This window comes from Ostrea edulis, chromosome 4 (assembly GCF_947568905.1).
Source record: "Ostrea edulis chromosome 4, xbOstEdul1.1, whole genome shotgun sequence".
NCBI classification, from domain to species: Eukaryota; Metazoa; Mollusca; class Bivalvia; order Ostreida; family Ostreidae; genus Ostrea; species Ostrea edulis.
This window is the reverse complement of record NC_079167.1, coordinates 93,654,703-93,798,881: the sequence shown is the minus strand read 5'-3', so window position 1 is coordinate 93,798,881 and position 144,179 is coordinate 93,654,703. Positions and strand designations below refer to the sequence as shown.

The 144,179-nt window shown below is 34.9% G+C and overlaps 2 protein-coding genes and 1 long non-coding RNA gene across 22 annotated transcripts in view; 2 read left to right on the top strand and 1 right to left on the bottom strand.

The window, feature by feature from the left end:
- Nucleotides 1-41,247, top strand: part of LOC125668762 (serine/arginine repetitive matrix protein 2-like) — a 50,278-nt gene extending 9,031 nt beyond the window's left edge. For 2 of the 17 annotated variants that reach the window (XM_048903156.2, XM_048903147.2), the window contains 18 exons: nt 7,914-8,405; nt 9,181-9,373; nt 11,930-12,012; nt 12,702-12,797; nt 13,041-13,266; nt 13,836-13,964; nt 14,677-14,801; nt 15,746-15,872; nt 16,269-16,409; nt 17,102-17,128; nt 18,059-18,076; nt 19,170-19,289; nt 19,785-19,861; nt 20,852-20,942; nt 21,980-22,009; nt 22,431-22,517; nt 25,179-25,330; nt 36,963-41,247. In XM_048903156.2, the coding sequence (XP_048759113.2) occupies nt 7,914-8,405; nt 9,181-9,373; nt 11,930-12,012; nt 12,702-12,797; nt 13,041-13,266; nt 13,836-13,964; nt 14,677-14,801; nt 15,746-15,872; nt 16,269-16,409; nt 17,102-17,128; nt 18,059-18,076; nt 19,170-19,289; nt 19,785-19,861; nt 20,852-20,942; nt 21,980-22,009; nt 22,431-22,517; nt 25,179-25,330; nt 36,963-38,055 (3,307 nt within the window). In that variant the 3' untranslated portion in view covers nt 38,056-41,247. Of the gene's footprint in view, nt 1-2,028; nt 2,149-3,055; nt 3,182-5,545; nt 5,719-7,913; nt 8,406-9,180; nt 9,374-11,929; nt 12,013-12,701; nt 12,798-13,040; nt 13,267-13,835; nt 13,965-14,676; nt 14,802-15,745; nt 15,873-16,268; nt 16,410-16,654; nt 16,670-17,101; nt 17,129-17,447; nt 17,481-17,905; nt 17,927-18,058; nt 18,077-19,169; nt 19,290-19,784; nt 19,862-20,851; nt 20,943-21,979; nt 22,010-22,430; nt 22,518-24,035; nt 24,675-25,178; nt 25,331-29,215; nt 29,355-36,962 lie in introns of those variants that run through there. The other 15 variants (XM_048903157.2, XM_048903159.2, XM_048903153.2 and 12 more) reach the window with 15 other exon arrangements.
- Nucleotides 41,248-56,460: 15,213 nt separating this feature from the next.
- Nucleotides 56,461-130,099, top strand: LOC125668763 (cGMP-dependent protein kinase 1-like). 4 transcript variants are annotated; one of them, XM_048903163.2, is made up of 18 exons: nt 57,258-57,900; nt 94,135-94,928; nt 98,719-98,885; nt 101,900-102,013; nt 106,140-106,245; nt 109,121-109,184; nt 109,870-109,947; nt 110,598-110,692; nt 113,241-113,309; nt 113,528-113,605; nt 115,236-115,374; nt 115,518-115,657; nt 117,878-118,109; nt 118,247-118,410; nt 125,704-125,889; nt 126,122-126,188; nt 127,092-127,220; nt 129,311-130,099. In XM_048903163.2, the coding sequence occupies exons 2-17, from the start codon at nt 94,375-94,377 to the stop codon at nt 127,185-127,187; spliced, it is 2,349 nt and encodes a 782-aa protein (XP_048759120.1). In that variant the 5' UTR covers nt 57,258-57,900; nt 94,135-94,374; the 3' UTR covers nt 127,188-127,220; nt 129,311-130,099. The 4 variants fall into 4 exon arrangements, 3 of the variants coding, with proteins under 3 accessions (XP_048759120.1, XP_048759121.1, XP_048759123.1); XM_048903164.2 differs by lacking the exon at nt 57,258-57,900 and adding an exon at nt 72,653-73,028; XM_048903166.2 differs by lacking the exon at nt 57,258-57,900 and adding an exon at nt 75,840-76,238.
- LOC130054455 (uncharacterized) lies at nt 71,500-73,023 on the bottom strand. Its single transcript, XR_008802774.1, has 2 exons — nt 72,645-73,023; nt 71,500-71,953 (listed from the first exon to the last, which is right to left on the bottom strand). It is a non-coding gene; the product is annotated as an uncharacterized LOC130054455 (long non-coding RNA).
- Nucleotides 130,100-144,179: the final 14,080 nt, after the last annotated feature.

The following is a 144,179-nucleotide window of genomic DNA, read 5'->3' as shown; positions in this document are numbered from 1 at the left end:
CCGTCCGTCCGTCTGTAGACGCAATGGTTTCCGGGCTCTAAAGCATTATCCTTTCCTGACCTACCATCACCATATCATACATATGGACTACCCATGGGATGAAGATGTTCCCTATCAATTTTGGGGTCAAAAGGTCAAAGGTCAAGCACACTGGACATGGAAGTAGCAATATGGTTTCCGGGCTCTAAAAGCGTTATCCTTTCCACCTACAGTCACCATATCATACATATGGACTACCCATGGGATGAAGATGTTCCCTATCGATTTTGGGGTCAAAAGGTCAAAGGTCACGTGCACTGGACATGGAAGTAGCAATATGGTTTCCGGGCTCTAAAGCCTTATCCTTTCCACCTACAGTCACCATATCATACATATGGACTACCCATGGGATGAAGATGTTCCCTATCGATTTTGGGGTCAAAAGGTCAAAGGTCAAGCACACTGGACATGGAAGTAGCAATTTGGTTTCCGGGCTCTAAAGCGTTATCCTTTCCACCTACAGTCACCATATCATACATATGGACTACCCATGGGATGAAGATGTTCCCTATCGATTTTGGGGTCAAAAGGTCAAAGGTCACGCGCACTGGACATCGAAGTAGCAATATGGTTCGGTTTGTCATACCATTTGTTTTTTACACTCAGAAAAGAGGTAGTTTATACCTATTACCAACACCCTTTGGGAGATTGGGGTAAGCGGAGGGTATTCTTAGTGAGCATTACTCACAGTACCTCTTGTTTTTTTAGTGATTATTACCATTTTGATTAGTTTTTTGCACAAAACTAACACTAATATATATAGCTGCACGACCACGGGTATGATGCATGTGACCCAAATTTGCCATTACTCATGCATGTACATTTAATGCGAATTAGCTTTGCTTTGCGTTCACACGGAGCTAATGCGAAGTAAATCTAATTTGCATTAAATCGCGACGTAAATTTTAATTTGAAGTAAACTAATGCGCATTAAAATCACTGTGTGAACGCGGTTCAGATTTAATTTGCATTAACTTACGTTTAATGCGAATTAAATTCTTCGTGTGAACAAGGCATAAAAGTGTGAAATGAGGCAAGAGTGTGCCCTTATAATTAATTCTTAATAGTTTGATATAGCTAGAGATTTGATCTCGTGTTTGTTAATTTTCACTTTTTCATTTGCCATCCTGTTTATTATTTAATCACTTGGACTAAAACTCCACACACAGTATATGAAATAAATTTTAAATGTGTCTCTGACATATTTATTTCACTTTGAAGTGAGTTTTACTATGTGTCTAATGCATGTGCATCAACTCAGAGCTGCATGGTCTGAATTTGAATGCACATAGAAAGTTTTAATTATTCTGTTTATTTTTTTCTAATAGGGTTGTTACCAAGTATACTAATAATGAATGTGATATGCACAAAGATATGTGTGTAAGTGGCTATCGATCACATTTGAAGATTAGCTTTTCAGGATCTGCTAGGTTTCTGTTTGGTTATGAAAACATTTTTCAAAGGTTTGTTAAATTTGGTATAAAAGAGCTAATCCTTTTGTCAATAACATAGAGCCCAAGCTTTCTAGAGTATACACAGAATGCATTATGGATCAATATTTTCATTCTGCCAGTGGGCTTTTGCATTTCACTGAAACTGGCAATATCAATGGTTTCTGCTAGAAAGCCACCAGAGGCTGTATTGTAATGCTTCTGAACATGATATTTAACATACCGAATTGCAAAAAGTTGGAAGAAATTACATCAGTTTTGCCTTTTTCTGATAAAACAAATGGTAGATAAGAATGGTAATGAATGAATGTTTGAAGGCGATATTGAACGTGTAATATTGAAGTGTTGTTACTGTTTGTTGGTTATGCAATGCGACTTATCTTTGACATTTGCATTTAGTTTTGCAAGCATTAACCATTAAAAGTTTCCTAGGTGTTGTTGACTTGAACTCTGTGTCTTGAGCTACTAAAGATAAACATTTTTGGTGATTACACAACCCTAGATCCTAATGTTACCTTAGCTGAGAAAGCTAGAAATCTTTGTATCTAATTATATACCATTTTCAGCAATGTACACACTGTATATATGAAAATGTTGTCATGAATATGGATAATCCTGTTTATTTCTTACCCAGACAACAGACTGTCAGATCCAGCAGGTAAGGGTCAAGGTTCAAGGTGAAACTTTTCTGTTAACCTCACCTTTCACTGATTTTCATCATTTGAAGATTTGTCATGGAGTTATAATCTTCACTTTTTCTTCTAAGTACTGCAGACACCACAGTCAGCTGACAGTGTGAAGGAATATAGTTAAACACTGTGGTTCAACACTATATACTGTAACAACTAGTGCACTGAATCTGGTTGTATTCCTTAACCTCTTTGTCTGTATAGAATTCATCCTTTGTCATAACTTTTGATCTGTACAAAATAGACACCACATACTCTGTGAGCTGAACTGAAATATCAAATCCAAGACCATGTGACTGATGAAGGTCATGTCATATGTCAAGGTTAAATTTGGTAAACATAGAACTCTGCCACAGTTGAGGGGGATTATGTCAGTGTTTCACATTTAATAATAGAATGAAGACATTTATATTGATAATGGTAAATTGTTTAGATGTAAATGTCGACTTAAAGATTATATATGCATGAACATTTAGTGAACCTCATTTTTGTAACTTAATTAATTCTAAATTGAATATGAAAATTTTCTAAGTTCATGCATTCAAACAAGCTTGAAAAAGTTATCATTTTGTCTTTTAATTTGTAAAATGAGGTATGCAGGGGTGTGATTTTTCCTCTTTTCAGAGGAATTAAATCCTGATTGGCTCAATTTTAGACAAAAATGAAACACTTTGTGTTTGATCTCGATTAGTGACAGAAAATGATATTTTTCTGGGTAGGGTGAGGTGTATTTCTCCTTTTTGACCAGTTTTCCTCTGATTTCTGAGGAATTCTGAGTCACATGCAGCCCTGGATATATAGATTAATTTATATAGTGGCCACACTCAGTTTACAATGAAATTGATAAGGAAGTAATTTTTAAGTCAGCTAGCTGACAATAATGACTTTGATTAATATGATGGTTACAACAAAGTCGGTGACATAACAAAATTTCATTTATCACGAAGTCCCACCTACATGTACATAAAATGCCATATTGGATATAATGAAATCCTCACCCAGGTAAGCCAAGTCCCTTTGTTTTTATTTCATCTTCAATCACTCACAGTCTATGCTATATATAACTACAAAATGAGGACTGATGCATTTACAGTGAAAATATCAACAATGTTGATCAAGGGATTACTTAATGAAATGCTATGTACCATTTTGTTGTTGTAATTGCTCATAATTAATTTAAGGGTTTGAAATTTCTTTTCCCAAGTTTAACTTTGATGATCACAGTAATAGCCATGTGATTAAGAAATTGTTAATTGTCTGGTATCAGAAGTGTTAATTATTAGTAATAGTAGATTAAACTTAACATGCTGGAAAATATAGTAACTGACGAGTAATATAATAAAAACAAAATTGGCAATTAATGATAAAACAATTTTACAAGGATTCTTGATCATATACATTCATTTATATAAAAACTCCCAAATTATAATTGCAATTATCCTGATCATGCCGACTTTTAAAATAAATATCAGATGAAACATGTGCTGCGCATTATTAATACACCAATGATTCATTTAAATTTGACAGTGAGTCTGAAGTCATTGAAAGGACTATTCATTTACAAATAGATCGAATCATCTGGGATCTTTGAACTGTGCTAGTATATATACATGTACATGAATATTGTTACTGAAAATTGATTGACATATTGGTATAGCATCAACATAATTTACTGTGCAGTAAAAAGCATGTCAATTGATGACAAAGAGGTTGCCGATTTTGATCATGTCATATTTACACTGACCGGCCTGCATGATTTCAGCCAGTTGATAACAATTTTGTTATTGAATGCGCACTCTGACTGTGAAGCAATGATAACTTGATGTTTCAGGAGCTGGAGGAATTTTAGTGACATCAGACAAAGTCGGAAAATTGTGCAGTTTTATAGCAATAAAGTGCATTAACTGTTAGATATGAAATCACAATACGTAACATGATCGAGTGGTCTGTATTGATGATGAATTTTTATATCTATATATTTCATTTCAGTAATACTGAAAATTAAAGCCATGCATGCAGATGAGTTATATTATATTTTATGAGTGTATGATGGTGCTTTGCTGATCGAATTACATGATACATGTAATAAATTATACATTCCTCACATATATTCAGAAATCTGCATGCAAATATAACTGATATGCATGTAGTATATTAATTAATATGTACATGTATTTGGATTTTTTTATTTCACAGGTGGAATTCACACAATGGTAGTACATGTAATTGATCACTATCGAAATTCACGCATGTTAATTAGTGAAAAGTCGCTGGTTGACTTCAAACATGTCAGTAAAATTTGACTATAATGTAAAAATTGAATCCCTATATTTAAGTGAAAATTCACTGGTGGAATTCACGTATGTGTTAAATAATTATAGTGAACATTCAAAAAGAAAATTATCCTAGCATAATTATTTTATTACTTTCAGTCATAAATGATCAAGTTTTCAGCTAAAAATATCACAACTGATACAATGTAAAAACATTTACACGTTCTTATAAACTCTATACATCATCATTTAAACTTCGATCAAAATGCATGGCCTAGATACATGTATAAATACACGGACATCAGGGATCAGGTATTTATTTCTTCCACGTAACAATGGAATCATGGATATACATTCAATGACAGCTATAACAAATTATTTTTCAGGTCCTTTTACATTACAATATGTTTATGTTATAAACGGAATCCATATTGTTACATTATTTATAATCATTGTTTCCTAAAGTTTACCCAGTTTAAACAATTTGGAAAAAATATATTGAACACACAATGTCGCCTGCAATGCTAATTTAATACCTGGCCAGTTCAATGGAACATTTATGGCAACATGTGTCCATGTGTCATTTTCTCAGGGGTCTGGGCGATATAACATTTCAGACACTCCACTTCATTTTTAAAGAAAGCACACATTGTAATATATCATGGTACATTTCTTTTTCTTTGTTTTTTAATTTCTTCTTTCTAGCAGGTCTGTTTGTCTAGATTAAATGAATTAATAAATGTTCTATTCCTTTTGGTGACCTATAACTAGCTTCACTTCTAAGAACAATTAATTCAGAGTCCATTGATACGCAAAAAGTAATTTTCCAATGCCCATTGGTCTTACTTTTAAAAGTCAATATAGTACGTCTTTTGTACCTTATAGCAATTTGCTATTTGGCAAAAAACAAACAATTAACTTACTTAGCAAAAAATTGATTATTTCTCTTTCGCGTTTGTTACTCAATTAAGGAACTGACTTTAAATTTGCATAAAATGTAATGAATTGAAACTTAAAACATCAATACCTATGAATAATTAAGGAGTATATACCTTGTTGATCATCACCATAGCAAATTTATATCCTCCACTTTTATTAACGAATGTTGATTGTGTCGGAGGCAGAAAATTACAGTCAGCGTCATTAGTTACATGTAAAGGTCATGAGGAGGCGTCGACAGAGCCTCAGTATAGCAGCGGAGGATATTGATAGCGAGGGGGATATGTCATCACAGAAGGAATATACCAGTCCCCCACCTCCCTACAGGTCTGGGAAATGTTCAGTTTTAATGTAGTTGTCAAATATATACTTTCTCAAAATATTAAAACGTATCGATACTATAGCTGTATAGTTAATGCGTGTCTGTCTATCAACACTTGGTAGAGTGCGTTAATTTCACCTTCATGGATTCTCTCTGATATTCTATATCGTGCCAATCGTTATGAATTATATATGGTTGTTTCTATACTTGTGATAGGAATTTTTTGTGTGACATTGAACTTAATATTTGCAATTCTCATCATGATATTAATTACTAATTGAAGTACTCGAAGCATGGTAATTTAGATAAGTAAATTAAATGTGTCTATAGATCTCTGTGTACATTATTACGTGTATCAGGTTCAGTCATAAGCTTGACGAAGTAATGCAAGGTATATCATCAGGACTAAATGTTTTATACCATCTGGGCTTATTGTTTATTGACCAAAGAAGCCCTGTAGCTCATAGGTTAAAGACAAGATATGCTGCAATATAAAGGCTACATTTGGTCTTTTTGTACAGGTTAAGTACAAATTAATTAATACAGGGAGGGATCTATACATGTTGAGTACATTAATCTTAAATATTAAGTTAATTCAATCTGTTGAAATTTTGTTATCATTTTAATAAAATGAATTTGATATAGTCTTACGGAAATTGATAGGTGCCTGGGTAAAGTGGCCATCAGATAGATAAGTGGAGGCCATGCCACCAGTTCAGTGGCAGCCATCAGTTAATTTATATGGTGGCCGGAAGATAAGAAGTGGCGGCTGCCAGATAGATTAAGTGGCAGTTACCTGAGTTAGATTAAGTGGTGACCATCAGTTAATTTATATGGCGGCAGTACAGGGGTCTCCGTGGCCGAGTGGTTAGGGCATCGCGCTCAAAATCATATGGTCTCTCACCTCTGGTTGGTGCGGATTCGAATCCCGCTCGCGCCGGTTAGTGACAAAGTTTCCCAGTTTACTTTCAGAAGACAAGTGGTCTAGCTCTCTTCCCAGGTACATTGTATCTAGGTTCTCTCTTCCACCAATAAGAACTGGGTGCCACCAGATAACTGAAAAATGTTGAGTGTGGCGAAAAACAGCAAAAACAGTCAATATATGGTGGCAGTCAGATAATAGTGATGGCCACCAGGTAATAAGTGATGGCTGCCATGCAGTTAAATGAATATCAGTTTTAAACCCTACTAAGCACCCATGGCTTCTGTAATATCTGCATTTTTTAAAAATAAAAATGCACTGAAATTCATTTCAGTGAAGACTTAATTGTCACACTTGATTGATAAATTAATGATTCATTTTTAATGTTATAAATCTGAGACCTAGAATTTAATCTTTTAATTCATATCCTGTACAATTTTGAGTGCTTTTAGACATTTATAATGGTCTGAACCTAGCTTTTTGCAACTACATGTACAACCTTATTTTCTGGACTCTCAATTCCAGATCAAGCCTCCTGGCTGATTCAGGAGATATTGCATGTATGAAAATAGTGAAAAGTGGTGAATTGCACTCTATGCATTAAAGTAGTATTGCATGTGTATACTAAAGATTTTTTAACATTACTAGATTTAATATTTCATTTGCATTAATGTATTTTGGTATACTAATGTGTTTTTCAAAGAATATTGTTTTGCAATTCTTCATTGATTTTCCATAAAATTGATCATGCATAAAAAATAAAGAATTTATAAGTTAATTTTTCCTTTAACTCTTTGTAAAAGCTCACAGACAGTCACGATAATAATGTAGTAATTCTACTATAGGAGACATCTGCATATGACTTCATGCTCCTCCATTAAATGCAAGTAGAAGGAAACATGATTGAAAAAATCACAAAAGAAGCATTATTGTTAATTTAATTCATTGATTTCACTTCAACTTCATTTGGATTTATTTAAATTTGCAATGTTTTGGTCTTTGATATCTGTGATAGCCATTTCCTCATAAATGTGCTGCAATTGTGAACAATGTGCATATGAATCTTGATAAATATGATACATCTATTTCAAAGGCTGGGAATTCTGACAGAAATCAAAGTAGTATGTAAATAATTTTAGTTTTGAAAATGCACTTAGGGTTATTGAAATAAAACGCTTCATGCCGGCTTACTTTCAGCATGAAGAACGTGTCGCAGTTCATACCCTCATGTATTTTCAAAAATGATATTTCTGAATGAAATGTAACTTTCTTCTTTAGGCCGCCTGTTGCCACACAGTTTCCATCCAGGTATGGGTATCTTCCCGAAATCAATTCCCCCAGACCTCCAGATAAAAGTCTTGTGCCAGTAAATGGCCGAAAAGCCAGCCCAGCTGGATTTAATCCAAACTATGACCTTGATGCAGATGAGCGGATTCGTCAGTTGGAGGTTCGTTTAAATGTAGCAGAAAAATCAAATCGAGCTCTTCTAGAGGAAGTGCTCAGACTGCAAGGTGATGTAAAGACTACAAATCGTAGAAATGAAGAAGTTCTACGTGAGGAAAAGGGCTCTCGACACAATCTGGAGTCAGCCATGAAAATAAACAACGAACTTATCACCCAGTTAAGTGCTAGAATCAAAGATGCAGAGGAGAAATTGTCAGAGGAGAAAACAGCCTTGTCATCACTTGTCAATCACACAAAAGGGGTGGAGCAAGCTGTTAAAAGTAGTCAGAATGAACTGATAGCCAAAAAAGATGTACAATCTCAAAAGTGAGTATATAATATAGATAATTAAAAGTTGTAATTTTAAGATACTATAGCATACTAAGCTTATAGATGGAATATATTATTGTTTTTGGATATGTGTGTGAACATGGTGATTTTGAGTTTAATTCATTTGATGAGAGCAATGATTGATTTAATGCACGCGTTAATTCAATTATTGCTTATCTTCAATTGAATTAATGATATCTTTAATTCATTTGAAGAGAGCATTAATTCTTTTAGAGAGAACAACTATATAATTAAAGATATCTTCAATTCAACATATCCACAATTGAATAGATGATCTTTTTAATTAAATTGTTGTTCTCGATCTCTTTAAAAGAATTGATGCACGCATTAATTCCTTATACAAAAGCATTGTAAATGATTAAAGATATCTTCAATTGAATTAAAGAGATCATCAAATTATTTATATGGAGCTCTAAAATTAATTATTGCGAGCAATATTTATACGAAATTGATGCTCTCATCAATTGAATCGAAGAGAGCAATAATTGAATTAATGCGCGCATTAAATCAATTATTGCTCTCATTATTATTCAATTGATGCGCGCATTAATTCAATTGATGTGAACAATAATTGAATTGAAGCATGCATTAATTCATTTGATGAGAGCAATAATTGATTTAATGCATGCATTAATTCAATTAAAGAGAGCAATAATTGAATTGATGATATCTTCAAATAATTGAAAATATCTTCAGTTATTTGAGTTTATGTTAATTTAGTGCTCCGTAATTTTGAGATGTATATTTTCAGACTTATCGAGATGAGGGCTGAGATTGAGGAATTGCAAGGAACCAAGAACCAGCTGGAACGAATTTGTTTCTCCATGGCTGATGACATCAGAACCCTGAAAATGAAAATGGATCAGCAATCATCAGAACTTGGCACAGTCTCATCTGAACTAAAAAATAAGTCCAAGAAACTAGAGGATGACAACAGAAATCAGGTAAAATGCACAGAGTTTTCACTCATAGATGACAAACATAATGTTGTGTACAGCAGTAGATTATTGTGATCAAATTGATAATTAATTTTGTTAGTTTTGGATTTATTTCAAATTGATTTTGAAGAAAAAAGCTAAAAAATAAGAAAAAATTGATGTGCCAGGGATTTCATTATAGTTTTCACTAGATGTGAGATTTGTTGTAAAAGTTGTACTTCCAAACTAAACTGATGAATATACACTGTAGTTGTATTCCTGGTTTGCTTATCTGTCTATTAATCTGCTCAGAATCCATTAACAGGCTACAAAGCAGGAGAAAGTTGTCTCCTTATAAAATATGTACCACGATGATTGATAAACCTTATATAGATTTCAACAGTTTTGATGGAAAATTTACACTTCTTCTAACTTACATTTGTTTACTAATTACTAGGCCAAATTGAACATTTTGAAAGATTATAGGGTATGTTTTATAGTTTGATAGTTTATCAATATCTTTATTATATACATGTATGTTTATGAATTTATTTCCCATGAAAAAAGGACTATTTACATACATGTACAAATTAATATGATATACCCCTGATGTGACATTTGTAAACATGTCACAATATATAGCATAGTTTTGTGTAATTTTGAATTAACTGTTTTGTGTTTGGTGACAATTTGAATGCACACAGGCAGAAGAGGTAAACCATTCTGTAGTCAGCCATATTGAGCCCACAAAAGTTATACTGCCCCCACAGCGCTTTATTCTGACAATATCATTTTGTGGGAGCAGATAAATTTCATTCATAATTTCTCCGACTTTAATTTATTCAATCAATGATATTGATAGATCAAATCGAAAAAATGTAAAAGAACGAAAATTCAGTGGGTTTGGTTTTTTTTTTTATCTTAGCTAGTGCTTTCATCTATCCATTATTATACTTTAACGAACTTTTTTTAATAGCTAGAAAAAATTGTAAAGAATATAGATTTTACCTCCCTCTGAACAGAGTTTAGGGGAGACTGCATATAGGAGTCACCTTGTCTGTCTGGCTGTCCGTTGAAAAAGTTTTGAAACTGATTTTTTTTTTATAGTGATCGAAACCAGACAGAGAATTCTGATGATGTGAAATTACACATGTAACCCCTATTGATTTGGAGTCAAACAGTCTGCAAAATTAAGTCAAAATAAACTTGAACATCTATATAAGAATTAAAGAAGATGATTTCCTAGTGATTTTGAGGTCAATGGTCAAGTGAACTGGACATTGAATATAGAAAAACCATTTTTATTTTATTAGCTTTAAATTATTTCCCATCACAACTGAAATGACCATTCTTAATATGCAGTCTCATCATGGAATGAGGATGTTCCATATATCAGTTTTGGGATCAAAGGGTCAAAGATCAAGTGAAATGGACTAATGCAGGAAAACAGTTTAATATAAGGGCCATAAGTGATTTCTCTTTTCACCAGGAGTCACACACAGACTTGCCATGGGATGATAATGATTCCTATTGAATTTAGTGTTTCAACATTATATAACCAGGGAGTTCGGGGTATGCCCCACAGGGGGTATTAGTCTGTTAAGGCAGCTCTAGTTTTTTTTTTTTCTTCTTTCCCTTATAGATAATTAAAATAGCAACTTTTTTAAAACCTTTTTAAAATAGCAACTTTTTTATTAACTATTTTTATTGAACATTTCCTTGACATTTCAATTGTTTTAAATGTATAATTAGTCTGTAAGTACATATATATTTATAATTAGTCTGTAAGTACATATAAATTTATAATTAGTCTGTAAGTACATATAAATGTATAATTAGTCTGTAAGTACATATAAATGTATAATTAGTCTGTAAGTACATGTATATTTGGGTTTATACAGACAGTGATTGAATATCAGTAACATAATCTCTATATTCAACAGAAAGTGAGTTCAAGAATGGTATTATAACATTTTTTTATTTAAGTGAGAGAGCAGGCACATAACGCTTCCACCTGTTTTACGATATCAGGGCAGCAATGAAATAATACATGGGTACATGTTGAATGCGAGAGGCGGGAAGCCATTTTGAATTTCATTTTCAGTGTTGGCGTAAACAAAAAAACAACACCCACAGCTTTTTATGTATCCCAGACTCGTTTTGTGTCACTGTAGTTTTTAAGGGTCGTGCTGTGTTTTCTTTCTTTGTCTTATTTACTTTCAGATATTTTGGTTGATATATGCAGTCAAAAATAGATTAAATAATGTTTGAATGAATTTGAAGTGTTGCAGACACACTGTTTTGCTTTTATGTAGGGATCTATAGTTATAATTAGAAAAGATGCTTCTAATTGAAAATTCATTGATTCTATATGAACAAGAAAAAAATGTTTGGTTTGCTTTGCATAAATATGTATTTGTAAGTATTACTGAGTTTATATGAACTTACTTTCCAATATTGATACATATTACATTATATATGTTTAACTGAAATACCTTAATTAAACTGTTTTTCAGTTTCAAACTTAATGAGCTGTGAGTGTTAATGAGAATTATCATTATAGTAGGGTGGGTTGTTTTTCAGCTGGAGGCATTGAGAAAAACATCTAATGTTCAATCCCAGTCTGACCAACAGACGACACAACTCCGGGGACAGGTGGAAACCAGGTAAATAATTCGTAAAATGACAATGTTCATATATTTTATGATATGATCAAATACACAAGATAACCCATGTTCCTATTTTACTATAATATCAAGAAAATAATAGTTTAAAACACCTGATGGGATGTAAATCAATTAAACAAACAACTTTCAATATAATTGTATACATATGGTGTTTATATATCGCAACTGATTCGATACGCAAGAGCTTGTTCCACGTATGATCAGTTTTTCAATAAAGGCAGGCTACTGACAAATAAGTTGCAGCTAGTGCAGGGGTTCCAACAGTCTCGTTTAAAGTCAGCATTTCGCAAAGTCTATGGTCATTATAACAATCTAGTTTGCCAATACAACCTTTCATTGGGTCAAATGCTGTCTGACGTGTTTCATAGCAATTGTTAGGCTGTTCTTGGCACACTGATTTTGACTACAGATGGCTCCATTTGCCTGATCAAGATATAGGGCTCATGGTAGGTGTGGTCGGTTGACAAGGGATGCTCACTTGATCCCACCTCTGGTATGATCATGCAAGGACACATATATATCACTTCACTATTCACTGAACCATGTGCATTTATACATCAATACAACCAAGAACCATGTACAAATGTATATTTCAATCACAAACAACTCGAACAATAAAACTGTTCCTGCTGTATTGTTTTCACTATATATCTTATATCTGTATATAGGTTATCAGAGCTTAGAGATGTTCTGGTGGATGTCCGAGCCAAACAGGAGTCTGAAATCAACGAAAGGAGAACCTTGGAGCAGCAAATGTCAAAAAAGTGGGTCAACAGTAAAATAGGATGTAAACTTGACCTGAAAATGACAGTTGATTGTAGTAATAAATTTGATCTGACTTACATGCATGTGCATGCATGCATGTGTGGGTCAATGGCAATTTCTCTCAAAAATATTCTTTAAAAAATACAACTTTTAAATGAAATGCCTTGCTTGTAATATTTTACAAAAGATTATGAGCTGTAATATGAGTTATTGCCCTTGATATTTAATTTTCCATTTTGTAGAATCTATGAATTACAACAGTCGCTGAGTGAAGCCAATCGACGGCGAGACGAGGGCATGCATTCAATGGATATCTTACTGAGAGAGAAAGACCATGCCAGCCAGGCCGACAAACTCAATCTGACATCTAAAGTCGCAGACACCGTGGAGGATGTCAACAAAAAACTTCTGTCTAAGGAAATCAAAATCAGGGAAGAAATGCAGGAGAGATACCTACAGCTGGAAAGGGTGAGGGAATATATGGATAGGAAAGGGAAAATGATAGGCTGGGTAAAATCTCACTTTAAGGGCAAATGGGAGGCTGGGGGAAAATCTTGTGATTTTACTGAAAGGTAATGTGAGAGGGGTGATCAGAGGAACTTACTCGAGTGGAAAAAAGAAAGGGAATGGGGAAAATTGTGGAATTTACTGTAAGAAAAGTGAAAGGGTGGCAGAATATGAGGATATTTTTGGGAGGGAAAATGAGAGGATAGGGAAAATCTGGATCACTGAAAGGGAATTAAGTGAAATGGATGGGGGAAAATTAGGGATCATATATATCTGCATGGACGTTTCGGAAAATGAAAGTTTAACCTGTCAGTGACAATCTTATCGAAAGAGAAAATAAGGAGTGAAAAAGATATGGGGATCTCATTAAGTATTTATTAGAATTCGGAATTATTTGGAATTAAGAAATATGTTCAGTCTGTCTAGCTATTCTGTATGTAAGACTTTACAATGTTATTTAGTTGGACTCCCTTCAGCCATGTTGTGTGTGAAACTCTATAACATGTTATATATAATACTTTACACAACAGCTGATACATCAAGAGCAACAGACCCGGCGAGAATCAGAAAGGGCGATGAGGGAGGACACTGAGAGGAAATTCCTGACGCTGAAGCACACCATCGAGGAACTGAATCTGGATGTCAAGGAACAGTTCAAGGTGAGAATACAGTTTCTCACATTACCACCAGTGTGAGATTGACTTTACCCATGTGAGACAGCCATGTGAGATTTTTCTGTCTCGCACTGCTGCGACGTCCTTTGATATTTTCTATGATTTATGTTACACGGTGAAGATTTACGTTACTTGGTGAAGCACAACAAATTAATAATGTATATAGCTTTCTGGTGGACAACCTTGGGTTTTTTAGTTTACACTTACAGTGTAAACCATTGTCGGGTATGCTCTTTCTGCCTATCTAATTAGTTTTTGCATCGAAGTTCAAACGAGGATTTTGATAATTTAGAATTTTCTCAAAGCTCCTAAATTTATGCACTAAACTGTAGGTAAAATGTGAGAAAAATAATCCTTCATTATTTACTTGTGTGGGATAGGGAAATTCCACCTCTGGAACAAGATTCGCTGTCTATGACTCGGCATAACCTCATCCTAGATTGCGAATCTTGTCCCCTCGGTGGAATTTCCCTATCCCACACTCGTACATGTAATAATGAAGGATTCTATTATTCTCACTGAGGGGTGTCAGTGATGAGATAAAAGCTTACAAAGGAATTGTATGTAGAGGACATTGTCATGAAACATCTCTGGTGGTGTGCTTTCATTACGTACGAGGATCCAGGCTAATTTTTGTAACTGTTGTTATGATTCTGTGGCCCTGATGTTACCATTTGTTTATACTTTTTATCTTTAGAATGAGAAAGTTAAAACAAAAGACACAATATCAAAGTTAGATGAATCCATTTCGATTGTGGAAAAGCAATCTGCTGAAAACAGGAAGCAGTTTGAGAAAGTGATGGGTGCTGAAATTAGTCAAAGGTGAGAAAATGATGCATGCTGAATTAGTTAAAGGTGAGAAAATGTTGCATGCTGAATTAGTCAAAGATGAGAAAATGATGGGTGCTAAAGTTAGTCGAAATTGAGAAAATGATGGGTGCTGACTGCTGAAGTTAGTCAAAGGTGAGAAAGGGAAGGGTGCTGAATTAGTTAGAGCTGAGAAAGTGATGGGTGGTAAATTAGTCAAAGTAGAGAAAATGATGGGTGCTGAAATTAGTTAAAGGTGAGAAAATGATGCATACTGAATTAGTCAAAGGTGAGAAAGTGAAGGGTGCTGAAATTAGTCAAAGGCGAGAAAGGGAAGGGTGCTGAAATTAGTCAAAGGTGAGAAAGGGAAGGGTGCTGAAGTAAGGCAAAGGTGAGAAAGAGAATGGTACTCATGAAGTTAGTCGAAGGTGAGAAAATGATTGGTGCTGAATTAGTTAAATGTTAGAAAATGATTGGTGCTGAAGTTAATCGAAGAAAGGTAGAAAGTGATGGATGCTTGAATTAGTCACAGGTGAGAGTGTGATGGGTGCAGAAATTAGTCAAAATGAGAAAGTAGTGCATGCTAGTAATAAAATATACTTAGAAGTGTGAAGTTTAATTTGATTACTATAAATTGTATTGTGTGAGAATTGTTTATGTAAGTCTACAACATTGTCTAAGTTAAATGTGAGCGTATTGAATGCCAATTGTTTTCCATGATGACAAATTAATAAAAGGATGATAAAACTTGATTGTGACTCTGTGTTTGTTTCTGGTAATTAAGAAAGAAGATTTAAAAATAAATATCTTGGCAAAAAGTAGTTGGTACATGTATCATAAATTCTGATCAGCTGAAATTGCTCTCAAAATTTTATAAGAATGCAGATACATTATCTTCAGACAAAGAAAAATGAAAGATTCATTCAATAATCCACAAACATTTGAATTTCATATTGTAGGAAAATGCATGAGGCAAGTACTGTGGAAAAGTTGGCCAGTGTCAATGAGAAATTACAGATTGCTACCTCTTCCCTTCAGCAGTCAATAGGGGGAATAACTCAGGCCATGTCAAGCCAGAATGAAAAGGTAATCCATAGTCAGAACAGCTGTGACAGATCTATATTTAACGAGCTCCTAATTCGAAATCTATGAGAAAAATATTTCAACTCTTCAGAATACCGTAGGAATAGTATTTTTAGTGAGGATTTAATTTTGGCATTATTAGTGACAGTGTTGAGATTGTTAAGATTGAATATCGCTAAAAAAAAATTCCATATGAGAAGTAATACCGGTAGCTATCTTTCTTGGAATTATAAAGTCGCTAAAATTAGCTCGTGCTAAATATATATAATCATAATCTATGGACAAATTGCTAAATTTGCGTCTCGCTAAAAAATACCACTTATACAGTATTATGTCTGCAGATTTTCATACAATTTTAAGATATTTAATTAAGACACATGTATGTTGATTTTGGTTTAGTTGAAGAGAGAGGTGCGAGGATTAGTTATGGAACAGAAGGAGGCCAGCACAAGAGCCATGACAGATCTGGACGCCAGGATGGGCTACATGAAGACGCGCATGAATGATTTCGAGGAGAAGCTGGAGGCCCGAGTTGCCACTGTATGTATCTATTCTCTATATACGTTATATTGTGTTAGTGATCTGATATGCTCTCAGACTAACATTTCGGTGAAGTGAAATTCTGTTGATTGCTATCGGTAAAATGTAATTTCTGTGTGTGAGGGTAACATTTACTTGTGTATATTTTTATAGCTACAAATGAAAATCTTTTCAGTTTTCTGAAACAAAGAAACCATTACTAATTTATGCATACATTTACTCTCCTATACTGATGATTCGAACAGCATAAAGATAATTCGGTAACAATTAATCTCTTTCCAGTGTTGTTGTAATTGTCCTAACTTACAATTTTACTAATATTCCCAAACATGCTTTCAGCCCTGTAGATCTTTTCTATTGAAGACAAATGTTGTGCCTAGATGAATCTTTTTGTGTTTGGTAGAGAGCCAATAAATGTATTCAATACTTTCAACATTCATACCATTACATACTCATATGTAATGGTGTGTGATGAGGCATAATTTGACTTTTGGTGTTTAACGCTAAAATCTGTTACAGTTGTAACTTGAAAAATATTTTGCTTGTCTAGAGGTACAAATGTAAGCAAGCTCTTGCAACAGTTACCATAGCAAGTCAAGGATGTTTTTTGGGAGGTTTTAATGATCATATTTCAAAACTTGACGTAGTGTAACTTCTGCTTAGTAACATTGCATTATATCAAACTTCTGCAGATGATTAAGAAATTTGAGAACAAGGAGGTAAAAATTGAGTGAAGTTATGTAGAAAAGTTCACCAGTGCATTTTTATTCTCTTTTAAGTTATTTTTTTCAGAATTATTTGCAGAGATAAGCAAAAAAAATGTATAATTTACAAGGGTCAATGATTTAGAGAGCTTGCATCAAATATTCTGTTTTCTTTCTCTCTCTAGTTCAATTGTGTCCACTAGGATTATTAATTTATAGAGTTGGAAAAGAAATGACAACATAGTGTGCACATTTTTTCTCTTATTTATTTCCCCTGTTCTCTTCTTGAATTAGTCTAATAGTGACTGTACAGTTTAGAATTGAACATTTCTAGTTTCAAATAAAGTCATCAAATAAAAAAGACATTGTAAGTATATCTGCGAAAACTTTGTTATGTGTTTTTCGTCTTTTGTTTTTAAGTCAACTCTATAATGTATTGCTTTGGTTTTAGAAGTTTGTGAGGAATGAGGTTTACTTTGAGCACAGATTGGTATGGCGTAATTTAGTCTGATTTGGAATGTTTTGCAGGAATGTCACCATGGGTTATAAAAGTTACTGTCTGAGTTTCAATATTTAAAACATGATGACCTAATTTCATTTTATAATGAAAGATTATTTTCTCCTGTAAAAGAATATTCCATAATGATAAAAAAAAAAATCTGTGATTGCAATGCAGAATTCAATCATTGTGTTTAGTCCACTTTGTGAGGTACGTAGTATAGAATTTGAAATAATTCAATTAGATTAACACAGAGTAAATTTAACTGTTGTATATATCTATTTTGTGAACAGAGTAGGACAAACTCCCCTGAGGTATAATTCCTTAGAATACCATAGAATCATATTATATACCATAGTAATTTCTAGATGTGGCCGTGTGTCACTGTTGTATGTATAACTTATAATTACTAATATTTTGCCACACTATTTTTCCTATGCTGCAAGGAAAAAGAACAGATGGAGGTATGCCCTTAACACTTGGAGTTCGAATCTATTATTTCCAGTGTTTTACAAGAGTCTCGAAGGAAAATCTGGTCCTGTGTTGTGCTGCACTATAGTTAGACAATTGACATTGAGTAATACATGTATCTAAAGCCTATGTGATAGATATCATAGATTACGCTTTTTAATTTGCACAAGATGGGAAAAACAATCACAGCTTATCGCACCTAAAGATATTAGCTGAGCTTATCATTGTACAATATGTCTAAGACAAACTTCTTTTAATTAATTCATGGTAGGAAAATTCACTTGTTAGGCATTTCTAGTTTTAATACACAATTTCCGAGTTGCCCAATAGTTCTTTCCCTTTGTGGAACTCTTACGCACAGTGAGACGCAAAACATACTATCGTCCACACGCGGTGGGTACAAATGCTTATCGCCGCCTTCATATATTGCCTAAAGGCCAATTATCAGACATTATGCAACCACCCAAACTGCAGGGACACACAATATTAGTAAGTTTATTAGTATTTGATGATAAAATAGCTCAAACAAAAATCGTCAATCACCATTTTTCTTTGATTAAAATATCACTCGTGCAGAGGAGGAAATAAATAATAATTTCATATTTAATTTGATGGCCTAATTCAAACGAATATTGTTCTTGATATGGTCAGTTTAATGTATACCAACAGCTGATATAAACAAAATTGACATTTTCATTACTATTATGTGTATTTACATAGCTACTCGAGAGTATATGTATACATCTTGTACCCACTCAAGCGTTCAATAGAACACTGAATGTACCTCCATCACAGAAGAGCTGATATCTCGGAAGTTGCGTATTCCTGCACTTGAAGTTTTATTTATTTGGGAGGGTGAGGGGGTTAGGAGAGGCATCATAAAATAGAATGGAGAAGGAAAAAAAATGTTGAAAGGGGGAAATTTTTATTATTGATTTTTTGACTTTCACCTTTAGAACACATTTTTTTTCTGTTTTCATATGACCAAAAAAAAAAATTTTGGATGAAATATTTATGATTATAGCTGACTATAGATTTGTAATGACATCATATATTTGTAATGACTTCATAATTGTTGTGTTCTAGGCCACTGCTGTGCTTTCACAAAACCTTAGAGAGAAAGTGGATGCTATATCACTATGGCAGGACACCACACAACAGACAATTAAACAGCTGTCTACTAGTGTCACCAAACTGCCAGAGGATGTGAGTATCCCTATCAGTATTTAAATAAACTGCCAGAGGAGGTGAGTATCCCCTATCAGTGTTTAAATAAACTGCCAGAGGAGGTGAGTATCCCCTATCAGTATTTAAGTAAACTACCAGAGGAGGTGAGTATCCCCTATCAGTGTTTAAATAAACTGCCAGAGGATGTGAGTATCCCTATCAGTATTTAAATAAACTGCCAGAGGAGGTGAGTATCCCCTATCAGTGTTTAAATAAACTGCCAGAGGATGTGAGTATCCCCTATCAGTATTTAAGTAAACTACCAGAGGAGGTGAGTATCCCCTATCAGTATTTAAGTAAACTACCAGAGGAGGTGAGTATCCCCTATCAGTGTTTAAATAAACTGCCAGAGGAGGTGAGTATCCCCTATCAATGAAATCTTATTTGGAAAAAAGAAAAGGAAAAAATCAGTGATACTGATACATCTATGACTTCTGCAATAAGAATACCTGAATTTGAACTTTCTGTACTTAGCTGTATGCCTTGCAAGAGAAACAGAGTCTGATGAAGACGGACATGGACAGCCGATTTAACGCAGAATCAGACGCCAGGTCAGTGATAATTTGGTGACGTATACACAAATAGGGAAATAAAGGTTATCCCATCATTAAGAATTATAGGGAAATAAAGATTATCCAATCATAAAGAATTATAGGGAAATAAAGGCTATCCCATCATAAAGACTTAAAGGGAAATAAAGGCTATCCCATCATAAAGACTTATAGGGAAATAAAGGTTATCCAATCATAAAGAATTATAGGGAAATAAAGGTTATCCCATCATATAGACTTATAGGGAAATAAAGGCTATCCCATCATAAAGACTTGAAGGGAAATAAAGGTTATCCCATCATAAAGAATTATAGGGAAATAAAGGCTATCCCATCATAAAGACTTAAAGGGAAATAAAGACTATCTCATCATAAAGAATTATAGGGAAATACAGGCTATCCCATCATAAAGACTTCTAGGGAAATAAAGGCTATCCCATCATAAGAAATTCGTACTACATTGATGTTTATCTGGCCTGGATTTTCACAAATGAAGCCCAAGTCAAAACTTGGACTTAAGTCTTAAGATTTTGCTCAAACAGCTCAAATAAAAGAAAACTTAAGTTTGAGATTTTTTCAAGAAATCCAAGCCTGTTTTCTAGCCGAGATATTCTCCATTGAGATGTTGATATGATAACTACAAAGTTCTGGATATTACTGGGTATAGCATACCCCATTATTATCAAATGTTTATTTTTATTGATGCACAGGTTCCAGATCTGTTAATGTAATTAATTGTTGTTGTTTTTTATTTTGGCCTTTAAGGCCAGCCCTCCCAGAACTTTATTTCAAATCTCTACTGATATACCTATTTAAAATTTGTTGAAAATAAATATCAGCCATACAAATATTGGTAAATGCAAGTCTTAATCCGAGTCCTGAGCTTTGTTTGTAGAGGTGAAAAAATACTAAACAACATTATTTAAAGGGTGACAACTTAAGCCTCTGTACTGTTAGGGACATGATGAATGAATTTGTTTATCTATAACAGAACAAAGGAATCAGAGATTCTAAAGGCAGAGATTCAAAACCTGAAGCAGAGACATGACCCACTGCCAGCCACCAAGTCCGACCTGGACAATGTGAGTACAGAGACAAAATTCAAATTGTTGTCAGTACATTAGAGAAATGAGTATATTAGAGAAATAGAGATTGTCAGTCACTGTTACAAGTACATAAACATATATAGATTGTTGTTAAATCTATTGTTGTCAGTAACTTCAAAGAATAACAAATTGTTGTCAAAATTCATTGTTGTCACTTACTTCAAAGAAATACAAACTGTTGTCAAAATTCATTGTTGTCAGTACTTCAAAGAAATACAAACTGTTGTCAAAATTCATTGTTGTCAGTACTTCAAAGAAATACAAACTGTTGTCAAAATTCATTGTTGTCAGTACTTCAAAGAAATACATTACTGTTGTCAAAATTTATTGTTGTCTGTATATTAGAGAAATATGAATTGTTGTCTGAATCATTTGCACAGCAGGAAACACGAATTGTGTTGTTACTGAATTTAACACAGATTCTGAAATACAAATTGTTGTAAATTTTGTTTGAAATGTTGCTACCTGTATATAATTCTCATTCCTAGCTGTGGTCTTAATCTGAAACAAATCACTGGGAATTCAGTCTTAGGGACTGATTCACGATTTTTTTTTTTTTAAAAAAAAATCATTTTTGATGTTAAACATTAAAAATATAACTCATTTAATGCTGACAGCCAAAAAGTTGACCTTCTAAATGCAAGAAAAAAAACTTTGTGCTCGGTCGATATGCTTTCTGTGAAGTCGATATATCTATGGATGAAAGGGCTATATTTGTATATTGTCTCCTTTATGTTGGATAATGTGAAAAATGAAATTGTGATTCGTTTTCAGACTGATATTTTAGAAACAATTGGGCAAAGTTTATGCAATAAAAATTATGCATATGGCAAATTTATGAATCTGCAATGAATGCATATTGCTAATTGTGCGAAAATCAATCCCAAAATGAGTAAAAGGTTCACATTATTCATCCCAATTTCCAACAAGTAAACATGGGCATGGAAGCAATTAGAGATTAACAGTAAGGCTAACACATTTCAAGAAATTTAAAACTGTTGTTGCAAATTTAGATTGCTGCTGCCGCCTCGGCTGACCCCCAGGTTTGGCTTTCACCGAGATCTCCTTCATAGAAGGACTAGCTTTCAGTTTTGAACAAAAGTGCAATTTTTTTTCTGTTGATTTCAGTTTTAGAATTTGAACACAAATTTTATTGATGAAATAGAGTGATCTTGAGCAAATTTATAGACGCTTAGATCTGATTTTTTATATTGTGGATGTGCTTTCTCTTTCAATATAGAGTATTTTTATTTTCATATCACAATATTGAATATACCATCATGAGAACCAGTATATTATGTGTGTTAGATTGTGTAGCTAAAGATCAATATTGCAGATGTAGATGATTTAAATTTCATTAAAATTTTCTTATTGAAAAGTATCAATATCAAATTTATCTCTTATTTACAAATTAAAAGTGTACCAGGCCATCAATCTGACAACTCTTTCTTGTTGATGACACAGGTGCAGGGCAGTGTTCGTAAGCTGGCAGACTCCATTCAGACCGTGAAAACAGTGCTTGGCATGAAGATACAGTCAGAACAGAAACTGGTATGTCCCGGTTATAATGACATGATGTATATACAGAACCCAATAAGATACAGTCAGAACAGCTAGAAACTGGTAAATCCCGGTTATAACGACATGATGTATATACAGAACCCAATAAGATACAGTCAGAACAGAAACTGGTAAATCCCAGTTATAATGACATGATGTATATACAGAACCCAATAAGATAGTCAGAACACAAAATTGTAAGTCCCGGTTATAACGACATGATGTATTTACAGAACCTAATAAATCACTGTTCTGGCATTGTAAGACATTTCACAACAGAAATGTTCATGTATGACCCTTGTTATAATGTAAAGACTTTATATGATGTAATGATATTTTAAGATACAGTCAGAACAAAAACTGCGAATTCCTTGGTATAAGGACATTTTGATCACATGACATTTGGGTATATAATTATATGATTCATGATATTATGAGCACTATTATTGTTAAAGTAAGTTATGAATAATGAAAATTAGTAGAAGAAAAATAATTAAAGGATAACATTAAAAATATTTATGTATTGTGTGTAGTATAAATAGCCATTCATTGTATAGATTTCACGTTTAGAACTGATTTCCTGTTTGATATTTTCAGTTTATACTCTAGGTGTCCAATTTTGTTGTGTGGTTTCATGTTTGTGACCTCTCTAAGCATATCAGATTATTGTTGTCAATTCATTTACCTATTGCTGTGGATTTTATTTTTTGGAATTTTATCTTTGAACCAAAATATTATTTATTTGACAGGCTTATGAAATCTCAGATATCATTGCACACAAATTGATATATTCCAAATGCAGGCTTATACTTGAAATATTTAGGAGCAAACTAAAATTATAAGTATTATTCTGCTTTTAGACAGTCAGTGTTTCTGCACAAAATCATTTATACAAATTATTAAAGTCTTCCCATTTTGATTAACTTCATTTTACTCAAGGAATCAAAAGGTGCATACATTGTTTTAAAAAATCACTTTAAAGAGAAAATTTGGAACATACAAATGTACAATATTTGCAAACAAGCTGTATTGTGACAAATTTTCATACAAATTGAGAGACATTGTCCTTAGAAATCTTCAATGAAAGATGTTATTCAAAATTTTAGATAAGTTAAACAGATTAGAAATCTTCAATGAAAGACGTTATTCAAAATTTTGGATAAGTTAAACAGATTAGAAATCTTCAATGAAAGACGTTATTCAAAATTTTAGATAAGTTAAACAGATTAGAAATCTTCAATGAAAGACGTTATTCAAAATTTTAGATAAGTTAAACAGATTAGAAATCTTCAATGAAAGACGTTATTCAAAATTTTGGATAAGTTAAACAGATTAGAAATCTTCAATGAAAGACGTTATTCAAAATTTTAGATAAGTTAAACAGATTAGAAATCTTCAATGAAAGACGTTATTCAAAATTTTAGATAAGTTAAACAGATGCACATATTACTTTATGTTTGAGCACATTAGATAGGAATGTTGTCACAGCTTATGTATTGTGCTTTACAGAGAGTATCAGGATTAGAAAACCTGCAGGTTCAAGTGAACCAAGTTAAAGCAAATACTGGCATGAGCAACATCTATACTGGCCAGCCAGATTATCTACGTCAAGACAACGACCTTGACACTGGCCTTGGGTCTTGGGATGACCCCACACCCAACACTAGCTCTATGAAAAACCCTAGTTCTAGTGTAGACCAACACCCATCCACATCTAGGGATGAGGGGAAAGACAGCAACACTCAAATGGGCACAATTCCTGAAGGTGGGGAATCTAATAGAAAGACGCCTGTCTCTCCCATCAAAGGGGGTAAGAATAAAACTCCAACAAATAGCCGAACAGTTACACCTTCTAAGAGTAGAAATGTCACACCCACTCAGTCACGCAATAACACACCTACACAACCCTCTAGAAATGTCACACCCACTCAGTCACGCAATAACACACCTACACAACCCTCTAGAAATGTAACACCTAACACAGGCCGAAAAAACAGCCCAACTAAAAGCCCATCTCCCTCTACTGGCAAGAATGGTAACATTACCAACAGAAGTGGAAACAAGACAAACCGGGAAAATGGAAATGAAGCTACACAAGATGGAAACCAGACAGCCAATAATTTAGCCGATGTTTAGACAGTTGTAGTGGTATGTTGATGGTGTGTAGTGAAGGCTGCTGGGCAAGGCTTCCTCAGTAGTGTATTCCACAATTACTCACCAATATTTAACCAAACTCCTGCCAGATCCTTCAGAGTCTGTTGTGCATGCTAACTGCTCAATTCTAAAAGTAAATTTCAACTTTGAAGTTTGCTTTTCATTCTAAGGAATGAAGTGCTTGCAAAGGTTTGCCCTGTTTTGTTGCTCATATCAGTTTTTAAAGACTATTTATACAGGATTTATCTTAAGTAATATTCCTGTTCATAAATTGGCCTTTGCAATAAATTCATTCCTTAGTATTGCATGTTCATTTAATCAAGACTTTTCACTTTTCAGATTTTAACAGAGGTGATGTGCTTTTAACCTAGCTTTCTTTTTCCGCATCTAGATCATGTCAGAGACTCATACATAACAGATCTGTCTCTGATTATGTACATAAAATTTGTGGTGGTTTTTCTAATCAAATATTGTCTTCACTTGTTTCCCTGTGTTTAGCGCCAGGAGGATGTTCAAAAATTACAAGATGAAATTGCAATATTAAGAACTGCACTAGAACCTTTAGTGAAAAAACCACTTGGAAAAAATTTCGTGAAAGGTCGAGGAAATTCGGAAGAGGTTAATAAATGGAACGTAGCAAATGCCTACAGGTAGGTGACCCCCCAAGAAGGAAATAAATATACCATTGTCATAAGAAATTACCCAATTTTATTTCCTAAAACCTGGAGTAATGTCAAATCATCAGAAATGCTATTTTCATTTAAGTAAATTATAAATATGAACAGCTATCATCGAAAAAGTTAACAAGGAATAAAATATTGTGGGGGAAGGGGAATAGATTAGTATATCTTACACTTAAAAAAAATCTTTTTATTGTCGATTTGATTTAACGAAGGTACCGGTAGAATAACTTGTGAATTATATGTATATGATTCCCAATTATCATTAGCAATATTTTACATACAAGTTCCAGAAGGAGCAAGACAACAAAGAATTAAATCAAGGACTGGAGGATTTGTGTAAAAATTCTGTATGATTATACACTAAAGTAGATTCTTAAGTTCCGTGACTTGCTTTCGAATATTTTCGTTTTTACTCTTTCAAAAGTGGACTTACTCTCTTTATATGAATTAGGCACCATTGAATTCGAATCAAGTTCGTCTATGTAGCTAAACTTTATTCACATATATTTCTCAAGGGGGATCAATATTTTAATTGAATGGAAATTTTACATTTATATTTTGGCCTTCAAAACTTGAAAATGATTAATAATTTTTCCCTTTCTTTTCTACAGCCAAGGTATATGATTTCACAGGTTCAATGTTGTATTTTTATATTGCATGTGGAGTAACGCAGTGTTGTTATGCCCCTTTTAGTGTTACCCCTTTCCGTCTGTCAGTCACGGTCGCCAGATTTTATGATTTACTATTATACATTAAGATATATAGCTCATTAAAGGTTTATTTCAATTGTCACACGTGCAGAGTTACAGCATTGGTCTTGAATTCTACTGCCACGGTTATTGCAAAGACCAACGGAATTTCGTGGTCATTATTCTACGATATACCTTCATACGTATTAATTGATTATGAGAAAATTGATACACATCTCGCTTACTCTTCGAGTATTGTTAATACCGCATTAAAGTCGATGGCTGATAATTGAATTTTATGATCATAAAAATTAGTCAATATATGTAGTAAAACAAAATTCATAAATGACTGAACATTTGTCATTCAGTATAAACCATTCGTCTGCATTCCGAGAGCGATACATTTGTAAACTTGGCGATGCACAGACAAATTTTTCTTGAACCGTATTCAATCTATTAACATCAAACTAAATACTTGAAAGATTTATATATATATATATATATATATATATATATATATATATATATATATATATATAGATGATTTAGAATACCCCTACCTACTCGCCTTTTTCGTCAGCAAAAACCAAAGTAGATTGTTTCGGAAATTGCTATGACGTCACAGTGACTTAATTCGTAGCTTTATATAGGAAAACGTCTATAATCTATAGTCTTATATTTTCAAAACAACATTTCTCGACCTCGGAGGTTACCCTGCAACATACACGAAAACGAAATCATTATTTTCTTAAACATTTCATAGAATTTGTTAAGTTTTCTGATAAAGTCTTTGTCTATCGTTGTTCAGATTCTCAAGAACAACTTTTGCAATGCACGGTGTAGACTTTGGTAGTTATGTTGTAACCGGGGAACACGCCTCTTCCCTGGGCTGATGATAGGAAAATTGTTAAAATAAGATGGAAACTGTTAAGAGAATCTTCTTATGAAGAACCATTTAACAACAAAAGAAATATACAAATGTAACTTGTGTGAAAGCTGCTCTAAATACTGTTGATTCAAGTTTGTTAAGTAATTCAAACCATGGCCCCTGGGGCCTGGGTGGGTCAACAATAAGTTTTTTATTATTATTTTGGGAAAGTCATAAAATCCCCTTTTCTATAGAAACAAAAAGGATACAGTTTGTTGAATTAACATGCAAACATTTTCATGTGGTGCAGATCTATGCAAGTTTGTTTTAACCATTATCCTGCTCCCTTGGACTTTGATGAAACTGTTACAAGTTTTATATCGGTTTGATTGATAGTTTATTATACGTTCCATATAAAAAATTTCACTCATATTGAGGCGTCACCAGCTGTAGGTGATGTGCCATAAATTTAGACCTATGCTTAGCGCTCGGGGTCGTATTAGTGAGGGTTATTTATCGTGCTAACGCCTGTCGCTACACGGGACCTCCGTTTTTAGGGTCATATCTGAAAGAATCGCGATTCTCACTTCTAAAGACCGGGCGAGCAATCACTACCTATATTTACGTCTCAGGTTTGACGCAGCCACGGCACGAGCGAGGATCAAACTCACGCCTCCCGGTTCTACCACTGAGCTACCGGAAGCGAAGTTTTATATCGGAAGTCTTTTCGACAACTGCAAGGGTAGAATTTTCTATATTAATTTGTAAGAATCCTTTTATCAAGTGGATTAAAACTTGTCTAAATTAATACCCCTGGGGCCAGAAAAATATCTACTCTTAAGAAAAAAGAAGTATTCAATTTGTTCAATTAATAAGTGAGGATCGCCATATACTGGTATATATACCCCGGTATGGTATACATTCAAGTTTGTTTAAACCATGCTGTATAGTCCTGGGACTTTGAGAATTTCAGATGAGCACATGTGAACCTGATTTTTAGGGTGTAAGTTTGAAGAGTTTCAAGTCATAATGACCTGGTAATTTACTTGTTAATACACAGTTTCTTATTTACTGCGGGGGATTTTGTGTAGTATCGATATATCTCAATGTTACAACGTAAAAATCTGTTGTACAATCTCGGTATTGTTAATTGTTAATGGGTTTTGGTATTTAATGTTCCGGTATGTCTGCATGTGTTTTATTTTTCCTAACCCTGGTGGGCTTTTCGACATTTCTCATCCCCGTAGTGAACCTCTACTCACATTTCACCCCCCCTCTCATTAATCCGAATTTCACATTTCACGTCCCGTCGTAACGTAGCCTTTGTCAATATTGTTCACATCATTAGATAACCTTCCAAGATTGATGTTGTAAAGATTGATATTGCCCGATTCCACAGATTGATATTGCCCAATTCCACAGATTGATATTGCCCGAATCCACTTTTGACCATACACTGTCTTAGCACTACTCCCTTCTTCTGGATTACTCTGGAGTAGTATTTATTATTTGAAACGACTTTCTGCAACCTGTAATCATTTCTGTGAAAATACTAGATCATACTTTATACTCCGTATTATTCAAACATCTAAGTTTTCTTTCTGTAATTAACTTTCAAGTAAGGAACCAATGGTGTATGATTCTTCTTGCAATGATAAATATTTACAGGTCTTTATCCTCTGTATCAGTCCTTGTTTTTTATGATTAATTTGTTGTTTTTTGTAGTAGTAGCTGATGTTGTGTTTATAATGTTCTTTTTAGTTGGCTGCATTGCTATAGTACATGTAGTATATCCAGTACTAGTGCATTTGACACTGATAATAGTACTTGATTCAGTACATTTGACACTGTGATAATAGTACTTGTACTATCTAGGGTTCTTTGTCATTCGTGTTGTAGTTTCTTTGCCAGATGAATTGATACATAATATAGTATGAATGAAATTGATATTAAGTTTTTGTAATATATTTTCATTAAACTTTGCCATTGTTGTTCTAATACTTACTTGATGCTTTTGTTTTTGGTTTTAAAAAATACTAGTCTAATGTAAACTTTACGTTATAATTTGAAATATTTCATCAATAAATCAAACATTCCTGTGTATTTTCTACTTAACCTTAATGCACATGGAACTAGCATTACAGCCTTGTAATCTGAAATGTAACAGCGTCCTTGATGTCTGTCGTGCTACAGAATTGAATTACACCGAGCTTGATGTTTATTTCTGTGCAATAAGGTTCTGCCGTGGAGAAATCCCTCTCAGCGTGTGCATTTTTCTCTTTTTTTCGTTTGTAGATGGTCAAAATGGAAGTCCCGATTAACGTATATTCTTTGGAAAATCAGACAACAAAAGGCAAATTCAAATACAAACGGACAGTCTTCATCTGCTGTGAATTCATCGGAAAGTGATCCATTTAGAACTACTTGGTAGAATCATGATCTCGTTTCTCATACCAGCATTGCAAAAAAGGAATTGTTATTCTTCGCAACACAGGGAACATTATTTCCGGGCGCAATTGCAAGTTTGCAACGTCATTTTATGTGATGGGCTCATTTCGGTTGGAGCTGTGGTTTTGTTTCGTTTGAGCTCAGCAAAAGTCATAGTCAATTAAAGATTCACTTTGATATTAGCGTAATTGCATACGAAGTTACTATCCAAGTCCTATTTCAACTCTCAATTGAAAGAACAATTTTTGTCTTTGATTGGCTCTGGACAGATAGGACGTTAATGATCCGAGTGCTATGTCTGTTTGATGATCCTAGACTAGATAATTGGGTATATTTAGATCAAGAATGTCCGCAACGAATTTTATTTTGTTCTTCCATTTTTTAGAAGAATAATTTTTTTCGATATGATACGCAGATGATGAGGAATGCTAGAACAGAAACACAAATAGAATTTCATGAAATATATCATAGATACATCCACTATCATTATGATACGCCCATGTCCGTACGCAAATCTTTCAAACGCCTTCTGCCCTCTATGATATTTCTAACATTGCAGTGAAATATTGCCCGTGGTGCAGTTTTCATATGATTTGTAAAGCGATGACGTATACAGCCGTACACATATATGTGTATAGGTAAGCGAACATAGATTACACATCAGGGTTGTTCCAAGAAAATCGTAGACCTTCCGATCTACACAATGCACGGATTTCAACCAAATTTTCAGATATTAGATGCATCATCATATTCATAAAATTACACCAGTATAGTATAGTGTAGAGGGGGCAACTTGATGCATGGTATACGCTCTCTGCGCACTGTTCCACGCTGGTTGACTGACATGAAACACTTTTACTACATGTTTCGTAGAAAGAAGAATGTACACCAAATTATTGAATGATGTGTACGCAACTTTTGATTAGCGGAAAAGTACGAAGATAATTATTTTCTTTTGAACTATGAAAATTCACTGAAAATGTTTTAGGAAACTTTATATATGCCATTTGATTGACACATGCTCTTTTCAATGTTTCGGCCGTCCACATGTAGCCCAACCGGATCATGGATTGGCATGATGCCAAGTATTGTAAACTAATTTATTAACGCCAAGTATTGTAAACTAATTTATTAACGCATCATTGAAATGTGAACTGAAAGAGTGGAATGCCTTCAAGAAATCTAAATCAAACCAGTTTAGAAACCAATCATATTGCTTAAAAGAAACAATGTGTGCAGTGGAGTCATGTGACTATAATTTCTTCTATAAAATTTTACGTCCGGCGATAGTACCAGGAAAGGTTTTGTGCTCATTAATAAGGATTTGGGTGAAATCCGCTTGTTATATGTTGTATTCTTTTGATGGCAGTGTCTACGATTTTCTGGGACAAATCAATCACCTACGTATAGCCTCATAGAATTACTCTGGCTCTGGTAGAAGTTATCGCTATGGTTCTTATGTAGACATTAATTGATAACATGCGTACATTAGCCTCTCTGTGATAATATTAACATGGAATTGTTAACTGTTTATACTTGTCATTTCAAATAAATATATTTACATTTGTATAAATCATGAGTATGCTATGAAAGAAGGATGTGTTGTTTCTATGATCTAATACATTGCTCTTGGATTGCTGAAAATAAGAAAGCATCTTACGGGGAATCAACGATCTGTCATTACTTTTACAACCTGTGAAATTCATGTTGCGTGAGGTCAGAGCTCTGGGCGATCTGTTTTGCTCACAATTTTGAATATCTCGTACACAAACTGAACGAGTGGGTACAGGGGTTAAATTCACAATTTAGCCAAGTGTCAGAGGTCCAGGCTTAAGTTATGCTGCATATATATTGAAGGCCTACAAATCGCACACGCCTTCCAGGGACTTAGGTGCACTTGATTTTCTATAACAGCCTAAATAGTTTGTGAGCATGTTCTGCGTATGATCAATTTTTAAACCAAACCAAGCTACTGACAAAGAAATAGATTTTGCAGGCGTTTTGCAAATTCTGTGGTCTTTATGATGAACGTACATGTATTTGCAAATTTATACAATGAGTTGGTCATTAGGTTGGATGTTGTTTGGCGTGTTATATACCACCGTCCATTCCATATTGATTTTGACTTCGGGTTACTTCATTTACCTGTTGAAGATAGAGGGCTGACGGCGGATATGACTGTTTAACAGGGGGAGCTTACTCTTCCTGGGCACCTGACCCCACCTCTGGTGTGTTCAGGACTCCAGTTGTCCGTGTTTGCCCTAGTCTTAATTTTGTATTCCTTATTGGATTTTTGGGATTGATGACTGTTCATATGATGTATACCCCAAAGCCCCAAAAGCTTATTTAAGGCATTTAAGACTTCCTACTTCGTATTGGCTCTTTGATGCTCACCGTGTGTTACCACCCGGTTACTGGATTAGCCTGACTGTCTCAGCTTTTATAATCGCCGTACGCGTGATCAAACGTCATTTGGATACGACCATTCTTACACAGATTGCACCAATCGTGCTTAACGCAAAGTACAACCAACCTTGTGGTAATTTACTATGGAAAGTGTAAATGTCCGTGAGGAGCGGTTAGAAAGTAGCCCATATTTTTTCTTTATACAGTACTGATAATTCTTATGAATCCTATAGTCTATCAGGTAACGCAATGAATTCTGGTTTGAATGATATAAAACATTTGGTAAGATCCCCTACCATTTCCTCAAACACTTCAACACAGTTAGAAAATTTCGTGTAAATTGGTCTCTGTCGTTCGTTTTCTTCATATTTTTAGAAAACAGAAAAACCCACCTAAAATTCAATTACATCAGTGAAAAGACAACATAATTGCAAATGCATATCATAAGAAAACTTTGCGATTAAGACGTTTATTAATGATAATTAAAATGTAACGCTGGATACAACCATTCTATGAAAGCATAACGTAGGATACATTTACAACCATTCCCAATACATTGACAATTTGCAACCGTGCATGTTTTTTTTTTACTTCATACTGATATATTTTATTGAAAGTAGATATGAACGGCAAATTAACAACTCAACCTATGACAAATGGGATGATTTCAGCTTCTCCATTGTCAACTTCCCATATTTATGTAGCAATATTCCATTGTCACCTGCATATGGTGTTAAAACACCTGATGGGATGTAAATCAATTAAACAAACAACTTTCAATGTAATTGTATACATATGGTGTTTATATCTCTCAACTGATTTGATACGCAAGAGCTTGTTCTGCGTATGGTAAGTTTTCAAATCGAGGCAAGCTACTGACAAACAAATTGATGGTACAGGGGTCTCAACAGTCTCGTTTAAAGTCAGCATTTCGCAAATTCTATGGTCGTTATAACGATCTAGTTTGCCAATATAACCTATGATTGGGTCAAATGCTGTCTGACGTGTTTCATACCGAGTGTTAAACCACTCTTTGCACACTGATTTTGACTACGGGTAACTCCGTTTACCTGATCAAGATATAGGGCTCACGGCGGGTGTGACCGGTCAACAGGGGATGCTTACTCCTCCTAGGCACCTGATCCCACCTCTAGTGTGTCCATGTTTGCCCAACTATCTATTTTGTATTACTTATGGAAGTTATGAGATTGATCACTATTCGTTATCTTCACCTTTCATTCATTTGATATCTGGTATATCCAGAGGTTCGTGTTTGCCCAACTCTCTATTTTGTATTGCTTATAGAAGTTCGTTATCGTCACTTTACCAAAAGGAAGAAATTTTCAAGGGGGTTTTAGGACTGCATTCCATGTCATCATTTCCAATGCAAGGTGAATATAACGAACAGTGATCAATCTCATAACTCCTACAAGCAATACAAAATAGATAGTTGGGCAAACACGGACCCCTGGACACACCAGAGGTGGGATCAGGTGCCTAGGAGGAGTAAGCATCCCCTGTTGACCGGTCACACCCGCCGTGAGCCCCATATCCTGATCAGGTAAACGGAGTTATCCGCAGTCAAAATCAGTGTGCCAAGAACGGCTTAACAATCGGTATGAAACACGTCAGACAGCATTTGACCCAATGCGAGGTTGTATTGGCGAACTAGATCGTTATAACGACCATAGAATTTGCGAAATGCTGACTTCAATCGAGACTGTTGAAATCCCTGTACCATCAACTTGTTTGTCAGTAGCTTACCTCGATTTAAAAACTGACTATACCCAGAACAAGCTCTTACATATCGAATCAGTTGAGATATATAAACACCATATGTAGGTGATAATGGAATATTGCTACATAAATGTGGGAAGTTGACGACGGAGAAGCTGAAATAATCCCGTTTGTCATACAGTTGAGTTGTTAGTTTGCCGTTAATGTCTACTTTCAATAAAATATCTAAGTATGAAGCAGAAGTGGACGACTCTGTGGTGTCCTTTATTTCGAGCTCACAGGGATATATCAAATCGACATATGAATGAAAGCTATCATTGTTAATAGACAAAACGTCATCGATATATCTAAAAGTCGAATTGAAGGTCACAGCGAGAGATTTTTTCTTCTCACGTAGAAGTTTTTGAATAAATTCTGCTTCATATGAATATAAATAGCATTCAAATAACAGAACCCAAGCTGAAAATATCCTCATAATAATCACATATAAGATTCAAATTGAGTAAGAAACCTGAAACTTTTGGGACTTAAAGGGGCTGATTCACGATTTCCCCCCAAATTTTGTTTTTACCTTTTATGATCAAAATCTACTGTCTAATGTGTTTAAAAGATTTACATAAAAATTAAGGTTATGCATTATCACAGAAGCTCATTTTTAGTGAGATTGCGATATATTATTGTTTGCGAAATTTTCAAAAGAAATGGATATCGATCTAAGTTTATTATATCTTTCACATTTCAAGCCTTCTTCGGGTAAAAAGGTGTCATCTAAAAGTTAAAACTTGTGACTATGCAAAATCAAGATGCTTTATATTACAAAATTAATATTTGTATGCATGTACATAAAATGACTCGAGTCTTTGTTTAAATAACACGGATTTAAGGCTAAAATAGTGCTTTTATTCTTGCATTCAGAAGGTCAAAATTGTGGCTGTCAACATTAAATGAGTTATGCTTTTAATGTTTAACATCAAAAATGAGAAATATTTTTGTTCAAAAATCGTGAACCAGTCCCTTTAATCCTTATTCACTAGTGCTATACATGTATTTATAACATTAAATAGAATTAGAATAGCAATTTGAAATAACATGATGTCAAATTTTTAATTCATATATAAAAATATATCAATTTATGTATTTTATTTTAACACAAATATACACATAAGTCATGAGTTTTGCTTCTTCTTTCTTTGTTAATATTCATTCCCATGTTAGCGCCCACAGTATTTCCGTTTGAAAAATGATATTTTTATAAATATTCAGAGAAATGTCTCTGATATATTCAACACCATCATATTTTTCAGCATAAAACAAATACATTGTATACCTTTATTAGTTTACACTCAGTATTAAAAACTGCATGTAGGAACTCCTTTGTACATTTTAGTAATACCAGAGGACTTCGGTATTCTGAGAGTTAAGTTTATATGTGTTTATGGTGAATTTAGACAAATCTAAAAATGCAGACTTCGGTATTCTGAGAGTTAAGTTTATATGTGTTTCTGGTGAATTTAGACTTCGGTATTCTGAGAGTTAAGTTTATATGTGTTTATGGTGAATTTAGACAAATCTAAAAATGCAGACTTCGGTATTCTGAGGGTGAAGATTGCCTGTGTTGATGGCGAATCTAGACAACTCTAAAAATGCAGAGGACAAAGGAAATTACAAATCGGAGAAAGTGATGATGGTTAAGACGAATCCGAAATTGAAGTTTTGAAAACAAAGTCGCTCAAATGATAAACAAGGATTTAAAGGCTGATTCTATATTAAAGGGCTCTTCATATGATAAACTGATTTATTTAGCTCTCCTCGCAGACAAATGGCGCTTTTGCGGCAGAATTATCGTTGATCAAATTATTTTGGCTTGTGCAGAATTAGATATTTCTTGTCCTTGGAGATTTCTCAGATGGGGAAACTTTAATCAAAGTGTAATAAGGATTATCTCCCTCATTATCCTTGGACGAATTTGGCTCCAATTTTTTGGCACGCTGTTTTTGGCTATATTTAGCTCTAAAACTTCATAGTTATTTCGGATTTCAAACATTTCGGTTGAGCATCACTGAAGAGACATTATTTGTCGAAATGCGCATCTGGTGCATCAAAATTGGTACCGTATAAGTTTTACATGAAAATGCTCCTTTACTAGCTGACCTGTCTTTGTATTAGGATTTATTGAAAAGCTTCTAAATGAGGAGAAAAAATCGCTTGTTGTGGCCTTTAATTCGACATCTTCTCTATCAACAATGTTATCTATTATATGTCGGTTTGATATAGCTCAGTAAACTCGAAATAAAAGGCACCATAGGGTCTACCATAGAGTCTACCATATATGCTTGGTATTTGAATATTTTATTGAACATGGACGTTAGCGGCACTTTATGACAATGGGATGACGTCTGTAAGCAGCTCCTCCATCGCCACGTTCCCATATTTATGTTGTAAATATTTCAGTATCACCTGCAAATGGTATTTATGTCTCACATCTGATTCGATCCCCAAGAGCATGTCCTGCGTATGATGAAATTTAGGCAGAGGCAAACTATACTGACAAATAAGTTGATATTATATAGGTTTCAATAGACTCATTTAAAGTCAGCATTTGACAAATTTTATGGTTATAATTATGTTTTATTTGTCAATACAACGTCCTCAAGTTGAATGGGCGTTCTTTACATACTGATTTTGATTGTGGATGACTCCGTTTACCTGACAAAAATACAGGGCTCACTTCATATATATAGCCGGTCAACAGAGGATGGTTACTCCTTCCTCCTAGGCACCTGATTCCACGTCTGGTATGCCCAGGGTTCAGTGTTTGCCTTTCTCAGCCTGAAATTGTATACTTTATATGATTTATGAGATTGATCGCTATCTTCATATTTTTATCGATTCATGTGTGCGCATTGTGTCGTAGAGCATTTTGGATGGTGCAATGCTGCAAAGAGTAATACTCAATACATATTGGGAAAAGGTCTGCTAGTGCTTTCTTACAGTCGCATGTAAGATGTAAACTTAATAAAATCAGTTTTAACAATCAGTGATGGTATTACAAAATGGAACTCTCAATATTTAATTTTGAAAATAAACACTTTCACTCTGTTTCTCATCTCTCGCTACAGATTAATGAATTTAGATTTTCTTAAATCCAATTGAAGAAACATTTCTGTCCCAAAATATCATAAATAGATAACTTCACAACAAGCACATCAATAGTCAAAGACAAGAAATTCCCGTCTTGAGAGCCAACAGTAAGAAACCTCATCATCGTTTATATGAATTTGATAATTATTATATATTCTTTCAAATCTGTACAACCAAATTTATAAATATCAGTATGGCATATTAACTAATATATTGTAAATATTTCAAACATTATTTTAAATAAATATAAACGGTATCGTGTACTATCTGCAAGATGGAACAAATTCTGATATTTTAATTCAATTTACAGCAGGCCAATCCCAAATTTAGATAGAGGGGTAACTAGAGACAGTGGATTGGAAGAGGACGCCTCCGAAGAATCAGAAAACTCGGAGGACTCTGGAAGAGGCATCTTTTCCAAACTGATTAAGCCCACCCAAAAGAAAAATTTCGATTCTTCAGATTCTGGTGAACCTGTTCCCAAAAGGCAAGCTCCCAAGAAGAAACGGATTAAACCAACCCAAAAGAAAAATTTCGACTCTTCAGATTCTGAACCTGTTTCCAAAAAACAAGCTCCTAAGAAAAAAACGAAAGCAAAGCAGAAAAAGAAATCAGAAACCGAAGAAAGTGATGATGATGAGGAGGATTCCACAGATGAAAGTAAACGAGGTCATAAATCTAGGTCACTTAGTCGTAGGAAAAGATCAAGAACAAGATCTAAAAGAAGGTCTAAAAGTCGGCGGAGGTCATCTAGGAGGGACAGGAGTCGATCTTATGATAGAAGATATTCTCGTTCACCCTCGAGAAGACGAAGCCGATCACGTTATAGAACTCCTAGCCGGTCACGTGGCCGATCACGAAGAAGACATAAGAGTAGGTCACGTGACAGAAGTAGAACTCGAAGTCGTCGAAGAACTCCTAGGAGATCATATTCTCGTGGACGAAGTAGGAAACCTCGCCGATCGCGTGATAGATCAAGATCCCATGGTCGTCGAAGAGACAGAAGTAGAACACCATATTCCGATAGATCACGTGGTAGGTCCCGAGGTCGAAGTAGAAGTAGAACTCCCAAGCGGTATCGTGACAAACGTACAAGGAGGAGTAGAAGCAGGTCACCGAAAAGATCGAGAGGGAGAGGGAGATCTCGACGCAGATCCCTGTCTGAATCTCCAAGGCGTAGAAGATCACGCAAGCGGTCACCGAGCAGGAAGAAGACGTCGAGAGATGAACCGAAGGATAGAAAGAAGCGGAAAGAGGGGGACCCTTGGAAAAAAGACGATTACGATAAGAAACAGAGGAAGAAGAGAGATGAGGAGAAGGAGAAAAGAATGCCGACTGAATCTGAACCAGACTCGGAGGACGACGTAGAAAGGAGGAAAAAGGCTAGGGCGCGAAGACATTGACTTTACGATCAGTAACAGTGTTGTGAATTGATTTAGCAGTATAACACTATCTTACATTTGAAAGAGGATAACATAAACGTAGGAAATGAATTGAAACGATAATCTACCTGGTTGGAAGTATCTATTAGTGTGTTAGTATTGTCTTTCGTCCTAACTCCGTAACTAAAACTTTTAAAGAACCACAAAAGAAATGTGTTTCACTTACACTTGAAGAGGTACAAGTTTATCTTTTTATGTATATTTTTCTTAAAACTGACTATGTGTTTGTGTGTAAAACTCAAGTAATTAAACGAGCAATTATTTGTAGAAAGACAGTCTCCTTAACTGGACTAGAAATTTGAATGTTCCATTAATAGGAAAAATTCTCAATGAACTATTATGGTTTATTAACCTTACAATTACTTGTACTATTAATAATGCATCTGTATTTTGGAACATTTAATGCAGTCATTGTAAGTAATTTACTATACTTGGTTGCCAATGGAATTTCGTAAGTTTTGAATCCTTGAAACTCTTAAAAGATGAAAACGAATTATGCTAAATGTCTGGACTTTCGAGTGCAATTGTAAAAAAGAAAAAAAAGAAGAAAACACACAGCATGACAGGATACTCAAATAAAGGGGATTGGGGTCTGTTCTACTTACCTGTATAGCAAATTTCAAGGTAATAAATGTACACTGTACTTGTCAGTTCTTTATGAAAATGAAGCAGAAGTGGCGTGTTTATTACTAGAATAAAATACGAGAAGCACTTCCATGATTGCAGTTGTAAATACTACAAACAACAAATGACTATTTTAACATTCCTTGTAGATTTAAAAAAAAAAAAACCAACATGTTATTAACTTTTCTTGGATATAAAGAATCATGTTCATTGTTCGTCCCCTAGCACTTCGCTATAAGAGTTGAATCCAATGCATGTATTGTTTGCAAAAATGGAATTGAAGCAATTGATTATTGAATTGAATATTTCCATGTGAATGAATTGTTGTGTGGTATCAAGAAATGGTTTATGACCCCTGGGTCGAGGCCTCTGCTGGTGGACTGTTAGTCCCCGAGGGTCTCTATAGCCCAGTAGCTAAGTACTTCGTTATTAGCTTGAAAATACGGATGTATATTTAATTGGTACGATAAAATTTAGAAATTCATTTCAAAATTAAAGATTATCTCCCTCATGCAGAGCTCTTATCCTTGGACGAATTTGGCTCCAGTGTTTGTTTGTTTTTTTTTTTTTTTTTTTTTTTTTTTTGGCACTCTAGTTTTCCTTTTAGCTCCTACAAGTTTATTGTTATTTCGATTTTCCAAAATTTCGGTTTGAGCATCACTGAAGAGACATTATTTGTCGAAATGCGCACCTGGTGCATCGATATTGGTACCGTATAAGTTTTACATTATAAACTAAAGTATTCTTTGTCTTCAATTTTTTCAATGTAATAGATAGAAACCGGTATCCACTGTAATATTTACTAATTTAATGCGTAAAGTTACTGAGCATTTAAAATTAAATGAAACGTCCTTAGCAGATTGAGAAGTATTTTCTCTTAACGGGTTGTAAATTAATTTGATATGAACGTCATTGGCAGACTGTATATGGTAATTTTGGGAGTTTTGAGCACTAGGGACAAGCGATTATTATTGTTGAACAGTCATTGGATCGGGTAATGAAGTATTCCAAAACAAATGGAGTTCGCGCCCATTTGGGTTTCTGTCAAAATACCGACGCAGTATCATATATTTCCTTAAAGGAATTAATATCCCTTAGATATTCTCTTGCTACGATAGCAAGCAAATATTTTATGACACGTTTTGAAACACGTAGAGTAGGTTATGAACACCACGTGGTTTGGAAATTCGTAAAAAATCATCGTACCGAATAGCCTACTTATGGTTTTTGTGAAATGGAGTGGTAAAGATCACTTTTTATAGACAAAATCAAATGTGGATTCTAAATTTTACTTTTAGTAAATTTGAAATCACAACACCTTTTCTGTTTTCAAATCAACAACAATATATATGAATAAAGTAGAAATGCTTCAAGACAAAACAATTGCAGAATTTAACTATAAACTGTAATATAATATACTTTCAAATAATTATTACAGTAATGAAATCAATAAAGATACGACCTGCATGTGTGAAACGTGTAGCGATAAGATTGATAATTCAAAACACTTTTAAAATATTTGATAGTGTAAATGTACAAATTATATGGAAATTAGTAATTTCATGGGTTTTGATGTAAAATGGAAAAATGTTGTCGTTGGATTTTTCTCTGTCAGAAATGAAACAACTGTAGTGTTCAATTTACTTTTATCCTTTATAGCTCTAAAAATGTACAAATATAAAATGTATTGTAGACTTGAAAAAATTGATGAAACGTTTGAAGGGTTTATATGCAACTTGAACGCATGTATTTCATAATATTCAGAAATACTATTTGCTACTAGCAACACAAAGCATTTTCATTTTTTCAAAAAGATGCTAACTAATCTTACGTGTAGAGATTATAATCACTGAATGTCATGATACCACCCTCTGAGGGGGGATGTCCCTCAGTTAAAGATCAAGAGGACACTTTTATGGACTATTGATAATTGTGTATCATCTTGCATATGTTGATCTTTCAATTAATTCCAATATTACTATCATAACTAGCTACATTTTTGTACAATATAATTATAAACCTATAAATATTTTTTTGAATATGTGTGTTACATCATACATGTGTAGAAGACACGTAAATCAATGTATAATACTTGTATGTCTATGCCTGATGTATAGTGCTTGTGTATAATATATGCAAGTTTATGTGTTGAATACATAATGCTTATAACTCAGTAACGTAAAAAACATGTAAGTGTACGCAATACGTAAAAGTCTATGTGCTGATTTTTTTCTTTTGAAAATCAATATGTAAACCTGTTTATTGTATATCAGTTGTTTGTGTAAAGTGTTTTGATAAAAATAAAAAATCATTTTCAAAAAAAAAATCAACATCAAAAGGTATTACTTTTCAACACTTTACACAAACATTCCTCATGATAAATTATTGACTAGATTTTTTGACATCATAGACAGATGGTTTGTCAACAAAAATGGAAAACGGAAATAGTCATATCTAGTGATCAGTCATCAAAAAAATTACTTTGTTAAACACCACTCTGATTCCACACACAAGTACACTGAAGTTGAAATTAAGAATATGCTGGAGTTCCTCATTGACAGTATCTACGTAGTCTTTGGTGATCAGGTCTTCTAACAGTCTGTTGGAATTTCCATGGTCACGAATTGTGACCCTTTGTTAGCTGACCTGTTTTTATATTCTTATGATTGATAGATTGTATCTTGCTTAACGTCTTAATTTTTCACTCATATGGAGACGTCACCAACAGCGGAGAAGGGCTTCAAATTTAGGCCTATGCTCGGCGCTTACGGCCATTGAGCAGTGAGTGTTTTTTAGCGTGCCACACCTACTGTGACATGGGACATCCGTTTTTAAGGTCATCTCCGAGGACCCGTGACATTCACATCTGATGCCGAGCGTTTGGCGATGGAACTCTCACTACCCGTTTTAACGACTTGGGTCTGTCACGGCCGGGGTTCGAACCCCGGCCTACCGCATGCGGGGCGAACGCTCTAACCTCTCGGCCACCGCGGCGGTATGTATTCTTATAATTTATTCAAAAACTTCTACGTAAGAAGAAAAAATCTCTTTCTGTAGCCTTCAGTGCGACATTTAGATACATGTATATCGACGATGTTTTATTTATCAACAATAATAATTTTCATTCATCTGTCGATTCGATATACTCCTGTGAACTCGAAATGATAGACACACAGAGTCGTCAACATCTGCTTCATACTTAGATATTCTATTGACAATAGATATTAACGGCAAACTAACAACTCAATTTTATGATAAACTGGATGATTTCAGCTTCTCCATTGTCAACTTCCCATATTTACGTAGCAATATTCCATTATCAACTGCATATGGTGTTTATATCTCTCAACTGGTTTGATACCCAAGAGCTTGTTTTGCTTATGATCAGTTTTTAAATCGAGGCAGGCTACTGACAAACAAGTTGATGATGCAGGGGTTTCAACGTTTAAAGTCAGCATTTCGCAAATTCTATGGCCGTTATAACAATCTAGTTTACCAATACAACTTATGATTGGGTCAAATGCTGTCTGACTTGTTTCATACCGAGTGTGAGGCCGTTCCTGGCACGCTGATTTTGACTATGGATAACTCCGTTTACCTGATCAAGATATAGGGCTCACGGCGGGTGTGACCGGTCGACAGGGGATGCTTACTCCTCCTAGGTACCTGATCCCACCTCTAGTATATCCAGGGGTCCGTGTTTGCCCAATTCTCTATTTTGTATTGCTTATAGAAGTTATGAGATTGATCACTGATCGTTATCTTCACCTTTCACAAGTTCTCTGATGTTGATATCAAAACTATGATGACATTTACAATATCTTCGATGTCTTTGGTGATAAGATTTTCCAACAGTCTTAAAATTCCCATGGGCTCGAATTTTGCTCCTTTGTTAGATGACCTGTTTTTATATTCTGATGAGGCAGAATTTATTGAAACATTTCAAAATGAGAAGAAACAACCTCTTGCTATGGCCTTCAACTCGACATTTAGATATATCGACGTTTTATCTATTAACAATAATCATTTTCATTCCTATGTCGATTCGATATATTCCTATGAACTCGAAATAAAAGACACTACAAAGTCGTCTACATCTGCTTCGTATTTAAATATTTTATTTAAAATAGATATTAACGGCAAACTAACAACTCAACTTTATGACAAACGGGATGATTTCAGCTTGTTCATCGTCAACTTCCCTTATAAATCGAGAAAGGCTACTGACAAACAAGTTTTTTATTGTAACGATCTAGTTTGCCAATATAGCCTGTCATTGGATCAAATGATGTCTGACATGTTTCACACCGATTGTTAAGCCTTTACCCACTGACTTTGATTATGAATTACTCCATTTACCTGATCAAGGTAAAGAGCTGACGGCGGGTGTGACCAGTCGACAGGGGTGCTTACTCCTCCGAGGCACCTGATCCCATCTCTGGTATATTCAGGGTCCGTGATTACCCAACTCTCTATTTTGTATTCCTTATAGAAATTATGAGATTGATCACTGTTATCTTCACCTTTTATTTTTCCGTTTCATAAAAAAAATCATTTCATGAGACATACTCAAATACTAGCAAAGCATGCATTTATATTTGCTTAGAAAAGTGTTCCAATGTTCCATGAAAATATATCATAAGGAAATTCCCAATGCTAGTATAACATGCATTGATAGTTCCTTAGAAAAGTGTTTTCGGTCACATTCCATTATTCTATTCTTTCGATTACTTGTCAATTGCAGCAAATTATTGAAAATATATTTTATATGCTAGTAGTACTATCATAACTTGTATATCCATACAGCATCATTACAGACCAAGCCTAGCGGTTCTCAGTACTTTGATTTGACAAGGATTTACACCTCACGAAGAACCAAAGCTCTAGTCAAGGAAATTTTTGATCACTAAGCCTCTCTCCAAACGATCTTTATATTTCATTTACTGAATATGAAACATTGAAATCTCAACATTAGATACAACGTTTGTGTTGAGTATAAACTGAGGTAATGACCACGCAGGTGCAGTGTATGCTGATTACGAGTTACGGAGGAATGCTACATCAGAGAAATTTGACACGGATGAAAAGTGGAAAATATGTACAACAATATTTTGAAATTGTGAACTATCACATTTACTTTATTTAGTAAAAAAAAAAATGCAGTTTTAGTAGAAAACAATCCGAAATTTTTTTTAAAAAACCCTGCTGGACCCGCGATCTACAGTTCTGCAGTCGCCGTAATTTTTTTTAAATGAATACACACATATTGCTGATATTTATATTTTCATCCATGTTTTAAAGGGAAGTCAGCCATTACGACGATGTAGAGTACCTCCTTTAGGAAAACATTGAAAAAAGTGGAGATTTTGATACTCGACCAGAACAAAATTCGATTTTTCAATTTCTGTTATGAAGGTTATCATTTTATGGCTCATAAAGGATGCTTAATAGATTTTTTTTTCTTTCGGTGAAAAACTACACTGCATGGCTTCAGGCACAGACGATCTGGAAGAAAATACATGATGACCAATTGCTCCTTGGGGAGGAAAGTGATAAAAATTGATCCATTTCTTATTATTAAATTTCTTATCATGAAATTCAGGTACGGATGAAGCTCAGCTCACTAACATTGCGTGAAATGAAAACATAGTGTGCATTTATACCGTATACAGCTGACGCTCATCTGCAGTAAGACTACAGTGAACTTTTCTGATGGAAAAGCATCTATTTGCCTGATAAACACTGTTCACATTCTCATCCTCTTCCCGAGAACCACTAAGTCAATACGTTATCATCAATAACACTTTACACAGGGCATCCTTTGGGTACAGTAACCCACGTTTACTCTATAGAAGGATTGTGTCCCTTCCAAAGAAAGATAATTAAGAAACACAAAATGTGTTTGTGTGTGTGTGTGCGTGTGTGCTTAAAATAATCTTCTCGAGAACAAGTGGACCAACAACACCGAGACTTGCAGAGCTGGGCCACAGTTGGCAGCAGTCCATTAAACCATTTCTATGTAGGCGACAACGTTAACGTTACGTCATATTGTTCCTCCCCTATTTTTCATTGAATGATCCTTCACATGAAAGGTCACCAAGTTCTCCTTCTCATCCCGTGGTGGTATGTCCGAATCATTTAATTTTACATGTTACATGCTTTTTCATTGGTTGAAAAATTATTGGAATATCGTATCCAACGAAATAAAAATAAATGGCCGGAACTACTTTCTGTTGGAATGTTGGGGATTCCTCTGGATGCTTCGTATTTATATAGAGATTAGGGAATCCTACAAAGAAAAACTTGACAATTCTATCGATTTATTTAAAACAGGGGATGCTTACTCCTCCTAGGCACCTGATCACACCTCTGGTGTGTCCAGGGGTCCGTGTTTGCCCAACTATCTAATTTGTATTGCTTATAGGAGTTATGAGATTGATCACTGTTCGTTATCTTCACCTTGCATTAAACAAAAACAAACAAATATCAAATATAAATAATAATTAATTATGCAAAATGAAACAAACATGGCTATTTGATGACCCCCCCCCCCCCCTAGTCCGAAATATATGACGTTTTCCTGGCTTTTGTATGATTTGGATATTAATTTACATTTTCCTGGCACAGTAAATATCAAAATCATAAAAAGCCAGGAAAACGTCAGATATTTCAGACACCCCTCCCCAATATAACAATACATGTCTGCTTCTGCGATTCCGGGCTGAGAGTTACACGTATTCAAACGGGGATGACAATAGTCCAGTTTGCACCTTGCGATGAATTCCTTCATGTCACAAACCCAAATACCAGATACATGTACACCGCACACTGCCTCAGAGATACTGCAATATCGTAGCCCTTAACGACTATGGTTTCGAACTCCGGCATAATATGTTTATGAGTGGGCACCGAAACGAGGGTTCGGTACGACGTTAAAACAGTTGTGACGCCTTAGAAATGCACTGATAAAACTCGAAAAACCCTCTGTAACACTCACTTGTCCACCTGGTAGCCGTGACAACCCTCAAGAGAACCCTACCTGGCATCCCACATCATGATTATGCACGTGTCCCACGCTTTCCGTTAGCACCGACATCAAACTTTGCAATTAATTCCAGTTCCACTCAACAAAATTCCAGCAATTTTCTCTCAACAGGACTTATCTCTAACTCATCCTTTCAAAACTGCATTCTTCAGTCCACAAGAAAACCGTTTGCTCAACAGTAAACAACAGTTCGTGGTAGTCGCCATTAGGCCTAACGGACTTACGTGGTGTTTTTTTTAAAGTTGTGTATTCACAAATTACTACGCCCATCTCGAAATGACATAGAACGTAGTCCAAGAATAACTCTTTAATTCAACTCAAATCATATAATGTTTTATCATATAAACTCAATGTTTTAAAATATTAAATGATAAGGAATAAATTCATTATTTTTTCGTTGGATGGAGGTATACCACGAAAAAAAGACGGAAAACTGCATCATTGCGCGTAATTCCTTAATTTCTTTCTGACAAAAATGCGTTTTGCTGGTGGAATTCCTTGAAAATCAAAGCGAAGCTTGGGGAGTTTCCTCTTTCGTAGTAGTCATACACCAAGTAATGGTCGTTTTATTCAGATGACAAATTGTAATGGTAGATAGTTGTCAAAATGATATATCCTCCTGTATGACGTACATGTATATCAGACACTTGAAATTCCGTCGACACACCGATTCCACAATACCCCGTCGTTCAGGGAACTCTAGTTTCATTTTAATGCACTACTTTCATTTTACTATTGATGCTAAGAATATTTACAGGGATACATCCAGTAAGGTTTAATATTCAACATACACGTAAGACTACTTTTTAAAAAAATATCTTACAAATTCATCTTAACGAGAGCCACAAGGTTAGAACTTTTCAGATTGATCAAAGCACGAACCACGATTTCAGGGAGGGGACATTAAAGGAATTTTAAATAACAGTAAAATATAGAAAATGTTTGAATTATTCCTAAGAACCCCCAAGGATGCCAAATATCAAAATACAAAATATAAGTTTTATCTTTGATGTCTGGGATCAGGCAATATGGATTTAAAACATGCGTTGCGTGTGTTTTATGTATTTATGGAATATACTAGAAACACGAAAAGGAATGAAGTTTGTCCAAACATACGACACTTGGTGTGAATCATGACAATACAGTATTCAACCATTTCCGAAAGCCATATGGCAGTATACAGCAAACCTCTCCCTACTCTATTCGGAATGGACTTAATCTTCCTAAGAGTACACCAATATACTTTATATCCTAATATATAATTTCCTGAAAAATAAAGGGTCATGTTTGTTCAAACATGTAGTTCACGGTGAGGAGAGACATATCGTCTTTGTTCACATCCTTAGTACTGGAAGTAACCTCTCGGACTTCGACGGGAAACAGCTGATTACGGATGCTAGAATTCTTAAAAGTGTAAATATTTCATTTGCCGTTAACAAATGGGTTTTTAACAAAAAACTCCCTATTTATGCGTCTAACTTCTGTTATTAATGAAACATGGGTGTATGATGCCTGATTTGTTGAACTACTTTAATAAATTCCCATAAATTTTATTCAACAACATTGAAAACATTCTCAAAGGTGCGTACAACAAACAAAACTACTTTTGTATAGTTTAGCTTTATAGTTCGTATAATCCAGAGTTGAAAATTACCTACATCGACGACGTTTTATCTATTCAATATATCTCATTAAACTTGAAAATAGAGGTTTTCGCGTCTGTTCTATATTTGGATGTTTTCTGAACATGGACGTAAATGGCAAATTAACAATTCAACTTTATGACATACAGGATGACATCGGGTTCTCCATTGTCAACTTCCCATATCCATGCTGCAATAATTCATTATGGTATCAGGACAACTCGCCCTCAAGACAACTCGCCTCCTCTCTTGAGTTGTTTACAATTATCATTTTTGGTCTAAATCCAAGAGGTGTATTAGCAAAAATTTATAAATTTCTTATCGATAGTATATACATCACAAAGTTTTGCATAAGTTTTACACCGAACTTCGTGTCTTTTCATGCAAGACGAAATATTTGAGTGAAAATCCAGTGTTTGGGTTCAGTAAATTCATCATCACTTTTATGTGGATGTAAAATATATAATTTCAGCGGAAACAAGTTAGCGTTTGGTAGGGAGAGTATTAGCTTGGTCTACAGCTGACGTAGTATAATTATCAATAATCCGCGTCTGTTGTTAAATCTAATTGTTTGATTTTTCCCAAAATGTTATAAATTTACTTCAAAAGTTAAGGTACTCATCATCAGAGTACTTTTCACTTTGAAATCGCCACGTAAAAAGAAGCCGTAAAGCAAAGCCGTTTTAAAATTTCTACCATGGGAAAATTATGATTTTTCAACGGGAATTAGTTGAGAAACGCATTAAAAGATAATTACATGTATCAGAATATTCATGCTTCACATTAACACTTATGTATACTGTATCGATAAAGCACATACACGCACACCTCCCAACCCTCCAACATTTTTTCAGTATTGGAGACATTTAATTAATTACCTGAGGATCAGTAAATATAATTTTCCTAGCCGATTGAATAATGAAAAAAATAATTTTTTCTGAAATGCAATATTAATTAAATCTGTGTATGCTTCTATAAGAATTTACCATTCGTGTTGAAATATGAAATAAAAACTTTAAGACGTATCTTTATAGGGTTAACGGTGTAAATTTTTGTACAATTACACACACACAATAAAATTAAATGTGATAATATACTTATATATAATATTGGGGGCGAGTTGTCTCAAGAGAAGGGGCGACTTGTCCTGAGAGAGGATGAGTTGTCCTAAGAGGGGGCGAGTTGTCTTGGGGGCGAGTTGTCCAGCATTGTTCATTATCACCTGCATATGATTGTTATGCATGATATTTGATTCCATACGCGAGAGCATGTTCAGCGTATGATCCATTTTAAACCGAATCGGGCTGCTGACAAAAGAGTTTTCTATGGTGCTGATTTGTGCCATTTTACAATTTGTCGTCTTTTCGTTAATTCGAGGCGAATAAACAAGAAAACGATAACTAGCGACTTTTCGCCCCGAAATAACGAAGAGACATTAAGATGACAGAACGAAAACTTGGAAAGACGACAAAATACAGGCGAAAACACCACAAAGTCACCGCAAATTAGCAACTTGGTCTGTCATCTTTTCGTTTCGCGAAAAGACGGCAAAACGATAATTAGCGATTTTTCGCCGCAAATAACAAAAAGTCCAAAAGAGGACAAAATACAGGTTTCCCCGTTATATTTGCTGTCTGATATTTTAGGAATTCAACATGAAATTTGCTGTCTGTTGTCCATGGTTATTGATTACATTACTGGGAATAAGCCAGGCAATATTAGGTTAACATTACTGAGGATAAGTCAGACAATATTAGGTTAACATTACTAAAGATAAATCATGCAATATTAGGTTAACATTACTGAATATAAGCCAGGCAATATTAGGTTAACATTACTGAAGATAAGTCAGGCAATATTAGGTTAACATTACTAAAGATAAGCCAGGCAATATTAGGTTAACATTACTGAAGATAAGCCAGGCAATATTAGGTTAACATTACTAAAGATAAGCCAGGCAATATTAGGTTAACATTACTGAAGATAAGCCAGGCAATATTAGGTTAACATTACTAAAGATAAGTCAGGCAATATTAGGTTAACATTACTAAAGATAAGTCAGGCAATATTAGGTTAACATTACTAAAGATAAGTCAGGCAATATTAGGTTAACATTACCGAGGATAAGCGTATCAATATTAAATCAAAATTACTGAGCAGTATTATGATAACATTGCTGAAGATAAGCCAGGCAGCGTTTCGTTAATATCAATGTAAACAAAGGGGGAAGATGAAAAGATCGAAGACCGTGTCGGTAAATTCAAATGAGTTGGGGAAAGTGACATTTAAAGATTACGGGTGCACTAGTACTTTCATTTGTGGGTAATCCGAAAAAAGGGTATGCAAGGTGTATATGCATATACATGTACTTGAATTTAACAATTTATTCTGATGATTCCTGTGGGGATCAGGGTTAGTATAGGTCTTCAGTACCCCTTGCTTGTCGTAAGAGGCGACTAAATGGGGCTGTCTTTCTGGTGAGACCTCGTGTCACAGCAGGTGTGGCACGATAGAGATCCATCCCTGCTCAAAGACCGTAAGCGCCAAGTATAGGCTTGAATTTTGCAGCCCTTCACTAACAAAATTTAGGCCGATGATTGGCGCTTACGGTCTTTGAGCAGGGAGGGATCTTTATCGTGTCACACCTGCTGTGACACGAGGTCTCACCAGAAAGACAGCCCCATTTAGTCGCCTCTTACGACAAGCAAGGGGTACTGAGGACATATTCTAACCCGGATCACTACGTGGCGGCATGTTGAATTGGAACTTTATGAAATATTAAATGAAGCAAACATGAATATTAATAGACTTTGAGTTTCAATAGATTGCAGAGACAAAACTCCTTCAGAAATGTGCTTAATATGTCATAGTTTATAAATAGATCCCCAGATCTAAGTCACGTGATGATGGCGATTTGCTGGGCTGACTATACTGCGCATGTCTGCAACTCTGATTGCACTCGCGGATTTTAAACAAAGCAATAACTAATATATACATCAATATTCGCAGTTTTAGCGAATTCACACCAAAATAACTTACGTTATTTGATTAATGTCTGGGAATTGGTGATGAGTTGCTTCTATATTTTACAGACTGCCATTCCGGGGAGTTCCGAGGAGTACTTGTACTTGGTTGTAAAACCTTCGTATAAAATCGTAACTTAATAATGTTTGTTTAATAATAAATAAAAATGAAACGCATTGATTACAGTAATGAAGACATATATTTATATTTATTTTTAAAAGCTTTTATTCTAGAACTTCTATGCATGTTATCGATAAGGAATTGTTCTAGAGAAAAAGTAAAAAAAAAAAGATTATTTCTCATTCTTTCTAACACAACTACAAATAGACCGGGCGCTCGTGTGGCCGATAACAACAATGCCCCGTCTATAACGGTACTACCACTATACATCAATACAAATCAATGAAGTATTGCAATCATATAAAAGTGTGATATAATTTCTAATATTCTCAATAATTTTTCTCACTTGGGCAATGCTATTGCCATTCTGTTGAAAACGGCCCAAACGATAGCTACTGTGCCGGTTCTATTCTCAACCTCTCGTGGGGTCTCTAGATTCTTTATGTAAATGTCTGGACATAAATATGTCATAAACGTCTATATTCATTTATTGTATTATATCTGAAAGCAATCATTATGATATATCACTGCCGAAACCGTATAAAGATCTTTCCATAAATATATCACCGATATATTTTATTGATGTAGACAAATTGTGCTTCTGGGTTCTTCGTCATCAATCAGTGGGTATATCGTAGGGCTAAACGTTTCTTTACCACATGCTAACATTGATGTTATTTGACATGGGAATGGATTTTTGGGAGAAATATATTTATACTCCCGCAAACGAACTTTGGTCGGGGGTTACGTATAGGAAGTATTCAGCGTGTCTGTACAAGTCGTCCCTGGCTACACTTTTGTAATGCTCATACTTATTGTTTATGAACTGAGATTGTGTCGTTACCCATACCCAAAGTCATTTGAGGTCACCGAGAGGAAAGATATACGTTTCCTACCATAACTTTTTAAAATGAATAAAAATAAAAACATGACCTGATGGTATATCATGGTCCTGTCTGACCTACCTTAATTACTTGTAGATTATCGTAACGAAAGGTTTGATTGAAAATTTATCGCTATGATAGTTTACGCTTTACTAATATTAATGCTCGAGAAATGTTCCCTCTAAACGCGAACACTGTATAACTGTTACAGATAATCTACAAGTCATCCATGTCTTCCTAAAAACTGACTAAAAGATAGTTCAGCTCAAAAAAGAAGTTTTCAGAAGAATATGATTAGCAACACTAAACCACTACAATTAACAAAGTAAGCAAGTACTTTTTTAAACCAAATAATACCTGAAAATACCATTCGCATTCATCATATAAACAAACAATATAAATAACACTCGGTCTATTTGTGCCTTTTGGTCACTTTCAGCTACGTCATTGAATTTGATTTGCACAGAAGAACACAAATATCAATCTGGGTTTAAACCAGGTGATTCTACAACTAACCAGTTACTTGAAATATATCATACAATTATATCTTGTCTTGATAAAGGCAATGATGTTAGATCTGTTTTCTGTGATATCTCCAAAGCATTTGATAGAGTATGGCAGATAGGTAGTTTACATAAATTAAAGCATTATGGTATTTCAGTACAATTGATTAGATGGATTGAAAATTATTTATCTGATAGAACTCAAAAGGTAGTATTGGATGGTTTTTCATCAACCCCTAGACAAACCAATACAGGAGTCCCTCAAGTGTCAGTTTTAGGACCCTTTCTTTTCCTTATGTTTATTAATGATATCTCTATAGACATAAGAAACCCTTTAAGACTCTTTGCAGATGATACTTCTCTTTATAGAATAGCCAATGATGACATTGTCAATTCTGCAAATTCATTGACTATTGATCTTGAAAAAAAATCATCAGTGGTCTAGTAAATGGGCAGTCGAATTTAACCCAATCAAAACAGTCAATATGGATTTTAGTAGAAAGAATATTTCTCATCCTAAGGTAGAATTTGGTCAGCATGGGCCATTTATTCAAAATGTTGAAACTCACGTGGGAATAATATTCCAGAAAGATGGAAGTTGGAAAAAGCATATACTTCATATACATGCCAAAGCATGTCAACGATTAAATGTCTTAAGAATGTTAAAGTATCAACTTAAAAGGGATTCATTGATAAAAATTCATTTTTCTTATGTTCGGCCCATCTTTGAATACTCAAATATTGTTTGGGATAATTGTACAGAGAGAGATGCTAATTTACTTGAAGATGTTAAAGTTGCAGCAGCACGAATAATTACAGGTTTAAGGGTAAATTCATCAATATCGATACTTTATAATGAACTTGGATGGGATATATTAGCAATAAGAAGGAAAATTCATAAACTTGTGCTATTCTACAAGATAGTTCATGGATTGACACCCCCCCCCCCCCAATATTTGCAGGACTTACTTTGGCCATGTACTTTACCTCCTAACTTTGTATATGAATAGCTTTATCCATTCGACTATAAAATTGTGGAATGACCTATCCTTGAGTATTCGAAGTCTTCCAGCACTAATATCTTTCAAGCGTGTCATCAAAAGTATATATTGCATCAAACCTAAAAATTATTTTAACTATGGCAATCGAAAAGCAAATATACTGCATTATCAATTGAGAAATAAAGCTAGTAATCTTAATGCTGATTTATTTAAGCACTTTCTTAGGGAAAATCCTAATTGTGATTTGTGTCAAAATAGTCCTGAAACCACACTTCACTTTTTTCTGAAGTGTCCAAAATATTGTACACAAAGACAGATACTGACACACAGTTTTAATGATCTATAGTCACAGTCACCTCAGAACTTAGAACTTATTTTGTCACAACAATCTCAGTTATAACCAAAATGTTACAATTTTCAAAATTGTGCATGAATTTATCTTGTCTACAAATAGATTTGTTTAATTTCTTAAAATTTTTCATTTTCAAACCACAGAACCAACTTGTTTATATCTTTTTCCTGTGTAGTAAATTTCTATATCCATACCTAAATTATATTTGTCAGTCATACATCAAGCTGTAACTTATCATAGAAATGGAAACTGTTAAACATATCAATGTATTTTAAAATATTATATTTCTTCATTATCATTATATAATAACTATATCTGTATGACCTTGACCATGTATTTGTATGGAGAGGATTTATATATATAGACAACGCCTGTTGTCCAATCCTTTTATGTATTATACATAATAAAATATTGTTTAAATCAGAAGAACACTAATTGAGTTTAGTTATTCATAGATTGAGATTCATACGCTATATACATGTGTTACAATTTTTGAAACTCTTGTTTATCAAAACGTAAAATTACGTTTCGAGTCTTTGGAGTTTGTTTATTATTACCAAGAACCATACAGTTCATAGGTTTAACGTATATACATACGATCATTTGTACAATAATAGGTTTAACGTGTAACACATGCAAGGTGAAGATAACGAACAGTGATCAATCTCATAACTCCTACAAGCAATACAAAATAGATAGTTGGGCAAACACTGACCCCTGGACACACCAGAGGTGGGATCAGGTGCTTAGGAGGAGTAAGCATCCCTTGTTGACCGGTCACACCCGCCGTGAGCCATATATCCTGATCAGGTGACACAATGAATAAGACTATGCAGAATAGTAACATTACAATTTTTTATTATAATATACATGGTTATATAAAAGTGTCAATAATACATAGTATGATATTTGATGTGCAATAAGTGAGGATAATATCCTAGTAATGTATTAAATTTCTGCTCTTAATTTTGAAGCTTGATTATAAAAACATTTTCCCAATTTACATAACTGTGACATTTTCTGTTGACAACAGTTGGACAAGTTTGAAGGCAGATGGATTTTTATAGTTTTTATGTACTGTTTCCTAACTTCATCATAAAATGGGTAGATCAGAATAAAATGAAACTCATCTTCGATCTGTGATAAAGAACATAATTTACAAAGTCTTTCATTTCTTGGAATATTATAAAATATCCCACCCTCAATTTCTAGCCAATGAGAAGTTAAATGATATTTTCTGATATATTGTACATATCCATATATTGATGAAACTGGTCTTGTTAGATAAAGTTGTAGTTCGAAACTATCATTCAGATACTTGTACATATTACATTTGAGAGAAGTTTCAAAATAACCATGAACTTCTTGTATGAACATATCATTTAATCTTTGTTTCACCTTCAATAAAAACTGGCTTTCATTAAAACGTTCTTTACAATTCCATACGTATCCAAAACCTAAAGCATTGATCAACTCTTTTATATTTGACAACCAACAAGGGAAAGTATCCAACTCTCATACACCCAACATTTCTTGATATACATTACTTAACATACAATTATCACTTTGTTTTAATTTTAACCAATATTTCAACATTCTTTATTCCCCGTTCCAATGTAATTGTTTCCATCCCAATTCATGATATACTATCATAGATACAGTGCTTTTCTTGACATCTGATACTTTTTTTTATTTTACAAAAATCGGAGTGAATACTCAATTGTTGCTGGGTGTTGTCCCCCAAACTTCACATCCATAGTTCGCTACACACCCAATATATGTATCAAACAATGACAATTTTGTACTTACATTCAAGTAACATGACTTGAGGTTTGTTTTTCAACACCATAAACTCTTTCTACTCTATGCTGTTAGTACACTTTGTGTTTTAAGAAATTAGTCCGCCATATATAGATGCCATGTACGAAGAGACTTTAGAAAGTTTGTAATAAGAAATGTGAGTAGACTCCATCAGTAAATGTTTAGTGACATAAACTGGTCGTCGATATTTTAGTTTGTAGTTAATTTGACAAGCCGAGGCTATTATCCCTCATTTCGACGTCACAGAGTTTGCTGTCTGCGCATTCGTTACCCTCCCAGGGAATTAAAGGAGAGCAAGACTCCATCAGGATTCTGATGATGGGAGCCCGATCTTCTGACTCCAACGTATGTTTGATTGATTGTCTTCCTTGATATTGCTCGAACCAAAATGTTGACCTACATAAACCCTTTATTGCACGATGCGAGAACGCTTGTCCTTTTAATTTGACCTCTATAATTAAAAGTCTACACGGAGAACAGTGATTGATCTCATAATTCCTATAAAGAGTACAAAATTAAGAGCAAAACAAACACAGACCCCCGGTCACACTGGAGGTGGTATTAGGTGCCTAGGGGATAGAGGTGGGATTAGGTGCCTAGGAGGTAAAGTTGGAATTAGGTGTCTAGGAGGCAGAGATGGGATTAGGTGCCTAGGAGGAGTACGATTCTCTTCTAACCGGTCACACCCGCCGTGAGCCCTGTAGAATAAAAACTGGATATGTCTGCAGGTAGATATTTAAAAAATGGTTTACATACATGTAATGCCTAATATATCAAATATTGTTGAATTCCAAGTGGTAACATTGCAGTCACTCCATCGATTGGGCGAACACAAATGACAAATCATGTTTCATCTATTGAGTAAATTCTAAGAACTAAACTTTCTGCATGTAACATGTAAAATTATTCGCAAAACATTACACGGGTCAGTAATAAAATCCAGACCAAAGTATATAACAGTCATACATCATCAAAAGTTAAATATTTATATTCCAATCCCACCCACACTTTGCTCGAGATCAATGTTTTCTCTCTTATATCACGATTTACAGGAGAAGAATCCAGCTATCTTAATTCAATAGAAGTCTTAAATCAAAAGACTTTGGACCTAGCAAACAACGCTCAATAAAATATATATGCAATATCAATGCATTTAATAATCTGATACTCTGTTCAATTGGTTTCTTCCTTTTTAAGAGATCCTTTGAAATGTTATCGTGATGTAATTTAAATGATTTATAACATAGAGGAATGATGCTAAACTCGAGAACAGTTTGAATTAGTTTAGCAAGTTGTTTTTTTTTGTTGTTTTTTTGTTTTTTTTTTTTTGTTTTTTGTTTTTTTTTTGGTTCTGGTCGTTATAGAAGAAAATTGAACTCTGATAAACGTGTTTGAAACGAAAAAATCCATACCCATATAAATTACGCGCTTTATTATAACTGTTCTGCAAATAACAAAGGAATCTGATAGATCTATTACTGCGAACATTCAAAATTCGAATATAACAGATTTTTATTATGACATAAGAATATGACAGCAAGATAAAACGAACAACTAAACATATAAAAGTGTGCATTGCGTTATTGTTGCTATTTTTAAACAGCAATAAGCTTTGGGGCGAAATCAAAAGATCATTGCCGGATAAAAATCCAATTTGAAGTAGTTTTAGGGGGAGGTTAAAAACTCCCATAAGATTTAGTCATCCGACATCGATTCCATGATTTCTAGTTGAAATCAACTTTCTCAATGTACATTTGTAGTGACATTCAAATGATATATATTATATAAAATTATTAGAATGGGAAACTAAAATCCCTATAGAATTAAATAAAAAACGAACTGTACTTGACATCTATTTAAAAGTATGCTGCCAAATAAAAGCAAATGACCCCTTTTAACCTCATTAAAACATGTCATGATTTGCTGGTTGATGATTTCAGTAAATATGGGGCTGATAAGTTGAAATGTCTCCCACTCGGCACTTCACGGAGTAAGTTGTACTTAGGTCGGGGGCTTCCGTTAATCTCTCTCCACCAAGCTGTTATCTAAATTGAGATCTTCACGACAACACGAAATGGTCGTCACATTTCAAAATATGGCCTCTGTTTTCTCTGATTCAAAATCGTACACACAACAACTTCCTTCCGGTGGAGCGAAAGTAAGAATTCGGATCGCTTTCAAATTAAGATAGGGGGTCAGGTAGGGGGTATTTGTATCCGTTGTAACACCCTTTACCGTACGTGATGCTTAATTTGCCAAGACTTGTCGTACTCAGGCAAAGGTGAATATACTGTCTTCATTTGTTGAAAGTTGTTTTAAAAAAGCGCAATATTTAGGGCACGTTTCGACATTTTTCAACATCGAGTCCCCTTTTCCTACCTCGAGCTTTAAACACTGTTTACCTTTCAGTAAACCCATCGTGTTAAATGATATTTACATACGATTCACTTCATATTAATTTCATACCCTCCGTTAGATATTTGACCATGTACTTAGAAATTCAGATGTGATTTTAAGTCAACTTTGCAAATACAAACAAAATCATGGCAGCCAAGATTCTTTATTCTGAAATATTGACTTAGCTTAAATTGCTTAGAGAACCATCGATCGAGAGAAAAAAAGAAGAGAGCAAAAAAATAATAATATTGAAATCGCCACGAGGAAAGGCAGGCATACACAGACTTTCGTGTAACGACGTGATATGATAATGATAATGGAGAATTATCTTGCTTGGGCACGGGAAGAGGATTCTAACGATTGCTGGGGAGGAGTGTAGCAGTGGCTAACAGGTAGGCCAGAAAATCCATCAATAGATAATAAGTATAGTGTAGGGCTTCACTGTAATGCTGAACGGACAGAGGAATGATTTTAACTATCATACTGTCAATTTTTTTCTCGGACTCTTGTCGATTGAATTTGTATTTGTTATTAGTAATTTTTTCTTCTTCAAAGTTTCCAATCAATATTGAACGTGAGAGGAAAAGACCTCTTATAACTAGATTAACCGAGTGAATTTTGTGAAGATCTTTGCAGATCTTAGAGGAGGGTTTATTCCAGGTGTCTGATACATAAACCTTCGTGATTACTACAACCCGGACAGGCATATAAACACACTAAAACAGCTCAAAATCCTTGTATAAACATTAATCAAGATTTAGCAATTGGTAAACCAGCTACATGTAATGCTAAGGAAGATCTTCCATTAACACGCATTTAAACATTTACTTCTGAATCATTTACATTTCAATATATTTGGCAAGAGAAGTTTTCAGAAATCTCGCTATTCATACATATTGTGACAAATCACTAAATTACAATTTTAGCAATAACATTTATCCAGTCCGGGTAAACATTGATGTTGGGTGTGAAGTTGGCGGTCGGTTTGATTCTAATCGTTTTAAGTACTAGACAGGGTTACATTTTAAATTAACTCTATATAAGAGTTGATTGAATACATATTGAGCCACTTGCTTGATCTAAAGAATTTTAGAATAATCCGTAAAATAGGCGTAGTGCTCTACATTATGTGAATCCTGCACTCAAAGACTGACCACAAAGAACGAACGTGATTACATCTCCGCGATATAAACCATGAAAACAGTGAAGAACTGCACCACTGTCTCCATAATACCGACATAAATTCTATATAATCTTCACATAAAGCAGATTCAAGATATTAATGGAAGAAATTCTGAAAAACAAAGAAAAAAATGCTTCGACCCCCCCCCCCTCCCCCGATTAGTTTGTTATACAAAAAGGAGGTGTTTGTCCAAAAGTGAAATGGTGTAACTCTGTCGTGAAAAGTGTGTGTGAGTTGGGTGGGATTGGGTGGGGAGAAGGAGTAGGAGCAGATACCCTCTGAATCTACGTGCCTGTGATAAACATTGCAGCTAATCAAAACAATGCTACAAGGATATCCATAATTAGGACAGGGTCTTTATACATACATGCAGTAGATACCCCATCTAACTGTTTACAAGGGGAATATAAGAATGTTTTATTTTGTAAAAATGAGTTCAATATTGATCCTAAATGACCCCAGGGGTATTGTATCCCATCAGGATTAAAAGTGTACAAGTTTTCAGCATTTTATTAGTTGTTGTCATTCATGTGAAAGTTTGTGTGCTAGTACCATCCAGAAGATGGACGATGTAATCAGGGCCGGGTTTCACCACGCTATCTTAAGATCTGTCATAAGATAAATCGTAGGAGTGTCTTATGACAATCATAAGACACGTCAGTACCGTTTCACAAAACTGTCTTAACTTCAAGAAATCTTAAGATATATCTTAGGACGTTGGTATACTCGTTACTTTGTAAAATACCGTGTTTCCTTTATAATCTTTTTAACTGCATGGATGAATTTAAATATTAATAGGAAGTTGAAATATTACGATTTTAGGCATTTGTAATTATTTGATATATTTATAAAATTTAATAGATTGTAGTTCTTTTTTATATCATGTGATCTTACACTTTATTTTGTATTTCAAAAGTTACTCTCGATTTGAGTATTATTTGATTTCAGAAATTGTGATACAAAAATTACAACATTGAATGATATTTTTATAGAAACACCATATCAAAGTCTGATATATTTTTTTATTTTCTCCCCCATTCCTCTCCTCCGAAAATAAAATATTTGCTTAACTAATTTGAAATATAAAGAAGAAAGGCAATAGGATTGATGCGTTTGTTACAAGTTAGCCAACGTCGCACTTGTTTTATTCAACAAAATAATATACTGAATACAAAAAAGGTATCCAGTATACGAGGGTGTGGGTGGGTAGGGAAAACCAAAGACACAGGTAATATCATTAATCGAACAAAACGCGTTCGCGTGTTCGACTATACATGTACAGTACACTGTATACTGGGCGCAAAGGCTTTCCTGTGTGAAAAAGCCAATAACTGAATGAAGTGAAATAGTACGAAAACTAACCAAAACATAAAAACGTGAAGAAATAGATTCACCCAACACTGCTTTTTTGGTCTACAAACAATAAATGAATGGTATTCGAATACGTTTACTTGTGACCATTTTAAAAATGCACATAGCAGCAACGAAGTCCGTGTGCATGCACTCAAACAAATCGGTGGCAAAAGATTAAGATGTCTATGAAACGATGTCCAAACTTTTCCGTAGATGAAATATCAGTATTGTTTGACGAGGTAGAGAAAAAATAAGACATTTGTCTTTAAAATGCTGTAAATCGAACATATGTCCTTTCGAGGGAAGAAATGAAGAAAAAGTGGACATGCTTAAACAGCGAAAGTAGGAAAAAGTTGGATGTGGGATATTCTAAACGAATATTGAGTTGATCATAAAAATCACATGTCGCGGTATACGAAGTTTATCAATGATGTCCACATCCTCCATACAGTCTAATAGATTGTTTCTGTCCCTAAAACTACGTTCCCTCCGGATAAGCTACCTATCTCTAAGCACAACATACATTTGTAGTTCAGTATAGACTTAAGACAAGTATCTTGATGTCTTAAGATTTCTAACAATCTTAAGATTATCTTAAAATATGACAGTTTTGTGAAACAGCCATGATGGATCTTATGACAAATGTTGGTATGATCTTAGTCGTAAGACAGTTTTGTGAAAGCGCCCCCTGGCTGGTAAGCTTACCTTACTATGATGCTTAACAGGTACAGTCAGATCTTCATAAACAACCTTCATATATCAAGTATTTCACTATTTTGACAATTTGAATTTAGGCGCGTGAAAGAAAACGATTATCAATTTAGATATTTCAAAAACAATACAGCGTCGGGAAAAGGGGTCTTTTCTTCTTGGGGGTGGGGGGAGGAGGGGGTCTAGTTTGATTTCATACCAAATTACTCAAATTAAAACTACCTTTTAATCTAGCAGGTATGCTCCTGTGTAAGGTATCACCAATATGTAAAAGCTGTAGAGATGGGTGAAGTAGAATAGCATTTAATGACATAGTCTGATACTTATATAGTATCATTCAAACGTGACACTTACATTGGAGGACGGAACAAATACCAAACAACTGTTAAAACACGGACAGAAACCAATGTCGTAAAATGTCAAAACACGAGCAGAAATCTTGTCTTCGCCTTCAATTGTATGTTTATGAAAATCCGAATGTATTGAAAAGTCATTCTAATAGAAAACTTAATCCATAGTCTTAATTGCGGATTAATAAGGAAGATGAAGGGAAAAACATAAACTTACAGAAAAGCAATTTTGATGATAAGAAAACGGACCCTAGTTAACTGATATTATTCAAAACGGGGGGGGGGGGCACACCCACGACTGCCCCTCCCCCTTTTCCTACGCCCTTGAATCGTCAAAAATTGAAAACACACAATTCATTTGCATGAAAATTTAGATGCAGGTTTTTTAAAACAATATTTTATTCATATCTGAATGGGATTGTGCAGCAGAATAAATCTATGTTAGCCCTCTTCCTTACTCCCCTTTTGTGATTTGTCCCTTGCATGCAGACTTTCTCTCAGTCATATATACAAAGCATTCCTCACAGAAAGCGACATTATTGGACAATTAAATGCAATTTTTGCATCGGGTCTGGTATACATTATATTCTCAATTAATTCCTTTTGGCGGTTATCTGTTGTTCGCCTTTCTTTCAGACGACAAAAGTACCACGTGTGTTATTTGTTGTCTCGCTTACTTGCCCAATCATTTTTCGATCTATATGTCTTTACTAGTTTTAAATGCAACCTTTACAATATATAACGACATCAAACGTTAACGGCAATTCCACTAACCAGTAACGGGCGCTAACCAGTTGAATGATGTTATTTAATAAAGCCTTAGAGAATTAAGAAAAAGAGACATTCTAATCGAGCACCACCAGGCGACGTAGCAGGATTTGGTTTGTTATCCAATCACACTCCGAGTCAAGCTAAGACTCCTGCCGTCTTCATGCTGATTAACGCTGACATCAGCTCGCTTCAATCACGACAGCAAACGTATTTAGACCATCATTTTCAGTCGCTGGATATGTATGATTTAATTGGACCTTATTTAAGGATGCACAACGGACTTCATTCCACACATAGACTAAAATGTTCACCTTAATCATCTGGTTTATGTTGAAGATTTACTACCTTAAGGATGTAAATATTGTCACAATTGAGACAAATTAGAGGAGTTATGAGATTGGTCACTGTTCGATCTTCACCTTTTCATATATACACCATAAGTGCAATTACTTCCTTCAGATAGAAACATGTGAGTCACGGAGGCTTATTACTCTATTTTATTTACATTTGTAAGATTGAACGCTAAGATGGGGTCTGGGGGAATCAACGATGTTGTAAACTATCACTTTCTTCCCTCATTTGAAAAAAAAGTACTAATTTTTTCTCCAGTAGATTGAAATCACAGCAAGAGAAGATTTTTAAAACTTAGGCAATAAATCACAAATGATGAAAATAACAGAATATAGATCTTAAACTTCCTACACACTTTATCCTATTTCACAAATACTATTATTACTCTTTCATCTTATTGAATTCATTAGTGCTTATTAGTTTACATGCAAACACACAGAATATTATCATGTTGCAAATTAAGGAAAATTCGAAATGAATTATACGCAATTCCTGTCTGTTTTGTTGAAATATTAGGGTCCGTTGGTATCAAAATAGCGTATTCTTTAAATGACCTTGACATACACTTTTCTGGGTCAAATGAATGTGTATAAACATAGTTACTGCATACAAAATGCGTTGAATAGACTCCATTCTCTAGATTATATTTGTGTATAAAAATCAATTACCTAGTTTTTTTTTTTATTGCTTTTGTCTGATTGTTGTTTTTTTTTTTTTTTTTTTTTACTTTGTTGTTGTTTTTTTCTTCTTCATTGATTTGGGAATTGCTGTTATTTAAGTAAAAGGGAATATTTAAGTAAAAGGGAATTTCTCATACTTGTTTTATTCAGTGGAGAGGAGATATTATATGAATAATGGACACTGGGAACATGATTTTTATAAATGGATAACTTGTTCATGAAGAAATTACCCCACCCTTTGTACCCAACGCATAAAAATGCTCTTCGTCAAACCATCAAAAACATACAACAATGCTTTGTTATCAGGACAAATGAATGTACGTCCGGGGGATCAATGTGCCCAGTTTTAAAACAGCAAACACGGTCTTTATCAAATTAAACCCTAGAGAAAGATGTCGCTGCGTATTGTGGAATTACAGCGTGCTTAACGGAGACAATGAATATATAGATATAAATTATGATCAACAACGCTACCATATAGTAAATGGGTCTTGATAATAGTTCAGACTACCTTGATATATACGTATATACAACTCGTCCAGTGATAAGCTCGGTTTAGCATTTGCAAATTATTGTTAATGTTGTTAAATATTAAAGTTTCATATTTTCCAATTGTGAGCATAATTTAGTTTACGCTTTACAATCTATAATTTGCAATCAATAAACCTAGTTTCATATGCAAAACTGTATTTTCAGCATACAGTAAGTAATTTTATTTTACATGTTCTTGGTTAAAGTATATAGTTTATATAGATAGATTTATTCAGGTTAAAAATCAATGTATGACACAGGGTTATATAGATAACATACTAAATGACAAGAACAATGAAATATAAATTATATATACATGTATCCATATCTCGTATGATCATAAAATTTTATGTTATTTAGATAAGACTAGAAATTTGATCTAAATAAACATATGCATTGATTTGCGCCTAAAGATAATCCATGAAAGTTCAAGTTCTTATTTCCAATGGGGTCCATTAATATTGTAACAAATTATGACGTTGATTTAAAAAGTTTAGAATTAGAGTTTTCGGCTGTTGAATATTGATTTTGAAGGTGTAATTACAGTCAATTCAAAAGTCTAAGGTATTGTTAATGAATGTTGATAAAAGCTTACAAGGGAGACTTTTTATTCATTTAGCATACTTGAACTATATAGTTTACATCGTTAAATATTGGTTCACGTGTGAGAAGAATAGTATACATCGTTAAATATTGGTTCACGTGTGAGAGGAATAGTATACATCGTTAAATATTGGTTCACGTGTGAGAGGAATAGTATGCATCGTTAAATATTGGTTCACGTGTGAGAGGAATAGTATACATCGTTAAATATTGGTTCACGTGTGAGAGGAATAGTATGCATCGTTAAATATTGGTTCACGTGTGAGAGGAATAGTATGCATCGTTAAATATTGGTTCACGTGTGAGAGGAATAGTATACATCGTTAAATATTGGTTCACGTGTGAGAGGAATAGTATACATCGTTAAATATTGGTTCACGTGTGAGAGGAATAGTATGCATCGTTAAATATTGGTTCACGTGTGAGAGGAATAGTATGCATCGTTAAATATTGGTTCACGTGTGAGAGGAATAGTATACATCGTTAAATATTGGTTCACGTGTGAGAGGAATAGTATGCATCGTTAAATATTGGTTCACGTGTGAGAGGAATAGTATACATCGTTAAATATTGGTTCACGTGTGAGAGGAATAGTATGCATCGTTAAATATTGGTTCACGTGTGAGAGGAATAGTATACATCGTTAAATATTGGTTCACGTGTGAGAGGAATAGTATGCATCGTTAAATATTGGTTCACGTGTGAGAGGAATAGTATACATCGTTAAATATTGGTTCACGTGTGAGAGGAATAGTATAACATTGTTAGATACAGCTAGGTTTATGTTCAGGTGTGAAAACTGTAGTTTACAATCGTTAACTGATAATTTAAGCTTCTTAATTTTGATTTAAATTTAAGTTTATCATGAATCAAATGCAGATCTACGTGAAGTGAGGTTGCCATTGTCTTTCTCTATCAAAATGCATTAATGTATTCCCTTATTGAATGGGTATTTTTGCAGTATATTGTTATCAAACGATTACGTATTAGAAGTTTTGTAAAATAACTTTACATGTATGTGCTATTTTTCACCAACAAGTACATACCGGCTATGAATGAACAGGAATGGTGTTCTTTGAATGAAGTTTTACATTTCGGAGTACAATGTTTGAAGAATTAATAGGGATATTCTACACACCTGTTTGATAAGTATGAAAAGACTCACAATATTATCATTTTATTTATTACATATGTATCAATAGGATACAGCTGATAAGTACAAGATAACATGTGTCTTGTTTCTGCGATTCTGCTCTCTTCGTTCATTATGAAAACATTCTATAAGGACACCCTGCAAAATTTTCTACTTTCAATGTTGGTAAAATTGATGTACATCTACTAATTACATGGAATGAGTTCTTAGAAATCATATCAGACCAAGGTATTGCACGTATAGTATTCTCAAGTAGTCTAGAAGATCCAAGGTATTAACAAATCAATCATAATTATGCCATTAAAAATTGAATAAAAGATTGATTGACTCTCTCTCTCTCGTCTCTCTCTCTCTCTCTCTCTCTCTCTCTCTCTCTCTCTCTCTCTCTCTCTCTCTCTCTCACACACACACACACACACACACACACACACACACACACACACACACACACACACACACACACCTCTCTCTCTATCACCTCTACCTCCCCCCTCTCTCTCTCTAGCCGACCAAACCTACTAAATGAGGACGTCCTCACAATGTGTAGAAGAGAATACAAACATACATTGTATATTATTCTAAAGGCAAAAAAGTACTATGTTAAGTATAGCTATAGGGATATCTATAAAAGTTTATCTAATACTCTCTTTTGAATTATGAAAAAAGGGTTTTTGAGAGAATATTAGTAAGGACATGTCCTCACACCACTTGTCCTCACTAAGCTAATATTTTGTATCTACATCTTTCACATGCTGTAGGTCACATTTATGAGCACGTAATTGTGAGGGCATTTATTTGTCCTCATAGTACAATTCTTGTCCTCACAACGTCTGTCCATTGGTTGAAATTGGTCCTCACTTTACATGTTTTACACACACACACACACACTCTCTCTCTCTCTCTCTCTCTCTCTCTCTCTCTCTCTCTCTCTAGCTGGGAGACCTGTTGTATTAAGAGATGTTAACACTAAAATCCAAATCGATACCCCTCCTCTCTACATGTTGGCATTGTGATAACCCATAATTGTAACTTCTCGCTTTTTAGGGGCTTCCATCTTTCACTTATAGATCTCAGTGCTATCAAGAAATAAACTAAGGTTGTCTGCAAATTGATACAGGTTTTCAGTCTCGGAGCAAAAGATACAGAATAAAACGTCCAAAGCGCTGTGGTTCTATTCAGACCAAAGAATAGAATATCTGTCAATGAGAAAAAATGGGGGAAATAATTATCTTGTGTGAACTCGCTATTCACTTTTATCCTCTTAGGGAATCGGGACTTCTTGCAGTGTTAAGAAAGCTCTCCCATCGAAATATGTGCTACCTGTTCTCGGATAACGATTTTCAGTGTTGTTACCTACATGTACTTTCACTTGTCATTTAGCTTCTTAGTTTTGTTCCTTGTATTTGATAATACGTTTGTAAGAAAATATAGCAGGCAATATAAAAGTACTAGAACTGATACAGAATACCTTACTTTCTCTTCATGAATCTGTATGCTGTGAGCCCATAGACCTGAATAGCAGTTCCCAATTGTAACACTCGGTCATTAATATTTGTATTTAGTATTCTTCATCATGTCACACATTGGACTCCCGTTATGTACCCTTCCTGGATTTCACATAAAAGGTTTGAATAAACTTAACACTGCGTTTCCACTATTTTGATATGATTTTCCCTTGGTAGTTATGAACAAAATGTTAAAAAAATACCTCAATATTTTCATTTTTTGTTGGCTATTTTCCCTTTTTGCCAAAAAAACCCCCCAAAAAACCAAACCAACAACAAAAAAACCAAACAAACAAAAACAAAAAACCCGGGGGCTTAATTAATTTTAACAAATTCCCCGCCTGTTGACACAGTATGTATACCAAGTTTGGTTGAAATTCGCGTACTGATTCTGAAAAATAAGATTTTCAAATAGGGCATGCTTTTACTAATTTGATATCGTTTTCCTTGAATGTGGTCCATCATTTGAACAAACTTGAACCTCTCTCCTTTACCCAAGAATCCTTTGTTCCAAGTATGGTTGAATTTGACAGTGACTAAAAGATTCTGGAGAAGATTTTCAAAAGACACCACCGTATCTTTACTATTATGCTATCATCTCCCCTTGGAAAGGGGTGTGACCCTATATTTAAAAAACGTGAATCCCCTTTACCCAAGGATATTTTGTGTCAAGTTCGGTCGAAATTGGTTCCGTGATTCTCCAGACGACGATTTTATAACATTATTGGAAAGAAGTCATGACTTGAATATCTAAACTACATGTATATAACAAAGCTTTCCTGTAGATATTGTGCTTTCTGGTGTTGTCGTTCTTGAGATTTTTTTAAAAGACACCCACCTACTGTTCATTCTATTTTTAACCATCCCTTCTTTCAAAAAGGCGTGGTTCTTCATTTAAACAAACTTGAATGCCCTTTACCAATTAATACATGTACTTATGCCAAATTTGATTGAAGTTGACCTTGTGGTTTTAAAAAGGATGAAGATGTGAAAAGCTTACGACGACAGATAAACGGATAAGTTTTGACAGACCACTCACCTCATCTTTAAGCTCAGGTGAGCTAAAACTAAACCCATCAAAACTTTGTGAAAATCGCAGGGGATTTTATTGCAAATCTGTACCCTATTGACATGCAGTAAATTCACAGATATTGTACATTGGGGAGGGGAGAGGAACATACGGGCCCTTCAACTTGATCATATTAACACGTATCAACATAGTACAAAATGACAAAATCCCTCCTGACTTTAAATTAGGATTTTCAGACCCTGTATAGTAAGGGTGTTTATCTTTAAGGTTTACGTGTCTTTCTATATATGTATAGAGTAAACACATACTCGAATAATAAAATACTTGAGTGAAGGGTCTGCATACATGATATTAAAAAAAAAAAGTTGGGGGTTAATCAGACGGAAGATATAGAAATATCGGTTTTCTCTAGGTTTCATTGGCTTCTTATAAGCCGCGCTAGTTATCATTTTTCATGGAGGACAATTCAAAAGGATGAGTTGTTGGTGGTTCTAAGGAGCTTCTTTGAGGAGACGGGTGAATTTGATTAATCTGTTACTCGTTTGCTTTCGGAATAATGACCAGGCCATTATCAGAAAACCCAACACTGATTTCATTTCTTGGACAGACCACTTATGGAAAAATTGTAAACTTATTACCACGAATAGGAGAGTTCACACCTCTTTGTCTCCCTTTACTTTAGGCCATCTAGTTCATAGAGACTGCAGAAGATAACGAACGATTGATAAAGTTTTACATTATATCATTTGTGATATGAAGAAACGAGATATTTAACCATCCTTTTTTACATGAATGGGAGGAAACCAGATATGTAACCATGAGAGGCTATACATAACACAGTACCGGGATATATCCCTTTTCTGACCTCGTGACACAATTTTTACATAGCGGACTTTTCAAGTGCTAATATATTCTCTCCGATGCAGGTTTGCATAATCATTTGTTACCATGGTGACGGTGCGCCAAAGTGTGATGGGCCGGAAACGGACAGCCACTTACACAAATTGAATTACGCCATAATAGCCGGACTATGAATTCGTCAAATTTTCTTAGAATCGGGCTGATGCTTTTCATGGTACTGTACGATGCTGATGACAAAACATTACATTTCCATTTTAACACGTAGAATCAGCATACGGTTTTAAATTTAGTTCAATTTATTGGTCAATTTACATGTTTATGGCTGTTTTGCTTCTTTTTAATTAACAAATGGGAATATTTTTCATTGCGGGTTCATTGTCTTATTTGCCAAAGCAATTCATGCTAAAATGTACTCACACCGAGCTGAAGTTCTATCGACGTGAGAGATTTCTCTACATACCAAAGAGAATAAATGGCGTTGCACTGATGCAGTTATCTGTAGAAGGGGACAGATAAAGTCGTAACACTTAAGACGAACTCTGTGTGACTCAATCGTCAAGGGATTAGTTGTCTATCGAAAAATTCTTGCTTTCAGAACAGTAGCTCAGTTTGTGAATTGCCCGAATTACAATGGAGTTGGTACGATTCCATCCCAAAATTGGATATCTTTAGGTACCACGCACTCAACTTATTTGTACTATGTGATAGCGTTTGATGCTAGACTAAACCACTATATTCTGAAATGGTCTAGAATTGACAGAGTACATCTAGTGATTCTCAATGTAATTTCAATCAATCTGGGGGAAAACCCCATTACAGTCGTTATTTTAATTGCATCCGGTAACGAATCTGGAAGAAAATATATATTACATACAGTGTACATTCAATTATGTTACTAAAATTGATACTAAATGACATAGCCTATTGCTCTTCTGAAGATAATGGGCGCATTATACATGTTTAAAAATTCAGATATTTTCATACAAAAAAACTTCATTAATAAACACTTAAAACATAAACAAATACTCTTTACATGCTTTGACGATTGTACCAAAGGTTTTGTTACAACTGACAGACGCTCAATGCTATACAAACTGTAGAAATGACAGAGGTGGTAAATCTTATCATGTTATAAAATATTCTCATTGATTATGATTTAGTGAACCTTTTATCGCTACACGTGGTGTAAAACAGGGTGGTGTAAACCTTTAAACATCTTGCAAATTAAAACAAAGATTCGCCACAACTACAATGCACTTTTAATAGTCACCTGCTTTTCGCAGATGAATCTTTAAAACTGTTTAGATTTTGTGGGGAAAAAGCTTGTTTTTATTTTGAACTCTCAATTATTTCCCTCACCAATGAGTATAACTATTTTGGTATTACGTGTATTCTTATGATTAGTGGAAAACTCAGATATGCCATTTGCCGATCGTGCGCGGAAAGCTTCTTTCACGATAATCTCTGAAAACTCTCCTTTAACTATATTCATCACTTATAGAGCACGTTATCCTTTCCGGGTATGGAATACGGGTCTTGGATTTCAATATAAATTTACTCAAATTAGCATTTTATATAATATATTATATTCCAAGATATGTTACATGTAATTGTATAGAAAAAAGCTTCAAAAAAGGTAATTCCACCCTTTTAGAATTATAGATTCAATCTTATATTTGATTGTTGGTTCTTCAAATAATATACCTTAGTAAAAAATAAAAAGTGATAAAATAAGTATGTTGCGGTATTAATAAATTTTTTATCAATTAGCATAATATACCTGTTATAAACGTCAGAAAATTGCAATTTTGATTAAACAGCAGAATCAAAATTTCACAAAAACTGGTTGTAACAATATAACAGTATTCATATCAATTTCATGAAACTGTTTCTTTAAAAAATATACAAACTTTTTTGTGAAAAATAAAGGAAATCTATCGCATAGTGGACTTGATAAATGATTTAATGAAAACAGAGTTATTGCCCTTGGATTCAATATTTTGAAATAAATAATTGAATATTCATATACAACTTAAGACTTTTGAAATATTTTATGGTTAACAAGATTTTTTACAGTAACCATAGAAAAAGACTCCGACAAAATTCACGTCCCTGTCATGCATACCGGTACATCTTGTTATATCACTGACATTGCAAATTCTTATGACGTCACAGGAGTTAAGGATGCTCTCAGATCTTTCCCAGTTTAAATGATGAAAGACATTACATAGTCTTAAAATACTCTTGTAAGGGTGAATGGCAAAGACAAATTTATGTATATTTAAAAAGATATACTAAAACTAACGTCATTAGACATTTCTAAATCAACATTTTCTAATTGCTTACATTTTTTTTTTTTTTTTTTTTTTTTTACTTTATATCAACATGCAGCTCCAAAATATAGAATTTACTAAATCTGGTAAACTGCACTTTTTCAGTCAAATGAGGAAAGACTATGAACTACAAGGGTGTCTGGAATTCCCAATCAATAAAGTTATGCGATCAAACTTAACAAAACTTAAAATCTCATCACACCATTTAGAAATTGAAAATGGTAAATATTCGAAACCTTATATACCGAAAGATTCTCGATGTTGTCATTTAAGCAAAACTGTGGTAGAAGATGAATTATAATTTATCCCTGATTGCATTACGGATAAATAAAGATATAAGAGAAAAATATTACCTAGACATATGCATTTTGTTGTACATCAATTTCAACTTTGTGAAGAATAAGATTATTGTAAAGAATTGTGTAACCCTAAACCCAAGATTTACAATATGACACTTTTCATGAAGTGCTAATCACTTCCATGGCGTCGCAGTTCAAGCCTTCATGTATTTTCAGAACTGATCTTTTTTTCTTTTAAAGGTATGCGAACATGTTTTGTGAAATTAAATTTTACATTCATAATTCATAATTTATATTTTGTAAGACTTACAAATACATCTGTCAATTAATCATGAATTCAATTGAAACATATTTGACATCTTGGGGGTGAAAGGTCTCCTATTCACAAAACAACCAAAGGTCAAAATTCTATTTGTTTAGAAACAAACACACTCAATAAGGTCACCAACCCTGGTAGGGGTTAACACTGGTAAGGAATTGATCACAAATTGTTTTATTCTTTTGCTGTGCCACTTGTTCTATCAGCCAGGCAGTGAGATATCCACGAGTCGTAGAGTTCTACAATTGCGTGCTGAAAAGCAATATGTTTTTCTTCGAACTCCTGTGTTTGCGTGTTGACCCTAAATTAACCATCTAAATCAAATGGTATGATGGGAATGAAACCTATAAATTAAACTGGTTGTACACACTTTTGCACATTGCTTCGACGGCATACTTCAGCATTTTGATAGCTGGAAAAGAATGGAGTAAATATAATCACGAGTCGGCCTGCAGTAGAGTACACCCTCAAAATTTAATGATCAATAAATGTTTTGGCATGTATGGTTCCACATTCTGTCACTTGTAATGTGATTTATTATCTTGATTGTGAAGATGTTTTAACTTTTAAGCTTCTATAAAAAAAATCGATCAAAGCAAATAAAAAGCAATTTTATTCCCGGATATACCTGCATGTACATCCTTAAGAGTAAAAAATAAATTGCTGTAAAATATATTCCTTTAAACGATGTATTAATACTCAGATTTACTTAAATTATACAAAGTTCATGCAAGGTGTATATCTATTCGTTATTTATATCAAAAATAGGCATTTCTCTTTTACATGTTATTAGAATTGATGGGTTTTAAGCAGCATTAATGGGTTGGGTTTTTTTTCCATAGAGAAATGCTGCAATGTTCATTAGTCAGGCATGTTAAACAGGCATATATATATATATATATATATATATATATATATATATATATATTAAAATTCAGTGTGTGGAAACGTACGCTACCAATAAATTTTAAATAAGTATGCGATAAATCGATCGGTGGGAGGTTGGGTTGGAATGAATTAAAACACCAGAATGATCGAAGGTCATAACAAGACTCTTATCTATAAAAGCAAGTTATGATTGAGAATATGTATAAATTTGTTACCTGCTGACATTTTCCAATGTAGGTGCTCGCTCGTACATCAGACATTATATCGCTGTTGCCCCAGGCCAGGGTCACGTTTCAGGCGGAATGACAAATGACTGTATGATAGAATCAGATTTACATATCGACAAAGTTTAGGACGGATATTCCAAGGCTTCGTTTGGACACTTGGGTCTCCGACTAGACTTGACAGTCGTCAGAGACCGCTGGTCGAGCGCTCTATCATAGCGTTGCCATCGACTTTGTGTTATTTTTTTTTAGTGTGTGTGAAATTTAAGGACTTATAGGTTAATCTACATACATCGAGGGGATATTCTCTTGTAGTGTCATACGGATATAACTGTGCTTAGGGAAAATTTCCTGGCCACGTAAAGAGGCATGGTGGTAAGTTTCTTAATGTGCAATTATCAGACTTATCGATTTAGAGGACTAATGTTTGAAATAAACGGCATTTCAGGTTGTCTCACAAAATAATAAACATTATGCTTATTAGTCATAGCACTGTCAAATTTCTTTTTAATTTTTGTATATTGTACTGCTATTTGATGGCAAATTCGGGAACTCTCATGCAAATCTTATCTATTTTAGAACAATACAAAGCTCACGTTCTCTGGGGTCTGGTTAGATAACTTTTGATTATCAACATGAATTCTATATGGTTGTAAATTAAGAACATGAAAGGGATTTAGGCACTGGGACCCCTCGAAGGACCATTACAACAGAATATTTCAGTCTGACATAGAAAAATAATAACAATTCTCTTTCCACTTTGTGACCGCATAAATGAGAATGAAAGTTGATGAAGTCATGACATTAAGGACATATAAGACGTTTCCCTTTCTCCTTAAGGTCAGCGACTTAGCCGGGATTGTCCAAGGTGACAATTTTCATGACTGCTTGTCAAAAGCAGAAAACTGCATGTCTTGTAACACCACCTACCGAGCTGTCAACGAAACAGTCTTCTGTTTATTTTTAAATATACGGAAAAGAAATTATCAAATTCCTTTTCATTTTTGTATTGAATCAAATCAGTAGCAATACCCTTATTTAAAATGTGGATTTGATAAAACAAACTTTATATAGAATTCAATCACTTCTTCCCATCAACTCTAGTGAAATTTGTATACTGGCTTTATTCGTTCTCTGAATGAACGCATAGACGCTAGTTTTCTCTCTCCTTGTGGTCCTGAAGCATACTCGATAATTGATGAGGCCTTGTCAGATGAATTTCATATCCGGTGAAATCCACAACTTTTTAGAAATTTCTCTGATAACTTTGTCAATCTAAGATTTCCCTTATCAAAATATTGCATTTTAAGGTGTTTCTATCTTAATCCACCGAAAGGAGGGAACAAAGAAATTGAACGATGTGAATTTAACGCTGATGATTTCGGGACCCCAGTCTGATCGTCATATTGCTAGCTAAAAGCAATATTGCACTAATTGAGTCATTTACCCAAGGCTGATGTCAAGCCCATTCTTAATAAAAATAAATGTACATTAAAGAAACAGAGAGGATCCGTATATATCTGTTGACTACAAAATATCGGCAGTCCAGCAGGTCTGTCATAAAAGGAAGCTGTTTACTGGCGGTCCTCTGTAATTGAATCCCTCAGCTTAGGATGAATAAGCGAGGTCGTCGTTATTGCTTAGACACCTTACTGTGTACACAAGACCTGGAAACTTAATACACAGTCAAGTAGAGTGACCCTTTTTCTGTACATCTGATATACATATGTCCTTGCAGGTCACACGCGTTCAGTTGTGCTAATGACAATTCCGAGTTTATATAGAAATGCTTCATGTTATGCGGGCTCAGAATGTGTGTATGACATGGGGATAGATGAACAACCTGAAACTGGGGCACAAATGAACATTTTAAGCGGGACTAGTGTCTCAGAATCTGCTTCAAATTTACAGAGAATACAAATAGCTTTACGATTCGAGTTTATCCTTTTTTGATTTTCATCGTTTATCTTTCCGATAATTGACGATCAGAAGATGAAATGTCCCCGTGCTTTCTGGTAAATGCACTTATTTTTTCACATATAAAAGTTTTCCATATGAGACTATGTGATATTTCATCTTGTTTATATTTCGTACATAAATTGTACCTGTCTAAGATAGCGGAAAGTTGCATGTTTTGATTAATTTTTAGATATGAAATAAGATCTTAGTATTTCATGAGAGAGAGAGAGAGAGAGAGAGAGAGAGAGAGAGGTCACTTTTTCTAACACAACGAAATATAAATATCATATTGAATTACTTATATATCATGAACAAGTTGTTTATGTACCGGGGATATGCATTTCACGTACGATGTTTAAGAATTTGAAAATACATGAAGGCATGAACTGTATCTCTTGACGCCAACAAACTTTCCATGAAGTTACATTGTAGCGGTATGCCGGCCTCAAGACATAAATTTATACCCTCATGAAATTTCAAAAATAAAATTTATCTCTCTTATTTTCATTGTATTTTCATTTCTGTCGAAATATCCAGTCGTTCAATTAGACATACTATATTTATCAAGCACAGAGTAACACAATATCAAAGACCAAAACATTGGATATATGAATATTTACAAGTAAAAATTTACACACAGAAGGATGAAATTATTACTCTGCGTCAATTAAAAACATCGATGTAAAGTTTGCCATCTGGATTTAGTTTTTGTATTGACTGTTCAGAACACGTAGTTTGAGATCACAACATGGCTGGCAGTTCCTTGAATTTTGTCCATTCAATATCCCCCCACCCCCACCCCCCATCGCTAACATTTAACTTCAATAATGACTGTAGTGAACTTTGTAATTTTTGAAAACTTACGAACATTTCATTAATTTTTATAATGCATACCGATAATCATCACTGAAGTTTTTGTTGTTGTTGGGGTTTTTTTTGTCTGAAGATGTATTTGAATTTACGTATTGCGTGTATATGATCAACAGACGCAATGTGGTCGATGTTGAACGTCAGCATGCATTGATATCAACCTATCCCTTTTATAAGACTAATTAAGTTGTGATGTTTTTGTTGGTTTGCTACATGTGGTTACAAAGCCAGATTGAAAGGAAATATACAGAACTTGACACTTAAATTAAGCTTTCAGAATGATCGGTTTTATGTTACTGAATAATATCTATACTAGTAGCGATGGAGAGGGGAAAGATCGGGGGGGGGGGGGGGGGGGGGGCTGGTCCATTCTTTGTTTAGTAACGTGTCTGACGTCTACTAACGTTTTCATCACTAAATTAAATCGGCGTGTTCCGTCCTCTTAATTTTATGGAATTTATTACTGTATATCTAACCAAATGCATGACAGTGGCGGTATTCAGCATTCTTATACCTTGGCCTCTAGAAAAATGAATGTTATGCAAGCACAGGCATTGTATTATTTGCATAATTAATTAGCACTGAGCTAGCGTCTCTTGATTTATCATCAAGAGTTACGATGTACACTGTAAGCGACTAGAATAATAAGACCCACAATGGTGGAGGTGGCGAAATAAACCGTATAAGCAAGATTTTCGGTGCCTATATAAAAAGGATTTTTGGTGCCCATGAAAGTCTGATGGTCGTTTCGCATTGGTAAGCTTAGAAAATTTTCTAGACTTATTTACCAGTTTGTAATTTGTGACTCATATCTAAACGACTTTTTGTCTTCATATTCAGTAGAATTAATGTCTTTAAGCCCTTTGGGGGGAAAGATGGGCCTTGATGGATATGAATTATACATGTATACAAAATACCAAAGTTAAAAAGTACAAACTTGGCAAGTATAATCAGTTTTATAATAGAGAGCAAGATCATAGTGGCTCATTTATTTACAGCACGGGGATTCAAAAAATTAACGTTTAAATCTGGTAACTCGACAGCGACATCAAGCTGGCGTTTTATGATGCATTTCTTGTAATGCCTGGGTAATTTTATTTTAATGGCATTTGCACATTAATCAAGAAGAGTGTCTGTGGTAGATAAACCTATACTATTTGAATTTAGCCCTGAACATGTGAACAGACATGAAATATGAAATGAAATCCCCTTAGTAAATCCAGAAAAATTAAGTTTCCCTATGCCTTATCATTTATCACATGCACAAAAGAACAAATGCCTCAATTCAATTCAGATACAATGTATACATATAACCTTGACTTATGCAGGAACATAGAACATGGGAGCCGAGAGTGGGGGTGGGGGGTCATTTTTTGTGATATGCTATATGTGCCCTCCATGTAAGATACATGTAATAAATAATTATCCATGTAAAATAATACACAATTTATTTTTCTAGCTGTCCCTTTTAAAAACTATTCCTCGTACCTTTTGTGTCCTCATAGTGCTACGTTTATGACGCATGGTCCAATGATGATCCTAGCCCGGGGACAAGCAGACAACATACCTGTTGGACATGTAATAATCATTGAACTAGCGAACCTGTATGTGTTATGTTAGTAAAAACATGTCAATTTATTGACTTTATATATCGCATTGCTAGATGAGCAGTGGGCAGGGACAATGATTACGTGATATAGCTGAATGAGCACGAATAGGGAATCGTAAACGCAAGTAATAAAACAGACGAAGCTGCTTTATAAAACAATCTCGTAAAGTACAGTGTATGATGGATATGACATGTCCAATAAAATAAGTTTGGAAGATTTTCTGCCCCACCCCCTACTCCTCCAAGTCAGAGCCTCGGTTAACGTCCCTACCCTCCTCATATTCCTCGGCATTAGGCGGTGAAAAATGTCAAAATAAAATGAAATAAGATAGAAATAAAATATGATAAATACAAAATTATACATATACTTGATAACATAGAATGATGCAAGTATGACCACTGAACCTCTAGTTAACTAGAGTAACAACAGCCCCTCCCACAATCGGGTCGTGATCAAAGAAAGTCTGTCTATACGGAAGAGAAAAGTACAAAGCGCTTTCAGATAAAATTTGTGAAGTCGGCGTTAAGCCGGATGATTCCGTCAGCTTTAATTTGCTTTTCACATGCATTCCTGTCTTGGAAATAATTGCAGTATTTAATCATTGTATTGCTAACAGCACATCCTAGTAACATCGCAGATACCAGCTTCCGTCTCTTAACGCAAAATTGTATGACTGGATTTCGAAAACCCAATATGACTTTCACATATTTTTGCAATATTTCCTAAACGTTCATTAATGTGCACTGTGAAAAAAAATCTATTTCAATTTCAATTGGAGTGAATTCCGAATTAAAATTAATCTTATCTACGGTCCACTGAAACCCCAGATTAACTTATGTTAATGCCGAGCACAGGCCTAAATTTTGCAGTCCTACACCTTCAATGGTGACATCTCCATATGAGTGAAATATTCTCGAAAGGGACGTTAAACAATATACAATCAATCAATCGGATGAGACCGCAAAAACCGAGGCCCCGCGTCACAGCAGGTGTGGCATGATAAAGATCCCTCCCTGCTCAAAGGCCGTAAGCGCCGAGCATAGCAGCCCTTCACCGGCAATGGCGAAATCTTCATATCAGTGTGCATTTCGAGATCGACACACTAAAGAAACATGGCGATAAGAAACATGGCGATGCACAGACATGTTAATTCTATTCCATGGTTTTTGTAGTATAAGGAGAGAGGAGAAAATCTTTGGCTGGACCGGGAATCGAACCCGGGACACCTGCATTACTAATCAGGTGCTCTAACCACTGAGCTATCCAGGCCGATATCCCCGGTCTGTATAGACCTAATTACTACATTCCTCCCTCCTTAAGATCAATTATAATTTTTTAAATAATTGTCTTTCAATATAAACCCAGGTTCTTTTCGCCCCTGGCAGGACAACCTGCAAGACCAGGGGTGGTCAACGGTACCAAATGTAGTATTTAAAGGAGAGAGGAGAAAATCTTTGGCTGGACCGGAAATCGAACCCGGGACCCCTGCATTACTAATCAGGTGCTCTAACCACTGAGCTATCCAGGCCGATATCCACGGTCTGTATAGCCCTAATTACTACATTTTGTTGGACAGCGTATTGGAAGCAGTTGATATAATCCGTCAACATCAAACTAAATATGCACTTGAAATATTTTTCAAAATAGATCTAGCATAGTATTACCCTAACATCTCACCATTTTCGACAACAAAAGACATGTAGGCCTATAGTACTAGTCCGTTTCAGAACCTGCCATGACGTCACGAAGTGATCTGATTCGTATTTGTAGTAAGAGATAAACGTTTCTTACCTGAGCCGTAGTGGAATAGACATAAAGTTCTTGTTTTCGTGATGCAGGATAACCTCCTAGGTCTAGAAACTACATTGCTCGATTCCGGAGGTTATCGTGCATTACCCACAAAAACAAGAACTATATGCTTTAGCTCACCTGAGTCGAAAGCCGTTGTCCGTCGTCGTTGGTGTTGTCGTCGTAAACTTTTCACATTTTCTTCGTCTCCAGAACCGCTGGACCAATTTCAAACAAACTTGACACAAAGCATCCTTGGGCAAAGGGGATTCAATTTTGTACAAATAAAGGGTCATGTCCCCTTCAAAGGGAAGATAATCACAAAAAATGCAAAAAATATGATGGGGTCATTTAAAAATCTCAAGAACCACTGGACCAGAAGTGCTGAAATTCATATGAAAGCTTCCTGACATAGTGCAGATTCAAGTTTGTTAAAACCATGGCCCCCGGGGGTAGGATGGGATCACAATAGGGAATAAAACATTTACATGCAGATATATAGGGAAACTCTTTAAAAATTTTCTCAAGAACCACTGGCCCAGGAAAGTACAAATTTACATGAAAGCTTTCTGACAAAGTGCAGATTCAAGTTTGTTAAAATCATGGCCCCAGTGGGTAGAATGGGGCCACAATAGGGGATCAAAGTTTTACATAGAAATATAGAGGGAACATACCTTAAAATCTTCTTCTGAAGAACCACAGTACCAGAAAAGTTGATATTTACATGAAAGCTTCCTGACATAGTGTAAATGTAAGTTTGTTAAAACCATGGTCCCCGTGGGTAGGATAGGGCCACTATAGGGGGGGGGGTTAAAGTTTTACATGCAAATGTTTAAAAAGAACCACTCGGCCAGAAAGGTTTACATTTACATGAAAACTTCCTGACATAGTACAGATTCAAGTTTGTAAAAAGCATGGTCCCGGGGTTAGGGTGGGGCTACAATAGGGGATCAAAGTTTTACATACAGATATATAGTGAACATTTTAAACTTTTCTCAAGAACCATTTAAGCCAGAAAAGTTTACATTTACATGAAAGCTTTCGGACATTGTACAGATTCAAGTTTGTGAAAAAAAACCCTCCAGGGGGTAGGCTAGGGCCACAATAGGGATCAAACTTTTACATGCGAATATTTAGGAAAATCTTTAAATAAGGACCAAGATGACTCAGTTGAGTGATGTGGCCCATGTACATCTTGTTTAGATATACATTAGCTCGATTTGATGTAACAGAATCCCTCTCCAAGTAGTTATGTAGTCATTTATTTGTATACTGTGATTAGCATTTGTATATTGTTTTTTTAAATAGTATATGCCCTATGTGTGTGAGCCTCTGACTGACAAAATACATGAACAGCTTCTTTTGGCTAAGAACGGTCTTTTTCAGGTTTTAACCCAATTAGAAAGTAAACTTGTTACATGTAACTCCAATTGGAGTAAAACTGACCGATAACTGACCTTAGTGCCTCTCGTCCCATATGGAATCACTGACCACGAATAAACCATTATAGTAGGTCAACTACAAACCATATAACTAATAATATATTGACCTACACTTAATGTAGAAGATTGTGATCCTATAAACGTCCGGCTATGGTTTTTATGATATAAAATGGTTTGATGAATTTCTGTCCACGCGGTGTCTCTAACATGCAGGTATAAAAAAAACCCAAACATGTTTGAGGTCGGAATTTTATTGATAGGGAAAGTCTGTAATTTATCCCATTGAATGCTTTTATATCTTAAAGTAACATGTTCCATATCTGGAATTACATGACAATTTTTCATATACTGTTTTCTAGCATGAAATCTTCAACTGGAAATCGGAGAGTTATCTGTTCTTTTTGTAATGAAACCTCGCATTTTAAAAGGACCATATATCATAAACAACGGGCACAGTGTTCATGCAGTGCTGTAACTAGGGATTAAATAAATGTAAGCAGGGGTTCTAGGGGGCGGCAGCCCCCAGAAGCTGAGCATAGTTTTCAATTACGGTGGCAAGAATTTTTCATTCTGGTAATAGTTTTAATACCTCACCAATTACATTGTAATGGTACAGAACGAGCTCTATAAGATATAGGATCACGGTCAGCTTTAATTTATTTTGTCTCTATTACCTATTGTCATCATGAAATCGAATATCTAGGATATATTCTATATTGTTTAACGTCCCTTTCAAGAATATTTCACGCATATGGAGACGTCACCATTGCCGATGAAGGGCTGCAAAATTTAGGCCTATGCTCGGCGCTTACGGCCTTTGAACAGGAAGGGATCTTTATCGCGTCACACCTACTGTGACACGGGGCCTCGGTTTTTGCGGTCTCATCCGAAGGACCGCCCCATTTAGTCGCCTCTTACAAGCAAGGGATACTGAGGACCTGTTATAACCTGGACCCCCACGGGAGAATATATAGGAACAAAGATTTTCAAAGAAAACCAAAAGAAGCAAGAAAAAATAACCCCCCCCCCCCCCATAAATCCCAACCAAAGACTTGGTCACTACATATTAAGCAACCACGGCTGACACTACAGTGAAAGTTGGACTTGGGCCTAAATGTTTGTGTACATTTCTTTTCATTCAATTTTATATCTGATAACTGTCTAATAAGGGAATGAAAGTTGTATTTTACGGTTGCCATCTGATGCAAAGGTGGTTATTGCCTGGTCAAACTCAAGTTCAATTTATTAAAATGTGCGCTTAATTTATTTCGTACAGTGTATAGAAGCAAGTTCGGGACGCCTCGGGAAAGTTCCGTTAAGAATGCAAAGTGCTGTCAGGAGTTGCTATGAAAAAAACCCCACATTTGTATGCATGTGTTTACCGTGCTATAATGTAGCTACTGACAGGTATGTTACTAATTTAGCCACGCCTCTGACAGGTGTGTTACTAATGTAGCCACGCCTCTGACAGGTGTGTTACTACTGTACCCACTGAAAGGTGTGTTACTAATGTAGCCACGCCACTGACAGATGTGTTACTAATGTAGCTACTGACAGGTGTGTTACTTATGTAGCTACGCCTCTGACAGTTGTGTTACTAATGTAGCCACGCCTCTGACTGTTGTGTTACTAATGTAGTCACGCCTCTGACTGTTGTGTTACTAATGTAGGCACGCCTCTGACAGGTGTGTTACTAATGTAGCCACGCCTCTGACAGGTGTGTTACTAATGTAGCCACTGACAGGTATGTTACTAATGTAGCCACTGACAGGTGTGTTACTAATGAAGCCACGCCACTGACAGGTGTGTTACTAATGTAGCTACGCCACGGACAGATGTGTTACCGGGGCATTCAGGAACAAAGTATCAATATCACAGCCTGTAATTTCATTTTCAAACAATAGATCTTTGATTACTATCATTTTTAAGGTTGCATATTTTGTTTACTAGTAATTCTTGCATATACATATTTAAAATTAAATCGCCTTGTCCCATCGGTTGGTTGGTTGAATATTGTTTAATTGAGACTTTTTCACTCATATGGAGACGTCACCATTGCCGGCGAAGAGCTGCTAAATTTAGGCCTTTGCTCGGCGCTTACGGCCTTTGAACAGGTAGGGATCGTTATCGTGCCACACCTGCTGTGAGACGGAGCCTCGAAATTTGAGGTCTCATCCGAAGGACCGTCCCATTTAGTCGCCTCTTACAACATGCAAGAGATACTGAGAACCTACTCTAACCCAGATTCCCACGGGACTACCCCATCGGTAACATATTGTTTACAGTGAACATTTGTATAACTAAAAAACAACAACAACAAAAACAAAACAAAAAACAACAACATAAACAACCACCGAACCAAAATAAACAGAAAACAAACAACAACACCCCCACCACCAAGATTTAGCATTTTCCGTAACTTCTTCACCATGCGACGAAGGTGCTAAATGATGCACTAATGTTGTTTTGATGAATGGTCACATGATGATTCATACCGGAGGACACGCGGCCAGACAGAGTTAGCTATGTCTGATTGCCTTCCATGATTAAGTACCTACCACCTGAGGTCTCTCCAACTGTTAATGCATTTTGATTAATGTCGAACAATAATGCTATTTTTCATATCATTGCACTGGTTATAATGTGATTTGTTTGTTTCTCATTTTGTACAAATTCCTGTGAAATTTTCTTCAGCTAAGATTTGATATTGCGTAAATCATTGTATATGATTTACCAATTCTCATACACCAAAAAAAAAAGCCCCCCAAAAAACAACAACCGGCAATACTAATCAATATTTGATTACCATTTTGACGTACATTTGTATGATAAGAGGGCGGACATTTTGACGTATATTTGTATTTGTATGATAAGAGGGCGGACATTTTGACGTACATTTGTATGATAACAGAGCGGACATTTCGACGTACATTTGTATGATAAGAGGGCGGACATTTGTATGATAAGAGGGCGAACATTTTGACGTATATTTGTATAAGAAAAGGACAGACATTTTGACGTACATTTGTATGATAAGAGGGCGGAGAATTTGACGTACATTTGTATGATAAGAGGGCGGAGAATTTGACGTATATTTGTATAATAAAAGGACAGACATTTTGACGTACATTTGTATAAGAGGGCAGAGAATTTGACGTACAATGTATATTTGTATAATAAAAGGACAGACATTTTGACGTACATTTGTATAAGAGGGCGGAGAATTTGACGTATATTTGTATAATAAAAGGACAGACATTTTGACGTACATTTGTATAAGAGGGCGGAGAATTTGACGTATATTTGTATAATAAAAGGACAGACATTTTGACGTACATTTGTATAAGAGGGCGGAGAATTTGACGTATATTTGTATAATAAAAGGACAGACATTTTGACGTACATTTGTATAAGAGGGCGGAGAATTTGACGTATATTTGTATAATAAAAGGACAGACATTTTGACGTACATTTGTATGATAAGAGGAAGGTTATTTTGACGTACATATGTATGATAGGAAAACTGATATTTTATGTATAGTTTTAGAAGAAACGGACATTTTGACATACATTTGTATAAGAGGGCGGACATTTTAACGTACATACATGTATATATGTTAAAAGGGCGGATATTTTGTCGTACATATGGATGATAAATGGACAGACATTTGACGTATATTTGTACCATAAGAGGGTGGACATTCTGACGTATGTTTTTGTGATCAGAAAACTGACATTTTGACGTATATTTGTATGATTCAAAACATGGAATGAATGAGGTACATTGATTTCGATGTGGAAAATTGTTACATTTTTAGCGGATTGTTAATTCTGTAGTTAAGTTTTTGGAGACAAAGCCAAATAGTTAGCAATTTACCGCATGTTATATATTGCTCTAATATTGGTACACTTCTTGAGACAATATTACTTTTATTCAATGAACGGCAAACTTGAGCACACTTCTCTCGTAGAATATCGCCCCTCTCTGGAGACTTCTAGTCACCGTCCAAACTTTGCACGCTTCCCTCGTATAGAACATCGCCCCTCTCCTCCATATCCATATTTTGCTTTCTTTACTGACCTCATAAATTTTCCACCGATCATACGTATATTATACTTTTATTTTTGGCTTTAAAACATGATAGCCGGAAGAAACTGTAGTCAGACGATCTCATCGAATGAAATGAGAAATTAATTGATGTACACAAGTTAATCTTTTGGTGCGGGTAATGTTGTTTTGAATAGTTCAGAAGATTTCGCTTTTTATACCAAAGAGACGATCAAATTAACAATCATTGTTGGTGTGTTTCTACGTACTTTCATGTAAACGTTCCGAAGATTGCAAATGTCAGGCAACGTGCTCAGTCCTATGTTGGAATCTTTTAAAACGATGAGACCGGCCTTTCATAGATAAACCCCTCGAGAATATCGTTAGCTATTGTATCAACATAAATCAACTATTTTCCAATATGAGGGGCAATTATTGGGGTTATTCATCATCCTGTGGGTGACGGTATAAATAATCTGTCAGCCTTCTTTCTATCATCTGCTTAGCTAGAAGTGTGTTATGTAGTCAACATACTTATACTTTTTCCGCAGAGATTAATGGAAAATCGAACGGGAGATTAAGTGGCGGTTCACAATGATGCTTTCTGGTAGGTCGGTGTCTGCAGAGAAAGGACTGAAATTGTGTATCTATATCGATTCATTGTACAGTCGTTTCCAAGTCCTCATCAGAACACACAAATTTCAAAGTGATTTTGCGATGATATGGGCTGTAAAATTAAATATCAAGATATACACCAGTACGTGATGTTACTCCCCGTGTTCCGCTGAAAATCACAGTTGCAATATGGGGGTGGGGGTGGGGGGATTAATCTTCTCAGGTTATATTGTTTGCTCAGTTGACCTATTATGTTTGGTAAATGCAGGTCGTCGTCCGTTGTCGCTTGTCAGTCATGCGTTTACATTTGAACATAAGGAGAGTTCATGGAGCATAAAATACAGATTTAAAATGTTTTACTTTGGACATCGGCAAATCAAAATCTCGAAAGCTTCATATATACTTCACTTTCATTGTTTTAAATAAAGATAATTAACACTTTGTTTGATTGGTCTGTTCATTGAAGACTTATTGCATGTTACTCACGTGACCGTTAAGGCCAACTGGCGTCTTTATCAAAATGGAAATGCTGAAGTCATATTGTTTGTTATAAAGTTGAGTTGTTCGATTGTAGTTAATGTCTATGTTCAGTAAAACAATTCAAGTATGGAGCAGGTGTGGAAGACTGTGGTGTCTTTTATTTCGAGTTCTCTGGGGTATGTTGAACAGATGAATGAATGAAAGTTAAATAGATAACATGATGTCGATGTTTCTAACAGTTGAGTTGAGGGTTAAAGCAAGATATTTCTTCTGATGTTTGAGCTCGTAAAGGAGCACAATTTGTGTCCATGTGAATTCCAAAAATGCAAACACATACTAAAAAAATTATTTGTTTATGAAAATTCTTTTTAATAGTTAGTTTGATTCAAAATTTTGACTTAATTAAGTCTATTCTCAGTTTATGATCTTGAGGCTGGTCTTGGAAGACTTGCTCTCAAAAGGCTACATTGTACATAAATACTGTCAATGGGAAACCCAAACCTCTTTTTAGTATTAACTTTAGAGTACATGTGGGAAGAATCAGAATGTTGTTAAACAAAGTGAGTTTTTGAATTACTGTGATCACAAGATACGAATATTTTTAAGTTCGATTTCCACTGAAGAAGCATCTGTCTATGATGTCAAAAAGATTTGATTCAACGCCAGGATCATGAATTGAAGCGAGTCCCCTTCTGTAATGGTAAGATGAAATATTAAAGAAAAAATATTTCCAATCAATGACCCACACGAAGGCATTACAGAATTAACATGACAGTGCACCTAATCAATTTTTGAAATCTTACTGAAAAATGTGGCTAATATTGATCATTATAATGGGCTTCTCCTTGCAGCGGACTCCGTTTTGCGTGTATCTTGAAACCTATAGATATTCATTCATTAACGGAAAGGTACATTCTTATATCTCAGTATGAAACTAGAAAACTGATACTGTCAGCAAGGACCCCGCTGAGGGTTATTAGAGGAAAGTGACATCTGTATTTGATATAGCAATGTTTGGGGCTGGTATATATGTTAGAATTAATAATATATAAAGATATATTGGAATGCCAATTTGTGAAAAAGGAATCATGAAGCACATTTATGAGAGACTTATGCAATTTAAATGACTTCTGTTTGACACACACTCATCCACTCAAACACAACAGAGTGCAACAAAATCCCATTGTAATAGGGGATTCAAAATGGATAACTGGTACAAAATATGGTACATACTATTCGAAAAGGATTATGAATTTGACATATTGATGTCTTGGAAAAAGAAATTCTGACATCGGGGCTCTAAGCGTTTTCAAACACATTTGTCATTTGATAAAAATGTTCAACATTTTTAAAAATAGAGATGAATATGTCTTTACATACATAGGTGAGGAAGTTTCCATTATTCCTAGCCGAGACATACCATGTACGCGCAAAAAAATCATAAGCAAATATCAAAATACTCACGTAGAAAATGTGGACCTTACCGTCAACAAGCGCAGTGAAACACGCCATTTCGAGATTTTCGCCGACGAAAGCTCGGTAACAGTAATGAATAAGGTACACTCATTTGGTATCTATTCTGTGACTTTCTTTATTAAAAGGAACAGTTCTCTAATGAGTAACGTGCAACTACTACATAATTCAATAACTTGAAGCATGAAGCAGTTTCACTTTGCAACCGGATATAAGAAATTTTATTTCGTATTCCGATCCCGATCAATTCAATATACATATAACATCAAGTATTTTTTATATCATATTAAAAAAACACAAATATATACACATACACAATGTTGTAGAGTTATTTCTTGTAAATTTTCTATATATCAATACAATGAATATCATAATTCAAATTGATTTATCTCCCTTAGACAGTGGTAAATATAAATACGGTCATAATAAGAAATATGATGACATTCAAACAGACAGACAGAGTGACATGACTCCAAAATCTATAGGTATCTTCCTCTTATTGTAAAGTATTTCTGTACAAAATTTGAAAACTGTACAATGAAAACTGTTTGAGTTATCGTTTCGCAAAGAAAGTGTTCATAATAACAAAGTTAATGACACACATACAGACAGACAGACAAAGTGACATGACCCCAAAATATATAGGTGTCTTCCTCTTAGTGTAAAGTATTTCTGTACAAAATTTGAAAACTGTACGATAAAAACTGTTTGAGTTATTGTGTCACAAAAAAAGTGTTCATGATCACAAAGATCATGCCATACAGACATACAGACAAAGTGAAATGACCCCAAAATCTGTAGGCTTCTTCCTCTTATTGTACATTGTTTCTGTACAAAATTTGAAAACTGTACGATAAAAACTGTTTGAGTTATCGTGTCACAAAGAAAGTGTTGACGGACGGACGGTCGGACGGACAATGTGATTACTATAGGGTTTCCCGCATTTCATGTGGGGCCCTAATTACCGTCTTCCTTGGAAGACGGTATACAGAGTTGAAGTGTTTTTAAAGTCTTCGGACTTTGCACTTCCTCTCTTTTTTCATTGGTAGAAAGTGCATGAAGTGAAAATTTTCAATGATTTCATTGGTTGAAATGCTCTTCAAGGCAAGGGAGATAATTTTCTGGTGTTCTAATTTTCGTACGACTTAACAATTTTTCAAGATTTTCAATCTTTAAAAAATCCACAAAACGAACAAAAGAAAAATGCAATTCATGAAATTGACACATTACTTTTTTAAAAGCAACTAATACAAAGCATTTCTATGGTTACTTCATTTACAGCAATGTTTTCATTTTTGCATACAAACAGAAAAACTCGCCGTTTTTTGTTTTGATTGCTTGCGTTTTGGGATAATTTTAATTGACAATCAGTGATTCCAATGCAACCATTTTTGTTTGTATTATCAGTGGCATTTGAGAACTTTGCTAATCTTAAGAAGGAATAGGATAGTAACATTTCATTACATATTATGTTGCTTAAAATTACCCCTGCTGTAAGTTTAGACTGTCTGTATCAGGTAAACTTAAAGTTTTTGTTTTTTTTCAACACATCTGTTCTAAAACTATCCTATTCCTTCAGAATATTTTTTTCCCCTTACAATTGCTTAAATTTGAATAACAATTATTAATCTTTTCCATCAAACTCTATGTATTTTATGATATACTTTTTGGCAAAACTATTACAATATTTTCAGGTCTTTATCCTGGTTAATTTCTAAAGCAGTTGTACTGTACAATATGCAAGAATACTTTTTATGCAAATCTGAGCAATTTAAATCTTTTTAATTTGTTTTGTTTCATAACTTTGTTACAAAATAAATATTTTGATATACACACTGAAAATCTCAGTTTCATTTGATATAGAGGCTTTAATCAGTGCTAATGATTTTGATTTCCAGTACATATACCCTTCATAAATACAAACTTTTACAATGGGAGTCAGGACACAGCTTTGTAGGCATGATGTCCGTGAGATTATTTATTTTAGCTCAATTCAATAATGAAGACAAGGGACATAATTCAACTTCGCTTTATAGAGTTGTCAGAACTTGTTCCCAATCCTTTTGATTTCATCAATAAAATATGTTCAAAACAAGAGTTGCTGCTAAAGACGGCAAGCTTTTTTAAAAAAGCTTTACTTGTTATAATCTTGAATTAGATTTTAATGTTTCCCTGCACTACCATTCCCTTAGTCTAGGTCACCTACACGTTTGTCAATGCAGTGTTCTACGAGACGGGTCAAACGGCTTGCGTTGACCTAGGCTATCATTCCCTTACGTATTCTCCGCGGAAGACATGACCAGTGCTCGCTGTGATAATTTCCATGTTTGATGCACGTGTGTATGAAAGGTATCACATGACTATAATAAGATCGCATACCGAAAAAAATCGAAATTGATGGACAACAACACTGCTAATTATACGAAAGATTTACAATGTCTTCCACTTGAGTGGTCTGCAAAACACATACTCAGAATTCGTTCTACACGAATAGTCTGGAAAACACATAAGATTCCAGGAGCGGATCAAGGAATTTTTGAAGGGGGCGTTCTGCCATTAATTTTGGTTTTTAAAAGGGGGGGTCCACCCTCACAATGCATAATTTTTACCTATTTTGTAGCAAAATTTTCTGACGAAAGGGGGTTCCGACCCCCCCGGAATCCCCCTCTGGATCCGCCACAGTGTTCCACTTCAGTGGTCAGCAAACTCACTATCCAGTGGTCAGCAGCAATATGCAAAATATCTTACCACCAAACTTCAGTGTTACGTTAGACCCTGATTATATCTGAAGAGAATGTTTTAAAGTGAGATGATTATATACTATTAGAAAATTCACGACAGACTGGTTGGTTTACTATACTGATCGTTGATAATCTGTTGTAAGAATTTTGCTGGAGTGTTAAGGTAGCTCACTACACTAAAGCTTATACTCTGTGTGACACATGTCACAAGATGGCGATTTAAATGTTTTGTGAAATTATTTGTATCGATCGATTAGTTTGTCTATCATCGTAGCTCAGTGGTTAAAGCATTGGGCTGGTGAACCGCAGATCTCGAGTTCAAATCCCCTAGTCTTTTGTTCATACTGTTAAAATCATTTTTTGTTGTTGTTGTAAATCATGTTTTTATCCAAATGTGTATATTTCTTTGCCTTTTTGGCATATATATTTATTGTATATCACCATATCTTTTATAATTAAAGCAATTCGTACTGATTTGAGAAACTATTTCTGGGTGTAGTGAGCCACCTTAATAGGTAAATATTTACATTCCCAGTGTTTTTATTTTCGATATCTTTACCAATTGAAATGATACTAATTTCCTCATGAATGTAAATAATCTTGATAAATATAGTGCGACTATTTTAACGGCTAGGAATATTCCGACAGAAATGAAAGCAAAAATTAAATTTCATTTTTGAAATACATGAGGGTATGAACAGCAACGCTTCACGCCGACATGCTTTTCATGAAGCGCTCATTTGAAAGATGCTGGCGTGAAGCGTGGCAGTTCATGCCTCCCGTGTATTTTCAAAACTGAAATTTATTTCTTAATGTCGTCTCTGAACCCAACAGTTCTTTTCTGTGTAGTCTTCTAGGAATACTGTAAAGAGTAGGGAGGATAACTTGTGAATAGAACTGAGGTAGGCGTCTGCAATGGTTGTTCCTCTTTCGTTATCGATCGCTTCATGGTATTAGCTGTATCCTGTAATAATGTCAATCAAAAAGGTTACTGTTTTGTTCAATATCAAACTAACTATTCTAAAATATAAGATTGTGATTGTAAATTTCTTTGACAGGAGATGAAATTCATAACTATTAATCTTGCTGAATATTCTCTGGGAAATTTACATCGCTTCGTGTCATAATGTATCCCCTACCCATGAAAACGGTGTTTTTTAAATTGAAAACATCAAACGTTTGTGTACTTTACAGTCTCGTGGATATTAAACGTGTTGATATTCCAGATAAATCATTCAACAAGGTAAATCACAAAACTTGTAAATGCACGCTTGTAGTGAAAACCCACGACAATATTTTCTTTAACCTATAGTTGTCAGGAATAAAACAGGGTTCAAATTTCACACTCGGGAATACGTACACCATGTACATGGGTTTTTTTTTGTTTTTGTTTTGGTTTTTTTGTTTGCTGAAGTACTGAAATAGACATTGATATCGCAGAGAAAAACTGGTCAATATCCATATCTCTGAAAGATGTTTACTGCATTAAAAACTCGCTACAGGGGAATCCAATTTAGATATTTTTATTATTTGATAAGCCATCGACGCGTTGTCAGTTAACATAAAATTGATGGTCAGTTCACCTTAAGTAACATGTGTGTCTTAGTAAATTCCCTTTCTAGACAGTAGGGCCTGTAGGCAGGGCTTCCCTGGGGTTAACCTGATGAATCCAACATTGTCTTTGCGCCATTTATTACGCACAAACGGTCTGGATTTTTGTTTAGTTTGATATACTCTATTGGGTCTCATCTGATGTCAACTCAGTTATTAATATTGGCAACAGATGTTTATAACATCAGGAAAGCCTTTACGATAAATATAAGATATATGTACATGTATATTCACATTTTCATTGTGTTTGCCTTCGATATCTTTACCAATTGTAATGATAGACAATTCATCATGAACGCTATGCAGTTATGAACAATGAGCGTATGAACCTTGAGAATTGTAGTTCGTCTATTGCAATGTCTGGGAATCCAACAGAGTTGAAAGTAAAATGTAAATATCAGAAATAAATGTCCTCTCTAAAAATACAGGAGGGTATGAACCCTCACGTGACATACTTTACATTGCGCGCTTCAGGAAGCACATGCATACCGACGTGAAGCGTCACAGTTCATACTCTAAATTATTTTCAAAAAAGAAATTTATTTCTTAAATGAACGCTGGCAAATAAACATCTGCTATTCTGCCAGAAATTAAGTACACTCATCTTCCGGTCCACTACAAATTACAATATTGATTTTTATATCTATTTACATCTACATTTTCCCTATTATTTATCCATACAATACAATATCGATTTATGTATATATATATATACTTCTACACCCACCCCCTTTTTAAAATATATATTTACTTCTACATTTTCTCATTTTTATATCTAACTACTTCTACATTTTCCCTGTATGGATCAAGAATAGAAAGCTTTAAATGTTACAAGAGTTTACAGGTTTTGTTTTTTGTTTTGTTTTCTTTTTTATACAGATATCCATAATTTTTTTTTAATTTCACACTGTCGGATAAACCTCATTCTTATTTGGAATTATTATATCTTTAATAGTATGTCTGGCGGAAAAAAAAATCGAAATTTAAGTGAACGTTTCAATTTTCAAGAATTTACCTCTACTTATCTTCAGAAATATCGAAATGTTTTTACAAGCGCGGTTCCCTATACAAATTCAAATATATCTTTAAATAAAAGAACAAAGGGAAAAGGCTTACTACATAACAGTGAGTTATCAACCTCTGTTAAATTTCAGTAATGGTAGTTTAAGATAAATAGTCAGCGATATAAAATGTCTTTTAAGGGTGGTTACTGTTTGCACTACCTCCAAGAGTTGTGCTGACCAAGTCTTCATTGATAGTGATACTGTAGAGCGCAATCTGTAATTACTGCACCGCGTTACCTGCTACCTGTATGTAATGTGATGTTGAACGTGTCATCATTTGGTTGCCTGTGTGTTATATAATTGTACGTACGTCATCTCTTCAATAAGCTCCTGTAGTCTGGTAAAGGCTAATGTTCTTGCAGCCGAAGATTGACAAACAGTGTTATATTCCTTAAAGCCGCTTACCCACTTATCTTTAATTCCATTAACATTTCAACCGGTGTCTTTTTCGTTAACTAGATTTGGCAGTTGAGACTGTACTGACTTATATTTAAGATGTAGCTAAAACGATAAATAAATACAATGTTGTTTTTTCTTTGTTTATTTCAAGCAGAATTTGTTGTTACATTTCATCTTTAACGCCTCTCTTGTCACAAGTCTGAGATTGAGAGAGAAAAAAATCCATCAAGAATCACCTTTCTGCTTGGTGAACAGACCAACCGATGTTATTGACTAACGGTGTAAACAGGGGACGTTAAAGAAAAACGATTTGTCTTATTATAAATGATTAATCAAACCAAACTAAGAATTTGAACTTTGCATCCCCTCTGAATGGTGTATATATATAATTATATTATATTATATATATATATATATATATATATATATATATATATATATATATATATATATATAATAAGAAATTCAATAATGTCACCGGAAGTTCTGTCTTTACCAACACCTATTAAATTCAAAGTATGGCAGTTACTTCATGGTAATACGTTCTTCGTCAGCTCCTTCTATCAACATTCAAATTATTGACTGTTTAGATTGAACCATGAAATGTTCTTAATCCTTTTACGTTTGATAGATTAACCATTACACAATCTATGTGTGTCATTAATAATGGCATCGTGAATCGTGCAAATAATTCATGAGAGGATGAACGCATGCGTGGATCCTTTCCTCCGCTCTTTTGAGGTTGTTTTATTGGGTATATCGTTGCAATTGTTCCAGTTCGTGTCTTCACCTTATTGTATTCTGTATCATGGATGAGCTTTTCTTAAATAGGATAGCCAATTTCATCCTCCGTTACTGTTTGTATTTAGTAATGGCATCATTTGCTACTCTTCAAACCAGTGCATTAGTAGAGAGTAAATTTCACTGCGGTAAATAAAGAAACCCATGTAGTGTTTACTCAGATACATTAAATACGGCTTAATGGTCAAATAATGATTTGATAAATTTGTAAAATGTTTGTTCATGGTGATAAAAATAATTTAGTGTTCGATCTGAAATGAGCGTAATTACAGGTCAATCAACTTGTACAATGCCTAAATCGTACCCCCCCCCCCCCCCCTCGCGTGATAACTTAATAACGGCCATATGTATTCGTAAATATAAATTCAAAGCAAAGATACGAGGTCACATTGACCACATGCATTGCACGCACTCTGAAATGTATAAACAACAAAACCGTTACCTTAAAAGAAATCGAACGTACATGATCACACCGCAGCCTACCTCTCCATGCGATCAAACCTCCTGGTGCAGTCATTATTAGTATTAATTGGCATAGTGTCAATGCAGGAAATTATAATGCCTGTCAATCTATTTTCAGGAATAAAGTCACACAATCTGAACAGCTTATATGGAAGTTGACTGACGGGTCTAAATTCGACATCTACACAGGTATGACAATTACCGTGAATCCCTCATCCAGGTAGATGGATATTTTGGAATCGAAAGGTTACTTAGCAACGTTTTAGCATGTTTCACAGCATCTCTTCAAGTTGCTACTTGATCTAGCCTAAGAACCAATCAGATATCTTGTTGTATCTGAAAACGAAGAAATCTCATCATGCCTTTACCAAACAATACTAGCAGTTCGAGCAGCAAAAGCGGATCGCTGCTAAGTCGTGTAGGAGTTAATAAGCTACCAGGAGGGTCGAAGGGACCGGCTCCCTTACCTCTCTCTAGTCCCCCTACCGGGAACAAAATGGGAAACGGGGCCAGTGCTTCCAGTATCAATGTAGACGGAGAAAATATAGATATCATCAAACTTAAAACGCTGGTACCCGAACTTAAGAAAGAACTCAAAATCCGAGATGCCAAATTACAACGCTACGAAGTGGAACTTCACGAAAAATCAAAACTGTTGGACGAAAAGTCCTTGGAAATTACCAAACTTCGAGCTGAAGTGGATAAACTGCAATCTGTGCTACATATAAAGGTTCATAAAAATGCAGGTGCCGGAGGAAAATTCGACTTTTTGGCCACCATTCAGGAGGACTCTCAAATGGCCGGTTCTCAGCATGAATTACGGACCAAAAAACAGGGTGTGTCTGCCGAAAGCCCCATGGCCCAGCAAAACGGGGTGATGGTGGAAATTAAACACATAGAAAAAGATTTCAGGTCAGTTCTACAGTTTCACTTATATTGAACACTTCATACAGATTACAAAGTTTCTTTATATATCTTGTTACCTACTTGTGGGGAATAATTAAGTTATTTGTAACAGGCTGTATGTAGTCAAGTATTATTAAAATAGGTATAATTGTGATAAAATGCTGGAAAAATAATACACAAATCGATAAAGGGTAAGTTCCTAGGCATAAAACGAGCACCTGTTCAATTAACTTAGTGTACAGATTGGGTAATAAATCTAGTATTTTATAGCTTACAAGGAAATATAACGAAAGGCTGACCTCAGACTGTTTTATTAGGCAGTTTACTATGTTCTTTTCCTCGACGAAATCGTCAATAAACTTCCATAGCTTATGTAAAAGATATTAAATACCTGATCGATTTACAAATTAAATACCTTATCAATAAAAAAAAATTATGTGATATCTTACAAGAACGTAACGGTTGATAGTAGTACTTTATCAATAAATATAATTTTGATGTGATATCTTACAATAGTTGATAACAGTACTTCACTTATAGCTGATGACGTTTAAAGTATGAGTGAAAAAATCTCACAAAGTGACGTAAAAGCAAACAGTTAATAGTCAAATACTATTTTGTACCATCAATCGAAATTGTACGTCAAATAAGCGTAAAACACACAGGGTTAGACTGAATAAAAGTCAATCGCTTATTATCACCATGTTATCCTTTACACAGCCTGAGAAATACGTCACACTTCCCTCAGAGTCGAAGCCAACACCTTTAGAGTATTTCTAGCTATGGCGTAATATATTCAACAGTACTGAGACTTTATTGACAAGTTTTAGCCATCAACAAGCCGTGCTACAGTAATATAGATCTACTATATATAACGGAGGTTATCATTACCCATGTTGTGTAACTTGTCATCCAATTTCCTGGAATTCTTATCTATGTAGTCATAATTAAACGATTCGAGCTTTCCAATATCAGATCATTAATCACGTTCTTCTGGGGTATTATCCTTCGGTCACCATTGATACATCTCGAAATCAAAATCAACTTTAGTTGAAAATTGCAATTTAGAACTTAAGAGGTCGCAGAGAAATATATGTCTATTGGACTACCTCACTGAATAGTGATAATTGTGATCAGTAGATAATAAGCTAGTTCGAACATAGTTTAACATCCTATGATGTTTAGAATAGAATAGAATAAAACCAATCTGGGGCCCTTGAGGACATACAAGTAAAGAGCAACATACAAAAAGAAGAAAGTCAGAATTGATAGCAGTAACATAAGAAAAAGAAACTGACGACAGAGGATTATAGCAGTTGGGGATTATTAGTAATACAGTAAATACGTATACGACATATACATGTGATTGATATACGTACAAAAAAAAGAGAACCTTCGACATGTACACTTGTACTAGAGTATTAACATTATTACTCTTTTATATTTGTTTGGTTCTTAATAAGGTTATACAATGCACTTTTTGGGGGGTTTTAAAATGGTTCACAGAAAGAGTGTGCTGCACAGAAGCGGTAAATCTCCCTAATTGGGGCTCCCTGTCTGGTATTTCAACTTAAACTTTCATTACGTATTTAACATTTAAATACCTGTAGGATTCCCCAGTCCTAAGGGCAAGCCTAAAACATTTTATGTGTCAATGCATTATAATCTAGATATAATTTTTCAAATCATGAAAATCAAATTGTTTCTTTTTTCTGAGTATCAGGCACACTTTATACGTTACGAGGACATGTAGGTGTATGGAATGTTTCATATTCTATACTACTACAGTCTAAAATCTTATACTCAGATGTATTATTTTCTACAATCATCTGTACTTGACTCTGACCACAAAACAAAATATGGGGAGTATAATACGCATTGAATTGGCATTAATAAACTTCAACACATTTCTAAGTACCTGCACTCGAGAACTTTGATTTACCATAACAATTTGTTACTGGAATACTTATCATTTTGAGTAATAGTTATTTACCGTGTTTGACTTTTTTTCAAAGTTTAGCAAAGTTCACAACGGTTTTTCCTAAAAGGCATGATGCCTTTATCAGTATCTTTCACTCAGAAAAACACACAAGTTAGCAACCTTGACTATTAAAACACAGGTATCACATGCTGTATTCGGCGTGTTTGTTGCGAGTCCCATTCACAAACAAGTGTCCAGGTTGGAAGTTTATTTTTAATTCGGCATTTTGTAATAAACATGAAACATTTATAAAGACTATAAGTGTGTTTCAATTAATAAAAAAATTAGATGGAAAACGTATCATGAAGAGAAAAAAAACTTGTGTCCTTGAAGGATTCGAACCCGGTTGTTTTAACAGAGAAAACATATTTATATTTAAAAATCGACGACTTTATCCAGTGAACAACGCGTCCTATATGGAAAATATTAACGTTCAGGGGAAGTTGAAAATACAGAGTGATATTGTTTTGATTTTTTTGAAATTTGCAACAACAAAAATGTCTTCGTGAAACAAAATTTCAAATCGACAGGTTTTTAGTGGAAAACTCCAGGAACATGTTCATGCTGAATTTATTTTGTTTCACGGAGTCAGTTTTTTCCTGAAATTCGGGAATACCCCCTATTTAAATGCTAAAAATCATTTTAATCGCTTATTGCTTGATAATTTAAACTCAAATTATTTTGGCTAACTATTGTTAATACACGTCTTTTAAACTTATTTTCAAAAATGTTTGACTCAAGACATAACTAACTTTATATTATCGAGCTTTCGCGCCACACCTTTAGAGAAATTAACATGAGACGTGCAACACCTTATTTTTCTTCGTTTGTTAAACTAAAGTAATTATTATTATTTTTAGTAATATCCTCAAAAAATGCATGTCTACCACCGACATTAAATCGGTGAATGAATCTCATCTTCCACACAAGTCATGTCGCATATTTTACAAATTCTTTCATTTCTTTCAAGGGTGGTTTTCGGTAACTTTTTCACATCTTCCACTCAATTCTTAGATTATGTGCTCTTACTTTAAATTTACACATAGTTTTTGTTTGTTTAAAACTTTTTAAAGATAAATATTTTCAACAAAACTTCTCTTTAAGTAGAAATATGTGGTGAGTTTTTACCCGACACACAACATACAACAGATAAACGTTTGTTTGTTTGTTAGTTTTACTAACCTTTGAGATTTTGTCACTCATATTGAGGCGTCACCAGGTAGCTGCACCAGAACTTGGCACTCTGGGTCGTAGCAGTGTAGGTTTTTTAACGTGCCAACGCCTGCCGCGACAGGTGACCTCCAGTTTGAAGATCATATCCGAAAGACTTCTAAATGCCGATCGTTTGGCACAGAAGCAATTACTCCATATGTTTGAAGTGGCCATAGTTAACGCGAGCGGGGCTCGAACTCACGACCTCACGGTCATGAAGCGAATGCCCTACCACTGAGCCACTGCGACCGACCTAAGCCATTGCTCCTGACTTAACAATTACATATAAAGAGGTAACTCCACACTGTCAGATACGTGGAATTTTTACCTTACTAGGTATTACACCTATACGCATTACACCTTTATACTTATCCTATAAAGCTTCAATTTCACTGAATTTATCAGAGGGATATATCCATGAAATTAAAAATGTAAATTAACCGAAGCCTTTACCTTAACATGAAAGTAAAACCGTAAACTTAAAAAAACACAATGAAGACATATTTTTGTCCGAAGACTTGAAAATATTCAGAGGCGAATCTTAAGCTCTATACAGTATCTAGTTGAGGGTGTCTATTTAGTCTGAAACGTTGTTTTTAACAGGTCAAAACAGCTGATAAAGGATGCAATTTTAGGCAACGACTTCTTAAAAAATCTGGACTCCACACAGGTCCGAGAGATCGTGGACTGTATGTATGAAAAACGAATAAAACAGGGCAACTACATCATCAGGGAGGGAGAGGCTGGGCAACACGTATACGTCTCCGCAGGTGAGTGTCGGAATCAGAGCGTGCCGGAATCAGAGCGCTCGTGTCAGGGTAGGAAAATAAGATCTAGTGAGTGCCGGAATCAGAGCGCTCGTGTCAGGGTAGGGAAATAAGATCTAATGAGTGCCGGAATCAGAGCGCTCGTGTCAGGGTAAATAAGATCTAGTGAGTGCCGGAATCAGAGCGCTCGTGTCAGGGTAGGGAAATAAGATCTAGTGAGTGCCGGATTAAGGTAGGTATAAGACCTAGATGTATTCTTTCTTAAGATTTGCATTATATATATCTACATTTCTAATACTTTGGTTTATCTACAAATTGAAATGTTAGCCATTTCTCATGAACACATTGCTTTTGTAAACAATGTGCATATGGATGAGTAACAGATAAATATAGAAAGTCTATTTTAACGCCTGGGAATTCCGACAAAAATGAAAGTACATGTAGAATGCAGATATAAGAAATTAACTCCGTTATCAAAATGCATGAGGGTATGAATTGCAGCGCTTCACACCGGCATACTGACGTTCTTTATGATGTATGCAGGTGTGCGTACACACACAAGTTTGAAAAGTGATATTTTCATTTACAATGGGCATAATGTGAAACGAGAATCAGATAATACATGCTGGGATTAATCACTGTTTATTTTACGTACCTTTTTCATGATCGGTGACATGAAGGTTCTCATATAGTATTAGATATTTACCTAATGTCGTGCGAGTTCTTCAACCATATGAACAAACAGAGGAACATCAACACTTATGATAAGCATTAACTTATCAAAATCAAATCTACGTACAATTTTAGTAATGGACACGCGTTAACTGCTTACAGTCTTCCAATGCATTCTTTTGTTTAATCTTGATCCAACTACCAAGTAATTAATTAATGCATCTTGTTATCTGATTAATCACTTTCTTTTTAATTATATATGTCTTCAGCCTGTATGTACTACACTGATGGTTAGGGTTAGATAGTTTGTAAATGTAAAAATAAAAAAATATGTGTGTGTTGCCCAATAATGTTAAAGTTAAGGTGAAATGCTCAAATTCAGCATTAAGGTTAGATGCTTTATCAGAAGACTGAAGACCTATTCACATGGGGAAAACCTTAATATTGTAATAGTACATTGTCAAATCCATCGCTTTTATTTCATTCACTTTCAAAGTTGGTTACATCATAGAAAAGAATAATTGAAAACCTCGTTTCTAACTGAGATGCTATTTTGTTACTTTAATTTCATATCGTAGTTTTCGTTTTATCATGTTTTACTAAATGTGCTCCCCCCTCGGATATTGCACCCATAATCTTTCTATTACGAGTTTTCATCTCATCACTTGTCGAATATTATCAAAACCAAACATTGATCCACAAATGCTTCACGAATGTATGGATTTTAATTTTGTATTTACATACCAAGTCGCTTTTTGCAGACTAGCTAACATTCTCCAGATCCATCCAAAAGTGCAGGCTACAGGGAAAATATTTTTGTATCGTATCTTTTCATTCCTTCCGTGTTGATTTTTAACATTATTAATATTTACTGCACTGATAAAACCAAAACAACAACCAAAAAAAAAAAACCCACCAAAAAAAAAAAAAAAAACAACAAAAAAACAAAAACAAGCAAACAAACAAAACTACGTCGTATATAAATGCCAGAACCCGATCTGATTTACACTCTTGACTACTGTACCCACTTTTTATTTTCTGTGAACTGTTTATACCATTACAAACTCATAAGTCTGTAGACACCTCGGTGTTTTGTTTTTTCCGGAAACCCGAATTGTTTCGTAAGGAATTAACCACTTGGATCCTAATGTCAACCCCAAGAGATGCTTATTAAATTCTTATTTTTCTCTCTCAAACTATTCCTCTGCAATAAATGATGAGATTGGTTCCAGTGGGGATTAAATTATGGTAATTTGGATCGTAATTCATAGTCTACCATTTTCTATCTTTTTTCTGAAACATGCAGTGTAATCTTTCAGAGAAAATGGTATTTTAATGAAAGGAATAATATTTCCCATTTATCTTGCATAATTCCTAAACATAATTGCTTTAGCACTTGTCAGACAGAAAGGTATGTGCAAAGATATTGCCGAAAAGTCAAAATGCTGATTAGAGAGGAGTTCTGGTATTGTTATGAACTATAGCTGCAGTGTTCAGATGCCACTTAAACTATTCTAGGGTACATAAAACAATAGTGATGAATGACTGCCTCTCCTTGAAAGAGTTACAGATCTAAAACTTCTAGATTTATCTAAACAGCATTAGCGCTTCATGAAAAGTATGCCGGTGTAAAGCGTTGTCGTTCATGCCGTCATGTATTTTCAAAAATGACAATTATACATGTATTTCATATATCTACATAATGTCATTCTACTCTTATTTATATCGGATTTGCCCCACATACACTGTACGGAAGGTCGGGGTTCGAATCCCGGCCGCGACAGACCTAAGTCGGTTAAAACAGGTAGTGACAGTCCCATCGCCAAAAGCTCGGCATCAGGTGTGAATGTCACGAGTCCGCGGAGATGACCTTAAAAAAACCGGATGTCCCGTGTCACAGTAGGTGTGACACGCTAAAGAACCCTCACTGCTCAATGGTCGTAAGCGCGGAGCAAAGGCCTAAATTTGAAGCCCTTCACCGGTCTTGGTGACGTCTCCATATGAGTGAAAAATTCTCGAGAGAGACGTTAAACAAGATACAATCAATCTATCGGATTTTCCAGTCGTGAGAATAAACGTACTATATTTATCAAGTAGTTATGTATTCATACGCGTATTGTTTACAATTGCAGCGCGTTCTTCAGGAAATGACTATCATTATAATTTACAAAGAAACATTGGAAATGTATATAGATAGATAGATGTATACTGATACCCTCTGTATACAGATAAATCCTTGGATGCTGTTTGATACTCAGTCATTTATTATTTGATTCTTTGGAAGTTGATTGAAGTATTATAAATGATATAAAATCCAATGACACATACCACGTCTTCTTTTTCAGAGGGAGAATTTGAAGTGCTGAAGAACAACAAAGTTCTTGGTAAAATGACGGGTGGAAAGGCGTTTGGAGAACTGGCTATTTTGTACAACTGTACACGGACAGCCTCTGTAAAAGGTAGATTCTTCCAGATATATCAATAGTCCAAACTGTAAATATCATCAAGGATGAGTTCTGTTTGCAATGTACAATGACAGGTGAGTAGAAACAGCAGGGTCTGCGGAGGAGCGGCGAATCACAGTTGTAGTGCTTTTTAATTAGGACTTCATTACCTTTATGTCTAACACCAGAGGGGTACTTAGCAAGTTGTTGAAAGCTGAAACAAAACCAAAACAAAAAAACAATTGAACAATCCTCACCATCCATGCTGAAAACAATTGTTGAAGTCTGAAATTAATTTGATTTTTAAAGATAACAAATTCATTATATTGTTAAAGCTACGTTAGGTGTAGTTTTGTAACCCAGGTTTCTCTCTCTTAAACTTCAAACTTTTTGAAACTCAACTCGCGTACACGTTCTATACAGGAAATAATCATGACGCGAAAAATACCCCCCTCCCCCCGAATATACGTCTGATGCCTGTAATACATACGTTGTTATTTACATGTACCAACAGGGAATTTTCATTTCTATAGTGCATGCACAAACTCTACTTAAATTGCCTCTACAGACAGTGACACTAGAATGTATGTTCAACATGTACATCCAAGTAGGTTTTACAAGTGGCTATTACAGACAGATAGACATAGGATACCCCAAAGAACATTTTGTTATAGAATTTTCTAAACCTATTTGTAAATTTTTTTGACATTGCTAAAAACCACATTTACCACAAAGTTTTCCTATGAAACCTCCAATATTTTTTGCATTATTCACAAACCTCTGCTTGAAAGTTCAATGGGAAAATATTACTTGATATTCTTGTATCAATAACCGATTTACATAATTGTTGTTTGATCAAATGATCGAAAATTCCTCATAAACACAGCAAAATGATGCATCCAAAATTTTGGGTGTCCTACATGTATATATCCTTAACTATAGTTTACAATGTTAAAATGATATTTTAGGGATCGGTCGTTGTAACCTGATGGTTAGGGGTCTTGCCTCGGTTGACCTTTAGGCTATGACTGTTGTCTTTATCGTATAGATAAGGGACCTTCACTGCTACATCCCTGAGCGCTATGCATAGCACTCGTCTCTCTCCATGAGCGAAAAATCTCAAAATATATGTATGTAAAAATCATAGTGTCGGGTTAAGTTACAACGACTATTTTTCACAAAAACTGCCTTTCCGTTGCTATGGTGACGTTATCAAACGAGGATTAGTACTCTCGCCTGTTTACAGAATGATAAACTATGTGTTGCGTATGCGTCAAATCCTTGATGAAAACTGCAATTTACAAAATAGTTTACACTTCAATTTGTGGTTTCTAATTAATGACAGTCACTTACAAATCTAGTCTATAACTAATGACATTCACTTTAATATGCAGTCTGTAATTGATGACTTTCACGGTGGTGAAATGTATGGCTTTTTAAAGCAGTGATATACTAGAAGTATATTTTCGTTTTGTCACGTGATCTCTTTGTTTTTCTGGTATCGTATATAATTCGTATTTTTGCTAATTACATTTGTATTGATTATTGTGTTATGCTTTAGAAGATCTCGGTGGTTTGGTTTGTTTTTGTTTGTTTGGTGTTAGTATACACGTTTGTTCTCATTCAACCTCCTTTTTATGTCTACAAATCAATATTTAGATACACACACATCCAATTACATTACAAACTTTATAATATGATGACCTTTAAAAACATAGGCATAAAAAATGCATTCCTGAAAATCCTCTTTTATACACATAATACCCGTCCCTGTGACAGTCATTAGTAAACACAGAGAATGTCAGCAGCACTGAGCACGCTATTAATCGTTTTCCCATCCATTAGGTAACCTTGTATTCTATATCCTCTTTTCTATATCTATTTCAATAATAGTCTTTCATGCCTATTTTTAAATTGGTAAACAGATTTCAAACTCGAGTGCACTTGTTGCGTAAGCACAGTTTCGTATGCACTTGTTGCGTATAAGCACAGTTTCGTACATGAATCAGACAGTAAGTGATACAACACAAAAAGATTCAAATCCAGAACTTTTACAGCTTTTAGGTCATGTGGGTCTCTCAGGTAACCTATTGTGATTGGTAGTTGTCCGTCATCGTCTGCCGTGCGTGAACATAATCAATTTCTTTTCTGTAAGAACATGGTCATTTTTCATCAAAGGTATGGAACATCTTTGGGGTAAGAGGAGGTAAAACTGGAAACTTCATGGTTACTGCATTCATGGGACCTGATGGGTTACGTCAAATTCTTTTTTCAAAAAAAGTATACGATCTATGAAACTCTTCATTGCACTTGAACATCAATCAGACAAAATCCATGCATATGGTAAGGAGCAATATGGTGCCTCTACCGAAATGGGTTCGGCTTATAGGGTGAGCTTAATTTGTTCATATAGTGAGAATGCACTATTCTTTAACAGTAATTTTCTTTACTCCTGGATATTTATCAACGAAACTGTGCACATAGAAATAATAAGAAAAGATGCCTCTACCAATATTGTTAAATTCATGGCCCCTGGGTCAGGGGATCTGGTGGTAGGACAAGAGTCAAAACATTGAAAAAAGATGCAGTCTTTGAAAATATTCTTTACTCAAGGACAATTAGCGGACATACTGTGTATATACTATAGAAGGTGTCAGTCCAAATATTCAGCCGAGCCAAATTTTAGCCGAGATTAACTCTAGGGCAAAGCTAGATAGATAAAAGAGTGATGATATATTTTATTTACATCATTGCATTTGTCATTCTCCCATTGACCAATATCTTTCGTCACCATGCTATGTTTAAGAAATTGTTTTGAGATCTCCAAAGTGTGTTCGCACTAATGAAATGCTTCTAGTGAAGTTTATTTTCTGTATATCACTGCTAGTAAGAACCCTGCGTGGAGCTGCACCAACCAAACCGATTCGTGGTTAGGGAGTGTATACTGCTGTCTGATTTCATTCAGATATTGTTTAAACCAATCCAATTCGTGATTATAATTCTACTCCCAGATATAAGTTTCTGGTTCATTTTGGTTTTCATAAACAAACTTTAATAAATCAAGTTGATTACATTTCATTAAAGTTTCGCCTAAGTATATAGTGCTATTTTTTTTTAAATTCCAAAAATTCTTAGTATTGGACGTATTGCGATCAATGTGTTAAAATCTAACATATTAGAGGAAATTCCATCGGCCTTTTATTGGATTTTCGAATATTTAGAAGTTTGCTATGCAAACAGACAGAAATACGCTCGTAACATAGTGATTATTCTGTTAATTGTGACAAAATTTTAAATAAACCAAAAGTATGTATATATAGATTATATAACAGGCACCTGAATTGTGGGTAGCTTATATACACTGTAGATCTACTGTACAACTAATAACCCCAAAAGGATGAAAAGACCTATAACGATTTAGAGACTCAAATACTAATTTTTTATTAATATAAAATCATTATAGTACATGAATTATGCTATTGACAAGTTTTTATAAAGATACAAATATCTTATTATTTTTATTTTTATCCAAACCACATTAACACAAGTGTTTAGCGATTTATGATAATGATGTTAATTTGGGTAGTTAGTGGCACCAGTCAAAATGTCTGTGATAAGTAAAAGTAGAGACGGTGTTAGAATTGTCAGTCACTTGGAACTATTATGGAATTCATCTCATGAATTGGGGTAAGAAATGCAACTTAGAAATGATATATAATGCTGCAGATTCTATGTAATAGATTTCTGCAATGCTCAAACTTTCTGTTTAGTCGTATAGTGGCAGAGACCAGCTAAAAGTCGACCAAAAATAAGAGACATTTTTCAGAATTCACTTCTGCATATCTTGGGAAGTATACGGAATTTCGGGATGAACTTTGGTAGTAATGTACATTAATTATGAATGAATATATTAGAATTTTATAACAATTGGTTTATTGTTTTTACATCGGCTAACTTGGGTATCCTATATTTAGTGTTCTATACCTTTACTCTTTAACAGTAAATTCAAACCCAAGCGATACAATTGCCTGTTGGTTAATCGGTGTACAGTTTTTCATGTAGTGTAGCTATCAGTGAATAATTCGGTTAATCTGTGTACCCGGCTTTCAGTACTTTCAATACTTTGATTCCTGTATTGTAGCTATCGGCGATGTTTGTGTCTGGGTACTGGACCGCCGCGTCTTCCAAACCATCATGATGAAAACTGGACTCCAGCGGCAGGAGGAAAACATCCGCTTCCTCAGAAGGTTAATTACATACTCATCTCCAACAGCTCAGGAATGTTCAGAGTCTGATATAGAACTAATGAACACATCATGTGAATTTAAATCAGTCATATATAACATATAGCCCGTTATATTAAAACCAATCATTATTTTCATGAATACAATTGAATACAAAAGCAACAAGAGTCATTCACACACACACACACACACACACACACAGAGAGAGAGAGAGAGAGAGAGAGAGAGAGAGAGAGAGAGAGAGAGAAACTCACTATAATGACCAGTCGTATTACCGAAAGTTTCAATGATTTTGATAGAGAAAGTGTCCTTCTATAAGTAAATTCTCGGCACAAGAAGTGAAGGTCGCTTTTGTTATGATTGAGAAAACCCGAAGTCCGTGTTATGCTAAGTAAAATGTATGTCCAAACTTGCGCTCCATGTTTCCTGAAAGAAACGCGTTTTACAAAAAATAACGGGTTCATTAAATATCAATGAAACTGAGAAACTGACCTTTGATGCTATGTACTCCAAATGACTGTAACTATTAGCGACATATTACATGTATGTGAAAATGTATAGGACTTGAAATCTTTTATGAAATAAATGAAGATTTAATCTCTTTTAAAACTTGAGAATTTTGTTCTCATGAATAAATATGCAAAACTATCGTCCAATCAAAGTAATCGTTTTAGTAACGGAACTCTTCTGTTTTTAAAGGTAGCATTAACTTTGTTATCACAACAATCGTATACCGAAATTGGGCTGAAAGCGTCTTGTTGATTGGGCAAATTTGCTCAGGGTGTACTATGAGCGCCCAATCAAATTGCCTCATTAATCATTCATGAAAAAGAGCGAGTATGAATGAATGGACCCACGGGTGATGGAGAGAGGAACGAAGCGTAATCAACCGTGGGTTTCCGACGATACAGGGCCCAGAACGTCTGTTAGCATACAGAGACCTTTATACAGTAGAAGTAGTGTATTTGCTTGGTTCATTACTTCGTATTGAATTTTACGTTATTCAGCATGCACACCTTAGAATCTTGATTCTTAATTTTCTGTTAAATTGAGAATAATCATAAGTATTTGTTATTAAGCTAGCGTTATCATAATCATTATTACCGGAGTTAAAGTAGAAGTGGAAAGGTTGACGTCTTTTTCTAAGTTCATAGAAAATCAATTATTGTAATAGAAAGTGGAAGGTTTTGAACTATCTTATCTATATATACCGCTATAATCAGACTGCATATCTTTGGTCAATCATCGCGGTAGATTGGAGAATTATGGCTTTATCGTATTTCTTCACTGTCCGTTACAGCTGACCATTATCGTTGCGCGAAATTCATTAGCGATAATAAACACTTCCGGGTTGTACCTAGGTGTGGTTTAGAGCTTATAAAACACCTACGTCTCTCTCTCTCTCCAAAGCGTAATGCAGTGACGACATCAGCAAAAGATTATCTGCTTTCTCACAAAAATAAGGATCAATTAAAAGTCCCTCCCCTAATTAAAAAAGACTTTTGCGTCATTCGAAATAATGGAGGATCTTTGAGGGTCACGGGAGGGGGGGGGAGTCTCCATTCATGCATGGAAAACGTCAACTTTAAGAAGACTGCAGCTCTCTTGTTTGGGCAGAAAACACAATAGATAAGGTGAAAGCTTTCGACCCACCCCATTTCTAAATTCGCCTCTAGATGTTAAAAATTGAAAGCTGAGACCAAACTTTCCTTGAGTCCACAGGTTGAGAAAGAGGCGTGTCACCAAACTCGTTTGACTGACGGACATACCATACGCACACAAGGGGTACGCCCACTTTCTAACCAAAATCAGCTTAACCCCAGTAATTACAAATAAAAGAAAAATCCTCAAAGGCTCACAGCCTGTGTTTACAGTTAGATTTGGGATTTTGCAGCTTTGAATAATACCTAAAACATCAACCCCAATGGAACAGAACAAATTGCCTGTCGAGAATTATATTCCGATATGTATTAAACGAAATCGGATCTGATTTCACATATTATCTCAAAGTTATCCACAATGATGCCGGATTATGTTGCAAGAGGACCAAGATTAATGTTGGGGAAAGAGTACTTCTAATTCAAAACCTGATATAGCACATTACGATCATGTATCTCTTCTGAATAAACTAGTTAGCAATATCACTCCGGACCTTTGAACTTTTGAGCGCCCACTCAACCGGGAGCTGTCACTTCATCTGACTTCAAAGTGGTCACTTCATAGTCGTGTTCGACACAGAGGCCTCGCTGTATCGCTGACGGACGTGGACGGAATTCAGTACTAGGCTTCTCTCCTCCGGAATCTGACATTTCTATTGGGTTCGCTAATTACCTATTAACAAAGTCTTCCGCAAATGCGCTTATTGTCAAGTAGATTGCACGGCGATGAAATGATATTTGAATAAAAAATTATCTAGAAATTGGTAGAATATATAAAAGTATATGTACATGTATATTATATAGAAACAGATGTTCTAGAATTTGTATTTCTGGAAAACGGTGTAAAATTGGGTTGAAAAAGAGAAGATGAAAACTAAAGGAAAATGTTAATGTCACACATAGCATACTTACGTAAAAGAGATGAGGATGACCTACCAACGTAATGAAAAAATCCCAAATTAAATTCATCTGATTAGACAGTGGTTGACAACAAAACAAGAGTAGATGAAAATTCAGTCTTAAATTAGATGATGTTAAATGAATGTATGAGTGGAAAAACAAGGCTGATTGGAATTAATGAACTGTCACGGAAAAACTATATGGAATAACGTGTTAATAATATTGGTAAAAATAATACTATTCAAAATACGTGAAAATAACGAGTAAGGAATAGAACATTCAAATATTTGTACATTCCTTTCATTGCTTTCACATTTCAGTGTACCATTGTTAAAGAACCTGCCTACGGAAAAACTCGCAAGAATAGCTGATTGTCTTGAAGTGGTAAGTTTCAGGTGGCCAAATAGACCCACTAGAAAATAGATTTCCTTTGAAAACACATTGATAAATGCTTAATTCATATTCTGGTAATTTAATTACTTATCAAATGAAAACCACAGTAGATATTGAGATGAATGAAAGAGTGTAATTAGTATTGTTTTCATATTACGCACAGATCATTGAATATCTCGTATAATAATACAAGATAGCTAAGAGTTAATACGTAATCTCCCCCCCCCCCCCCCCCCCCCCCTCCCTCTGTGTTTGTACAGATATTGGAGAACAAGCACTAGACGCGTGAAGCTATTACAGTGTTATACGTACCGTTTCCGTAATCATGCTGTGCCCATTGATTAGTTTTGGATTCCATTGATCAATATACTGCATCATGATATGTAGTAACTTTTCTCTTTACCTTAGAATGTCTCTTTATATCTATAGGATTGGCTCATAATCTTACATAAAAGAGCTATTGAATATGAAATGAAACAATCGTGCAGGTCTATTTTCTTATTCACACTTAGGTCACTTACCATTAACGATGGTTTCATCTAAATGAAATGAAACTTGTACATCTTGACAATGTCGATGCTGAAATTCAGATTATGTACAAGAAAAAGTGTTGTCGTACAGATTTTGAATCTTCTGATTGTATATTGATTTCCAACAATTTAAATTTACATTTCAGGACTTTTTCCCAGAAAATGATTACATAATTCGAGAAGGGGAGACCGGAGACACTTTCTTCATCATTAACAAAGGCGAGGTACGGTAGCTCAACATCAAAATTGTGGAGAAGCTATATATTGCGAAATTGAAATTTATATTTTTTAACAATACTGTCCCTTGAAACTAAAAATAATGAAAAGTATTGTACGTGTAGACTAAAAGTAGATTATCGGTATTTAGAGCGAATCGCAAATACTGTAAACCAACGTTTATTCGCGTAAACGTTAATTTTTGCGAGGTTCGTAAGAACGTCATCGTCGCGAATATAATAATTAAATCATTAATGTTTCTTGTACGTTCCAGATAATCTTGGTGACGAAAATTACTCGCCGCGAACCAGTTCATCTTAGTAATTTGCGAAGTACAGTAGTCGCGAATTAAAGTCGGTTTACAGTAGTTTATTTTAAAAATAACGAGACTGAAGTATTAACGTTGGTTTTTGTCAAATATTTGCCTATTTACACTCACTCGAAATCTTAGAAAAGCTCACATGTTAATTACATTTCCGAAACTATTAATTACTAGGCTATCTTCTTACACCTTTTATACCTTTGATACTCGAAATATAATAAGCCATAGTAAATTAAAAGATGTAATGCAATATTGTACACACGGTTAACTCTAACATGTAAAACAATGTGTATGCTGTCTTATAGGATATATGAATATTGTGTTCCTCTTTCAAAGGTCAAGGTTACCCAGAAAGTCACAGGAGTGGAGAATCCCGTCGAGATCAGACGACTAACAAGGGGAGACTATTTCGGGGAAAAATCGCTTCTTAGGTAATGAATATCACTCAGGCATTGAAGGATTATTTTTTTAAAATTCACACTGGGATGAATGCACCATGGCGAGCAGACAAATACATGCCGCAGTTCTTTCCATCGCCCTCGCGATCGTGACAACCTTTTAATACTACTTCACGTCCTCTTATCTTGAACAGTGTAATCCCCGTAACATATCAAGTAGATATTTGGATCTGCATGATCCCCTCCGAAAGAATTTGGATAGAAATCCGTTTCTGTAATAGCCATCGAAACAGCAATTAGTAAACCCTTTGCATATCTTAGTAACAAAATAGAGGAAGTATTCACCATTATATCGACCTCTCCCTGAATACGGTCACTGAGTAGTAGAAGCCATTGTCTGGATAACGTGAACGTCAACGTAGAAGGAATGATACTTAAATTGTCATTATTTACCCCCGTCACCTTGTTATCGACTAATCAAAGTCACTGGCAAACAGAGGCGAAGCAACAGAGATTGCTAATTCTCCTTCTCTATGATACACTCCATTACTTTTGAAACTGATACCGGATTATTTACATACACATACCGGTATGCATTGGGTGGGGAAGACGTCATGACTAATGGTGCAATGACGTCACACCTTTAAATGCTTTGCCTATGAGGCCCCTGTCAAGAGTTCGTCCTGATCCTACTCATCAGTATTAAACTTTTCAGAGGGGATATGTATAGAAGATAAAACAGAAGTAGAAACCCAGAGAAATTATTTTCAGGCACTGGGAATCCAATAACCTCTCAGATTAGCGAACGCTTTAAACAATTGACACAAAGAGTCGATCGCTTCATTTGGAAATGCAAATTGAAAGACGTGAATATTTTACATAATATGTTTCAGACATACTCTGTTATATTACCTTGAGATTAAATGGAATGGTTGGAATATTAAACGAAATCCTGATGAATGCTTCTTTTTGATATCTTGGCTCCATCAGTACGGTTTTTAAGGAACATGTAGACTGGTTAGGCTAGTTAGGCAATGCTACAGATAGTCAATACGCGATGAGCACATCGCATTGAGCAATATTCACAACATTTTGATACAAGTAATGCCATATAAGTGGGGAGACATCATGACAGATTAAAAGAAAATTACAATGTATAAATATTTTTTAAGTTGGTATTTTGTTTGATCGGGTTAAAGCAGCTGTCGGAATGTTGTATGTTTAATTTTGTGCAACTTTTTTTTTTTTACGCTAAAAGCGTATATCTACACCTAATTTTGTAACCGATTTTTCGCATAGTATGTCAGCCTCCTGAACATTGCATTGCCTTGAAACTTGATTTCCACGAACCAGTCAATTTGAACAGAGGTTTCCTTGTGGAAGGTTTAATACATGTAAGGTATTACAGCCTCTGTCTAGATATATCAAGAGTCCTGTCCCCTGCATAATTTTACGAAGAAACATTTTATAGAATTAAAAATATAATTAGTAAAACCATTTAAAAAGAAATATGGATATTGACGGGGTAAATGCACGTGAAACTTCCTTCGTATTACATTGGCGACTCATTAACCTTATGGCAACGCTGTAGCCGGATGACTAATCCATATTGATACAGAATCGTGGTGCAGACCTACAGTCAATGAAACATGATGAGCTATTCTTCAATCAACAGTTTTCAAAAAGGTCCTAATGCATTAACTTTCTAATATTTTTTGCAAGCGTAGCATTTGCATGGTATATCCGAAATTCACACGGTGAAATTATTTTTAGAAAACTATTTGACAACAAAGATAAAATAAAAGTATTTTGTGACAAATCTTCCTTCTTGTAGAAAGGAGTGCACATTAATTTCTTGACATACATGTTTTGATCCATCCCCGAGTTGATTGAATGAGATTCTCTTCAATGACATTCAAACTACATCGATCATTTTATCAAACGCCACACCAATTCACTCGCACTATTGGCATGGATATTATCGAAATTTTTGCATGGTACTTTAGAATTAAAAAGGTTTTGTTGTTTTCATTACGAAGAACTGTTCTCTCTACTGATATTTCTAAACATCTTCTACTGCTAAAGTCTGAATTAGCTTGTTCCAAACTCTGTTTCTAAACCATATATATATATATATATATATATATATATATATATATATATATATATATATATATATATATATATAATAATAATAAAGGAGGAAAATATGCATTTCCAAAATATATTGAAACCACTAGCGCTTCTTCCATCCTCAGGTGAATACAAATTGAATATAAGATTGTTTATCTTATAGATATAATCTCTCTGCTTATATATCTGTTTACGTGTTTTTCTTCCATGGTATCTGCTAATTAGTAACGTCCGACTTTACTTTTCAAACTTTTAATAGGTTAATTACATGGGCACTCAAAACATGTATGGTACTTTAATACAACATATAAGATTTACAAAACATATATGGTACTTTAATACAACATATCAGATTTACAAAACATGAAGAGGTATTGTTAACATTTTGTTGACAATAGAATAATTAACACGTTCAAATGCACTCACATGTAAGGTTTGGCTTTTTTAGTGAGGACAGACGAACTGCTAATGTGATAGGGCTACCGCCAGGTGTGGAGTGTCTTACTGTTGACAGGGAGTAAGTATATTTAACATCTCTATCCCTTCTAAGCTCGTTGTGCATTGTGACGTAGGGTAGGGTTTGATTGTCACAACGAGGCTGCGTTGATACCCATGCAAGAGTTTCAAGTTTAAAGAAGTAACAGAAATTCCTATCTGAAGATTATTTTGCATTTATTCGATGACGTCAGTGTATACCCATAGGTTTTGAAAATCTCTTCTGTGTTCAATTTTCAGCCATTTCAACGCACTTATTGGTGACCTGAACGAACTGCGTGAAAAAGATTATGGCGACGAAGCCAGAGGAGCCCAACGGTAGTTATCATATCATGAATGTTAAAACAACGGTAGTTATCATGTCATGAATGTTAAAACAACGGTAGTTATCATGTCATGAATGTTAAAACAACGGTAGTTATCATGTCATGAATGTTAAAACAACGGTAGTTATCATGAATGTTAAAACAACGGTAGTTATCATATCATGAATGTTAAAACAACGGTAGTTATCATGTCATGAATGTTAAAACAACGGTAGTTATCATGTCATGAATGTTAAAACAACGGTAGTTATCATGTCATGAATGTTAAAACAACGGTAGTTATCATGAATGTTAAAACAACGGTAGTTATCATGAATGTTAAAACCCTCTGTAGTTATCATGAATGTTAAACCAACGGTAGTTATCATGAATGTTAAAACAACGGTAGTTATCATGAATGTTAAAACCAACGGTAGTTATCATGAATGTTAAAACCAACGGTAGTTATCATGAATGTTAAAACCAACGGTAGTTATCATGAATGTTAAAACAACGGTAGTTATCATGAATGTTACAACGGTAGTTATCATGAATGTTAAAACCAACGGTAGTTATCATGAATGTTAAAACAACGGTAGTTATCATGAATGTTAAAACCAACGGTAGTTATCATGAATGTTAAAACAACGGTAGTTATCATGAATGTTAAAACAACGGTAGTTATCATGAATGTTAAAACCAACGGTAGTTATCATGAATGTTAAAACCAACGGTAGTTATCATGAATGTTAAAACCAACGGTAGTTATCATGAATGTTAAAACAACGGTAGTTATCATGAATGTTAAAACCAACGGTAGTTATCATGAATGTTAAAACCAACGGTAGTTATCATGAATGTTACAACGGTAGTTATCATGAATGTTAAAACAACGGTAGTTATCATGAATGTTAAAACCAACGGTAGTTATCATGAATGTTAAAACCAACGGTAGTTATCATGAATGTTAAAACCCTCTTTGGTATATTTCTTCCCGGAATAATTCTATAACACGCTCATGATATTCTCATGTGACTTATTTTGTAAATGTTCACATTGCAAGCTACACTATATTTCTTTTTCATCTTTTCGTACAATGTCTTATCCTGAAACGTTCTTCCTTGTTTTCACGTCGACAGTTCATTGTATATTTATATAGTGTACATTACTCCTTAAAATCAGTGATACTTATTGTTTTAGTATCAAATGCACATTGGCCTCCCTTTCTACCTGATGTAAGATACAAATTCAATATTCGGATACAGAGAATTACATTGTTTAACAGCTTGTTATGAAAATCAACGATATGTGTATAAAAATATCACGACTTACTAGGAACGTTTTAATATGTTTTTTTCTGATTGTCGATAATCATTGTTACTGATGTGTTAATTTTTGGCGAATTACTTACACCAAAAAATCTAATTTATCGCACAACTAACTCTGAATCACTCAGATGTCTTCCACAAGCCTTCCTGGTGATCTGGGTTTGAAAATTAGTCTGAAATCTTGATTTCTTCCTGCTGACATTTTCAATAATGCTATTCACGATCAATATCTACAGATGACATGAAAGTTTAAGAAATAGTAGAGATCTGAATTTTTTTAAAACTCATTTGAATGAATATTTCACTTTGGAACAGAACAAGCGGTAGTAACGGATCTGATGTCCTGTTGTCTCCGGTCCGGGACAAGCCGGATAAAGAATTCCTAAACGTTCAGCTCAAAGACCTCGAAGTCATTGCCACTCTGGGTATGGGAGGATTTGGCCGAGTAGAACTCGTAAGTTAAACTGGGCAATCCCCGAAATCTTATATACTAATTAAGTATAGTTATGGTACTTGGTCAGTATTTTTACTTTCATTTCGAGAAGAATTGAAAAATCAAGCCCTGCGAATTCTTAATTGTAATTAATATTTTTTCAGACTCAACTTTCACAATCACGATCGAGAACATATGCATTAAAGTGCCTTAAGAAGAAACACATAGTGGACACTCAACAGCAAGAACATATATACTCTGAGAAGAAAATCATGATGGAATCTCGATCTCAATTTATAGCAAGGTACAGCTTAAATATTTACATTTCTTAATGTTTTTGCCTTTGAAATCTTTGCAATTTGTAATGAAAGCCCTTCTTTCATGTACATGCCGCAGTTATAAATGTGCGTATGAATACAGAACTTCTTGGTAAATATAGTGCGTCTATTCTAAAGTTAGGTATTTCAACAGATATGAGAGATGAATGTAAATATAAGAAATTAATTTCCTTTTCGAAATTGGATGAGGATATGAATTGTAACGCTGGACGCCGACATATTTTTCATGAAGCGTAATAGCATTACAGTTCTTACCTGCATGTATTTTGAAATAGGCAATTTAATTTTTTTTAGTAAAGTTATTTCTCTTTTGTCTTATTCTTTAGATAATTTAAAAATAACACATGTACTTGGATTGTAAGAAATTCGCTCAAAAAATGGGAAATTGATATGATATTTGCGATTTAAACTTATATGACATAAATGTATTTCCAATAGTTGAAACGTTTTATTGACAAAACATCAAAAGGATAAGACACAAGGTCAGATACTTAGATAGCCCTCTCTCCCATACAATAATTTATAAGAGTGCAATACAATATCAGTATTGTAAAACAAATACCAAGAAAATGAAGCTTAGAAGTAGTATAATCTTATATTATATGATAGTTTTTAAATCGAGGTAGGCTGCTTACAAACAAGTTCATGTTACAGAGATTTAATCAGTCGCGTTTAAAGACTGCATTTCGCAAATTCTATGTTCGTTATAACGATCTAATATGCAAATACAACCTGTCATTAGGTCGAATGCTGTCTGACGTGTTTCATACAAATTCTTACACCGTTCTTTACAAACTTATTTTGACTACTGATTGCTCCGTTTGCTTGATCGGGTTATAAGGTCGCGGCGGGTGTGATTGTTTGACAGGTGATGCTTACTTCTTATGGGCACCTGGTCCCACCTCTGGTGTGTCTAGAGGTCTGTGTTTGCCAAACTTTAATTTTGTATTCTTTGTAGGAATTATGAGATTGATTACTGTTCGTTATTATCATTTTTTCATACGTTATCATATTTTCAATCATAGGCAAAAAGTGCATAATTAAATTTTTTTAGAAATTAGAAAAGATTGAGTTCTAAATATTGAATATTAGAAGAAAAGTCATGTCCCCACCTAGCATTAACTACACATTTATAACATAGATATTAATGAATGATAGCATGTTCATCAAAATGCTTTACTGTTGTACACATGTACAAGAAAATTGGTAATGATCTTCTGATAATCCACAAACAATTTGGATAGTATACATGAATGGCATGTGCCGTTCGGTATAATGTCAAAGTGTTACGGCGTTTACAAAACCTGCACGATAGAGAGTAGCATATTTAGACTGTTTGGAACTTGTCCTTTAATCTTAAATATCTAACACATTCAGAAAATAAGTCTTGTTGGACTTACTCTGGAGGAGCAGACAGTGTTGAAAAGATTGGGTTTCCCCGTTGGAGAAAAAAAAATTGATCAGCGGACTACATGATTGTAAATATCTCCAAGAATTCGATTAGACTGGTCCATTTTCTTACTCAAGTATTTGGTTTTCTAGAGAGATAATTCACTGCTTAAGTGACATGTAATCTCGCTTCCAATCCCGTTTTTATTCCTTCAATATCATGGTTGATGACTTCGGGAATATAACTTCAAACCTGCTATTAAGACTTGAAGAGTTCTTCATATCTCTATATTAGATCTGTAGTGGGTTATTGAAAGAACTATATTAGGCGATGTAGAACTTTGTATATATGACGATCTAGACATCCTCTGGTTAGAGATTGGGATGCTGATATGAATTTCATTGTTTGTCGTCTTGTATTGGTTAATGCGTCTGATTGTAAGTTTTGGGCTTAGCTGGCTAGCCAGTATATCCTTGTAATATTGCAAAGAATCCCATCCCGTATTATATTGAAAGGAATGATTGTATTCGTTACAGACATGAACAATGTATATTAAATGGTTAGGGTTCAGGTCCTAAAACGTTTACTGTGTCTTGAAACTAAGGCCAAACTACCATTCTCACCTGGTGTTTTTTTGTTTTTTTTTAGTTTAAGGCTTTATCAATTCAATGAGGGCCACAAATAGCTTGAAGGCTTCAAAACTTTTTTTCTCACTTCAATTTGGAATATCATGAAAATACTTTGTCTTTCATCGCTTTGTTTTGAAGGATAAGTTATATTGTTGGTTTATTTCCAGATTATACAAAACATTTAAGGATAAGAAGTATGTGTATATGCTGATGGAGGCCTGTCTGGGCGGGGAACTTTGGACCATTCTCAGGGATAGGGGAAGTTTTGATGACATGACGGCCAGATTTTGCGTAGCGTGTGTATTAGAGGCGTTCAAGTACCTGCATGACCGAGGAATTATTTACAGAGATCTCAAACCAGAGAACTTACTTCTGGACCAGTCTGGATATGTCAAGCTTGTAAGTATAAGATCGAATGCATTTTATGCATTATCTAAAACAATTACAGAGTTCTTCATTCAGTTTCTGATTTAAATAGTTCGTTAACTGACATGACAGTAGGGGCTACAACTACAAAGAACGGCCTGTTTCTTCAGGTCGACTTTGGCTTTGCGAAAAAGGTTGGACATGGTAGGAAGACGTGGACATTCTGTGGTACACCGGAATACGTGGCTCCCGAGATCATTCTCAACAAAGGTCACGACCGGGCAGCCGACTACTGGTCACTGGGAATTCTCATGTTTGAGCTCTTGACCGGCAGGTAAGGAAGCAAAACTGGTCAACTTAATTCCATCTGGACGTTCGAAACAAGGCACAATGTCCAATAGATGGATGAACAAGTGAATCAATCTCATAACTACAATAAAAATACAAAATCAAGAGAAGGGCAAACATGGATCCTTGGAGATAGTAGAGGTGGGATCAGGTGCATAGGGAGAGTAAGCATCCCCTGATGACCGGTCATACCCGCCTTGTATGCTCACCAGCTTTTCACAAAACAAAGAAAAAAACTATGATAATTTATAATTTTGTATCCTTATGATATTTTATTAGAAACCTACATCACACAGTCTATATTCTGTCACTGGTTCTGATAAAAAAAAACTATGCAAAGCATCATTTCAACAGCCTGTGGCATTCTCAAGGCTAACTGATGTTCATAGAGGCCAATTCATTTCTTATAGCTTTTCATGTGGAGTCAGGCGGACTCTAAGGGTTTTGATATATTTCATTACATTAAGTAGACTTTCATCCAATGACATACATTAAGTAGACTTTCATCCAATAACATTTATATTGTTTGACTTACTAGAACACATTTAATTTTTGCTGATCGTGATAGCGCAAGGCACCATCTATTAGCAAGGGCATTTCCCCACAAAATTTGTAATATCGGTGTTCGAGATCCTGCCATCAACACGTCCCTTCGATTATTACATGCAACAGCGAAATTGGCGATGTATAAAATTTGCACTATATGAAAGTTTTTACCATCATATAGTACATTATAATCAATTACTTCCTAACAACGAGTACAGCATATCTACACTGGATAAAGCATACAGACACTCGAAAAACGGAACATTTGTGTTATTTAATTCCATGTCGTCAGTAGGCTGGTTCTAGTATTTCTTTATTAATTCATTGTTATATTGTATATACGTGAACTTATCAATTATAGGTTTAGGAATTATTTCTGTAACTTAACTATATTTACATTTACTTTATCACCTGCTGGCCTGGTATCCTTGATTTATTTTGTTCGTAAATTCTGAAGGAATTGTTAGAAATATTATGAAAAGAAATAAAAGAACTTTTAGTTATCAAAATTATGAAACGTGTTCGATCTTTCAATCCAGATGTTCACCAGTTTTATTTAGTATCTTTACATGCTGGATGCCAGGCTTCGTTTGCAATATCACATGTTTTTCAAACCACCTGATGTTCTGCTTTACATCGCTGAGGAATAGAATCTCTCTCCTCCACTTATACCATTGTAGTAGATACAAGCATCTTACAATTCTAAATTCATGTAAACTTGTTCATATACTTATAAAGGTTTGTAATGAGTAAGAACGACTAGGGTTTAGGTATTTCGTCTTGTGTTAGATGCATGTAGCGTACGATAGCAAGAATAATGGATATCGATTCCTTTTCTACCATAAAAAAAAAATCAAATCACTGGACGTACTCGACTAGGACGTGAAAATCTCTTCTATTGGAAAGGGTTACATCCGTTCCACTATACACTGTATTGCGTCCTGAAAGAAATTTATCTATTGGGGCATAATACATTTATTTTGCTCATGATCACTGTGTCGCCTCATGAATAACTTTTATTTATAGTAGAATATGATATATCTACCCCAAATCTTCAATATATATCTTATTCAATTCCGTTGCACTGATTCACGTGAAATATCCAAGTCTTTTTGCTGTCTGACGTCACGAAATCCTGGGAGAACACTATAAGACATATCATTTCGTTTAGTTCAGTTGTCTGTTGCACTCTTTATGTCATTAAGTTTCACATGTACTGCTGTTTGATTAATACAAAGCATTGGTTTAATGGCATTTGTTTCTTTTTAAATCAATATTCACAATTAACGGTTGTAACGACAGCGGTTCTCCGTATTCTGACAAATCCGCGAACTGAGCTATTGACGGACTCTTTTTCTAGTTCCATCGCAAACTCGAGGATCAGATACTCAATGAGATGGGATTTTATGTCTTCTTTGTTCTACTCAATCAATTAGATTAATGCATTTAGATTGGCATGTGGAAATAGATGGAAATCGAATATCTATACATGTCTGTTTACTTCCTGAAAAGGTCATTGAAATTAACATCATGATGTGACTTGTGCAATAAAACAGAGTTTCACTTGAAAATTAAATGTTACGCAACTCGTTGCCTTTTCATCATTGCCATCTACTGTCGATTTCGCGTTCTCCTATTACAAAGCACAATGACATTGCTTGTTTTAAAATTATTTTTCGTGAGTGGAAATCTAGTTTCCTCCAATGTCTGTCTGATATTAATTGCTGAAGTTGGAAAATTTTTAATTTTGGTGTTACGATATTTGCAAAAATTAGTTCTTCCTAGAGCTAATTGAACTTGTGTTTCAAATTCTTACAATAATGATGAAACTTCTCATATTTGCACTGAATAAATCAAAGTCGAGAGGCCATTCCAGACCTTTATTAGCTTTTATGAATGCCGTGGTGTCAAGTGTTTATTGTCCCCAATATATATTTTAGCTTATAACATTTTGAAGCCCTAGACCTCATGTGTCTTTAATTTAGCGGAAGTGAAAGTACTTGAAGACGTAATAGCTGATATCAAACTTCGTCAATAGTATTGTCATACTGTATTTTTTTTTTTAAATTTACTCCACACAGTAAAATCAAATATTAAAATATGACAGTATTGAGATTACAATATATATATATATATATATATATATATATATATATATGATTATAGGAGTTATGAGATTGATCACTGTTCGTTATCTTCACCTTTATAGGAGTTCTGAGATTGATCACTGTTCGTTATCTTCACCTTTATAGGAGTTCTGAGATTGGTCACTGTTCGTTATCTTCACCTTTATAGTAGTTCTGAGATTGATCACTGTTCGTTATCTTCACCTTTATAGTAGTTATGAGATTGATCACTGTTCGTTATCTTCACCTTTCATGCCTGTGTTACCTTATTTAGAGACTTGACTTTCATTTTTCTGAGCTCGTCTTCTCTAAAGCTAAAACATTCTGGTAACTATATGTGCCTTATAAATTCAAATTGGCGGTATATGTCATCCGTTCAATTGAAGTAAATACGATTTGCTTTGAAAATTTTGTTAAGTTTGTATCTTTTTCACACATGCTCATTCCAAAGGATTAGCAATTGGTGAAATTAGCCGAAGAGAATTAATGTGCATACAACACCCTATTGTGGGGCTCTATTAATCATACGTGTACATCGAAACGTGCACGAAATATATGTAATTTAGTATTTAATATATATATATATATATATATATATATATATATAATATAAAAGCACTGAAAAGGCCACGACAGTGTTAGTTATTTAAAACTCAAATTTTCGACGCAACCCGCGTCTTTATCAAGAGACATACATGTATATTACATAAACAAATAACACACACCACGAAAAACGACAAGTAACAATAAACTATAAAATAGTTTATTAGTTTATTGATACTTGTCGTTTTTCGTGGTGTGTGTTATTTGTTTATGTAATATATGTCTCTTGATAAAGACGAGGGTTGCGTCGAAAATTTGAGTTTTAAATAACCAACAGTGCCGTGACCTTTTCAGTGCTTTTATAAATTTCTTTACTGACCTTGTATCTTCTCAGATCCGACACTTTAAGAAAGTAGGGTGTTGTTGAGTTTTCGTGCTTATATATATATATATATATATATATATATATATATATATATAGCTTTGCCTATTTTAAGTCATATCAGTTTAATATTATTTTATGTCCCTTTACTTTATGCAATTATTTTTCTTTTGTTTTAATTTCTTTTTCATGTAAAGTACTTTAGGGTAAATGTGTTAATTAGATATGTCACTATATAAATTTACAATAATATTGATCAAATAAAAATATCGTAAGATACTTGCACGGATCCAAAATAGTTACTTGCACAGATCCATTTAAAAATGGTGTCAATTTTCAAATCATTATCCTTGAAATAGACGTGTTTTTCTTACACCAAAAAAATTATCAATATTTCAAACGCTATTTTTAATATTAATGCTTATATTTTACTTTATCTGCATACAACCTATATGTATAACAAAATCCAATGCACAAGATTAAAGTCAGACCACTCAAAGAGACATCCATGATCTCAGTGGTATTCGCTATAAAGCGATTCTCGATCCCGATGCTGTGTCAAACCCAAGACGTTACATATCCATTTTCCGATGCATCTAACTAAGGGAGGAGAAACTTTGAGATTTTCAAGTTCAATTTTACCCACTTTTATGTCATAACACTTTTATGTCATAACATGCTGTAGAAAGCCACAATATTTCTACCCATTGGTTTACATTACAATTCATCAGATGCAGTTTTTTAATTGTGTTTACTATTACATAATGAACTGACATTCAATTTTTGCACAGGTGCTCTAATTTTGTCCAAGAAGAAGTATTGGAAAGGTTAGATTTAACTCCATGTAGGTTAAAGTTAGCTCCGCCCTACCTTGTCACTTTCGTTTTATAAGTGACTGTTCCTTCGCTAAGATCCTTGCATTAGAAGCGAACGTTAAAAAAACCAAATTTTCACCAGAGGGCGCGTTATGCAAGCTTTTCTTACACTAACGCCTTCTTCACGTAACAATCTAATCACGTGATCTATACAATAGAAATGGTGGATGAAATGCATGCAATGTGACAAGCACATTAGTTAAAACAAATGAATTGGATGTATTGTGAGAAAACGATAGGAAACTGAGAGATGAAAGTTTTCATTTGCCAATATAATCTATCATTGGGTCAAATGCTGTCTGACGTGTTTCATACCGGTTGTTGGACCGTCCTTGGCGCACTGATTTTGACTACGGATAACTCCGTTTACCTGATCGGAATATAGGGCTCACGGCGGGTGTGGCCGGTCGACTGGGATGCTTGCTCCTCCAAGGCACCTGATTCCACCTCTGGTATATCCAGGAGTCCGTGCTTCCCAACTCTCTATTTTGTATTGCTTATAGGAGTTATGAGATTGATCACTGTTCGTTATCTTCACCTTTCACTTATAGGAGTTGATATTAGATACATGAACAAATGATTTATCTGTCCGACTTATGTTTATTACGGGCACTACGTTTATATGTATAGTGCTATGACCACTGCAGTGATAAACTCTTCCGTTATCCCACAAATAAATTCATCCTTACCGGGTGAAATATGATTGTTAAGTTTACATAGTTCATATGCAACTTAGAGTGTATTTATTCATTAGTCTTACGTTCGGACAAATAAGGAAAGATGAAGGTAACAAACAGTGATCAAGCTCATAACTTCTATTAGGAATACAAAAAAGAGTTGGGCAAACATGGACCCCTGGACATACGAAAGGTGGGATCAGATGTCTAGAAAGAGTAAGCATCCCCTGTTGACCGGTGACACCCGCCGTGAGCCCTATGTCCTGACAAGTTAAACGGAGTAATCCGTAGTCAAAATTAGTGTGCAAAGAACGGCCTAATAAACGGTTTAAAACACGCCAGAAAGCATTTGACCCAATGATATGTTGTATTGGCAAACTAGATCATTATAATGACCACAAAAATTGTGAAATGCTAATTTTAAATGAGATTGTTAAAACCTCTGTAATATCAACTTGTTTGTCAGTGGTCTGCCCCGATTTAAAACTGATCATATGCAAAACAAGCTCTTGCGCATCGAATAAGTTGAGAGATATAAACATCATATGCAGGTGATAATGGAATATTGCTACATAAATATTGGAAGCTGATGATGGAGAAGCTGAAATCATCCCATTTGTCATAAAGTTGAGTGGTTAGTTTGACGTTAATATTGATCTGCAATAAAATATCTAAGTATGAAGCAGAAGTGGACGATTCTGTGGAGGACTCTTTAGTGTCTTTTGTCTCGAGTTCACAGGGATATTTCGAATCGACATGTGAATTAAAATGGTTATTGCTACCAAATAAATCGGCGTCGATATATCTAATGTAAATATCGAATTGAAGGCCACAGCAAGAGATTTTTTCTTCTCACGTAGAGGTTTTTGAATAAATTTGCTTCATAGGAATATATAAACAGATCAGCTAACAAAGGAACACGATTTTGTCCATGGGAATTCCAACTGTTGGAAGACCTGATCACCGAATACTACGGAGATATTGTCAAAGGGGAAATCTAGCATATATTTTATTTCAGAATCAGAGTGGCGTTTAGCAAAGTAATTTTTTGGATTACTGGTCACTAGATAGGAATATTTCCTTTTTCCATTTTCGTTAAAGAAGCAACTGTCTATGATGTCAAAAATTCTAATCTTTAATTTATTGCGTGGAATGATCATGAAAAGTGTTGAAAAGTCATACGTTTTGATGCTGTTGAATTGAGAAAAGTGTTGCGATTTCAAATCTACTAAAAGTTCTTTAGAATATTTTAGAATCCAAATTTGAATTACACCATTTCCCCTTCACAACTGTTATTACTATCGTGAGGAGCAACGATAGGGACTTGGTACAACATTTACTCGATCCAACAATGTATCTTTCTTTGTAAGGGTTTTTGTGAAGTTTAGAAATCCAGTATAGGTACGGTAACTCATATTCACCCTCCCATAAACTGAAGCATGATTTGAAGAATTGCATCTTTTGAAAGGGCAGTTAGAGTAAAAGTGAGTTTACCCAAACTGGAATTAATGCTAAGTTCATATACAGTTGTAATAATGAGTCTTACAAACGAAGTCAATGTTATTACAAGCTTTGTCAGCTGGAACCAAAACATATTCCTCATGTAACCTATCTAATTCTTTGATCATTTCTGGTCTACTAAACACAGAAGGATAAATGGTTACAATATGAGGAATTCTCGTGGTTTGATATTAATCAAATACTTTATTCTTATGTTGAAAAATGAAACCAACAATTTTGAAATTCATTATTAAAAGTTGTACACGAATTTTATACAAAGGCGTTGACAGAGGTGGAAGAGAAATGGCATAGTCCCACTGGTGTGAGAATAACGAATCTTGACTGCTGGTGGCGTCTCATTCAACACAGTACTGTAGATTCCTTAATTTACGCGAGCACTTAATATCGCGAAATGCCTCGCACAAGTTATATATCGAGAACATGAATTCACGAGTGGTATATAAAAATAAAAGGGAGCAATTCTATTTTGCGAGTGATGCGTCTCGCGAAATTACGCGATAATAAATTTCTCGCGTATATTCAGGAATCTGCAGTATTCTTCAATGGGACGTAAAACGGCATACAAACAAAGCTCTCCAAGGGAAGAATTATTGATGTTTTATCTTTTAGCCCACCGTTCTCTGGGTCCGATCCCATGAAAACATACAACATTATCCTAAAGGGTATAGACGTCATAGAATTCCCACGGCGGATCGGTAAGAACGCAGCTTCACTCATCAAGAAGTTGTGTAGGGATAATCCGGCGGAAAGACTGGGATACGGCAAAAACGGAATAATCGATATCAGAAAAAACAAGTAGGTGGCGGCATGTAGATCATGTGCAGATTGGTCCCATTAATGTCTGTTACATTCACCTTTGCATCTTCCTGGGTCAAGAGTTTCTGATCCGCTCCGGAGCTCTTTGTTGACAGTGAAATAAAAAAAAAAGCAATAATAGTAATGATAATTGTTTTTTAAAAACCCACCCAAATCTAATCGTTTTTAAAGCAAGAATTACAAATCTGTTCAAAGTAGATTTCTATTACAGGTGGTTTCAGGGATTTGACTGGGACGGTCTGTTACAAAGGAAACTGATCCCGCCCATTATTCCACAAGTAAGTCATTTTGGCTTTATCAACAATTATACATTCTTTTTTTTAACACAAAAATGAAATTTGATTGGACAAAATTCGGGGTTTGTATTAAATGATTTCATTTGATACTGTATAGATGGTTTTAACGTTTGGGAACAAATCGGTAAGTAATATTTGATCAGTGCGAGACTTTGTTTCATCGTTTATGTATATCGTAATTTATTTTATGATCGAATGATTCTGTGCTTTACGATTGGCTTAGAGAAAATAGAACGTTATTTTCACCTGCATGTGCGAAGAAGATAACATTTTATTTCTGGAACATCGAGCTTAAAATAAATTGAGAATTTCATAATCGATTTGATTGGTTATCAGGTTTTAGTCACTCAATGAAAATACGCGTCTCTACTCACTTTCGAATATCTTGCAAATAACATGAACTTGCAAAGAAATGTTGACTTCTATCAGATGACTTCTATCACTAACTGGAGTAACAATTGTCGAATCAATATAGTAACATCGAACCCGATGCAAAGATGACCGATCGGGTACCATTTGGTACGTTATACGTGTTCCACAAGCTGATTGTGAGTTATTTAATCGCATAATGAACAAAATCTCCCCTCTCTTATCACTTTCAATCAAGTCTTGCACACTAGCTGTACACAAAGATGGCTAATCAGGTATCGTTTCGTAAGCTCCATTAACCGTTATAAACAATCGCACATGTATAATAAAACAGCTACTGTAAGGACTGACGAAGAATGAATGCTTACGCTATCATTACAGTAATTGTGTCGAGGAACGTGTTTTCACAGAATGTCCTCCAATGATTTAGCTGAAGATAAAGCACTGTGTTTTATTAGTAGCCCAACAGATGCGTTTCTGTTTTCTTCATACCGAAAAATCATATTGTAATTTCAGGTGAAAGGACCAAATGATTATAGCAATTTCGACAGTTATCCAAAGAGCTCCGAGGTTCCTCCAGACGAAACTTCTGGGTGGGATTTCGACTTTTGATGTCAACTCAGAATGTACATGAAATGCATAATTGTAAGTTTCGGATTGTTAGTTTCTCATGCATAGATCTGATCCGTAGACGAATTTGACTCCAGTCTTTGGCACTCTTGTTTTTTTCAATTTAGTTCTTACAAGTTTATTGTTCTTTCGGATTTTCAATATTTCGGCTTGAGCATCACTGAAGAGACATTATTTGTCGAATTGCGCATCTGGTGCATCAAAATTGGTACCGTAGAAGTTTTACATTTCATACATGTTCAGTTTGGTTTAATTCACAACCAACGTTAAATTGAATCATTAGAGTTTACCAGTATCGGTATATTGCCAGTATTGATTAAGATCCTACATTCCAATTACTTGCAGTTGGAAACTTCCACTGTGTTGGCATGTTTCAATTTCAACAGCAAGCATTTATTACCATTATCAACATATACTACAATTATATATACATTGTATTTATGAAAAGGTAAAGATACTGAACAGTTTATAGAGGGCGAAGCCCTCTCACGGCCCGAAGGGCCGTGAGAGCGGAGCTCTCCCTATAGGTAACACGTATATACATGTTTAAAAGGAAAATATAGGAAAATAATGAAAAATTAAACCATACCTATGGAACTTGAAAAGTTTGGTACCAATGGAGTCGATTCGAATACATGCACGTGGACATGTATTTCTCCATTTTGAATCTCGTGTACCCAAGTTAACGTCGTTCTGAGATGTTACATGAAATCCGTAAAAGCATGTAAATCTTTTTTATTTATTTTTTAATTTTTAATCATATAATAATCACTCCTCGATTTAAATCGCGATTGTACAATGCAATGTCTCCCTATGATTATGTATTTGCTAAACACCGACGCTGAATATGACGTCACAATGCACTGTTTACATCAGTTGCATAGCGTTTCCCGCGTTCAATAAATAGGCGGATCAAAAATGTCTAAAGTTAGAATACTTTGATTGAACTCTGTCCTCACACGTTAGGTGCTAATTCTTCGAGATATTTTCTGTCCTGTTGTGGATCTAGATACTAATGCCAATATTTTTTGCTTCGCCCTCAAACACGGTCACGCCGTCAGACATATTAAATCCTATAAAGAAATGCAGAATCTTGAAAACACTAGATAAAACATTTCAGTACAAAAATATTCAATCTGAAACCTAAATTAATAGCGAGCGAAGCGACACGACGAGCTCGCTCCAATGATTACGCAATTGAGTCACGTGGTTTGCTCTTCATCAACTGAAAAATGATGGGGACTACCCATAATGCCTCCGGAAAAATGTCGCCGTCACTGCGGTATACTTCATTGACAATCCCGTAATTAAAATAATTAGATTGTTTAGAAAGTACGATTAACGTTTTTAAATTCTAGACATTGTCAAGCTTTCTTATAGCTTCAAACGTTTTGTTTTTGCTTGGTTTGAGAGAAGAAAAAACATTGCAGCTAATATGACGTCACAATTTGTAACTGTTTACACCAAGCGCGTTATATTTGCCGCGTTAAATGAAGAGGCGGATAAAAGTCGTGTTGCAAGCTGTTAATGGGCTTCGCTCGTCTCAACGGTCACACCGTACAACATATTATCAATTATTGCAAAGAACTTCAATAGAACCTACATGCCTATTTTTCTGCATAGCTGGCGTACAATGGTTATAACGTTCATTGACGACCCAAACTCCCCGTCGAGGCCTCATTGTCTCATCTACATTGTACGTATAGACCTCTCCCATTTGACGCAATACAATATACAGATTTGTATATTGTGAGCCCTCGATTATCACGCGGGCAAATAACACTAAAGAAGTAGTTCGTAGTTAAAGCTTGAAAATTTTGACATTAAGAGCATTAATATAAAAGTATGGATTTTATTTTAATAAAATGATTTTAAAAATCATTAAAAAGTAGGGAGACTCTGTTCAAATTATAATGTACAGTAATGAACTTGATGTTTACATTCTAAAGTGACGCCACACAGTATACGTGGCCTAAGAAATCGCTATCCCATAATGCCTAACTGGAAGAGTTTGGTTTGTGACCAAACGAACTCTGGCGGAAGTTTGCTGACAACCAAGAAAGAGATTTATTTGAACATTTCATCCACTGCCTTTCTTTTGCCAGGTGTTCGAAAAAATCATCGCTAGTTCTCCCACGAACTACGAGGACTGGATGACGTCATCTCCAGCAGTGTCAATGAAAAATAGAAAATACTGATGACAAAATTTTTCTACGAAATCGTTTCATATCTGTTGTGTTGTACAGTATTCGCAAATCAGATATTGTTGGATCGAAGTGGTGCTATATTGCTGACGTCATCTGACTTTGTGCTAAAACAGATGACATTCAAGAATTGAAGATAAATCATTGTTATGAATATCAAGTGTTTCTGTGATATCACCGTTGTGGATGTGAAGATCATGTCTGTCATCAACTCATTTGTTCTATTTTGTGAAAATACTCCAAAGCATATATAACGGTAAAACGAAGGAAAATCGGATCATCCTACCAATTCTTATATTTCTTTCTTTTTTCGTACTGTCCTTTTAATTTATCTTGATAACGATCATATATCTCTTACTATATCTTATTTTAACAATGCTCTAGACTTGTGGATTTTTAAAAAAAAATATAAACAACTTTGTCTTTTCGGTATATTAGAATATCTTTTTGTCAGCTGCTCGTTGATGTGGGGAAAAACCTGCTCAAATCTGTTAAATCAAATATGTCATTGATATGTGGACTCCTTGTATCTGTCTTCCATTTTACATAGATTTACTATTGGTTAAAAATAGAATCAAACTGGTCGCATTCCGGAACCGTGTATTGTGCGGCTCCACTGTAGCTTTGTTTATCATTGTGATGTATATATTCGGAGTATTTTATAATAAAAACAATAAAAGGTGAAGAGTTGATGAAATTTACTTTGTTTTCTGTGACTGACTGGTCACATGCTCTCGTTTCAAATATTACTACGTTGAACAACGTCTGTAATTTTAAGAATCATTCTAAAATGAGCTTTATGATCATGTCTATCATTGTCTCTTTTGTTCTATGGCTAAGCTGCACGGATAGTTTGTTTAGTTCTATAGATAGTAAACAAAGGAAATTCGAGTAATCCTAAGATTATTCTGTTTCTAGAATTTACCTGGATAACAATCCAATGTCTTTTTCTCCCTTTATGGTAACATGTACCAAGGCCCATTTTTTAAAACACTCACAGTCCCATTTTGCGATAAAGTAATTGTTAATCCATAGTTGCGTAGCATGGGATAAAAGAACATTGTACACACACACACACACACACACACACACACACACACACACACACACCAGATTTTGTGTGATAATCGACATTTATTGGGCATCTGTAGAATACGAGCAATCTGCAGGGCTGTAGCCCTAGGAATGTATTGGAACAGACCAGAGAGCTCCAGATCCACCCCTTATAAAAACCAGAGAGCTACATATCCGACCCCTTTTAAAAGCCAGAGCGCTACAGATCCCCCTAATAAAAACTAGAGAGATACAGTTTCACCCCTTATAAAAACCAGAGAAATACAGATCCACCCCTTATAAAATATTCGATTCATGGCGCAGAAAATGCGCACTGTTGAAGCCTTATATCGTATTCTCGCATCGGCATCTCAAACAAATAAAAACTCCATTCATATTTTCCCACTATACTTGTATGTAAACATCCATATTCATCAAAGCTCCATACGACCAGACAGAAATAACGAATTTCGAAACACACTGAAAGCATTTGATTTTACATTCTTAACAAGGGCAGATCCAGGAATTGCGGTTACGGGGGCGCCACTTTATGAGGCAGGGGGTCTGGGGGCCGCCTAGAGGCCCTTGTGGGGGCCCAGGGGACGAAGCCCTCGGAAGCTCCTGAATTTTATAGGGCTTGAAATATGTCTCCCATTTTGTCATTTGCACTATTTTCTATCATTTTTGATAAGATGAAATTAATAAAATGATGCAAATTTTAAGGGTTTTTGGAAAAAATTAAGTTCTCCCAATAAAGTAATTTAAGAAATCAAAAGATTGTGTCATTTATTTCTGAGGGAGTGGAACTAATTATTGCTTCTTTTATCGTTTAGTATTTTTTTTTCTGAACAAGACACCACGATTTACCTTAAATTTGAAAATTTTAGGGGGGGAGGGGCGCCGGCTGTGCCCCCCATAAATCCGCCACTGCTTAATGACAGTTTGTATAGAGGACGTGGCTTTAGAACTACGTAATGATTGGTCAATGATTCCAAAAACAAAGGAAAAATTTCTTTACATGTGCGTGAAAAAGTGAAGATAACGAACAGTGATCAATCTCATAACTCCTATAAAGGTGAAGATAACGAACAGCGATCAATCTCATAACTCCTATAAAGGTGAAGATAACGAACAGTGATCAATCTCATAACTCCTATAAAGGTGAAGATAACGAACAGTGATCAATCTCATAACTCCTATAAAGGTGAAGATAACGAACAGCGATCAATCTCATAACTCCTATAAAGTAAAGAAGGTAGAGTTGGGTAAACACGGACCCCTGGACATTCCAAAGGTGGGATCAGGTGCCTAGGAGGAGTAAGCATTCCCTGTCGACCGGTCACACCCGCCGTGAGCCCTATATCCTGATCAGGTAAACGGAGTTATCTGTATTAAAATCGGTGTGCCAAGAACGGCCTAGCTTAGTATGAAAAACTTCAGACAGCATTTTACCCAATGGTAAGTTGTTTTGGCAAACTAGGTTATAAAGAGCGTAAGATTAGTGAAATGCTGGCTTTAAACGAGACTGTTGAAACCTCTGTAATATCTATACGCACATGCAGAAGCAAGACATTCATCACTTCAGTAAGTATTTGACGTACTAGCATACCCTTGAACAAATGTATAAGCTCGAATTGAATTTGCACGTGATATTGAGCATGTGAATCGTTTTCACCAGTACTATATGTTATAGTGTTATTGCAGTAACAGTTTGTAGTTCTTGTTGCCTTTGTTGTGATGTACAATGTATCTGAAACACGCAAGGAAAATGGCATAGAATAAAATCCTTTCCCAATCATCCTTAAGAAGAGCATATCATGCATAACGTAAATGACTATTTATGAAGATCGAATGGTGTTAAATGAAATTACATGTTACGAGTTGTATCATTACATAGTAATTTGATATCTGCCCATGTCCCTCGTGGAAAATAAGTGCCTTTACTTCTGACGAAAATAATAGTTCCAGCTGAATAGACCAACATTTGCAGGTTTTATTATCACATAATGTACAATTTGAAGTTGGGCATGAGTTCCAACAATTTATATTGTTATTTCCCTACAATATACTACACATACATGTATATGATATACAGTCATACATAAATACATTTGGATCTCTTTCCCTGTTTATTTTACTTTATTTCATTTTTTTGATACTCATTTTATATTTGTTCTGAATACCCTTAATGGGTCCAAGATTGTAAATAAATAATATTCTGTTCGATTTACAAAAATATACATACATTCCTTCATCTTCGCTCCGCTTCTCAACACCATCCGCTCCTCTTCTCTACAGTTGTAGTACCGATACCGGGTTATAGTTGGTCCTCAGTACCCCTTGCCTGTCGTAAGAGGCGACTAAACGGGGCGATCCGTCGGATGGGACCGCAAAAAAACTCGACGTCCCGTGACACAGCAGGTGTGACACGATAAAAAAAACTTCCTTGCTCAAAGGCTGTAAGCGCCGATAATAGGCCTAAATTTTACAGCCCTTCACCGGCAATGGTGACGTCTCAATATGAGTGAAAAATTCTCGAGAGGGACGTTAATAAACATGATATAATCAATCAAATGTCTTTCATAGTGAAAGACATTTTTAAAAAAAAGAAACCCCACCAACAACGTTGGAACTAAATACATGTACAAGTGTATGGAACGCTATCGGACATACAGTTTGTGTTGTCATGTATGAAACGAACATGTAGTGGATACTTGTAATTGTGTCGAAGCTTTAATCCCAAACTCATATTTGATTATACAAATATATAAAAGGATCCAAAACAACTTGCAAATTACCAGTTCTTCTCTTATTGTACTGATTGTATTCGTCATGAAAATACATAGAAACAATGAAGGTATGTCAAACCATGAAATATAGTAGAATTATATTAGATAGTATAAATCGAATCCTATGAACATTAGAAATAAAATTAAACATTTTGTAGGATAGCGAGAAAGTTCTAGAACAGTTTATTTAACCACTGCCCCATTGTTTAGAAAGGATCTAGTTGAAGTTTAGAAATAAAGTTTTCTATATCCTAAATAATATGTGCCTGATCAAGATATAGGCAAGATTTAGGTGGGTATGACCGGTCGACAGGGGATGCTTACTCCTCCTAGGCACCTGGTCCCACCTCTGGTATATCCAGTGGTCTGTATTTGCCCGCCTCTTTTTTTGTATTGCTTATAGGAGATATGAATTGATCACCGTTCGTTATCTTCACCTTTTATGTACATTTCTGCTATCGTTTTGTAACAAGATTCCATAAGGAAAACGCAAAGATAATGAACCGTGATCGATGTCATAATTGTATAAAGAATACATATGGTCGATATAACGATTTAGTTTGCCAATACAACCCATCATTAGGTCAAATGCTGTCTGGTGCGTTTCATAACGGTTGTTAGACCGTTCTTGACACACTGATTTTAACTACGGATAACTCCGTTTACCTGAGCGTCATCATTAATGAACTCATCCTCCTTGACAATCCTTATCACATCGTACATTGTTGGGGGAACAGGGTGTGTTCTGATTAAAGAAGACACAACAAAGCAACGTGTTATTTGCAGTATACATAATTTTGTAGCTTTGGTTTGGGTTTAGTGCTAACTTTACTGTACATCGTTTACTTACTATATTTAACTGTCTTTTATAAAACTGTTAGTTTGTCCTGAGGAAGGGTAGATCGTCCCGAAAACTTAGCAATTACAGCGTAGTACCATAAATTATTCAATTCTCTTTTTTACAATATTTTCATGGAAAACAACTTTTCTAAATTCTATTTCATAACAATTATCTAGGTTCAATTCACAGTAAGTTTTACATTTATTGCATCAATTGAATGGCCAAGTTCATTTCTGTCATCATCCGTGATATACCGGATGCTACGGCATGCATGAATAGTTCCAATTCTTCGTCCTGTATCACGATATGGTGCTTTGATCCCAGAATGGTGTTTACGATTTTATTGTTGTACATGGTAGTTAGATTTACATAGGTTTGTACATTAAGGACATTACCGATTTCTTCCATCATGCTATCCCTAGTACAGCCGCGAACAGGCAAGAATGAAGTGCACTGCAATAGCTGATGTGGTACGCATGCATAATTTGCAAAAATGCCTTCTTTCTCGATTTCGATTGAAAGTTTGATAACCATTCCTAGTTTCCACGTGTGATTCGGATGATTCAGACCCAACAACCAGAGGAGGTGAATGTTTAAACTTTCGTGAATTTCTGCATATCTGCTTAGTTCTCTCCTGTGCCCCAAAGCCATCTTCCATTCGGTTTTTTTTAAATTTAGTTTTGGTTTACACTAATGGGCTTCCGTAAAGATAGCTTGTATGAGTTTTAATTATATTTTTCACAATGCCATTAATCTTAATTTATATGTTCAAAAGTGAAGAACAAAATTCCATTGTGAAACGCAATAGCATCATTTTAAGATTGGGGAGTATTTTCTGAACAAAGAGAGATAACCCCTGAAAATGCAGTTATTTCCTCTCATTCTTACACTGTAAAATCACGAATTCCTTTGTTTATCCTGCGAGCAAACAGACCAAACAAACCGACGAATTGTTGAAAACACATAAAGTACAATTACATTACTCTGGTTAATTGAAACTCTTCTTACAAATGCTCTAAGAGAATGGTTTGTGTCCTTCGGATTATCCTTCGTGATATTAAGGATTCTTCATATTTGGTATTTTAAAAAAAAAAACTAACAAAACAATTCATATGCCAAAATTAAAAACAAAAACAACGAAGTTTTATATGATCCATTTTGGATGATTCTTTCTCGAACATCATTAATCTCAGCGATCGGATTCGTCGATGCTGCATATTTGGAAGGTGAAGATAACGAACAGTGATCAATCTCATAACTCCTACAAGCAATACAAAATAGATAATTGGGCAAACACGGACCCCTGGACACACCAGAGGTGGGATCAGGTGCCTAGGAGGAGTAAGCATCCCCTGTCGACCGGTCACACACTGGCGCCTGACTAGTGTCACACAAAGTGATTCGGGAAATCTTGCCTGAACTTCGGTCGCTATAGTTGCGATTGAAATGACTTTCTTGCCCGCTTCAACTTTACGCCTTGGACATTCTATTAACTCCCTATCACTATTTCTCGTCTTTACATAGTGTACATAGTTTGTGCTATCATTTAATGCAGAAAACTGTATCTGGAGGTACAACACTTTCTAAATGACAATTACTTTCCACAGAAAGTAAAGACGTAGAAAACTGTAAACCTGTCTGTTTAAAGGCGTCTTTAAGAAAGACAGTTTTCTATACAAACTATTATAACATAGATCATTGGAACTCAGTGCTCGAGCTGGGCTTCGCCATTTTCGCCAATGGCGAATTTTTTTGGTGACATCTCCATTTCAGGCAATGTACACAATGTTTTCACTGAGGGGTGTAGCATCATGAAGTTTATATTTATATCATTATGATTTATTATCTGATTTTTGATTTCCATAATAGAATTTATCAAACAAATCAACTTCTTATTATTTCAGAAAGAAGTGTTTAGGTATGGTAGCTGGATATGATTAAGTAATGTAACTGATTCAAAATGCTAAAATCAGTGTAATGTAATGAATAATGAATAAAATAATATGATGGAAATAATTGTAAAGCATGAGATTATTTGCGCCGCGCCGCACCCAGAAAAAGTGGCGAAAGGGAATTTTGGTCCAGTGGGAGCACTGACTCTTCAGTGCTGAGAAGGTATAAAATCAAATGGCGACCATTTGCAACAGCTTTGAAAATAACCAACTTGATTACTGTGGGATTTACACTATGTAAAGGTAAGATTTGCTTTCATAGTGATAGGGAGTTAATAAAATATCTAAGGCGAAAAGTTAAAGCGGATAAGAAATTCAGTTTAACCCATTTTAATCGCACAAGCGGCCGAAGTTCAGGCAAGATTTCCCGAATAACTTTGTGTAACACTGGTCTAAGATTTGGAATAGCAGTCAGTCCAAATATTCAGCCTCCACGAATCTCGCTGAGATCAGGACATCATGTGCCCCATCCCTAAATGTTCTGTTACGAACTGTAAAATCTGTGCTATTTTGATAGATAAGAATGCATTTACTAGTGATCTCACTAGACAAACTTTTAATACCAAAACGTGATCTCTGGTTAGAACACTAGGCGCTGCTTTCCATGTCGGTGCAATGATAATGTAGAGGAGTCTTACAAGTCCATATGGGAATGACCTAACGTAGTCAAGGAAATCCTACACCCAAAATGTTTTCACATATACACGCGATCTCGCATTTCATTCACTTTTACGATGGCGATCGCGTCAATAAGTAACCAGCCTATCCCATTTCCGATTGACCGAGACGGTCACGATTTTCATGCCTTGTTGCAATACATGTTTTGTACCTGGTTACGAAATTGCACGCGTATCGAGCCATTCTTTAATAAGATATTGAATGTCAAACATGGGTGCTAATGATGCAAAGGCATGCCTTTCATCTAAAGTTGAATACCGTGCTATCATTTGGTACTTGTATCTAAAAGGTAAAACAGGGAAGGAAATGCATGGCGAGTTAGCCGTTTATGGGTCTTCTGCACCATCTTATTCTAGGTAGGAGAATTCAAACGTGGTAGAACGTCTTTAGAAGACGAAGCCAGGTCTGGACGCCCACTGGATGCCACCGACGAATAAATGTGCAAGAAAGTTCAGAATCTGATATACTTTGATAGGCGAATTTAGGTGGAAGAAATAGCACAGGCATTAGGCATTTCACATGGTAGCGTTTCAACAATCTGACATGATCGTTTAGGTAAGTGCAAGCTAACAGCCCGTTGGGTCCCCAAATCCCGATGAGCAAATGGCAACCAGAGCATCAGTATGCAGTGCCTTGTTGAAGCGTTTTAGTTCAAAAGATGATTTTCGTTTGCGTCTGGTGACTGTTGATGAGACTTTGGTTCATTACTATGAGCCAGAGAATAAAGTTCAGAGTCGTCAGTGGGTAGGGCCTTGGTCCCCGAGGCCAAAGAAGTTTAAGACGCAACCATCTGCTGACAAGGTGATGGCCATGGTAATTTGGGACGCAAAAGGTGTTATTATGTTGGACTTTTTACCCAAAAGAAGTACAATAACTGGAGTGTACTATGCAAACTTGCTAGACCAGCTGAGAACCGCCATCCGTGGAAAACGCCGAGGTAAACTCTCTAACGGTGTTTTGCTGCAACAGGACAACGCTAGAGTCCACACTTGCAAAGTTGCAATGGATGCTGTAGAGCGAAACGGGTATGAATTAATACCACATCCTGCCTATACGCCTGACCTAGCTCCTAGCGACTTTTTCCTATTCCTAAAGTTGAAAAGGGATATCAGTGGACGTCATTTTCGGTCTGACGAATAAGTCGTGACGGCAGTTGAGGAGTGGATCAATGGAAAGGACCCTGACTTTTTCAGTTCTGGACTGATGGCACTTGAACACCGTTGGTCTAAGTTCATCACACTAGAGGGCAATTACTTCGAAAAAGAAGAGGAAGATGTCAACCGTTAGGCTGGTTACTTATTGACTCTCGTACCTTACATCCACCAAAAGGTCTACATCATTCGCACACAAAACGTTCCTCTCCTCCAAACAGGTTATTTGAAGAAGCCAGAACATGCCCATACCTCGATTTTTCAACACCAGAATACAGGCTGAATCTGGGATTATGGAGGTTGCCCTTCTCAGGCTTTTTAAACTACAACTAGTTATAGGTGTGTAGTAATGCGTGGTATCGATATATGAATGAGCTGCTAGGATGTCTATAAGGTATGGGCTTCCAAAGTCCGGCGGTATGAAACACACGTCAGCTCAGGTGGAAGTCAATACAGCAACAGAATTGTGTTTACAACTAAAGGGTTGAAAGTTACTGAAATCCAAACCCGATCTAAAATAGTATTCATTTTCACTACATTCCTCCGCATTTTATTTAAAATTATTGCATTACTAAAACTTGTTGAAATGTTTCGTGCTTTTAAAAACATTAATAAAAGTGAGTAATGACATTTTGACTGTGTACAACATCCTACATGTGTGTACAAAATATAACTTAAATCAATGTAAGTGAGAATGTTTCCCTAAAGCAGCATGTTTAATTTTACCACGAAGAAACAAACTCTTCCCTGTATAGATAAATATAAAAGGTAGATCCTGAAGAATTCTTCAAAATATACTGTTGTGAAAGGTGACAATAACAAACATGAAGTAATCTTTACCAAGCTATTTTAATTTCATTTTAATAACTCCTTTCCCCCTCCTCACGTTTAAAGCTTCCCAAAAAATAAAAAATAAACTGAGTGAAGATAACATGGTTTGAAAACTGAATAATTATATTTAAAATGTCTGAAAACAGCATATACAGTGCTTAAAATAGGCATAGCATATTTACTAATGTCACCCTGAATAGCATGATTGAATATAACAGTTGAAATATATGTTCATGATTGAAATAAATAGACTGACTTAATTGTTATTAGGATTTCAATATTACATTTCAGGACTGCCTAAAAATTTTGAATGATTACCTGATAAGCCATAAAATAATTTTTTTTTTACTGTTATATTTTTTTCTTCTGAGTGTTGAACCTAGCTATGTGTAGGTATGACGGTGTCATCGGCTCAAAAAGACACTCTAAAAAGCTTACAGCTTAAAACAATTTGACAATAAGTATCCTTATGTAAACAGATGTTGGTTCTACATGCTGTATGCATTTAATATGGATTTCATAATGTACTGAAGAAAGCATCAGACAATCCGACGCTCTCCTATTAGTACAGTGTATGAATGTATCTGCCTGCAGAATATATAAACTGGCTAATTTTCAGCTTGCTAACTTATTGTTACGTTTATTTTAAATTTTACATGTGGTTGAGGCCTTGGAGTGTTTGACTTAGCTGACGAATGGCCTACTTCCTCAGCTACTGAGAGTTTAAAGCGCGATTTCTGAATGTAATTGAATGTAGAAAAGGTATTCTGGATCTTGACTGAGAACAGTTCCGTGCGTAATAACCATTTTTTCCACATTGATAACATTCGCTCTGTTTCTGAGATGTTGAAGATAATGGAGATGTATGTCTTTGTCTTTTGGTCTCTGGTGATCTGTCTCTTTGGTGTCTATCTTCAGATAATCTCTTAAAAATTTCTTTGATTAATATCCTGTGCTCTTTCTATTCATCCTCTAAAGTTGCCAGTTTATTTTCTAAAGTTTCTGTTGATTTTGATGGCAGTGAACAGTTTTCTTCAGGTGCATTTAGTTCCTCTTTTACAAATGCAGAGTCCTTCCTTTCTACAGTCTCATCAACATGGTCAAGAGTAACACTGTTCACTTTTTTATTGGCTTTAATATCCAGATTCTGATCAGCAATGGCACACTTCATGTGTTTAATGGCTTCATCTAATGTTTCAGGATCTTTATTGAAGTTGCAATCACAGCTTTCCTGTCATTACAACTCCGGAGAAATACATCAATTGTAACTGTGCTCCTGAAATAATCTGGTAAACTGTTGTAACCAATTTTAGCCAAAATTTAATTATTTCTGCAAATTGATCAATTTTTTCCCCTGAATATTGTTTTATATTTTGTAAATGTTGTCTAATACTATGTGAACGATCTTTTTCGTCAACAGTTTTTAAGTTCGAACTAAAGGGTTGAGCCCTTTCTTTAAACATTCTATCTCACCATCGAGCTTTTTATCTGCATTATGATTTTGTGTATGTTCTATTTCTTCCCGGCTCTTACTCAACAGCTCCTCTCTTTCATTCATCTCTCATTTTCTACCACCTATTTCTCTGATCAACATCCCCGTGTCTTTAGCTAACCTTAGACTGTTTCTTAACACTGCACACTCGTTTTTACGCCTTCTATAACTATGTCTCTCTCCTTAATCTCTATCTTCATCTTCCTTATCATTCCTTCGTGTTTTCTGATTTTATCTCTTTGAACATCTAACACATGATCTTTTATTCTTAATTTATCCTGTGACATTCTTATTTGAAATTTTAACCTCAGATCTTGTATCATGGCGTGTTCTGTATTTGCTTCATCTATTTCTAAGCAAGAGTCTATTTCAACATCACCTATTTCTATCAAAGGTTTACACATTGAACTTGGTACGTTTGTATCAGTTTCAAAATCTTCTATAGTCTGTTTCCCTTTGATGTTGCATGGCTCTCCAATATCACAAGAAGTAACTAAGTCTGCATACCTTGTTTTATTGATAGGTGAACTAATAGGGGTAGTCATGATTGTGATCTTTTACCACCTTAAGCAAATACGTCAAACAATAGGGGTAGTCTAGATTTTGCTCATTTACCCACTAATTAAGCATATACAATTTGGCAAAAAATATTAGAGGTAGTCTGATCTAGCTCTTTTACCTCCTAAGCATACACAAAAATAATAATAGGGGTAGTCCTGATCTTGATTTTGTACCGCCTAAGACTACATAAAAACAGGGAAAATATCCTAATCCAAATGTGTATTGATTGTATCATCAGAAACTTCGACAACAAAATCAAGTGTAAGCATGTAAAACATGTTTTTTGTAGACTGCAACAATGCCAAAAACACATAATGAAAGAAAAATACACACACAAATGTGAAAAATACCACAATGAATTGATCTCAGTGTAGCTCCCTACACCAAGAACTTCTACTTTGGCGTCAATATGTCCCGATCTTACCCAGACTGGAATTTGTATACAAACTAACGTATACACAATCCAATGTAGAAATGCGTGGCATTTATATATCAATATCTATAAGGTCTGGGCTTCCAAAGTCCGGCGGTATGAAACGCACGTCAGCTCAGGTGGAAGTCAAGACAGCAACAGAATTGTGTTTACAACTAAAGGGTTGAAAGTTACTGAAATCCAAACCCGATCTAAAATAGTACTCATTTTCACTACAGGTGAAGCTAAATGTTTCGAACCTTTAAATGAACGTTACCAACAAATAAATAGATGCCGTCAAAATTAATCACTCTTTGTCATGAAAAAGGTTCAGTCTTGTATTCCATTATTATTCAAGTCTATTTCTGTATTTTGTACAAATCTATTTCTGCTATTGCATAAAAGGGGAAGATAACGAACAGTGATCAATCCCATAACTCCTATAAGCAATATCAAAAAGAGAATTGGGCAAACATGGACCCCTGGACACACCAGAGGTGGGATCAGGTGCCTAGGAGGAATAAGCATCCCCTGTAGACCGGTCACACCTGCCTTGAGCCCTATATCTCGATCAGTTAAACGGAGTTATCCTTAGTCAAATCAATTTGCCAAGAACGGCCTAACAATCGGTATGAAATACGTCAGACAGCATTTGACCCAATGATATATTGTATTGGCAAAGTATATCGTTATAACGACCATAGAATTAGCGAAATGCTGACTTTAAACGAGACTGTTGAAACCTCTGTAACTGTAGCATATTTTTTTATTTCAACTTCAGAGTACTTGTACATGGAATCAGAGTGGTGTTTAACAAAGTATTTTTTTGGGATGACTAATCATAAGATATGAATATATTCGTTTTCCATTTTTGTTGAAGAAGCAACTGTCCATGATGTCAAAAAAGTCTAGTCTTTAGTTTATCGTGAGGAATGGTGGTGCAAAGTGTTGAAAAGTCAGACGTATTGATGTTGATTGAGAAAAGTTTTGCGATTTCAAGTTTACTAAAAGTTCTTTAGAATTTTTTTTTAGAATCCATATTTGGTTTAAACCACTTCTGCCATATGTAGTCGCACAGTAAGCTTGAGGTATTTCCCTCACAGGTGTTAATAATCTCATGAGGAGCAAAAATAGGAGCTTTGTAAAGCCCTTACTGGATCCAGCGAATTATCTTTGTTTGTAAGGGTTTTAAGAAATTTAGGAATGCAGTATAGGTACGGTAACTCACATTCGTCCGACCCATTGCCATGGAAATTGCATCCAAACTTTAGATTACAACAAACTTTACAGTATCTAAATATACACCATCTGAAACAAAATCTCACCTGCATGTTCTCCATCTTTTAACTATATATTCATTACTGGTGATGCAAATATACTTGAAAATGACGACATGAATTTACTGTAGATTCCTCATTTTAAAGGGTCCGAAATCCAATTAATTGACGGAAGAACTTCGCCTCTATTTAAAATTCTGTCGAGGAGTATGCCAAATGATGATGAAGAGGAAGACCTACACTTCGTCCAAATTGATCATGAAGATAAATAGAATATTTCTAGTATTGTAAAAGACACGTTAAAACAAAACACATTCGTTATCTTCAACTTCCATGTTTGTACAACCTGTCCTTTTGTGTGTAGTAAACTACATAGTTTACATGAAGGATGTGTACTGTTTCCAGCGGACAAAGCTTGTAACAGCATATTCTTCCTTTGCAAGACTCATTATTACCAATGTACTTTAGAAGAGCTTCGTTTTGTAACTCGATTTATACCTCACGAAAATATTAACTGCTGTAAACGATGAATTGCAGACGTATCGTGCTAAAACATGCGATAAGCAGTGTAAATCAAATGTGGATTTTCAAAAATTCAAAACAACTTATAGCATTATACATTTGAAAATTAGAAACGTATTTCAAAATTGACATAATCTATTGAAACTCCCATGGGCACAACTTGTGTTACTTTGTTGCCTGATGTGTTTTTAAATTCTGATGAAGCAGTGTTTATTCCAAAGCTTCTACATGAGAAGAAAAAATCTCTTGATGTGGCCTTCAACTCGGTATTTAGATATATCGACGACGTTTTTTCTATTAACAATAATAATTCTCATTCACATGTCAATTCTATAATATTCCTGTGAACTCGAGATAAAAGATACTACAGAGTCCTCCTTATCTGCTTCATACTTAGATATTTTATTGAAAATGTATATTGACGGCAAACTAGTAGCTCAACTTTATTACGAACAATATAATTTTAGGTTCTCCGTCGTGAACTTCCCATATTTAGCATTATTATATAGTTAATAAATATTCTATTATAAAATCTGCCTAAAATCTACAGAATGTTAGCGTTCAATATCCTGAGAATTTATTGAACGTTAACTTTGCATTGCGTAAATTGTGTGCGCCTGAAACATTCCGAGTATGAGCGTTCCATATTGACCTTACCGTAACGACGTAAACAAGCCAAATTGGCAGACAACGGTCCTCCGAATCTGACAGAGCCGGTATTTGATATTTACTTAAACAAAATGTTTTACTGTACATAAATTATGATGTTCCCATTCACAAAATCAGTTTGCTTCATGCATCAATGACGGGTTTAATATTGAACAGTTAAGAAATGCATGCTGATATTGCAAACTGCCAATATTGATGAATCCTCGTCTATTTTAGAGTATTTAAAGTGAAAAGGGATATAATTTAACAACTAAATAATTTAGCTATATAATAAAAGGGTTATTGAACTTATATTGGTGAATATTGGCACTCGGTGGCTGTCAAAATGTACTCGCAAGCTCGTGCATTTTCACAGCCAACTCGTGCTAATATTCACCAATATAAGTTCAATAACCCTATAATATTCCATTAGCACCTGCATATGGTGTTTATATCTCTCACTTGATTCGATATGCAAGAGCTTCTCCTGCGTATGATAAGTTTTTAAATCGAGGCAGGCTACTGACAAACGCTAATTTTACAGATGTTTCAACAGTTTCGTT

Bases quoted from the DNA above. Each gene is read 5' to 3' on its own strand.
- LOC125668763 (XM_048903163.2), top strand. From the start codon at position 94,375: ATGCCTTTACCAAACAATACTAGCAGTTCGAGCAGCAAAAGCGGATCG. The intron at 113,606-115,235 runs GTAGTTATCATA...ACTTTGGAACAG, and splicing joins GAAGCCAGAGGAGCCCAACG to AACAAGCGGTAGTAACGGAT. The intron at 125,890-126,121 runs GTAGGTGGCGGC...TTTCTATTACAG, and splicing joins ATCGATATCAGAAAAAACAA to GTGGTTTCAGGGATTTGACT.